The sequence below is a fragment of the Diabrotica virgifera genome, chromosome 5 (assembly GCF_917563875.1).
Source record: "Diabrotica virgifera virgifera chromosome 5, PGI_DIABVI_V3a".
NCBI lineage: Eukaryota > Metazoa > Arthropoda > Insecta > Coleoptera > Chrysomelidae > Diabrotica > Diabrotica virgifera.
Window position 1 is genome coordinate 183443116 of NC_065447.1, and position 144179 is coordinate 183587294.

Below are 144179 nucleotides of genomic sequence, written 5' to 3' on the forward strand. Positions count from 1 at the left end.
AGCCACGAGAAAGGATAAGTATAACCTAAGATAATTTTAGTTAATACTTATGACAAAAAGGCACCCTGAGATTTTTTATTAATTGTTTATGTATGATTGGCGTCAATTCAATAATTAATTAAATAAATACTCAATTAAAATAAAAGTAATAGAAAGCAGATCACAACAGTATGTATGTTAAAAAGTTACACAGATCTGAATTGTTTTTCAGTGTTTCAAGAGGGGGTCAGAGTCGATTCAGAACCGGTGTAGTTTGTGACTTTTGACCACCCATAAGCCAGCTATATTACTTGGTAGATACAAAATGGCATATTTTTGGGCGTACATATCTCAGGTTCAAGGAGAGACAGGAAAACTGTAAATACACCAAATCAATGGCGTTGAGATAAGCTTTCAAATAGTGCTTAAGCGGTTAGGATCAAACATACACACGGCTCAGTATAGCCGAAATACTGAAAAACTAAACTTTGAAAGTTTTGGTTTTTTGACAATTACTCAAAATTTCAACCTACGAATTGCGCCAGTAACTGATCGTTTTTTAGGAGGACTCTAGACGCGTCTAACGGTGCATACCTCATATCTGGAACGATTGGAATTTTTAAGTTATAGGCTTCATAAATATGATCAAATCAATTCCTTATGGGGAAAACGGTTTTTCAAGTTCAATAATTCCTGTAATACCTTCAGTTATCATACTTGACCTTGGATGCATCAGATAATAATTATCAATACGTTTCAAACTCATGTTTAATTATCAAAATCGGTTAAGCCGCTCAGAAGTAATCGAGCTCCAAAAGTATAATCTATTTAACCATTATCGCCGAAATGGTTTATGTAGTTGTAGTGGTTACGACGCTAAGATTAATCGTGCAATCTGAGTTCATTTGCCGGCCATAATTATTAGGATGACTGGGATATGAACTCAGATTTTCTTATCACAAGTCTGGTGTTGTAACTACTAGATCATTTGGGATAGAATGCACAAAGGCGACCAATTATAACGCTTATCGTGTAATCGAGAAACACTACATTCAACTTCATACATTCAATTTATAAAAAAGTTTGAAAATCTCTTGATATAAGAATAGAAAACCGCTAAGCGCCGTAAAAATGAGTGGCGCATACAATATTCCAGCTACAAAAGAGCTGATATGAATATTACGTAAGGCGAAAATATATTTTATTTTGATCGAAAATAAAATTCTAGTTTTATTTTGAAAGATTTTTTCCATAATATTTGCTAAATTTGAAGTCAACCGCGCCACAAAAGAGCCTCAAAATGCAAACTGTATTAAAGTTACAAAAATTTAAGGAAAAGATCTTCTGTGTAAGAGGTATATTTTTTTAAAACCCCAATAAAGGACCACATTAAAAAACAGAACGTTTTCGCTATAAAGAGAGCATCATAAGTGTTGTAAGCAAGCTTTACATGCTAAGCCACCAAAAATACATGCGTTAAAACCCTTAAAAAGCCGACTAAAGCCTTACATTGGCGTGTTATATATTAAACCCTGGCTATGGGTGAAATTTAAGAAAGATATACCTCAAAGCATCATATGATTATACCACGAGCATGTGGGTGGTTTAGTCGATTTGAACCACCCATATGCTCGTGGTATAGTCATATGATGCTTTGAGGTATATCTTTCTTAAATTTCACCCATCGCCAATTTACCCAAGTAGTATTTATATGGGCAAAAGGGCATGCCGGTATACTGGGTAATGAGAAAGTGGATGAGTTGGCCAAAGATGCAATAAAAAATGGTGAGATCCTAACTCAGATTTTACCGACAGATGCAATAAATGACGTCAAAGATAGAATAAATAAAATATGGAAAAAACAATGGAAAAATATTTCAAGCATATCAAAAAATTTATATTTTTCTTTACATCAAGAACTTCCTCCGCCACCTGAATACATATTTAAGTATAACCTGCCAAAGCAAGATATTTCTACTATCGTCAGATTAAAAACTCGACACGGAAAATATGAGGCACATCTGCACAAATTAGGAATAGTTAACTCATCAGTCTGTTTTTGTGATAATGTTTCGATTAGAGATTTGAACCATATTTTCTTTGAATGCAAATTTAACGAGAGATATATAAATCAATTTTATTACAATTTACGACAAACACAAGTTCATTTTCCAATTAGTATAGAATATCTACTAAGTTGTCATAAAATGGAAATATTTAAATTACTCATAAACTACCTGAAAGAAACAAATATAGTCATTTCAGTCAGATAGGTGGGAATATAACAAAATTAATAAATTGAGGTAAAAATAAAATAAAAATCTGTGGCTAACGGACCCGCATCCAAGCCATTTTTTCACACACACACACACACACACACACACACAAACACACACACACACACACACACACACACACACACACACACACACACACACACACACACACACACACACACACACACACACACACACACACACACACACACACACACACACACACACACACACACACACACACACACACACACACACACACACACACACACACACACACACACACACACACACACACACACACACACACACACACACACACACACACACACACACACACACACACACACACACACACACACACACACACACACACACACACACACACACACACACACACACACACACACACACACACACACACACACACACACACACACACACACACACACACACACACACACACACACACACACACACACACACACACACACACACACACACACACACACACACACACACACACACACACACACACACACACACACACACACACACACACACACACACACACACACACACACACACACACACACACACACACACACACACACACACACACACACACACACACACACACACACACACACACACACACACACACACACACACACACACACACACACACACACACACACACACACACACACACACACACACACACACACACACACACACACACACACACACACACACACACACACACACACACACACACACACACACACACACACACACACACACACACACACACACACACACACACACACACACACACACACACACACACACACACACACACACACACACACACACACACACACACACACACACACACACACACACACACACACACACACACACACACACACACACACACACACACACACACACACACACACACACACACACACACACACACACACACACACACACACACACACACACACACACACACACACACACACACACACACACACACACACACACACACACACACACACACACACACACACACACACACACACACACACACACACACACACACACACACACACACACACACACACACACACACACACACACACACACACACACACACACACACACACACACACACACACACACACACACACACACACACACACACACACACACACACACACACACACACACACACACACACACACACACACACACACACACACACACACACACACACACACACACACACACACACACACACACACACACACACACACACACACACACACACACACACACACACACAACCCATGTATTTTTGGTGGCTTAGCATGTAGAACACTGATGATGCTCTCTTTAGAGAGAAAACATTCTGTTTTTTAATGTGGCCCTTTGTTGGGGTTTTAAATAAATATACCTCTTACACAGAAGATCTTTTTCTTCAATTTTTGTAATTAATGGTATCCAGCCAGCTACAGGAAATTTTTCTTTATGGGTATTAAAGTTACTATTTTGCGGCGCGTTTTATTTTAAATTTAGCAAATATTATGAAAAAAATCTTCCAAAATAAAACTAGAATTTTATTTTCCATCAAAATGAAAATACATTTTCGTGCCACGTAATATTTATATCAGTTCTTTTGTAGCTGGAATATTGTATGCGCCACTCATTTTTAAGGCGTTTAGCGGTTTTTTATTCTTATAGGTTATTCAAGAAAAAATTAAAGAAGAAATATTGAAATATAAGCCAAACGGTGGCAAATTTTTAAAGACACCTCAAAAAACAATAAATTTTGCGGTGGACATCAGAACTCATGGTTGGATCATGGTAAACCAAAAATTCAAAACGATTTTATGTATTAGCTTATGAGTTTCTCGAGGTAACTCTGTCGAGTTTTTTAGTTGTATCGAATTTTGAATTTTTGATTATCAGTCAGAAGTAAAAAAAAACGAATTTTTTACAAAAAGGGTGAAAATCAAAATATTTATTATTGTTAAACAAAAAATAAGCCCAAAATCAAAAATATCTCGACAGTGTTACCTCAATGATTGTATAAAGAGAATATATACAAAATTTCAGGTGGGTTGGTCAAGTTGGTTTTGAGTTATAATGTCTACAGGCTTTGAAAAAATCAGTTTTGAGAAAGACGCGTTTAAAGTATTGTCAACTTTTATTTTCAATTTATTTTTTGTCTGTCAAATCGCGAAGTTATGCACACCGGAATACGTTTTTAAATCGCGCGGTAATTTACAAAAGAAAATAAGAACAGCTCTTGACCCTTTCTCACTACGCTCAAGCGCGCTGGCGCGAACTTGCTGCAAAGCGAGGTAGGGAGGTACGGAGATAGCGTTGAATATCACTATCTTCGACTAGCTTTGCAGCACGGTCGCGCCAGCACTCTTGAACGCAGTGAACAATGATCAATAGTTGTTTTCATTTTCTTTTGTTAATTACTCCGCGATTCAAAAAAATATTCCGGTGTGCATCATTTTACGATTTGACAAACAAAAAGAAATTGAAAATAAAAGTTGACAATACCTTAAACGCTTTTTTTAAAGGCTGTGGACTTGTAACTCAAAAACTACTTGACAGACACATTTGTAATTTTGTACATATTTTCTTTAGACATTCCTTGAGGTAACTCTATCGAGATCTTTTTTGATATATGTTCATTTTTGTTCAACAATAATAAATATGAAAATAATCGTTTCGTTCTAATTCAATTCGAGTCTCTTGCCATCCTCTGACACCTGATGTTTCGTAATCTATTCCTTGTCAAAGAGGCTTTGCAAGCAGACTGAATTGGACTATAACGAAACGAAGAAGAAGTGCAAATATTAAAATATTTGGACCGGAGTATGGTTAGACTGTCCTCTAAGGGGGAATGATGAAATAAGTGAAAAATAATTTCGACCACGAATCAAGTAATCTATTAACCGAGGTACACAGTACTAAGCGGCGCCGCTAGGAGAACACTCCAATAATGAGTCGCAGATTACTTATATGAAGCGTGGTCATTTTGTACTCTTAAAACCGAATAAGTTGTGACAAAAAAGAAAATAATCGCTTCGTTCTGATTCAATTCGAGTCTCTTGCCATGCTCTGACACCTGATGTTTCGGAATCTATTCCTTGTCAAAGAGGCCCTGCAAGTAGACTGAATTGGCCCATAACGAAACGAACAATTAATATTTGCACTGGAGTATGGTTAGACTCTCCTCTAACGGGGAATGATGAAATGAGTGAAAAATAATTTCGACCACGAATCAAGTAATCTGTTAACCGAGGTACACAGTACCAAGCGGCACCGCTAGGAGAACACTCCAATAATACGTCGCATAAATAAACATAAAGATATGGATTTGTATCTAGAACTAATAAAAGCTGGAATAGACAGTCCAATATCTTTACAGAGCATTTTATATAAACCCTCGAATAAAGTTATTAAGGTAATCAATAAATTTATCAATTTTTTCAAGTAGATCTATAGAATTTTCAAAGAATAATAATAATAACAATAACAATAAATAAATACTTCAGAAAATACAGGGAATCTCCTAAAATGTCAAGAATTATATTGGTATCCTTAAAATCCTTAATCCTAACCGAAGGTAGCCAGCCCTAAACCTATGTGAAAATGTTTGGAAGCTACCCCCAAACGAGAAAAGTCTTAAGTTAACCTTAAATGTTGTAACACTTTTCCCCTCTATCTACAGGAAAACAAGAAGAAGGACAAGGACCACACAGGACCAAAGAAAAAAAAATAGATCTGAAGTTGACAGGACACCTGGTTGTGCACTGCCTTGAGCAAGACGCGCATAACCAATAACATGTACTGGGTAAATGATTAAAAAAAATCGAAACCCAAAAAAAAAGGAAGAAGAAGAAGAAATAATGCGTCGCAGATTACTTATATGATACGTGTTCATTTTGTACTCTAAAACCGAGTAAGGTATGACAAAAAAGAAAATAATGACCACGTTTCATAAAAGTAATCTGCGACGCATTATTGGAGTGTTCTCCTAGCGGCGCCGTTTGTTACTGTGTACCTCGGTTAACAGATTACTTGATTCGTGGTCGAAATTATTTTTCACTCATTTCATCATTCCCCGTTAGAGGTCAGTCTAACTATACTTCGGTGCAAATATTTTAATATTTTAATATTTGCACTTCTTCTTCGTTTCGTTATGGTCCAATTCAGTCTACTTGCAAAGCCGCTTTGACAAGGAATAGATTCCGAGACATCAGGTGTCAGAGGATGGCAAGAGACTCGAATTGAATCAGAACGAAACGATTATTTTCTTTTTTGTCATACCTTACTCGGTTTTAGAGTACAAAATGACCACGTTTCATATAATTAATCTGCGATGCATTATTGGAGTGTTCTCCTAGCGGCGCCGCTTGGTACTGTGAACCTCGGTTAACAGATTACTTGATTCGTGGTCGAAATTATTTTTCACTCATTTAATAATAAATATGTTGATTTTTACCCTCTTTGCAAAAAAAATCGTTATTTTTACTTCTGAGTGATATCAAAAATTCAAAAGTAGAAAGAACTAAAAAATTCGACAACCTAACCTTCCAAAAACGCATAAGCCAATAAAATCTGTTTGAATTTTTTATTTACCATGATCCAATGATAAGCTCTGATATCCACAGCAAAATTCATTATATCGTCGGTATACTGCGAAAACCAGGTAAATGCCGAAATACCGAAACCGAGAAAAAACGTTTCTAAAGTTTAGTGTTTTATTTTGAATTAAGAGGACAACTTGTGTTTGATATTCGGTATTCTCGTGAAAGATGCATATATCAGAAATGATATTCTATCATTAGTTTGAAAAAGTTAACACACCTAGCTGATTAAACCTAAATTTAAGATGGAGATGCAGTCACTTACCTGGTTTTACCTGTAAATCTAAATTAATCAGTTACGCTTAAAATAACACATTTATAATAAACCAAATATAATATTTTGTAGTTTTGTGATCGGAATATGAGGCTTTAACTAGTTAATAGCAGTGTTTTAAGGGGTTAGTCGATAATTATAACATTTAACTGGTTTTCCCTGAAGATTTTATTTAGAGCTGTTTGTAGTTGTATATGGATATTATTTACATAAATGATAGGCAGTTTTATAGAAAAAACAAATTTATTTTGAACGTGATATAGATACAAGAAAATAATATTACTATGCGTATTACTCGTCAGAATAGTCGCTGAAAGTAGGATCTGACAACATGCCATTGGCATCGTAAAATACGATACCACCTGTTATATTCCTGCGGTATCACAAAGTAGGATCTGACAACATGCCATTGGCATCGTAAAATACGATACCACCTGTTATATTCCTGCGGTATCACTCCCTTGTCAAATAGCTGTAACAAATCTCTGTTTTTTAATATGCTATTTGGCGAAGTTCCATCATACTTAGGTTTTTATCGACTAACAGAAGCATGCTTATGTTAGTTAATAACTCAGCTTGCTTTTTTCTTGTTGACTGCCCTGCAGTATCAACAAGGAAATGAAGCTTGGTGACGCGTCATAATTGAAATGGATTTTGTTTGTCTCTTCGTTCACGAATCTCATCTTTTTATCTTTAACCACATTATTTTTTCGCCGTTTTGGTCTTTTGTTCGGTTTTTAATTAGAGTGTGTGAAAATTTTTTAAATCATAAAACTCGTAGTACCTATTTAAAATCTTTATTCTTGTATGCCTCTATACATACTTTTTTATCACTGACCTTGACATTTTTAGTTTCCCTTGCATTTTGAAAAAACAGACAAGTAATCTGGCATACCATAGAGAGACCTGCTTTCTAGCGGTTTAGATGCTGCTATGTATAGAGTCAACTTCCATACAAGAATGTCCCGACTCTAAAAATTTATGTTCCGCAGGTATAAGAAAATACACTTATTTCACTTGCTCACATATTCTGGGACACATTTTGGTAAGTAGTTGAGTATAATGCTTTCTACTTCAGAAGTTCCTCGTCTACCGTTAATTTCTGACCAGGCAAAACGGTAAGCTACATTTGGCAATGCGGCTTCATTTACACACAAATTGTAGACCCAAAATTTTCGGGAAAATATATGAATTGTCCAGTTAATCTGGAATTTGTAGTGTAGCCTGTAGATCGAAAGTGATTAGACAAAATTGCGTTGTTGATTAGAACTTTTCTTGTCATTTCATTTTTCGAGATTCCATACTTCTTTTTTTTTCTGATGTTGTCTGTACCTGTTTTCTAAATCCGGTTTCTTAGTTGGATTATCCATATCATAATGTGAGAGGGCTAATAAATATTATTTATTACAAACTAAACATTGATCTTATTTAGACCAAAAAAGCTTAAATTATAGTAGTTAGAAAATATTCTTCTGTATGTAATTTCGCTAATACCCTCCGGTTTCTTTAGCTGACAACCATTTATATTAAGTTGATACGTTTTCCTTATACTTAAATCTTTGTCCAAATATCTACGCTTCGAACTTTGGCGAATATAATGTGGGACCATGGTTGGAAAGGACTCAATATGAGAATTCACAATTTTTCGGTTTTAATTGCTTTTTTTATTTGGCAGTATATGCTTGCCTCTTTTGCCCGTATCTGCATAACAACATAGAATATCAATTTTTCTTACAACATCTTGCATTAACGACGCTGATATACAAAGTGTCTTACAAAAAACTTCTCACATACTTGTACTTCTTGACCATTCAAAGAAACATAGTCGATACTATCGATTTTACCAGTCGATATGAATGAGAAATTTTATTAAAATATACATGTAAAATGTATTAAAGACATTTATCACCTTTTTACTGAATATGGTATACAGCAGTAGAAATATATTGTTGTCCGGCAAAATAATATACATGCGCTTACTTGGTTTTACATGCAACACAACTTTAATTTTGTGGAAGTAAGTAGCAATATATTGTTTTACTTGAAAATGAAAAGTTGGTTATGTGTAACTTATTTGTTTATCACACAAATTATCTGCTGAATGATAAGTCGTATCATTTACTGGGTTTTACCTGTATGTAGATCGTAAAAAGCTGAGAATTTTGGTATACTTAACTCAATATTTTAAAATTTGTCATTTACCTGGTTTTCGCAGTATACCGACGATATTTTGAGGTGTCTTCAAAAATTTGCCACTGTTAGTTTATTTTTCAATATTTTTCTTTGAATTTTTTCTTGAATAATTTATGAATTGTACTAAATATGCCTATTTAATTTAAAAATAAAATAATTTTATCATACTTAAAAAAATGAGCTTGAAATATTCATTTCAATCCGTACGCTGCCCCCCTCCCCCTTAAGGATAGCTATGACACGATTTTGATAACCGACCCTTGCTAGAAATATTTGTCTGTGTATGAAATTTAACAAAAACAATGTTTCATCTGGCAAGCAGGTGGGTACAGATCCACCTATATTCGGATCTTAGATTATGCAATAAATCGTAATTCGCAAGTTAGTTGACTTAAAACTGTAGTGTTAAAAAAATCAAAAGAGTGTTATATGTGAGTAACATTTATTCACAAGATCAGAGATATTTTAAATAACAAAAATAATGAATGTTTGTAAACTAAATAGTTTAAGTTACTGTAAGTTGGAATTTTTTTAATATACCCAATAGGGACTTGATAAATGTTCACTCAAAACAGCTTTCCATTTTTTGTATCTTTTTGGTTGTGAAGACATCTCCAAAGTAGAATTAATTATAAGATACTCCATATTATTTGAAGATTTCACTTTTGACCATTTTACTAGATCATCGTCTTCATCAGGTGTAGGATTCCTGAAATGCACTTCATGTAAGTAAAATTTTTAATAATACCAAAACAATCCATAAGGAAAAAATTTCCTATAGCTAGCTGTATACCATTAATTACAAAAATTAAAGAAAAGAATCTTCATCTTTTTCAATTTTTTTCTTCAATTTTAATACCAAAACAATTTCAGGCATTACAAATAGTCTATTGAAATGTTACATTTTTTTGACCGTACCTTGCATTTGTTAGAGAAGTCAGTTTTATTTTTTTATTGTGTAGAGGAGATCAGTAGAAGCTTAAGTTCAAGTTTTTGGGGTCGAATCCTTGTCCCCCGCCACCCTTGTAAATTGCCAACCCTACGGAAAATCTAATAAAACATAAATTGTAGCAAATTAAATTTTCTACAATTTTGTTTCTATTCCTTTTTATCGTCAAGTGACCAACAAAAATGATATTAACAAAAGTGATATAAACAAAAATAAGTAAAAAATGTTTAACACGTTTCCTTTTGGAAGTTATAACTTTTTTTGAGTTCATTTTACAATAAAGTAACATTTTACCAATTTTGTAAAGGGTTTTTCAGCGAACAATTTCCACTATAGGTAAATTTGTTTAATTCTATTTATTTATTTAGGTTTTGCAGCACTCCAAACGTGCCCAGCTTCTCGAATGCTCATAGGGATACAATAAAAACAAAACGTTACGCTTACTTTTCTATCTATATATTTTTTATTCATACAATTGATTATGATTTTAACATTTCTATGCTATTACAAATATATTTTTGACCTTTCTCTCCACTATAAAACTTAGAACCCTAAGCATATATGTATAGAAAAGGCTCAAGAAGTTGTTTGAAGGCAAATTAGCCGGTCCAGAAGATGAATGACGGAACCAAAAATTCAAAATTCTTCAGAGGAATGCTTCAAAAACGATTTTTGAATATATAAAATAGGGATTAAATTAAGAGTAATCGTCCAGGAGCATCGGTATGGCGTTTGTTTTATGACAACGATGGTTTTTATATATTCATCAATATTGGTTCGAATTTCATTATTCTAATTTAATCGTCCCATTTTCAACCCTATCTACAGTTGCGTCATTATGCATCTGAAACAAGGTCTAACGTAGCACATATTTCAGTAACGACGCAACTACCCTATAGCGCAGGGGTGGGCAAAAGCAGGCCCGCGGGCCGGATCCGGCCCTTTTGCTTACTTTATCCGGCCCGTTGAGAAATCCCGCAAGCAATTTTTTTAAGAGCATAGACGCAATGCTTTTTAAATGAATTCATTTTTTTCGAATCTTGAGAAAACTAATAAGTATTTTTGAAAAATTTAAACGCTGAATGAAATAATTACATTATTGACGAGGGTCGAAAGTCCCTGAAAAGTTCTATATTTATTTTAAGTCACAGGGGTGAAAAAAAAGAGAAAATTTAATGTGTTTTTTAATTTCAAATATATCATTCAAAAGAAACTGTTTGTTTATTCTAAGGGATTTTTGCCCTCGGTAATAATGTAATCTTTCATTCTGCGTTTAAATTTTTCAAAAATATCTTTTAATTTTCTCAGGATTCGAAAAAAAGGAATGCAATTAAAAAGCATTGGTCAGAAATTTTGCGCCTACGCTCTTCATCTCCTTTTTGCGATTTTGTTGAAATCAACAGTACTAGTGTTCGTAGTGTTCAATGAAATGAATCTCTATGTATCTTCTGCTTTTCTTAGAATTGTCTGTGTGTTTATCCCGGTCCAGGCGCGAATATTTTTCGGCCAGGGTATTTGTCTACCAGGACCCTTTCCTTTCGATTTTACCCTTCATAATCAGCTTACAACAGCATGCAACAACTTACAACAACGTACTTGTCATTTCTAAGTCCCTTTCACCTTGCTGTCTTTTTCCTTTTAATGATTTCTCACAATTTCGTTCGTAATATCATCGGTCCATGGTATTTTCAAAACTCTCCTAAAAAGCCACAACTCAAAAGCTTCCAGCTTTCTCATTAAGTCAGCATTAACAATCCAATAAACGAGAATAGAATGGACATACCATTTTTATTATTATCCCGGTTTTTTATAGAGTTCTGTGCCTTCCGGTTTCCATTTTCCAGCTTCGTTCGTCCGTCGTTGCGTTCGTCAGGGTGAAGGTTCCTTTTTGACATTACCTTCTGAATGCCACAGAGCTAGGATTGTTTCGGCCCTCAATTTTAAAATTTGTTTTGGCAGCCTGTCGTCGTTCATTCTTTCTACGTGAACATACCAGATCAGTTGTCTCCTTTGAATTCCGTCGATGATGGTTGATTTGATATAACGTTTTACCATTTGATATCAGATTTTCAGATTGAATCTTTGGTTACTCAGAAATTTCCTTATCTTCATAAAGGCTGCTCCTGAATTTCATTTTTTATCTGGATTCTTGTTATGGCTTAATATAATGGACCACATTAAAAATTTCTTAATTTTACTGGGAACAAATGGTTCGCATGTACACCCACACCCAACTATGACAATTTATTATTAGTATTATCTGTTACTAACAGTCAAATGCCTTTGTCCAAATTCTTTAAAATGATACTTATATTATTGTTGTCAAAAAAATTTCTTGGGCAGAGAAAAACATCCACCAAAAACATTAGCGTGTGCGCAACGTACATACTGGGTGTGGTGTAGGTCTCCGGCCCGGGAGACATTTTGAAAATTTCATTTTGGCCCGCGTTTAAAAGTATTTGCGCACCCCTGCTATAGCGGCTCAGTACATTTTTACAGTTCGGTCGTTTTTGTATCAACTGTACATAATATTTTAGAAGTAAATTCGCAATAAAGAGGAATTGAGAAAATTTGCAGTTACGTCATTCTTCCTCCATACCGGACTGAACATCTGCCTTCTATTAGTTTTATTATTATCATTTATCCTAGGTGGCACAGCAGTCGGTTCCCCTCTACTTAACTTATTCTTACAGCTGTGCTACCTATTTGGCCACGTGAAGTCGTATTAAAAATTGTGAAAAGTATTTTGAGTTTTATAGATAATACTATTGAGAGTCTTGTGGGTAAAATCTATATTTTTGTGATTAGATAAGCATGTTGTGTTTTTTTGTAAGCGCTTATCATGAGTGGTGGTTATTTTATTTCTAAGAAACCTCTGGGGAAAATTATTTGTCAGTGGGAAAGTCGAGCAATCTTTACTTACTGTTGTGGGCGAACGTTTTTCGTCTCTTTATATGGCGGAAATAAAGACGATTCTCTGGAAACCCTGAGATACAAACGATTCAATAAAACAGTGACAAAAATATTTTTAATCTCTTCTCACTTCCTCCAACACAAGATGCAGCCCGATTGCACAGACTCCCAGTGTATCACCAGATTCAGTCATGGCTCGGTAAACACTGATCCAGAAGATTGGGGCTGAAAAAAGCATAGAAAATTTTTGATATCAATCCAAACTTCCAAGCCTCCAGTACCCCTTTTTTTAACATCCAACGTTTATTGCAATCTGTCTGATCACAAACAATAAGCAATACATATAATTATTGAAAAATAACACAGATGGAAGCCGCCCAGTGGCGAGCACCCAGTAAGACATATAACATTATAATTTTAAAATAAGACATAACAATTACTTGGAATATAATACATAGATAAAATTTAGTATAGTGGACAGTTCAGACAATAAAAATATGATTATTAAAAGTCTAAGGAACATGAATAAAAATACGACAGAAGTTTAAAAAATCACTAAAACTAAAACATGATTATTTCACTGCACTATGGCACTGCACTCTGTTGTTGCTCTGATGTCCAGATGTACTAGAGGTCCAAAGGGTCAGGTCTTTTTAATCATCTTTCATGAGAAATGTTGAGCAGGTCCGTGGCGAGTGGATTTGGATGGCAGGATAGTCTGGTCTTGTATCTAGAATTTACAGCAGATATTCGCTAACTGTTGGTAGCTCTAGGTCGTGGTGCAATCTCTGGTTCGTATCATACCAAGGGGCATTGCAGATCTGGCGCAACACTTTTGATTGGAACCGTTGAAGTTTTTGAATGTTGGTATTACTTGTTGTTCCCCATATTTGTGCTGTATATAGCCACACCGGTTTTAAAATACATTTATAAATCATAATTTTGTTCTCCAGGTTAAGATTTGATTTCCTACTCATGTACCAATACATTTTCCTATAGATTAGGCCGAGTTGAAGACGTTTCTTCCAGATGTGGGTGCCCCAATTAAGTTTACTATCTAAATGAATTCCCAGGTATTTTACGGCGGTATTGACTGGTAGTGGAGTGTTATTTATAGGAACCGGAGGCGCGACACCTTTTTTAAAGTAAATGTTATTTGTGTGGATTTTAAACTGTTGACTTGTACTCGCCACAATTTAAGCCAGCTCTCTAGTTCAGTCAGATGATTTTGCAATACCTTGGATGCTTCTGTTGCTATAGGATTTGAAGCCATTATAACTGTGTCATCCGCATATGTAGCAATTGTTGTATTAATGGTGGTTGGAAGATCCGATGTGTATATTAAGTAAAGTGTTGGTCCTAATATGCTTCCTTGTGGAACTCCAGAACATATTGGAAACAGGTTAGTAATTTCCCCTCCTCTTTTGACTTGAAAAAATCTATCTGTCAGATAGGATCTTAATAGTGAACTTACGGGATAAGGAAATATGGATTTAATCTTGGAGACAAGACCTACATGCCAAACTTTGTCGAATGCCTGTGAGACATCTAGGAATGCAGCTGTACAATAATTTTTGTGTTCGAGCGAATTTCTGATAGTTTTTACTACCCTATGAATTTTCTCGATAGTAGCATGTTGTTTCCTAAAGCCAAATTGATAATTAAGTAAAACATTATTGCTGTCTAATGTAGGCTCTAGTCTTCTCAGGAAAAGCCGCTCGAACACTTTGGATATAATAGGCAACAAGCTTATTGGATGATATGAAGATACTTCCGCGTGATCCTTATTAGGTTTTGGGATTAGAACAATTTGAGCTACTTTCCATTGGAGTGGAAAATAACCTGTTTTTAATATTAAATTAAATATATAAGTAATTAAGCTTACACCTTCGTTGGGTAGATTTTTTAGTACCAAACTAGATATTATATCATACCCAGGTGACTTCTTATTCTCCAGATTATCAATTACTTCTTCTACTTCAGATTTCTTGAAAATTTTAATAGGCGGAGCCATTTGATATGGTGCGTTTATGACTTCATGAATATCTTCTTCTTCTCCAGCTGAGACTTCCCCCTGATGCGGTTGAAATACCTCGCATAAATGATTTGCGAAAGTATACGCTTTATCTTTGTCAGTTTAGCTCACGTGCCATTTGGTTTCCTGATTGGCATATTCATTTGTTGGTTGTCTTTAAGTTTTTTTGTTAGTTTCCACAGAGAATAATTTGTATCATCTGAAGGTGAGAGGTTCTTTAAATAATTGTTGATTCCATTGTCTTTATGTTGGATCAAGTTTCTTTTAAGTAATCTGCAAGCTCTATTAAAATTTGTTTTATCTTCTGGGTGCCTAGTGAGCTGCCACCTCTTTCTTAGTTTTCTTTTTTCCAGTATAAGTGTATTTATGTGAGCAGGATACGACTCGGAGTTGTGTGTGTAGGTAATTTCTGGAGTGGACGACCAAGCAGCTTGCTGAATAACTGTAGTTAAGTGAGTGACTGCATTTTCTATGTCCCTGTCACATTTAAGAGGCAAGTTTAGGTTAATGGATGATTTTATTTCGTCTCTATACCTATAACAGTTTGTTCTTTTATTACACATTGTTAGAAGTTTAGGACAATTGTGAATTTGGCTTAGTAGGTCTATGAAGAAAGGGGAATGATCAGATGATAGGTCAAAAGGAGGAGAAATTTGGATATGGGTGTGTGTTATTCCTTTTAATATAGCGAAATCAATAAGATCAGGAATTTTTTGTCTATCAGTGGGACAATAAGTAGGCTGTCCAGTAGAGAGAGAAGTTAAATGATTTTCATTAATACTTTTTATTAATTCTTGCCCTCTTGAGGTTATGATTCTGGAGCTCCATTTGTGATGCTTGGCATTGTAATCTCCAGAAGCAATGAAACGGTGTCCGAGTATCTCAAAGTATTCAGTAAAATGATCAGCTTTAATTATTTTATTCGGTGGACAGTAAACAGCAGATAAAATAATCGAGCCTTGTGAATCTTCTACCGACACTGATGTGGCTTGAATGTTATCTCTGCTGTACCCCTGAGCTTATTAAATTCATCTTTTGCAGATGCAATGGAAATTGGAAGTGCACGTGGTTGCCAAAAAGCAGACCTCAAACGTTCAGCACTCTCAAATGTCTCCATTGTGGTGGTGAAAGTTGCAACAACATCGTGGACATATCAACATTAATTATTGAAGCAAATGAATTGTGAGATGAATTACCGACAATGACGCCAACTCTAACTCTCATTATACCACAAAAATTCACCTCGGATACTGATTCAGATCTTGACTCGTAGTCTGGACTATCGAATAAAATGAAAAAATAATAACTATGATAGATCTTTTTCAAGGTTTAATAATAAATAATATTATTTTGTCTAGAAATTGTCCGTGGATTAGGCCTATTGGGGATACCAAACAAAAAATGCGCCTCCAGACCCTACCTCATAGGTGACGGGGAAAAGGGTTAAAAATAGCTTAATAATAGCACAGGAATGTTAAAATTATAATAAATAAATATATAGATAGAAAAGTATATTTGCCTAAAGTTTTGTTTTTATCGTATTCCTATGAGAATTCGAGAACCTGGTCAAGTTTGGAGCGCTGTAAAACCTAGATAAATAAATAAAATTAAACAAGGTTATAGTGGAAATTGTTCGTTAAAAAATTCTCTATAAAATTGCTATGATGTTATTTTATTGTGAAATAAACGGAAAAAAGTTATAACCTCCCAAAGAAAAGTTCTTACAAAATTTTCTCTTATTTTTGTCTATAACTTTTTTGTTGGTCACTTGACGATAAAAAAAGATAGATATAAAATTGTAGAAAATTTAATTTGCCACATTTTGTATTTAATTAAATTTTCTGTAGTGTTGCTAGTTTAGGAGATACAGCGCAAAAGCCCTTTTCACCCCCTTTTACAATATGGCGGCCGGTGAACAAGAGTGGCGACACCAAAAACTTGAACTTAAGCTTCTACTGAGCCCCCTACACAATAAAAAAATAAAATTGACTCCTCTAAGAAATGCAACCATAGATGGACATGGTAACATTTCAATGGACTAAAAACTGATTATGGAAGAGTTGATAAAAGTTTTTAAAAAAATTTTGATAAAACAAATTTGACATATTAGTTATGTGATAACATGATCCTGTCGAAAGATTTATCGGTCAAGGATTTTAGAAGGTAGTAAATTTAATACCAAAATTCACGTATCCCTTACTAGTACTTTCACAAATATTTTAATGTTATTGACTTAAAAAAATTTTATACAAATTATACTTTAACAATATAGCTATCAGTAGATAGATTTACAGTGTGGTGAAAATGACAGGTCTTTATTCCGTAAGCCAGCAACTTTAATAGGCTAGCGGCAGGCACTTCCAAAATGACCAGGTACTAACCAAGGAGAGGTGAATGGCCAATGTTAGACGTACTGTATGTTTTTGACGGTGCTGAAAACTAAAATGAGATTTATTTTGTATTTCATGTGGGGGAACATTTTAAAACCGCAATTTTACCCTAAAAATAAATAAAATCATGTTTTTTGCGTTTACCTCGCTACAACTCTGTTCCGTTTTAATATTTTTTTCTGAAATTTTATAGTATATCGCCCTAACATCTTTGAAGGCAACGGTACCTATTTTAGTCTTTAATTCTTATTCTGATAAAAGTTATGAATTCTTCAAAGAAAAAGGTGCGGATTTGTGCATTGCAAAGTTTAATCGCAAAAGTTGAGTGACGAAATTTGAAATTTAGCTTCTTAATTACATTTATGTACGGAAGACAACGGTATCCGTTTTAAGATTTTAGTCTTATTCTAGTAAAAGTTATGAATTTTTGAAAGTACAAGGTGCAGATTCGTTAATTGCAAAGTTTATTCGCAAAAGTTGAGTGGCAAAATTTGAGTTGAGTACAAAGAAGTTTTCTGAAAAGATCTAGTTACAAATGTTTAATAGAAAAAAAATGACGCAGCTTTTAATATAGACGTTATACATCTCCAAAATAACGCTAATTTTTCGAGATACTGACCATGGGCGGTGAATGGCTAATTTTGGTATTATTTTATTTTTTAATGGTGCCGACAATGAAAAAGAGGTTTATTTTGAATTTTGTGTGAGGGAACATTGTCAACATCGCAATTTTAACCTATAAATTAAAAAAAAAGTGAAGTCACGAATTTTTACGTAAAACTCTGTTCAATTTTAATATTTTTTTCTAAAATTTCTACAGCATATATTTCTCACCTTTGTGAAGACTATGAAAGTAACTGTAGTCGTTTAGTATTTTCTTCATAAAAGTTATAAATTTTTAAAAAATAAAGGTGCAGATTCCTGAATTGCAAAGTTAAATCGCAAAAATTAAGTGACAAAATTTATAATTTATCTATTTGATTACGTTTATGTTAAACTATAGAGTTCAAAGAAGTTTTATGGGAAGTTTAAGGTCTAGATGAATGATAAAAAAAATATGGTGCAACTTTTAATTTTAAGAAAAACGTGTTTAATTTTTTTTTATTTTTAGGGCAAAATGGCGACTTTTACAATATTCTCCCACTTAAAATTCAAAATAAACTTGATTTTCGTTTTCAGCACCATCAAACACATAAAGTGAGACCAAAATTAGCCATTCATCACCAACGATCAGTATCTCGAAAATTTAGCGTTATTTTGGGGATTTATAACGTAGATGTTAAAAGTTGCACCGTTTGTTTTCTATAAAACGTTTTGATCCAGAACTTTCCAGAAAACTTTTTTGTACTCATATTTTATTTTTGAATTTGATTTACTCTATATTTCAAATTTTGTCAGTCAAATTTTGCGATTAAACTTTGCAATTCACGAATCTGCATCTTGCACTTTTAAAGATTCATAACTTTTACTAGAATAAGACTAAAAGCTTAAAGCAGAAACCATTGTCTTCAAAAAGTGAGCGACATATAATGTACAATATTTAGAAACAAATATTAAAACGGACCAGAGTTGTAGCGAGCTAAACAAAAAAAACGTGATTTAATTTTTTTTATTTTAGGGTAGAATTACAATTTGGACAATATTCCCCCACCTAAAATTAAAAATAAATTTAATTATCGTTTTAATCACGGCTAAAAACATAATCTAAGACCAAAATTAGCCATTCACCGGCCATGATCAATATCTCGAAAAATAAGCGTTATATTGGGGATTTCTAATGTCGACATTAAAAGTTTCACTATTATTTTTTCTATAAAACATTTTGATTTAAAACTTACCATAAAACTTTTTTGTACTCTATATTTTAACATAAACGTAATTATGAAGCTAAATTTTGAACTTCGTCAAACAACTTTTGCGATAATGTTGTTCTGAAGCTATTTTCTTGTGGCATTTTTATAATCAAGTATATTCAAATGGGAAATAAGCCACAATTTTACCTAAAAATGATTTTATTAACGTTTCGACGCCCAAGTCGGGTGTCGCTGTCAAAATACAAAATAATACTAAATAAATAAAAATGTTGTTGCTTAGTAAAAAATTCTTCTAATAATTTATTTAATCTGACTCATTTATATCGGCAATTCAGGCACGTATTGTACATTTTAAAGTAGACGACTTTAAAATGATATTGCCAATATTGATGAGTTGCGTTCCTGGGACGACTTTATTAAAAGATAGTTCATTCGATTACATGAAATCAATCCCAACTCAAGATCCGCCACAAAAAATCATAGCATGTGATCTGTCTTTAAAAAGACAACCAAATGCAACGGTGGCACTGAAATTCTCGCGTTAGAGATTCCATAGTAAATCACGAGGGAAAACCAGGAAAAACCTCGTGATACTATCCCGACATCGTAAGTATTTGGGTTTACATTTAGTTTACTCTCAAAACTAATACCAAATTCTGACTTGATATTTTAAATTTTAAATAATATTAAATACTAAATATGTACTAACTCGATATGTTACTGATTTACTAATTGTGGTATTTTCTTTCTATTGACTTCCTCCTTTAATATGGGTAACCACATCCTACTGCATTCTACCGAGGAATTTGCGACACAATTGGTTTCATTTAGCATAATTAGAGCCGCTTCTTTGATTTTTCTCTTTTTACTATCTGCTTCTTTTAGGACTATACTTGAATCTCTCCACTGAACTCTATGTTCATTATCCCATGCGTGTTGACATATTTGAGATCTATCAAATTCTCTATTTTTTATATAAGACTGATGTTCATTTACTCTAACGTCTATTGGTCTTGACGTTTCACCTATATAAAATTGTTCGCATTCACAAGGTATTTTATAAATACAATTCTTTGTTCTTTCTTGTTCACTGTTAGGTTTAGTTTTAGATAGAATAGATCTCAAAGTGTTTGTTGTTTTGAATGTTGTTGATATGTTGAATTTATTTCCTATTGTTTTAAGTTTCTCGGATAGTCCTTTTACATATGGTATTGATATTTTCCTCGTATTATTTCTTGTGAATGTTGTAGGATCCCGTTCTAAGTTGTTCTGTTCCATTCGATCCAATCTTGACAATTCCTTATTTATAAACGATATGGGATAATCATTTTTTAATAAAACAGATGTTAACAATTGTTTTTCTTCTAAAAATGAATTTTCGTTAGGACAAGTAATTTTGGCTCTATCATATAAGGATTTAATGATTCCCTTTTTAACGTTGATGTTATGATTTGATTTGTAATTGAGATATCTGTTGGTGTGTGTTGGTTTTCTATACACTTGAGTCTCATATCCAGTATCCTTCTTTGAGACCAAAACATCGAGGAAAGGTAGGGTGTTATTGTATTCCTTTTCCATTGTAAACTTTATTGTCTCTTCTTGATCGTTTATAATATTCAGGAACGTATCCAACAATTCCGATCTATGAGGCCATATGGAAAACACATCATCTACATATCTCCACCATACTGTGGGTTTTAAATTTTGTTTAGAAATGATATTAGTTTCGAAATCCTCCATAAATATATTAGCCAATAATGGAGATAAAGAAGAGCCCATTGCGAGACCAAAATTTTGTTTATAGAATTCATTATTTAGTTGAAAATAGGTATTATTAGTACATAATGTCAATAACTCCATTATAGCTGATACATTTAGTCTTGTCCTAGTTTTTAATGTATTATCATTTTCTAATTTCGTTTTGATTAAGTTTAAAGTTTTATCTAATGGCACATTTGTAAATAAACTGTTTATGTCAAAACTTACTAAAATATTATTTGGATTAAATTCAATATTTGATAATTTGTTTAAAAAATGTTGTGTATTTTTTATAAATGTGTCATTATTATTTGCAAATGGTTTTATAATATTTAATAAAAATTTTGATAGTTCACTACAAGGAGAATTGATGGTACTACAAATAGGTCTAAGTGGAATATTTGCTTTGTGAATTTTCGTTACTCCATAAAAATGTGGTATCTTACTGTAATGACGTGTCATTAATTTTCTTTGATAGTACGTTAGGTCATTTTTAAATTTGAATAAAGTTCTATAGATTTTGTTTTCCAGTGTCTTCGTTGGATCCTTCGTTAATTTGGTATAAGGTCCATTTGTAATTAGATCTGTAATTTTGTCCTCATATTGTACTTTATCCATTATTACAGTTGCATTTCCTTTATCCGCTGGTAGGATTGTTATGGAGTCATCATTTTTTAAAGTTTTTAAAGCTTTTATTTCCTCTTTGCTGATGTTCTGTTCAATTTTATTAGATTTTTCCAATTCAAGTTTGCATAGTACCCTATATTGTTCTTTTTCATGAGTTGGTAAACACTGGGATATTTTTTCTACTGCGCTAATTATGTCTAATTTTGGAATAGATGGATGAGTGACAGCATAGTTTAAACCTTTTGACAATACCAAATTTTCCGTTGCATTTAAATGTCTATTTGATAGATTGACAACTGTCGCTAATATGTCATTATTTCTATTTAAGTTATCAAAATTATGTATACTATTTTGTTCTAAAAGAATATTAAATTTATTTAAATGTATATTTCTTTGTTTCTGATATGAATTTTGATAAATTATGTGTAAACTAAAAATAATTCGATCAAAATCAGAATTTGATATCATTCCGTAAAGCAAATCTTCAATACTTACGATGTCTTGTTCAATAAAAAATAAATTTGATCTATGAAATTGTAACCTTTCCCGGATCATTGACACACTGGCTCTATGTAAAATATTTTGGAGTCTTCTGCTTGAGTATGCTGGCCGTAATCTCAAGCCTTTTGGTATTAAATTGTTGTCTCTACATCGTCTTAAAAATTTAATTGAATTTTGACAGTGTGCCAATTTCTCGTACAAAGTTTCCAATCTCCTAAAATTTTGACAAACGCTAGGCCCATACCGGTTTCTTAATGTTGTTCTGAAGCTATTTTCTTGTGGCATTTTTATAATCAAGTATATTCAAATGGGAAATAAGCCACAATTTTACCTAAAAATGATTTTATTAACGTTTCGACGCCCAAGTCGGGTGTCGTTGTCAAAATACAAAATAATACTAAATAAATAAAAATGTTGTTGCTTAGTAAAAAATTCTTCTAATAATTTATTTAATCTGACTCATTTATATCGGCAATTCAGGCACGTATTATACATTTTAAAGTAGACGACTTTAAAATGATATTGCCAATATTGATGAGTTGCGTTCCTGGGACGACTTTATTAAAAGATAGTTCATTCGATTACATGAAATCAATCCCAACTCAAGAATATCCGCCACAAAAAATCGTAGCATGTGATCTGTCTTTAAAAAGACAACCAAATGCAACGGTGGCACTGAAATTCTCGCGTTAGAGATTCCATAGTAAATTGGAATATTGGCAATATCATTTTAAAGTCGTCTACTTTAAAATGTATAATACGTGCCTGAATTGCCGATATAAATGAGTCAGGTTAAATAAATTATTAGAAGAATTTTTTACTAAGCAACAACATTTTTATTTATTTAGTATTATTTTGTATTTTGACAACGACACCCGACTTGGGCGTCGAAACGTTAATAAAATCATTTTTAGGTAAAATTGTGGCTTATTTCCCATTTGAATATACTTAACTTTTGCGATTGAACTTTGCAATGCATAAATCCGCACCTTTTTCATTGAAAAATTCATAGCTTTTATCAGGATAAGAATAAAAGCTTAAAACGGGTACCGTTGTTTTCAGAAATATTAGAGCTATATACTGTAAGAATTTCAGAAAAAAATATTAAAATGGAACAGAGTTGTAGCGAGGTAAAACGCAAAAAAACGTGATTTATTTTTTTTTTTAATTTAAAGTTAAAATTGCGACTTTGACAATGTTCCCACACATAAAATTCAAAATAAACCTCATTTTCGTTTTCAGCACCCTCGAACCCTCGAAAATATAAAGTATGAATAAAATTAGCCATTCACCCCTCCGTGGTCAATATCTCGAAAACTAAGCGCTTTTTTGAGGGTGTGCCGCTCCTGTATAGGGCTTTTCATTCACAGTCATTTGTTTAGAGCTTCTGTCATGTGTCACATAATATTAATATATCTACATCATACGTTATTAGAATATACCAATGATACAAACCAAAGACGTATGACGTAGATATATTAATATTTTGTGACACATGACAGAAGCTCGAAACAAATGACAATCGATGGAAAGCCCTATAAGGAAAACTCCCAAAATATGTCGATTTTTATTTTTTAATTGTGATTGTTTGGCATATTATATCATATTAGTGACGTCATCCATCTGGATGTGATGATGTAATCGGTGATTTTTTTAAATGAGACTAGGTGTCCTTTACTATCTCATTTGAAAATATAATAAATTCGCTATTCAGTAATATAAACGCTAACATAATTATTTATACGGGGTGGCCAAACTATTTTTTTAAATTAAATTAATTGACAAAGAGAGAGAAATATATTTTTATGTAATTTATTTAATCCAAAAACATTTTAATGCTGTAAAAAATCAGAAAAAATGTTTATTTCGCAAAGAAAAATTGCTTTTCGTTTAAATTAAATGTTCAAACTTTCAAGAGTCGGGTGGCTGAGGGTAGCTGGCTTGAACATTGAATTTAAGCTAAAAGCAATGTTTATTTCTGAAATAAACACTTTTTATGATTTCTGGCAACAGTAAAATGTAGTTTGAATTAAATAAATTACATACCTTCTTCTTCTTTTTTGTCAATTAATTTTATTAAAAAAAAAATTGTTAGAGAATCTGTATAGATAATAGACCAAGAGGCAGCGCTGAAAAATCTATTTGAATTTACTAAAGCTAGATTTTTCACAGTTGATTACTGTGAGTGTGTAGAGAAACATACTGCGGTAGGTCAAGCGAAACGTAGAACAGGGGTTACTGAGAGGGTATCAAAGTTGCTTTCCTACGAAGGTAATTATTTCCATTTACTAAGGCTGAAAATCAGTACACACGTTCTAAATGAAATATAAATAAAAGTTATTATAGTCGGTCAGCTGTATGACGGGACAGAGCCGGTCGGTCGGCCCCAATAATCGATTGAGGAAATGAAGCATTTTGGCTCGCAATTTTTACGTCCAGCATGGATTTACTTAAAACTTTCACAGAAGGTAGGGAATGGTCGAAGGATAATTTTATATATCATGCCGCTATCATACGCTAAAGCCTTGGGGTGGGTGCCACCCCATCTCGGGGGTGGGAATTTTTTATTAAATTTTAACCATGCAATTCGATGGAAAAAGTGATTCTAAGAAAAAAATGTTTTATACATTTTCTTCGTAAAACTAATATTTTTCGAGTTATTCGCGCTTGAAAATAACAGTTTTTTCCACGAAAAAATCGACTTTTTTAGACGGTTTTTTGAGAATACCTCGAAAAATATGCATTTAATAAAAAAACTGTAGATATCGAAATTGTATCTTATAGTAACACAAATCAAATTCTGTCCTATAATATCTTTTAGACAAATACAAACCGAGATGCGGCATGTTAAAGGTTAGCTTTTTTCTTCAAATGCATAATTTGAAATATTCAAAGCCAAATAATGGGAAAAATTTGCATTTTTCGAGGAAAACTTAAATAGTCTTTTTTCAAGTATATAATTAGACCTTTAAAAAAAATAATAAAAAGTTTCTAGCATGAAAATTAAGCGACGTATAATCAAAAAACTCTCGGTACCTGCTTTTCTCTACGAAAAAATCAGTGAAAACAACCCCCTAACTACCTTCCTAATTCAAAATTGATCTTTACCTTTATGTAGTTCCTTTTATATTTGTATTATCAATACACTCAAGGAGTTTGACCTATTTAAAATGCCTATTTTTGGAAAAATTGGAGTTTAAACAAAAATTGATTTTTTGCAATTTGGCATTTTTCACCTTTTACTTCAAAATATCTCCGAAAATACTGAAGATACGAAAAAAATTAACAATTACTAAATTGTAGCTTTTTTAATGACTAAAATTACCCTTTGCATAGATTTTCATTACAGTGAAATTTAGCCAGTTATAGCTGTTTAAACGTCTATTTACCAGCAAACACCCACTTATTCGAGCCCTTTAAACCCGCCGCAATTAAAAACTAAGGGATCTTACGGAATTTAATTTACACAGTCTTATACCTCTTTAAAGATCCTACAAAATCATTTTTTAAGAAACTTTTTGTCGCCAAAAATGCATAGAATATTTTTCGAGGTATTCTCAAAAAAGCCTCTAAAAAAGTCGATTTTTTCGTCGAAAAACTGTTATTTTCAAGCGCGAATAACTCGAAAAATATTAGTTTTACGAAGAAAATGTAAAAAATATTTTTTTCTTAGAATCACATTTTCCATCGAACTACAAGGTTTTAGCGTATGATAGCGGCATGATATAGAAAATGGTCCTTGGACTATTCCCTACCTTCTGTGAAAGTTTCAAGTAAATCCATGCTGGACGAAAAAATTGCGAGCCAAAATGATTCATTTCCTCAATCGACTATTGGGGCCGACCGACCGGCTCTGTCCTGTCATAGAGCTGACCGACTATAATAACTTTTATTTATATTTAATTTAGAATGTGTGTACTGATTTTCAGACTTAGTAAATGGAAATAAGTACCTTCGTAGGAACGCAACTTTGATACCCTCTCAGTATCACCTGTTCTAGGTTTGACTTGAGCGACCGCAGTATGTTTCTCTACACACTCACAGTAATCAACTGTGAAATATCTAGCTCTAGTAAATTCAAATAGATTTTTCAGCACTGCCTCTCCGTCTATAATTATTATATCAATGTTTATATTTGACTGAATACAGAATTCGATAACTTTTCATATGAGCTAGCACACGATCACTATTCTTATCTAAAAAAATCATCGATTACGTCATCACGCCCAGATGGATTACATCACTTGTATGATATAAAAGCCAAAATATCATAATTTAAAAATAACAATTAATATTCTTCTTCTTTAAGTACCGTGCCCAAATTTTTAGGCGTGGGTAGCTTCCATAACAATTTGCCGATATCGTTCTCGATCTTGTGCGGCATGTAACAATTGATTTGCTGATAAGCCAGTCCATTGACGAAGGTTTCGGAGCCATGAATATTTCTTTCGACCAATTCCTCTTTTTCCGTCGATCTTTCCATTGAGTATTAACTGCAGCATCCTGTATCTGCTACCTCTCATTATATGCCCCAGATATTCAAGTTTTCTCTTTTTTATCATCTTCATTAAGTCACCTTCGCCTTGACCTACTCTGTTTAAGACTTCTCTGTTTGAAATGCGTTGAGCCCAAAATATTCTGAGCATTCTACGATACGACCACATCTCAAAGGCTTCTAATTTGTTCATCATGTTAACCTTCATGATCCAGGTTTCACATCCATATAGTAATACAGGATACACATAACATTTTAGGAACTTGATTCTTAGTTGTAAATTCAGCTGAGAGTTGCTCAGAATAGATCTAAGTTTCATAAATGCTCCTCTTGCAATTTCTATACGAGTTTTAATTTCTTCATCCGGATTTAGTGTCTCGTTTATCCAACATCCTAGGTATTTAAAATGGTTAACTTTTGTTATTGATTCATCACTGACAATTAGTTGCATATGGCCGACGTCTTGTTTACTAACCACAAGTAACTTTGTCTTTCTTGCATTTATGTTAAGTCCGTTATTGGAGCATTCTCTAGTGACTCGATCAATAAGGAATTGAAGATCTTCAATATTTTCAGCCATGATCGCGGTGTCGTCTGCATATCTGATGTTGTTAATAGTTTCTCCCCCGATTCGAACTCCACATTGTCCTTCCAAGGCTTCATTAAAAATTATTTCTGAGTATACGTTAAACAAAGTTTGGGATAACACACAGCCCTGTCTGACACCTCTTTGAATGCAAATTTTGTCTGTTTCTTTGCCGTCTACCAGAATAAAAGCTTCTTGATTCCAATATAGATGTTGTAAAAGTCTCAGATCTTTATCATCTACTCCAATCATTTCTAGATATTCAAACAACCTATCATGTTGAACTCTATCAAACGCTTTCTCAAAATCTATAAAGCAGACGTAAATTGGTTTCTGTACTTCCCATGATCGTTTAAGTAATGTTAACATTGAGAACAAAGCTTCCCTTGTTCCCAATCCTTCTCTGAAACCGAATTGTTTGTTTCCCATTGTCTCTTCACATTTCTGCTTGATTCTATTAAGAATTATCTTAAGAGATAGCTTGAGAGAGTGGCTCATGAGACTAATTACAGTGAACAATTAATATGTTTCGGTATTTTTTCTTAAATTACGCCGGATTACGAAATAACGAATTTATTCCTTTCATTTGCACCATACTGGATACATTAGGTACCCAATCGTTATCTTTTGTGGAACTTGTAAAAGTATCAAACCAAAGAACAAATTTCTTGTCAAATATTTTACTTACATGTATTTAACAAAATTTGTCCACATTTTCATCATACGTTCATGTAACAATTTATCATTTTTGCTGTTGAACTTTTTATTGCCAAATAAATATCTTAGTTCAAATGCATGGCCAACATTATCAGCTTCTAAAACCGTTAAAAATAAAAAAGAGTATAAAGTCAATAAATAGACTTTGTTTGGATAAAAACTAATATTAAAATTTTTGTTACCTTCAAAACGAATCAGTTGGTTTGATCCTCTATAAGCAAATTCGTAAAGATAAACAGGAGATTTCTTAGATACCAACTCTGCTTGACGTATTATGGGAGTTGTGTACACGTTATCACTAAAGAACTAAAATCAAATAAAAATAAAATTCGTAATAAAAACTAAAATGTCTAATAGTGTCACACGTTCGTCCACAGGGGCGTTTTTGACCTTGACAACATCACACTTCTTTATCATATTAACGAGTCAGTTTATGCATAACTTCTTTGCCGCAGATTAACCTTCCGTGACTAACATTCGGTCTGTGAGACGGACCACTTTTTTTACGATTACAGTAAACTCTCTCTTAACGGACACCTCTCTTCGCCGGACACCTCCTCTATGTGGACGATTTTTAGAACAAAATTCATTCGCCGATATATAAACGTGTACCCTTTAACTCCCTTAGACGGACACTCTCAACAACGGACGCGGACAGTAAATGAGGTGTACATGCGGACAGTAAATGAAGAAAAATTTACATTTTTGTCCAAATATTTTACAATATAAATCTGTATAATACATCTATTGTTTTAAATCGTTACAGATGTCCACGACGAGATATTTGATATTTTTCACGTTATCAACACTAAAACTTAAATTAAAAACCTTATTTTGTAAAAGGTATATGTATTTAAAATCCCTAAAAAGGGCTGTATCACAAAACGTTTTCGGAATCAATTTTCCATCATCAGTGTTATCACAGGTTTACATGCTTTAAGCCACCAAAATGTACGGGTCTTCTTCTTCTTGCAGTATCGTCTCCTATCGGAGGTTGGCTACCATCACAGCAATCTTAACTTTGTTGGCTGCAGCTCTGAACAACTGTATTGAACTGCACCCATACCACTCGGCACTCCCTTAAATTTCGCAACCAGGAAATCCTCCTACGTCCCACATTTCTCTTTCCCGAGATTTTTCCTTGGATTATGAGTCTAAGCAGAGAGTATGGGTAAAAACCTTTAAATTGATTTTAAACAGTTAGGGTTACATTATGTTATCAGATTTTGAAGGATGTTACAAATATTTTCAGATTAACCCCTGGCATCACATGACATCAACCATATTGTTTGGAAAATTGTAGGTAGAACCTTACATGGCAGAGTTTAGGTGACAACTCTAGGGAGTATGGTTGATGTCATGTGATGCCAGGGGTTAATCTGAAAATATTTGTAACATCCTTCAAAATCTGATAACATAATATAACCCCAACTGTTTAAAATAAATTTAAGGGTTTTTACCCATACATTTTGGTGGCTTAAGGCATGTAAACCTGTGATAACACTGATGATGGAATATTGATTCCGAAAACGTTTTGTGATACAGCCCTTTTTAGGGATTTTAAATACATATACCTTTTACAAAATAAGGATTTTAATTTTTGTGATTTATGGTATACAGACAGCCAGTACAGGAATTTTTCCTTGTGATATTTATAAAAATTTAATGTGTGTCCGTCGATGAATAACCAAGAACTTGTTAAATTATTGTTTTGAGTGGAACGAGGATTTATGAATTTTAACCGTACTGTCTGACTAAGCGTATTCAATAGACATAGTTATATTATGAGTGTTTTAGCAACGTGAATAATATGGGGTCGATAAAAGGAAGTTTTAAGTTTAAAAGAAAAAGTCAATGTGGTTCATTGAGGGGAGACCCATAAGTTAAGTTTTAGACAGTTAACAGAAAAATTTGTAATTGGAAAACCTCAAGCCAGTGATTTAAAAAAATAAAAGTGATTTAATTAATCAGTTTCTGAGATCGGAAAACTGAAAGCGAAAAGAAAATTTTTGAAAACCGATGGTGCTGGATTAGGCCTAGAAATACCTTTGGACCTAGAAATTGTTTTCGATCGATTTTGTAAAGTGCGGTCTAAAAATATTCCTGTTTCTGGTAAAATTATTCAAGAAAATGCATTGACAGTTGCAAGGGAACTAAGCGTAGGCGACACAATATTTCCTTCAAATCTGTAGGTATGTGCCTAAGCAGCTACTGCACTGGAGGTAAGGCTTCTAAAAATAGGATCACAATTATATTTTGCTCCAATATGATGGGGGATAAAGAAAGGCCACTGGTAACCGGGAAAAGTAAAACCCCTTGTTGGTTCAAAGGTATAAACGCAGAACAATTACCTATCGAATGGTACAGCAATAAGAAATCGTGGTTGACAAATGACAAAATAAATTTTGACAAACTGGCTAAATAAATTTCACAGAAGAATGCAGAGAAAGAATCAAAAATCTTTTGTTCCTAGATAATGCTGCGTATGATCCACAACTTGTGTTATATAATGTTAAACTAATGTTTTTATTTATAGACATGTATATACAACGTACATACATGCACTTATTTTTAAAAATTTTAAGTTGACATATATCTATTATTTTTCTCTCTTCAGCGGACACGTCCTTTAAACGGACACTTTATGCGGAACAACTACTGTCCGTTCAAGGGAGAGTTCACTGTATATCCAAATTGTTCGTTATGTATAGAGAGCGGAATATATGCAACACAACATTACCGAAATATGCACATATGCATTACTTTTACTACAAATATGCAGGTATATTTTCTAAATTTGTCTAAATATGCAAATGCATATTAAAAATACTCAAAAATAAAACAATATATTAAATATAAACATCGATGTTTAAAAAATACAACCTACATTTATGTTTAATACATATTTATTTTTCACATAAAAACAAATGAAATGACACACAAAAACTGATATTATAATTAAATTAAGAATCTAAATTATAGTATGAATTTATAATAAAATATTTTTCAAAATTTTCAACTAGCAACTTTTGCCTTCTATCATTAAAAACGTGTTTGGACACAGAAAAAGTTCGTTCTACATCTACTTATTTTATTTAGCGTATGGCTTAAGTATATCACAGAATATAGTTAGATTTATGCATTATACAATGCATCACAAACAGATGTCCAATTTTTTTATATATTCGATTGACCCTTCGGTTGCCATTACAAAGTCTATAGGGTCGCCTGTGTATGCTCTGCGTGGGCAGTCCTGAACAATGTGACTGATCGTCTGTCTTGCAGCGCCGCAGTCACAAGAAGGCGAGGGGAGTTTACCCCATCTGTGGAGGGAGTCGGCGCATCTTCCACAGTTTGTTCGAATTCGATTAAGGGCTGCCCAAATCTTACGGGGACGTTCAAATTCGCCAGGTTTCCCTATGATGTCCGGTAGACTATGGTAATGCGGATCTGTCCTACTTTCCCAATCTTCTCTCCATCGGGTATTTAAGTCAAAGTTGGATTGCTGCAGCGCTTGAGCAGATTGTAGAGGGGGTAACCTGGATCGGAGACGGTTTCCAAGAATATCGGGGATGTCGTTGTGGACTAGAAGCTGGCGACTGTCCATTATTTTGTTATATTCTTTAACCAATGCATGTTCGCGGCGTAGGTTGGGTGGTGCTATATTACTAAGGGTAGGTAGCCACATTGTAGGGGTGGGCTTAATTGTGCCTGTTATCATACGCATAGTACGGTTTAGTTGGGTGTCGACCAGGTGGGTATGCCTGCTATTTAGCCACACTGGAGCACAGTATTCTGCCACCGGATATATCAGGCCAAGAGCAGAGGATCTTAATGTTGATGCTGTGGACCCCCATGTAGTGCCGCAGAGTTTCTGTATTATATTGTTGCGTGTTTTCAATTTTGCTGCTGTTTTCGTCAGGTGTTCTCTGAATGTGAGCGTTCTGTCTAGAGTAACCCCAAGGTATTTCGGGTATTTATTGTGTTTTAACAGCTTGTTATTAAAATACACTCGCAATTCTCTCTTTGCCAACTTGTTGTTTAGATCTACATCTACATGTTTAGTCTACATCTACTGATGTTATAGGACAATATTTTAATTTAGGCAGTAAACTAATTTGCCAAGTCTTAAGTAACAAAAGCGGAATTGTCTACAATTTGATGGATTTGTGTATTTTGATGCTTCTCTCTATGTCCGTCTTTATAAAAGTAAAAGCGAATTTGTCGAATAAACACACTCTTTCCAGAAAAATTTCTTTTGTGGGACATGATGCTTTTGTTTGTCAGTTCCTCATTTAAAAAATGAAATATGAAAATGAATGTAACTTACGATTTTGGAACAGGCCTTGCAAAATACTTTGTCTCCACTTAGCTTTAACTCGGTAAAACACTTTATCCAAGCACGTTTTTGAATGGTAGACATATTTTAATTTAATATATACCAATCACTTCAGAAACACTAAATACGATACAACGTTTACTTTAAACAAATGTTGGAGGGAAAATGACAAATAAATATTAGACCCTTAAAAGCAGGTAGGTACCTACGACTTGCTACGCTATTAAAATAATATTTTTCTGGGAACACCCATAATTGTTAAATTCAGGTAGTAATGGGAAAGCCCAGATAGATAATAATGAGCGATAGATAGATAGATAAATAACGAGCTCGTTCATATCGAAGTTATAAAATTCCAACTAAGAGAGGAAAATTTTAAACTTTTATATAATTTATTTTTAAAATATGCAAAATAAATCGTGTTTAGCTTAAATATGCAATGTTGTGTTTGTTGTCTGAAAATATGCAATATATGCATCTATATGCACTTTGCATATATTCCGCTCTCTAGTTATGTATCTTCGCCGCCACTAGTAGCTGCCTGATGCCTGTTTTTAGTGTTGAAGTTTGAGTCTTCAGTGACAAGTGATAATGCAGTTATTGGCAAATTTTTTCTCAGAGACCGATGTCGGACGTGACATGCTCCATGAAAAAAATATTTATATTAACGAAAGAACGTGCGAACAAGTGCTGATAATTTAGTTACCCAAATGCCAGGAGTAAAAGGTGAAGCTAGGTGCAAAAAAACAGCAGTGGAAAAATTGAGCTTGTTTTTCAAAAATGAGATGTTATATAATTGTTTTTATTTTCTTTGGTATTTTGCTAATGTGTGAGAGGATTAATAAATTAAAAATAGGTGTCATTCTCGTTTAATATCACTGCTTCAAGGAGTAAACACAACCCTACGCTTGAAAGTGTGCCAATCGAAACATTTTTTTATGTCGGTCTTTGACACCGATGTTAGCTTTAATGTTCAAAAAACCTATGTTAGTTGCGGAAGGTTAAAATGAAAATTAAGTCTTATATATGGCATAATTTTGCGTACCTGCCACTGTACACTGTACACATATACCTACAGCAAATACAGAGACGAGCTAAATTATGGAATACCTTCATTATCTCTAAAATGGACGATTCTGGAGAAAAATCCCGAAACGGGTCGATTTTTATTTTTAAATTACAATTTTTTGGCATATATTTCACACTCGTTACGTCATCCATCTGAGCGTGATGACATAATTGATGATTTTTAAATGGGAATAGAGGTCGTGTGGTAGCTCATTTGAAAGGGTGTTTAATTCTCTATTCAGTAATATAAACATTAATATCATTATTTATACAGGGTGGCCAAAAAATAATCTTTTGGTTATTATAATTAATTGACGCAAAAAGAAGAATGTATGTAATTTATTTAACTCACAATACATTATATTGCTGTCAGATAATAGAAAAAGTGTTTATTTGGCAAATAAACATGGCTTTTTGCTTAAATTAAATGTTCAAACTGCCAAGGGCTGGTGGGAGGCTCTTTATGATTTAATTTATGCGAAAAGAAATTTTATTTGTGAAATAAACATTTTTTTATTTTCTGACAGCAGTACAATGTATTTTCAGTTCAATAAATTACATACATTCTTCTTTTTGGGTCAATTAATTTACTTCAAAAATAATTTTTAGGTCACCCTGTAAAAAAAAATGATATTAATGTTTATATTACTGAATAGAGAATTGAACACCCATTCAAATGAACTACCACACGACCCCTATTTCCATTTAAAAAAGTAATCGATGACGTCATCACGCTCAAATGGATGACATCACGAGTATGAAATATATGCCAAAAAAATTGTAATTTAAAAATAAAAAACAATGTCTGTGTACTTTATACGCACGTAAAAATTTATACTTCTATTATATGATTTCATCGAAATAAAATACTTTCAACAGTTTATTTTTATTTTATTAAACTAATTTTAATACTTACCTCTTTCCAAAAATCCAAAAATTAAAAAAAAAAGAGACAGCAATTGTCCGTATTTAAACTCAGGACCTCTCGATCTCTAGTCGAATGCTGTACCAATGACGCTACGAAGGCATTTTTTTACGGTTTCTCGGACGTTATGACAAATCACGGTAACAAATAGACGAAGTGAAGTATTAATTATAAAAATGTCTTAGCAATACGTATTATCTTACTCCCGAGGTAGACAAATTAAAAGACAAAAAAATTACAATAAATATATTCACTAAAAACACTAATATACTATTTCCATACGTTTTTGGACTAATACGTACATAAATTTAAAGATTTAGCAACGAATAACATACTGTCTCTGTGCGCATGCGCGCAGAATAATAAAAATTCCCTCCCAATCGCGCCTAAAGAGTATAACTTCAAAAATCGTCCTGTTGCGTAGTTTTTCTCTCCAAAATCGTCCATTTTAGAGAAAATTAATTTATTCCATAATTTAGCCCCTCTCTATAATCTACCTCCCATTTTTGTTGTGAAAGAGATATACACAAAAAATAATGAAACGGCAGCTTATGATAGAACTTCAGGACTAACATATTGCTCGAAGGGGATGCTACTCCTGAATTAAAACTTTTTAAAATCTACAGGATGAAAGTACTATCCAACTATTTTTCATAAAGGTAATTACAGATCGTTTTTTAAATAGGAGTAAAATAAGAAGTTTGATTTACACAGGGTAAACATATTTTCGGCGGCAATTTTCAAAACATCGTAATTTTTGATAAGACAATATTTTGAATATATTTAGGCGAATTAAAAAAAATGTTGGGAGCGAATTTTTATAAAAACGACAGTATAATGTAAAGTGAAATAAAATGTAAAAAAAGGATACTAAGGAGAATAATTAGTATTAAAATATGACGAAAAAAATTAAAATTTGTGTAGAAAATCTGACGTCTTTTATATGTTCTACGATTCATCAAGAGAAAAGCAATTGCTCATAAGTTCTTAAAAATGAAGTTTTAACGTTATATATATAATATTGAAATAAAGATATAATTAAAGTGTTTAAAATATATGTATTTCGTTGAAAACATAATAATAGAACTATAACAACTTCTTACGTGCGTACAAAGTACATACTTTTTATAACTTAGGTCTTATTAGCTGGTAACGTGAATTACATAAGGGAAATGGGGATAATCAGTAATATCTACATAAAGATACTTAAGAAATTAGGATTTACTGGTCGTGTTTATTACGTTTTGTTTCTCAGCAAGGGACAAATGACCCAATTTGGACTGCCGTTTTTTCGTCGGTGACATTCAGTTGTTTTACCCGTACTCGTGCTTGGTAAGGCATCCATACTTAATACAACGTGAAAAACGTAAACAATATATCCAATTATCCAATTACAGTTGTTATAAAAAGAATAATTTCCAATAAAGATGTCACGAAAACTCACGAAAATATCAAAAATTTTATTAGTGCAGTCACTGAAGGTTCTCACCTCCGATTTCGTTGAACCTCCATCGATTTTCATGAAAATTGGTGAGTAATTAGAGGATACCTCAAGGAACAAAGGTGACATGATGCCAACTTGCGCTTTTACCCTGGTGGTGGATGCCACCCCTTCCCGGGGGTGAAAATTATTTTATTAAAAATAATACCATAAGTCCATAGAGGGACAAATTATAGGCAAAATTTGTTATATAAAGTTATTAAAATAAATCAACACTTTTTGAGTTATTAAAGACTAAAGATTTTATTTTTTCGTAAGAAAATTCATGGTTTAAATCGGTTTTTCACGTATAAATCAAAAACTATAAGCTTTTACAAAAAAGTTATTATTACTGAAATTGAAGATAATATAAAATTAAATACATTTCTCATATAAAAAACTAAACTAATGTTAGTTTAAAGTGAGTTATTGGCAATTGAATATGTATTTTTTTGGACGAGTACTCAAATCTAAGTATTCAAGCTTAAATAACGGGAAAATATGCAATGTATAAAATATTCCTGCTAAACATTTGTTAAAGTACTTCGGAATACCTATCAAATGAGCTTCAGAACAAGGTAATAGCGTCAAAATTAAGCAAGTTATAATGAAAATAAAAGAACCGTTTCGAATTTTTTAGGAAAAAGTAAAAAATAAAACAGACGCCGTTTCCATAAAAATTAAAATTTATAGTAATCCTTACAAGAACTTCTTTATATTAGCATAAGTAATGTTATAATTTTGACCGGTTTAGAATGCATGTTTTTGAAAAAAGATATAATTTAAAAAAATCATAATTTTTAAAATTATTTTAATTCTCGTATTCTTTTGATACTAACTAAAAAAATACTCAATATGTATACGCAAAAAATTATATATAACCAAATTGTGGCTTTTTCTGTTTCAAATATTTTACCTGTTTTACCATTTCTATTCGCGGTGTGCAAGTACTTGGAAGGGGAAACGAGAAACGACCCTGTGCGAGTCGCGGAGAAATATTGCAACTATCTTAAATAATTCATATTGTCAATTGAAATTGTCAAATTGACGTATATTTCATACCTTATGTCAATGAAGCAGAAAAATGATATATTGCTCCAGAATATTGATATGATATGCAATTATTATATAAAGGTAAATTTAATTAATTGTATTTTGCTTGCAGTACTGCATTTTAATAACTAATTTTATTTACTACATACAATTGTTGACGTTTTCATAACATAACCTGAATCTTATTTTTTCTTCTTATTATTTTTTTGGACTATGGCCTTGACAATTATCCAGTAACCAGGACTAATATAGTTGGCCAATATAATTAAAAGTGCGAATTTTGGTATAGAGCGTAGAAATAGGGGTCGCTTTGCCGAACTTGCACGGTCCCAATAGGGTAAAAAATAACCGAGATAGAAACCTTTAAATCTTAAATTTTGCTGTGGGAACCATGCAAACGTGGTCATTTAACCTTTTATTTTTTAAAAAAGTAAGGGGTTTAGAAGATTAGGTTTAACGTGCTTAAATAGCACTTGGAATTAACTTTCAAACAGTTCTTAGATGAACCTGATATCGTAAACACGAACGGAGTTAAAAAAATCAATAACATTTTTTGGAAAAATTTTTAAAAGGTAAAGTTTGAAAAAATTTTGGAGCATAACTTTGAACGCTATCAACATGTTCAGGGGCCCATTTGATAGATATTTTTAAGTGCTTTGACAAATGTTTAATAAGTTTATGTTATAAAATGCATCAATTTCCCGTTATTTTAGCTTGAATTCTTATGAGTTTTTTACTCGCCGAAAAAATATACATTCAATTACCTATAACTCCCATTTAGTTAATACTAAAATGTTTTTCTAGTAAGAAATTTATTTTATTTTTTATTAGCTTCAAGTTTGATAATAATAACTTTTTTGTAAAAACTTACACTTTTTGAGTTATTGATGAAAAATTGGTTAAAAACATGCATTTTTCTCAAGAAAAATTCAAATTTTTGATCTCTAATAACTCAAAAAGTTTTGATTTATTTTAATAACTTTATATAACAAATTTTGCTTGAAATTTGTCCCTCTATCGAATTATGAAGTTATTTTTAATAAAATAATTTTCACCCCCGAGAAGGGCTGGCATCCACCCTAAGGGTAAAAGCGCAAGTTGGCACCATGTCACCTTTGTTCCTTGAGATATCCTCTAACCACTCACCAATTTTCATGTCAATCGATGGAGGTTCAACGAAATCGGAGGTAATAGCTCATATCCACCTTCAGTGACTCCACTATATATTATATTAACACGGCAATAATTGATATTAATAGTTGTCAATAATGACACTTCAGATAAACGTCAAAATTTGACAGATATTGATTGTGTGTGAATTCGGCTTTATTTCGACCAATCAGCTGGCTTTATTTTTCGCGCGTTCGTTTAAATCGCTCCTCCTATTTAAAAAATAAACCATAGTTCTCTGAGAGAATCTTATGAAGTCCACATTACAAAACCTATAATTCTTTTTCTCACTAATTGGCTGTTGCTCGGGATTTACATTTTTGTAAATGAAACAATAAACATCTGCTGATAAATAAGTTATTAAAGAAATATCCTCTAGTTTACTTGTACAGAAATGTCATTTAACATGTTAAGTACTACTCTTAGTCTGAAAGTCAAATAATCGTGAGCATTTTTAGCGATAGTTTTGCCAGTAAAAATTTCAAATTTATAAGAGTATCCGGTACTTCCAGAAAATCTCTAATAATATAGTCTGAAACACAAAATATAAGACAAGAGAGAAAAACAAAAAAATCTATAATATACAGGGTGTCCCGAAAAGATTGGTCATAAATTATACCACCCATTCTGGGGTCAAAAATAGTTCGATTGAACCTAACTTACCTTAGTACAAATGTGCTCATAAAAAAGTTACAGCCCTTTGAAGTTACAAAATGAAAATCGATTTTTTTCAATATATCGAATACTATTTAAAATTTTTTATTGAAAATAGACATTTATCACTTTTATGGCAGGAGCATAAACAAAATTATGGTGAAGTTTGTCTACCCCATAAAAATTTTATGGGGGTATTGTTCCCTTAAACTCCCCAAACTTTTGTGTACATTCCAAGTTATTCATTATTGTGGTACCAGTAGTTAAACACAACGTTTTTAAAACTTTTTTGCCTCTTAATATTTTTTCGATACCCCAGTTTTTATCGAGATGCGGCTTCTGTTTTAATACATTTACATAAAAATTTTATGGGGATTTTGTTCCTTTAAACCCCCCAAATGTTTGGTTACGTTCCAGTTAAACTATTATTGTGGTACCATTAATTAAACACAGTGTTTTTGAAGCTTTTTTGCCTTGTAGTCTTTTTTTAACAAGTCACCTTTTATCGAGATGTGGCTTCTTTTTCAAAATATACCAAAAAATATAAATTATAAATAAATTTTCAGATTATTAACACGTCTCTATTATCGTACTTAGCCGTATACAAATATGTGGTGCATTGGAAAAATATTCAAAATATGTCGATAAACACTGGCTTATAGAAAAAGTAAAAAGGGGCAAAACAGTTTTAAAAATAATGTGTTTAACTAATGGTGCCACAATAATAATTTAATTGGAACGTACACAAAAGTTTGGGGCGGGGGGTTTAAAGGAACAAAACCTCCATAAAATTTTTATGTGGTACACAAATTTCACTTAAATTTTTTTTGATGTTGCTGCCATAAGAAGGACACTTCAATAAAAATTTTCCATTTTCCATTTTCAATAAAAAATCTCTAAGAGTTTTATATATAAGAAAAAAATCGATTTTCATTTTGTAACTTTTGTAACGGCGGTAACTTTTTTTGTGTGCACTATTGTATATAAGTAAGTGAGGTTCAATCAACCTATTTTTAAATCCAGAATTTGCGGTATAATTTATGACCAATCTTTTCGGGACACCCTGTATAACAGTAAATATATAACAGTAATTAGACCTACAGTGAAATTCACCGTGGAGAAAGGACCCAAACATATCCAAAACGAATCATCTGCTAAAAAAGACAGAGATAAGAATACTCCGAATAATATCAGGGAAACGCTTTTGTGGATAGAGAGAGAAGTGAGAACATAAGAGGGATATATATTGTAGAATACAGAATATTACATGGGTAACAAAACGGAAACAAGAATGAAACGAACACACAGCAGCAAGGCAGAAAATAGGATAGTAAGACTAGCGCGAGACAAGGAAGACATATTATCAAAATTTAAACAATGCATGAGGATAATATGGAAGAAGAAATAAGTTTTAGGTTCCTAAATAACAAAAGATAACTGAAGAAATTATTGTTAAATATTAAATAAAAAGCAGCTTACATCTGCTCAGCCTGTAGTTATCTTGAAAACTAACGTCTTTTCGACTTGAAATTACATGAATATAGTGTGAATATTAAATGTTTTAATGAGTTTAATATTATCTTCATTACTTTCAATCTAATGTTTCCTCTACATTCCACTACTGTTTTTGTATTGATATTAGGTTTGTTATTGTTAATGTTAATGTGAAAATTCCTGAACTGATGATACTTTTACAAACGCTAACGGGTGTATTAATATAACCATTAGCATATTGTAAACGATAATTAGATGTTTTGAATTAAATCACCTAAGAAACTACTCAAAAATGGTGTCAGGTATGATGATAGATATCCATTACTTTTTATTACACATCTAACAATTAAAAAATTTAAAACGAGTGCACTTACTTCTAAGAGTAGTCCTTTGTTGTCCTTAAATGAGGAAGCGTATATTGCTTTTATGTCATTTCCAGCTTGAGTTTTATCTTCTACATTAAGGTTATCAAATACTAGAGATTGAGGATTGTCATTTATTCTTGAGGAAAAAGCTAGCGCTGCTACATAATCTGGAAGGTTTTAGTAATTCGAATGGAAGGTATTAAAATTAAATAATATATTATACAGATGTTATAGTCAAACCATAAACTTCCGGCACTCCTAGGTTTGACTAGGCAATCATCAGGTCTGATTGACGGTCTTAGTCAAAGCCCGAAATAAATTCCATTTTAGGCCTTTGACTGTTGTTATTTTAGTCAAACCTAAGAGTGCTCCAAACTTTTCAGTCAAACGTCGAAGGAAAAATAATCTAAACGGGGGTAGTTCCCTGGGTTGGCTGTATACCATATAGTTAAAAAACTCGTAACATGAAGTAAAACCACTTCTATGTAAAAGGTATATTTAATAAAATTTTAAAAATCTCAATGGATTAAATAAAATAGGTTCATTCAGAACGTTTTTGGACCTATCAGTCCATCATCAGTGAATTCGTGTTTACTTGCTAACTAGCCCCAGAACCAAACAATGGTTGTATGTACTTAAAATTCAATCTACATTACAGTATTGTGAAATTAGATAGGCTAAACGCCGATGTTATAAGAATACCTTCGGGAACATGGTGAGACTCTAAACGAGAACCCTGATAACCATCTTCGACCAACGAGATCTGAAGCAACTCTTTAGCCCAAGAGGGTTGTTAGGGTTATCGTTTAGATTTAGAGTCTCACAATGTTCCCGGAGGTATTCTTGTAACATCGACGTTTAGCCTATCAAATTTCACAATACTGTAATGTAGATTGAATTGTATTCACAAATTCACTGATGATGGACTGATAGGTCCGAAATCGTTCTGAATTAACCTATTTTATTTAATCCATTGGGATTTTTAAAATTTTATTAAATATACCTTTTGCATAGAAGTTGTTTTACTTCATGTTACGAGTTTTTTTGAAAAATAATATATTTCGGGCTTTGACTAGGCTATCCTAGTAGTGACTGAGAGACTCGTTCAAACGTCGATCTGTTGTACTGTGTACCCCGAGATTCGATAAAAAAGGTTCTACAGATAGAGGAAGAGTTAGAAATCGCTATCAATTTAATTCATGTGGTGAGAAGCAATATGATACTGATGATACTATTAAGTGGCAACTTTCTCCTTTAGTGCTGGCTTTTGAGATCTACTTAACTATTCATTTGGAAAATGTTTCTTTTATAACTTGCAGAATAAATCAATTGTGTGAATGTTTTATGTGAAAGATTTATCCTTCAACTTTGCAGAAAAAAATCCTAAAGGCCTTCCTTGAAACGTAAATTACCTCAGAAGTTGAAAAAGTAAATATTGTGCAAATTTACCCCTTTTTAATTATTTAAACAATGTTCACCTTATATGATTTGGATACTTTCGTGAAAATATCTTTTGCACTCACTTAAACTTTGATAAAAAATTTGTTCCAACCAGTATGAATTTACATTTTGATTTACATGTAGTGTAATTTTATTTTACTATTATTTTATACAGGCGCATATAGTGTAGTTTGGTAATAGTAAGATATCTAATAGTTACACTACTGTTAGACCAGACGGATCTGTTTTGAGGTGGATGTAAGGGGTGGCATTCGGATTTCTGCAGATAAAGTTAGGTGACAACTTCAGTAATTATAATGGGAGTATGCTCCTTCTCAAATATGACCGGACCATTAATAAAAAAATTAAAATATTTAAACATTTCGAAAAACATCGAATTTTTTCTACTTTCTTTGCTTATAACTTTTAAAAGTACACGTTTAAGGCACGCATTTGTTTTCTGCAATTCACATGAGTGCCTTAAAAATGTACTTTTTAACACGCATATCATACAATATTTTTTCGACAAACGTAATTACAGGACAATATCTACAAAAACTTTTACTTGAACTTGACTGACATTCCATTTTTATATTTTTTTGACATTGCATCAAAATTGTCTATACGGTCAATACGAACTGCAGTGCCTTAATAGTATATTGTGCAACAAGTGCAGAAAGGTACTAATTTCTCACGAGTTTGAAAAGTTGCGGTACGAGCGCAAGCGAGTGCCGCAATTCAAACGAGTGAGAAATTACCTTTCTGCACGTGTTTCACACTATACTTTTTCTACAAGCAGAGTTTTTCCTAAAAATAAAAATCACAATTTCCAAACGACGAATAATTATAATAGGTACCTATGTGATAAATTTTAAACTGTATTTAATTAATACCTACTAATCAATTTAAATTCCTTATACCTAAATAAATTGCACAGAAATCAGTTAAAAATTAATGCACTGCCTTAATTTATTTAAATTTAAACAATTATTACACATTATTGGCATTATATTTATGCAGTCACGGATTTACACAAAACCTACTTCATTCGACGTCTCTTGCACAGGTTGCTAAATCCTTATTGGTTATTTGATAAATATAAAATATTTAAATATTGAATGGGTTGCATATGTGAGTCCATATTAAATATAGTAATGAAACACAGACTTACTCACAATCATTTAATTATACTTTGACGACCGGTTTCGATCTCTACAATATACAGATCATCTTCAGGTCGGCGTTACAAGTAGTTAAATGCTACAATAAGAGAAAACTTGTGTTAGACCAGTGTCTGATTGAAGAGATGTTAATAGAAAGCCAAATTTAAAAAAATTTTTTATAAAATTTTTTGAAATAAAGGTTTGCAACTGTTGACATTTCAGAATATTGGTATATACAAAGTCAAACCTATGAGTAAAAATGCTCATAGGCATGTATGTGCAAATGGGTGCATACAGTTTGAATTTGTTGAGATTAAAATTTTTAACCATTAAAAAACAAAATAAACATAAACTGACTTAAATATGCTTCCAAATTCAAAGTAGTAATAATAAAAGAGATAGTAATATTGTTCTAATCTACTTACATGCCGTTACAAGGATTGCGTTGCAAATTAGTTGTTGTCATATTAGTACGTCCAAATTATGCTAATTGGTTTGTTGGGATAGTGATAGGGTAAACAGACATGTTACGTAGGTTAAAACACAGTAAGATTTCGAATTTGGAATGGATCCTGAAAAAGGGATCCATTCCAAATTCGAAATCTTACTGTGTTTTAACCTACGTAACATGTCTGTTTACCCTATCACTATCCCAACAAACCAATTAGCATAATTTGGACGTACTAATATGACAACAACTAATTTGCAACGCAATCCTTGTAACGGCATGTAAGTAGATTAGAACAATATTACTATCTCTTTTATTATTACTACTTTGAATTTGGAAGCATATTTAAGTCAGTTTATGTTTATTTTGTTTTTTAATGGTTAAAAATTTTAATCTCAACAAATTCAAACTGTATGCACCCATTTGCACATACATGCCTATGAGCATTTTTACTCATAGGTTTGACTTTGTATATACCAATATTCTGAAATGTCAACAGTTGCAAACCTTTATTTCAAAAAATTTTATAAAAAAATTTTTTAAATTTGGCTTTCTATTAACATCTCTTCAATCAGACACTGGTCTAACACAAGTTTTCTCTTATTGTAGCATTTAACTACTTGTAACGCCGACCTGAAGATGATCTGTATATTGTAGAGATCGAAACCGGTCGTCAAAGTATAATTAAATGATTGTGAGTAAGTCTGTGTTTCATTACTATATTTTATAAAATATTTAATAAGAATAAAATTGTAAAATAAAACAGTTGTAACATCCATAATTTAGTTTCTATGCTATAGTTAAATATAATAATAATAATAAATGATGGTTTTGCTTGTTTTCGATTCAGAGGGTTGCACACAAGCCAGACAGGTACTGTTTCTACCCTTTCAGGCGTCCTCAGTGGCTTTCAATGGTGTGCCCACCTCTGAATCGAAAAATAGCTCTACCATCATTTTAAAGGGAATCTGAAAAATAATTCAGATTTCCCATCAGACGCGATACAGCGACATCTACTAACAAATTGAAGAATGTCAGATGCAGAATCCACCAATTTAATATAAGAATCAAAATGGTAAATAGTATTTTAAAACTGAGATTCTTCTTGTTGAAAGTTCTTACTGGTACATCCTTAATCTGCGACTTTTTCAATTCATAAGCCAGCAGACGACGAATATAGACGAATATAGACGAATATATCCCTTTCGTTTTCTATATTCGTCGTCTGCTGGCTTATTAATTGAAAAAGTCGCAGATTAAGGATGTACCAGTAAGAACTTTCAACAAGAAGAATCTCAGTTTTAAAATACTATTTACCATTTTGATTCTTATATTAAATTGGTGGATTCTGCATCTGAGATTCTTCAATTTGTTAGTAGATGTCGCTGTATCGCGTCTGATGGGAAATCTGAATTATTTTTCAGATTCCCTTTAAAATGATGGTAGAGCTATTTTTCGATTCAGAGGTGGGCACACTATTGAAAGCCACTGACGACGCCTGAAAGGGTAGAAACAGTGCCTGTCTGGCTTGTGTGCAACCCTCTGAATCGAAAACAAGCAAAACCATCATTTATTATTTTTATTTCCTTTACTCGGATTTGAGTACTGAAAGTTCCTCTGCTGTCCGTTTTTCCTAGACGAATGAAAGCGAAATGTGATCGTTTCCCTTTCGTTTTCTATATTCGTCGTCTGCTGGCTTATTAATTGAAAAAGTCGCAGATTAAGGATGTACCAGTAAGAACTTTCAACAAGAAGAATCTCAGTTTTAAAATACTATTTACCATTTTGATTCTTATATTAAATTGGTGGATTCTGCATCTGAGATTCTTCAATTTGTTAAATATAATAATTGTCTTATAGGTTATATATTTGTCTAAAGTTTAACCACGGATGTAAACAGAATATAACGTTACTCAGAATGCGGTAGTCCACGGATGTAAACAGAATATAACGTTACTCAGAATGAGGTAGTCAACTGTGCAGAAAAGAACCTTGCGGCACAGAAACGTCACTTTGCGGCACAGAAACGTCACTTTTCTGCACACTAATGTCAAATATCTTATACTGTGAGGAAATATCAAGTTTGCTAACATAAAACCGTGCAGAAAAGTGCCTTTTGAATAGTGGTTGTAGAAGAAAATATTTTAAAGCACTAGTGCCTTAAAGTGGCATTTTTAACGCTCGTATGGAGTGCTAAAAATTGCATTTTTAACACGGTTGCAGAAAAAGATAATTAAATTTTGTATGATATACGACTGTTTAAAAATGTTTTAAATTGTTACCGTTTCTGCAAAATACCAATAAATAAAAAAGAAGGGGCAAAATAAGCCTATTTTCTTCAATGTTTTTCAACCACTTTGGTTGCACAGAGAACCTTCGTAATTCGCTTAAAAAATTCTTGATTTTGCATAACAATTCTGCAATCTAAATTTTTTTAAAAAAGTTTAAATTTTTAAAAACCTTCTGAACAAAATATAGACTATTTAAAAGGTTGCTAATTTTTTAACATATAAACAGGCGCTTTATCTATCTAATACACCTAACATAATTAAAATCGGATTATTTAAGCAGCCTCACTAATGTTTAAAAGTTATAAACAATTTTTTGGCTTATAAACAAATTAATTTTGTCGCCAGGGGGGTGCAACGGCCTGCTATATTTAGATGGACTTACCCAAGCCTTTTTAAGTCTTTTGACCCGTAGAACACGAATTTTTTGGGTAACAGTTGATCCGGATGTCGATAAGATTGTTATAAACAAAGAACTTGAGGAATTGCATAATAGCGATTTTTCGTAAAACACCACATTTTTTCTGTATTTCTTGAGTAATTCTAAGAAAAAAGTGTTCTTACAAGTTTTTTCGTAGGATGCATAGTTTTCGAGATTAACGCGGTTAAACTTCCAAAAAATAGAAAAATTGCAATTTTTGAACCCGAATAACTTTTGATTAAAAAATAAAGTGGCAATTGAGGAGTTTGCTGTAAGAAGGTTGCAGCTCCATCTTTAGACCGTTTTGGGTGGAAACTTATGCCATAATTTAAAAAAATTGGCGGATTGACTGGTATAAGAACGATGCAAATCCGATAATAAATAAAGGAATTATACGTCTTTATGGATCTGCCTCTTCAGTCATTGCGTGCAAGAAGGGTGCAGCTCCGGACCTGCATCCTTTTTGCACCAAACGATTGTGAATGTTCGGTGATTTTCGTAGAATGCAAGGTCATCTTCTATTGACGCTGGGCCGTCAGGGCAGCTGATTTGTTTTAACTTATTTGTCGCTATCATTACTGCGTGGCTTTAAGGTAGATGAAGGAAGGATGTGTTTGCCCGTGTGTTTAATGTTTTATTTTTTTATGAATGCTATTTTGTGACATCAACCTGTTTCTTTTTACTGATTTTTTCTTATTTGTGTAAGAGGAAAACCATAGTTGTTTGATTGTTGTAACCGAATAAAGAGTTTTGTTGGGAATTTGTTTTTTTTTTTTCTCAAAAATGGTGGTAAAGAAGCATTATTTCACGTGTTTGGTGCAAGAAAGATGCAAGTCCAACCATTTTTCAATTTTTTTTCTTATTTTTTCAAAAATTATCTACTTCAAAATAGTCTCAAGTATTGACTAAATATGTTTGTCATCGATTGATATTATGTCTTTCGGGTTAAAATAAAAACTTTTATTGAAAAACAGTTTTTTTCAATTTCCCAAAAATTACCAAATATGGAGCTGCACCCTTTTTACAGCAAACTCCTCAATTATGCTTACAGCATTTGAAAGTATAAGTCAAATTATACCGGTTTTGATTATTTGCGTTGATAAAAATTAATTTTGTTGTTGTTAAGCAAAGCTATTTGTTTATAAGCCAAAAACTGTTTATAATTTTAAGACATTGCTAAGGCCGCTTAAATAATCTGATTTTAATTCTGCAAAGTGTATTAGATAGGTAGGGCGCCTCTTTATATGTAAAAAATAGCCAATTTCTAAATAATATACTTTTTGTTCAGAAAGTTTTTAAAAAATTTGAACTTTTTTAAAAAAATTATATTGCAAACTTATTATGCAAATTGATTTTCGATTGAATGATTTTCGATTTTAATGAAATTTTAGTGAAAAATGAAATTTCGATTTTAATGAAATTTGGTAGACGCCTTCACTATGCCATAAAAATTTTCTAAGCGAATTACTGAGGTTTTAAGTGCCACCGAAGTGTTTAAAAACCTAAAAAAATAACAACAGGCTTATTTTGCCCCCTTATTTTGTATTTATTGCTATATTGCAGAAAGGGTAATACTTTAAAGACATTTTTAAGGAGTCATGTATTATACAAAATTCAATTATCTTTATTTTATCTCAGTACGACTTTGTTCCAAAACGAATCGTAAGTTATATGCAAAAAAAATAGAAAAAAATCGATGTTTTTCGAAATTTTTAAATATTTTAATTTTTTTATTATTAAAATCCACAAGGAAAAGAAAAAGTTTTCCTGTAGTTGGCTGTATACTATCAATCACAAAATTGAAAAGAAATCCTTTGTAAAACGTATAAAATTTTTTTATTAAAAATCCCTTAAAAGGGCTACATCACAACAAAATGTTTTCGATTTTTATAAAAAAGTTGCCATTAAGTCATTGAAATGTGATCAACTCAATTTGGATCCCACGTGTTGGGAAACCTGTATACTTTACCTTAGGGCATTATCCTGTTTGCCATGTGACCATCACAGGCCTTTTTATTGAAGTATGCACTTTTAAGGCATCTATATTTTATGTAAAGGGTTTTTACCCAGATATTTTTCTTTTGTGGCTCAGCTAGCATCCAGTTTATCGAACACTGATGATGATTTTTTATAAAAATCGAAAACGTTTTGTTGTGATGTAGCCCTTTTAAGGGATTTTTAATAAAAAAATTTTATACCTTTTACAAAGGATTTCTATCCTATTTTTTTTATTATTGTTCCGGGCATATTTGAGAAGAAGCATAAGTCAATTATTATTACTGAAGTTGTCACCTAACTTTATCTGCAAAAATCTGAATGCCACCTCTCACATCCAAAAATAAACGTTTTTTCACAGATCAGCCCTGGTCCATGTATTATTGACAAAATGACCTTTACAGTATACAGGGTGTTTGAAAAAGAATCGACCATAGCTTAACCTTAGATTCCCGAGCTTAAAATAGGTCGATTTAAGCTAACTTACCTTAGTACGAAAGTTAATAATAACCGAAATACAGGGTGTCACAGTTAAAGTTTTGTTTTATTTATTCTTGAATATTTCCTGGCAGGCATCAGAGCACAACACGAAATTTGGGAGGCGGGGATTTTTTGGGACGAGAAGTCTAAATTCGCCACCAAAAATGATGTATGGGCCATTCCACGAACATACGCCTGTTTTGGATTAATTCGACAACGAATATTTTACTGTGCAACATAAGAAGTACGAAAGTAAATGGCGCTAATAATTATTCCAATAAACAAGAATGTAATTTGCAATTTACTTTCGTTCTTCTTATTTTGCACAGTAAAATATTCGTTGTCGAAGTAATCCAAAACCGGCGTATGTTCGTGGAAGTGGGTATATTACCCAGATTCGCCACATAAGTCTTTCAGCGCTGATTTAATACGTTCAATTTTTTTATCCTCCACTCTATATACTTTTTGAATCAAAAATTTTGTCCTCCTAATATTTTTACTTACATTAAAAAAGGTATACTAAATTTAAATCGCTAAACTGAACTGTTTTCGAGATAAACGCATTTTAAATTTGCGATACAACATATTACTTGCACAATATCATTGTCGTTACACACCAAAAAAATAAACTTAAAACCATAAAAATATCCAAAAATGTATAGCAAATATCTTCAAATGCAATTTGCAGTGCAATAACATAAATATGAGAACTTGCATAATTATTATGGTTTCAAGTCTTTTTTTTTTCGGGTGTAACAACATGCACCGCAGATTTAAAATGCGTTTATCTCGAAAACAGTTGCGTTTAGCGAGATGGATATAGTATACCTTTTTTAAGTAAAAGTACTTAGAGAACAAAAGTTTTGATTCAAAAAGTATGTACAGTGAGGGATAACAAAATTTAAATTATTATATCACCGCCGGAAGACGTATGTAGCGCCCTCTGGGTAGGTTATACATAATTTTTGGTGGCGAATTTAGATTTCTCGTCCCAAAAAACCAGCTGCCCACCAAATTTCGTGTTGTTATCTCATGCCTGCCAGGAAATATTCAAGAATAAATAAAATAAAGGTTTAATTTTGATACCGTGTATATAAGTTATTATCAAATTTCGTACTAAGGTAAGTTAGCTTAAATAGACCTATTTTAAGCTCAGGAATCTGAGGTTAAGCTATGGCTCATTCTTTGTCAAACACCCTGTATAGTATGTGTATAAATTGTACATACTATTTATACACATACATACACGTATGTATATGTGTGTAAATAGTATGTACTATTATTACGTATATTCGATACACTTATCTCTACTAGCCAACAAAGAGGGTTCGACTGTATTAAATGTTAATTATTGCAAACTTACCCGGATAATAAATAGCTTCTTCTGAATTGTAGCCTATTAACAAAGGTATATCCGAAAATTTTCCATCCATAAAATCTTTGTGCATCGGGTGATATATTAAGGCACTATCACTATCACTATCCTCGATAACTGGTAACCATACATTATAGATGAATATCGATTGGACGGGATCGTTTATAGGTAAATGACGTAACTAGAAATTGCAAAGTTAATGTTTATCTGGCTATTTCTTAAATCGGTTTGGAGTGAGTTATATTAATATCTTTTGAGCATCTTGTGAAAAATTAGAGAAGGTTTACCTAGATACGATATAGGTGGGTAGAGTAATTTTATAGTGTAGCAAGATAAATAAAAACTAGCATATTAGAAATTTAGATGCCAAAATATATTGTCTATCATATCTTGAAAAAGTATTGGAAGAAGTTTAGTAGAGAATACAGTCGAGCTTCTATTAAAAACACACACACAAAGATATTTATAAGATTGTACACGATTGATGAGAAAGACCAGTATAAAATTGAAAGTGGGAATTGTCTACATGTAACTGGACGGCATGTGAAAACTAAATAGCCAAGCAACTACTTAAATATAGAAGAAATCGCTAAACAAAATAGAATTCCTGAAAAACTCGAGAAACCTGACACATATATAGCACAGGTGATCGTTTATGTAGCTACCTACCTCATAGATTGAATAAAGGGAACTATGCCTAGGATTAGCTTGTGAGTAAATTGGATAGATTACTACAGCCGGTCTTAAGCTCGGTGAAAGTAGGAAGGTTGTACAACAGGCTAACCACCTTATTTGGTAAAAAGATTCATTGTTAGAAAAATTTTTACCAATCCTCGGATCAGGACTGATCACAGAAGATAAACGATGCAAATGAAACGGATAGTCAATATAAGAATCTAGAATCTAAACGGGATATCCAAAAAGATTAATGAAAAGAGGGAGTATTTATTATAATACACAAAAAAGAGTGTAAACATATAATTGCGCTTAAGAAATCCCTGAAAAGGTAGTGAGTAATAGAGTGGCTGTACATTTGGGACCAAAATTAAAATACTCATATTTTTTTGACTAAACAATGACAAGCATGCTAAAACGAAGCAATTATTGAAATAATTAAGATGGGAGCTTCAAGAGAAATATTAGTTTTCTTAACGGAATTATAAGAAAAGGTAACAACAAAATTATAATCTAATGTGCTAAAGCAGCATAACGTAAAATCGGCGAAAGACATACATCCCAAAACAACAAATTAAGGTTAAATGGGTACTGCTAATCTAAAAAAAAAAATAAATAAATATTGCTCTGAAGCAATTCTTTTAACGATATTGAAGTTGAAATCGAAACGTCAAAATCATACTCATAACAATAGTGGTTAATTGGCATTAATGATTATACACAAATATACGTGAAAAAAATATACAGGAAGGACGGAATCGATTTTAGAATGCATAGTAACCAAACAGCTCTCAAATCTAAAAAGTCAAGGCTTCTTCTTCTTATGCCACTCCTATCGGAGATTGGAAATCATCAAGGCTACCCTGACCTTGTTAGGTCAAGTCAAGGCTTAAGTGGAGTGAATCTTTAAGGGAAATCAATTTAAGATTTCATCGCATTATTTACGGAGTATTCAGTTGACTTTCTTTAAATAAATACCGTATAGACAAGACAAAAACGGCGGGTTCGTTGGAAAATATATTCCCATGATATTTCTTTGCATAATCACATTCGTGAGACACCCCAGAGTAAGGTTCAAGAAGTCGCCTACGCGAAAAGTGGTCCAAATTAAAAAAAAAATTTTATTCAAATTGCTAAAATAAATTGTTTCGCTCCCGACAATTTTTTTTGGGGTTTTTGGACTATTCTGGACAAAAAAAAGTCTTCGGTAATTTTTCTCCAAAGTTGATAGTTTTCAAGTTATAAGCAATTTAAAATTTGAAAAACTCGAATGCGGCCATTTTTCAGACTTTATAAATAACTCTGTTAAAAATTAATATTATGAAAATCAGAAAGTGACTAAATCAAAGGTTAAAGCCCCTCTTCATGATCCTGAACAAATGTGTGTCATTAATTTATTACTTAACTGTTATTTTTAACAGAGTGCGAGTAAGATGCACCATTGACTGTCGGAATGGCATCTCTCTCGCACTCAACATTAGCTCACCATAGCTTCGTAATAAAATAATGACAAAAATTCCTTCAGGACCTTGTAGGGTGGCTTTAATCTTTGATTTAGTCGCATTCAGACTTTCATAGTAATAACTTTAAAATCGCCATTTTTCGTTTTTCTCAATTTTAAATTGCTTATAACTCGAAACCGATCAACTTTAGAGAAAAATTATAGAGACCTTTTTTGTCCAAAATGGTCCAAAGAACCTAAAAAAACTGTCTTGGTCGAAAATATTGATTTTTGAAATTTGATCAAAAATTGTTAAAAAAAATTGGACCACTTTTCACGTTGGTGCCTTCTTGAACCTTATTCTGAGATGTCTCACGAATGTGATTAGGCAAGGAAGTACAGCCCTACTCTACCAACAGAGAAGTAAACCAGAAGAGACTCAAACAACGCGTGAACCAGCTCCAGTCTGGACACTATATGTATGTTTGTATATCCCGTTAATAATATAAATCGTTTAACGTCGAATCAATGTCGTTATGTTAATTATTTTTAATATTTTATCCATGCAATTTAAAGGTATTTTGAAACATTTATGTGGCCACTTCCATATACTGATGCTTAGACGTATGCTAAAGTGCTATTATCTGCTTATTTTTATGTTCCCACTGGTAGTGGTCTGATGGGACTGAAACCATTTTCATGTATTGGTAATGGATAAATTAAATTGGATGATTTAAAAAACTTTATTAAAAAGTTTAACTACCGTTTTACATTCGAGGTTTTTACTTCAATAATAAATGAAATGGCGATTGTTCTTAGTGATTTATTATTCTTACCTTTATGGCATTAGATAATCTAGTAAGTTTTTCAGGCGTTTGTTTTCGCAATAACGCTACTAAGGCTTCCGAATTTCCCTTAAAAGAAGAATCAATTAGTGTAGCCAACTCATCTGCGTACTTCTTTGGACTAGATTGGAAATATTGCGGACACAGAGGAGATCCACTTTCTGAGATAACCGCTCTAAATAATCCTGTAAAAAACACGTTTGCTCATAAATAAACAAAAGTTTTTTTAAAGTTATTTTTAATAAATAGAAAATATTAAATGAGAAGTATTCGTAAGGGGGTCTATATATTTGCGTAAATAACAAACAAGAATAAAAAACCGCTGAACACCGTAAAAATGTGTGGCGCATAAAATATTCCAGCTACAAAAAACTGATAAGAATATAACGTGGCCCGAAAATGTATTATTTTATCGCCAACGGTCACTAAAGTCATTCATTACTGTACTCATTTGACGCCATTTGCGGCAGTAAAGTAACACTTTATTGTACTGAAAGAAGAATTTTAATTTACCTGCCGCGATTAATCAAAATAAATTGAGATTGAATGTAAGTGTTCGATGGCTAATCGATAATTAATTTGAGTGAACTTAAAATTTATTTACTTTAATTATTAAAAATATTGTACAAAATTTACGTTATTATTAATTATGTCAGAAAGTGAACTTCTGTAGTATATTGCAATTATATTTATAAAATATTAATCACAATTTTACAGATTTAGTAATTAGGTAGGTACTTATTCAATATTGATAACAACTATAGATTAAACATCGAAATCGGCCATCATGCAAAAGCTTTATGTAACTGTCATCGTCATTACTGTCATACGAAATTTTTATTTTGTCTAAAATTATAAAATTCTTAAATCTTTTAAGTTTTGTAATAATGCAAATACAAATTGTATATTATAAAATGGTGTTTTTGTTAATTCGATTATATGTATATAGGACGGTGACAGATATTAATGATTATTTCATTCATAGGAGATTCTGACCAATAGAAAGCTACAGAAATCTAAATTAAACTGACAATTTTTGATCATTTCCCGTCGTCAAGTATATAACGTCAGATGCCCTTCGTTGCTATGAAAAAATACATTCCGTGACATTAATGACAATTATTGTTTTAAAAATTATAAAAGTGATCACTTTCAACCGTAAAATATTTATAACAACTGTGTGTTTAATTGTACTAATTTGTACTAATTACAATAAAATTTTGGTTTTGAACAGTTTTATTTCTGAAATAATCGCAACATATTGCACTCGATCTCTAAAATTAATATAGAATTTTTTCCCACGTGACACTTTGACATAGTTTCATAATTTGAAATTAAAACTGTCAAAGTGTCACTCGGGAAGAATTCAATAATTTTAGAGCTCTTGTGCAATTACTACTGATAATTTGTTAGCAAATATATTTATTTAGATTTTCTACTATTCATCAAGGGAATAGCAACTGCGCTGCCGGAGGCTACACTTCATAAATATAACCTAACTATTAACGGTATTTTTAATTTTTGGTATTTTATTTTAAGTGTTACAATTTGTTTAATCTAACAATAAAAAACTGAAAACGTTTGTTTTCTATACTTCCACAAAATTTATTATATCTAAGTGACTACAGCTGTTTCGGCGGAGTGCCTTCCTCAAGTAATATAGTTTACAATGTGTTTGCCTTTTTAATCTTCAACTGAAGAGGTTGAGGAGTGGGGAGCTGTTTGTCTCGAGTTGGTCATTCAGAATTATATCTGTATTTTTCAGTTTATTAATTTCCATAGATTCTAAAAAAGATAGCTTAAGGCCTTTATTTTGAATATGTAGAATTTTAAACTCTTCATTGAAAGAATGATTATGATCTAGAAGGTGAAGTGCGTATGTAGAAGTGTCTGTTTTTCTATTGTTGAATGCCCTTTTGTGTTCTGCTATCCGTTTGTCAAAAGTTCTGCCAGTTTGACCGATGTACGTTTTCGGACAGTCACCACAAGTTAGTTTGTACACACCACTCTGTAGTTGCTTTCTCTTTCGGCTTTTATTGTTCTTAATATATTTGCTTAAGTTGTTGTTAGTTCTGAAAGCTGGTGTTATTCCTTTCTTTTTTATGTATCTGGCTATTGTTGTTGTTATCTTGCCAGTATATGTGAGAGAGCAGAAGGTACTGGGTTCTTTCTGTGGTGGTGGATACACTAATTTCAGGGCTTTCTTATGGAGTTTTTGGTTTAAAATTTTGTTAACTGTTTGTTCGTTATAGCCGTTGTTTACTGCTATTTGTTTAATGATGTTTAGTTCTATTTCGAAGTTATTTTTTGTCATGGGAATTTCTGTCAGTCTATGTATCATGCTATGGTAGGCTGCTAATTTGTGTTGTGTAGGATGGGATGATGAATTGTGTATAGTTGTGTCAGTATGGGTAGGTTTATGATATATGGAGAACTCATGTTTGTTGTGTAGTCTGGAAATCGTTACATCTAGAAAGTTTATAGAGTTATTCTGTTCTGTTTCTACTGTAAACTCAATATTATTATGAAGTGAATTAATATATGATAGAAATTGGTCAAGTTGTCTGTTAGTTCCTGTAAAGCATACTAGTATATCATCCACGTATCTCCACCAATATAAGAACTGTTTAAATACGGGATGTTTAGAAATTGTTGTTTCAAGTTGGTTCATAAATATATCTGATAGCAATGGGCTTAGAGGATTACCCATAATAAGTCCTGCACTGTTGTTTGTGTATATTTGATTATTGAATACTAGTATGCTTTACAGGAACTAACAGACAACTTGACCAATTTCTATCATATATTAATTCACTTCATAATAATATTGAGTTTACAGTAGAAACAGAACAGAATAACTCTATAAACTTTCTAGATGTAACGATTTCCAGACTACACAACAAACATGAGTTCTCCATATATCATAAACCTACCCATACTGACACAACTATACACAATTCATCATCCCATCCTACACAACACAAATTAGCAGCCTACCATAGCATGATACATAGACTGACAGAAATTCCCATGACAAAAAATAACTTCGAAATAGAACTAAACATCATTAAACAAATAGCAGTAAACAACGGCTATAACGAACAAACAGTTAACAAAATTTTAAACCAAAAACTCCATAAGAAAGCCCTGAAATTATTGTATCCACCACCACAGAAAGAACCCAGTACCTTCTGCTCTCTCACATATACTGGCAAGATAACAACAACAATAGCCAGATACATAAAAAAGAAAGGAATAACACCAGCTTTCAGAACTAACAACAACTTAAGCAAATATATTAAGAACAATAAAAGCCGAAAGAGAAAGCAACTACAGAGTGGTGTGTACAAACTAACTTGTGGTGACTGTCCGAAAACGTACATCGGTCAAACTGGCAGAACTTTTGACAAACGGATAGCAGAACACAAAAGGGCATTCAACAATAGAAAAACAGACACTTCTACATACGCACTTCACCTTCTAGATCATAATCATTCTTTCAATGAAGAGTTTAAAATTCTACATATTCAAAATAAAGGCCTTAAGCTATCTTTTTTAGAATCTATGGAAATTAATAAACTGAAAAATACAGATATAATTCTGAATGACCAACTCGAGACAAACAGCTCCCCACTCCTCAACCTCTTCAGTTGAAGATTAAAAAGGCAAACACATTGTAAACTATATTACTTGAGAAAGGCACTCCGCCGAAACAGCTGTAGTCACTTAGATATAATAAATTTTGTGGAAGTATAGAAAACAAACGTTTTCAGTTTTTTATTGTTAGATAAAATGAACTTCCATCAAGTAACGGTCGAATCCATCAATTAATTTGTTTAATATTTAAATTAATATACGATTAACTGTTTAAAATATATTTATTTCGTTGAAAACGTAATAATAGAAGTATAACGTCTTACGTGCGTACCAAGTACACACACTATTTTTTCATTAGGATGTAATTAAGCAGGTGTTATGGTTTTTTATGAATGGCGATAAAATTTTGTATGCACTAAGTCAGTACAGACCTTTTATCGAACTCGTCTGTTCGCCTCGCTCGCTAGGCTCGCTCGGCTCATAATATCAGACTCGTTCGGCTCATAATATCAGACTCGTTCGATAAAGAGTCACTTTACTGACTTGGTACATAAATAACTATTTCTACGGCCGTGCTAAAAGAGCCACTTTCACGCACGCATTTCGTTTCCGAAAGTTGCACTTTTCCGCACGGCGAGCGTTGAAAGTAAAATACCTTGTAATATGGCATTATAATATATTTTTTCTACGACCGTTTAATAACATGCTCATTATTCGCTATTTTTTCATAGATAATAGCGCCCATTACTGTACCCGTGAGTAATAATTCATTACTCACGGGTCATTACTCACGGGCTGAAGTTAGATTCAAGTGGCGCATGCCACTTTTAATATTAATCGTATATAAACTGCAAATAAAATTACTTAAACTTGTTTATTTAATACAATAATTATTGTAATTTATACCAATAATTAACTTCGAAAAATTTTTAAAGGAATTTTAACTGAAACAATGTCAGTATATTTTGTACGTTTATATCTTGTTTACTAAAAATTTTGACGTTTATCTTTTAATTTAGTGACAGTGACATTAGCGGATTTTGTTTATGTTAATTGGAATTTACAACTAATATTTTGTTTGTTTTTCAAGTTATATTGTGTTAAATATGTTATAACATATTATGTATAGTTATATATTATTATATTATATATAGTTAAATGTAAATATACATTATAACTATATATTATGAAATACGTCCACAGACAACAGCCATTTCCTATTTATTAGATTCACTGACAGTAGGTACAAATTTAAGCTTATAATTTTTCGGAAACGAATAGAACTTATATTGACTATTTCTAGTTGTATTTTTACAATAAATAAGAATTTAGTAATAGTAGGCAACCAATTATTCAGCCATGTCCTAGGGGTAAATAGTCTTTAGGTATTTCTGTAAATTATTATAATTTAAATCTCGAGTAGTTGATAATTAAATTTTTTACTAATTAAAATAAAAAAAAGTCGTAGAAAAAGTATAGTATTCTACTCGCATGTAATGGCTCGTGTCGCAAACTTCATCATCGTGAGTAATAGCCATCAGTACATACTCGTTGAATAATATACTAATAATACATGAAGTAAACTAATATTTAGATATTATTTACCAATCCATTTCAAATGTATCTTATTGTGTTCATGTTTTAATGAAATTAGAGCGATTATTTCATTCATAGGAGATTCTGACCAATAGAAAGCAACAGAAATCTAAATTAAATTGATAATTTTTAATAATTTCCCGTCGTCAAGTATATTACGTCACATGCCCTTCGTTGCTACGAAAAATACATTCAGTGACATTAATTACAATTATTGTTTTAAAAATTATAAAAGTGATGACTTTCAACCGTCAAATAGGTATTTATAACAACTGTGTGTTTAATTGTACTTACATAAATAAATTACAATAAAATTTAATTACAATTTAATTTTTTTTACTCGCCTTCGCTCGTGAAATTAAAACTGTCAAAGTGTCACTCGGGAAAAATTCAATAATTTTAGAACTCTTGTGCAATTACTACTGATTATTTCATTCATAGGAGATTCTGACCAATAGAAAGCTACAGAAATCTAAATTAAATCGATAATTTTTGATAATTTCCCGTCGTCAAGTATATTACGTCAGATTCCCGTCGTTGCTACGAAAAAATACATTCAGTAACATTAATGACAATTAATGTTTTAAAAATTATAAAAGTGATGACTTTCAACCGTCAAATTAATATTTATAACAACTGTTTGTTTAATTGTATTTTGTACTTACAATAAGCTAGAGGCATTTGAGATGTGGATCTATCGACGAATCCTTAAAGTTGCCTGGTCCGCAAGAATAATTAATGAAGAAATCCTGAGAAGAACTGGTACAGAACGACAACTGATGTGCACAATTAAACAGAGAAAACGGCATACCTGGGGCACCTAATTAGAAATGAAAGATACCAGTTTCTGCAAACCTTAATTGAAGGAAAGATCGAAGGAAGAAGAGGAGTGGGCAGGAAGAAAATGTCATGGCTCCGTAATGTCAAACAATGGACAGGACTAAAAAACATAGGAGCCTAATACATACTGCAAGGGATAGAGAAAAATGGTCAAACGTGATGGCGAACATCCATTAGTGGATTGCATAAGAAGAAGAAGAAGTACTTACATATATAAATTTCAATAAAATTTTGGTTCTGAACAGTTTTATTCATGAAATAATCGCAACAAATTGCACTCGATCTCTAAAATGAATATAGAATTTTAGAGCTCTTGTGCAATTACTATTGATTATTTCATTCCTACGAGATTCTGACCAATAAAAAGCTACAGAAATCTAAATTAAGCTAATTATTTTTGGATGATTTTAACTTCCAATCGTATAGTAAGATATTTGATCACGTGTTTAATTCTGTCCAATCAGATTAAAATTATAGGTACTGAGAATTATTTACTGTAGAAAACTACCGATAGAATTTTTTAAGTAGATTGTTTCTGTTTAATGGCAACCAGTATCCTAGTTTTGACAACTGTCACATTTAAGAAAATATCCATAATACACGTATTAAAAAATAATCTTACGAATATCACACGACAGTAAGAATAAATAAGGAAATAATGCTTCATTTTTACTCAAATTTGTTGTCATTGGGCAATAGCCACTGGAGCCCTGCGGGCTCTCGTGTCTATTGCCAGGCAACAAATTTTCGAAAACTGTCGCATTATTTTCAATTTATTCTCACTCTCTTGTAATATTATACCCGATAATTTTTTGATAATTTCCCGTCGTCAAGTATATTACGCCAGATGCCCTTCGTTGCTACGAAAAAATAGATTCAGTGACATTAATGACAATTAATGTTTTAAAAATTATAAAAGTGATGACTTTCCACCGTCAAATTTTTATAACAACTGTGTGTTTAATTGTATTAATCTGTACTTATATAAATAAACTACAATAAAATTTTGGTTTTGAACAGTTTTGTTCATGAAATAATCGCAACAATTTGCACTCGATCTCTAAAATTAATATAGAATTTTAGAGCTCTTGTGCAATTACTACTGATTATTTCATTCATAGGAGATTCTGACCAATAGAAAGCTACAGAAATCTAAATTAGACTGATAATTTTTGATAATTTCCCGTCGTCAAGTATATTACGCCAGATGCCCTTCTTTGCTACGAAAAAATACATTCAGTGACATTAATGACAATTAATGTTTTAAAAATTATAAAAGTGATGACTTTCAACCGTCAAATAAATATTTATAAAAACTGTTTGTTTTAGGGCCGGTTGTTCGAACGCTAATCAAAAATGATCATTATCAAGTATTTAATAACTGTCACAACTGTCAATGTATACTTTGATTTTGTTGCTGAAAACATAATTATTTATTACAATTATGAAATTAGTTAATCAATTATGTTAATAATGTTAATTGATTAACTAATCTCATAATTATAATCAATTAGGTTTTCAGCAACCCAACCAAAGTTGACATTGACAGTGACAGTAATTAAATATTTGATAGTGATCATTGTTGATTAGCGTTCGAACAATCGGCCCTAATTGTACTAATTTGTACTTACATAAATAAATTACAATAAAATTTTGGTTTTGAACAGTTTTATTCATGAAATAATCGCAACAAATTGCACTCGATCTCTAAAATTAATATAGAATTTTTGCCCTCGTGACACTTCAGACATAAATTAAAACTGTCAACGTGTCACTCGGGAAAAATTCAATAATGTTAGAGCTCTTGTGCAATTACTACTGATTATTTCATTCATAGGAGATTCTGACCAATAGAAAGCTACAGAAATCTAAATTAAATCGATAATTTTTGATAATCTCCCGTCGTCAAGTATATTACGTCAGATGCCCTTCGTTGCTACGAAAAAATACATTCAGTGACATTAATGACAATTAATGTTTTAAAAATTATAAAAGTGATGACTTTCAATCGTCAAATATTTATAAAAACTGTGTGTTTAATGGTACTTATATAAATAAATTACAATAAAGTTTTGGTTTTGAACAGGTTTAGTCATGAAATAATCGCAACAAATTGCACTCGACCTCTGAAATTAATATAGAATTTTTGCTCTCGTGACACTTTGACATAAATTCACTCGCCTTCGGCTCGTGAAATTAAAACTGTCAAAGTGTCACTCGGGAAAAGTTCAATAATTTCAGAGCTCTTGTGCAATTACTACTAATAATTCGATAAAATAAAATTATTTTGACATAATATTTAAAAGTCAGATCAGTAGACAATTACAATGGTTTTGAATCGTCGTCACGGAAACCAATATCGTCGTCGTGGTAACCCATTATATTGAAAGTTTGGTTTTGACAACCTTGTCAAAGAATTAATTTGTGTATTTTCATTTCTAAATAAAAATTGATTTAACTCTATTTTTTGTGGCTTTTTTCCAAACGTAAGGCCCTAGAAAAAATATTGTTACTAACTGATGCGGAAAGTGTCTTCCCCGCACTCGACTGCTTGCCCGAATATGGAGGCAATAGCCACTGGAGCCCTGCGGGCTCTCGTGTCTATTGCCAGGCAACAAATTTTCGAAAACTGTCGCATTATTTTCAATTTATTCTCACTCTCTTGTAATATTATACCCGATAATTTTTTGATAATTTCCCGTCGTCAAGTATATTACGCCAGATGCCCTTCGTTGCTACGAAAAAATAGATTCAGTGACATTAATGACAATTAATATTTTAAAAATTATAAAAGTGATGACTGTCCACCGTCAAATTTTTATAACAACTGTGTGTTTAATTGTATTAATCTGTACTTATATAAATAAACTACAATAAAATTTTGGTTTTGAACAGTTTTGTTCATGAAATAATCGCAACAATTTGCACTCGATCTCTAAAATTAATATAGAATTTTAGAGCTCTTGTGCAATTACTACTGATTATTTCATTCATAGGAGATTCTGACCAATAGAAAGCTACAGAAATCTAAATTAGACTGATAATTTTTGATAATTTCCCGTCGTCAAGTATATTACGCCAGATGCCCTTCTTTGCTACGAAAAAATACATTCAGTGACATTAATGACAATTAATGTTTTAAAAATTATAAAAGTGATGACTTTCAACCGTCAAATAAATATTTATAAAAACTGTTTGTTTTAGGGCCGGTTGTTCGAACGCTAATCAAAAATGATCATTATCAAGTATTTAATAACTGTCACAACTGTCAATGTATACTTTGATTTTGTTGCTGAAAACATAATTATTTATTACAATTATGAAATTAGTTAATCAATTATGTTAATAATGTTAATTGATTAACTAATCTCATAATTATAATCAATTAGGTTTTCAGCAACCCAACCAAAGTTGACATTGACAGTGACAGTAATTAAATATTTGATAGTGATCATTGTTGATTAGCGTTCGAACAATCGGCCCTAATTGTACTAATTTGTACTTACATAAATAAATTACAATAAAATTTTGGTTTTGAACAGTTTTATTCATGAAATAATCGCAACAAATTGCACTCGATCTCTAAAATTAATATAGAATTTTTGCCCTCGTGACACTTCAGACATAAATTAAAACTGTCAACGTGTCACTCGGGAAAAATTCAATAATGTTAGAGCTCTTGTGCAATTACTACTGATTATTTCATTCATAGGAGATTTTGACCAATAGAAAGCTACAGAAATCTGAATTAAATCGATAATTTTTGATAATCTCCCGTCGTCAAGTATATTACGTCAGATGCCCTTCGTTGCTACGAAAAAATACATTCAGTGACATTAATGACAATTAATGTTTTAAAAATTATAAAAGTGATGACTTTCAATCGTCAAATATTTATAAAAACTGTGTGTTTAATGGTACTTATATAAATAAATTACAATAAAGTTTTGGTTTTGAACAGGTTTAGTCATGAAATAATCGCAACAAATTGCACTCGACCTCTGAAATTAATATAGAATTTTTGCTCTCGTGACACTTTGACATAAATTCACTCGCCTTCGGCTCGTGAAATTAAAACTGTCAAAGTGTCACTCGGGAAAAGTTCAATAATTTCAGAGCTCTTGTGCAATTACTACTGATAATTCGATAAAATAAAATTATTTTGACATAATATTTAAAAGTCAGATCAGTAGACAATTACAATGGTTTTGAATCGTCGTCACGGAAACCAATATCGTCGTCGTGGTAACCCATTATATTGAAAGTTTGGTTTTGACAACCTTGTCAAAGAATTAATTTGTGTATTTTCATTTCTAAATATAAATTGATTTAACTCTATTTTTTGTGGCTTTTTTCCAAACGTAAGGCCCTAGAAAAAATATTGTTACTAACTGATGCGGAAAGTGTCTTCCCCGCACTCGACTGCTTGCCCGAAATCCGCTATCGCGTTGTTCGGGTCAACGGCAGTCTCGTGCGTGAAAGTATCACTTTCCGCACTAGTTAGAAAAATAAGTATTTCATTTTGATGGAAAATAAAATTCTAGTTTTATTTTAAAAGATGTTTCCATAATATTTGCTAAATTTGAAGTGAAACGCTCCACGAAAGAGTAACTTTGATACAGTTTGTATTTATTTTTGAAGCTCTTGTGTGGCTCGATTTACTTCAAATTTAGCAAATACTATGGAAAAATCTTTTAAAATTAAACTAGAATTTCATTTTCCATCAAAATGGAAATACATTTTTGCACAACGTAATATTCATATCAGTTCTTTTGTAGCTGGAATATTGTATGCGCCACTCATTTTTATTGCGTTTAGCGGTTTTTTATTCTTGTATCAGGAGCTTTTCAAAGTTATTTATAAATAAAATGTATGAAGTTGAATATAATGTTTCTCTATTCCACGTTAAGCGTTATAAATGGTCGCCTTTCTCGCATTATCTCCCAGATGATCTACTGTCAATCGAATGTACACTAGATATTTTTTTCTATTCGAAATAGATTGAAAAAAAATATTGGGCTGGCCGGTAAATGAACTAGGATTGTTCTAGGAAATTTAGCGTCGTAACCACTACAGCTACATAAACCGTTTAGGCGATAATGGTTAAATAGATTATATTTTGGAGCTTAAAAACTTCGAAACGGCTTAACCGATTTTGATCACTAAACATGAGTTTGAAACACACTGACAAGTAGTATCTGATACATCCAAGGTCAAGTATGATAACTGAAGGTATTACAGGAATTATTGAGCTTGAAAAACTTTTTTTCCATAGGAAACTTGGGTGTAACTTTTCCACAAACATACACACATACACACATACAAACATTTTTCCCCATAAAAATTGAATAAAATTTCTGAGCTCGGTAACTTTTGAACGGTATAACCGATTTTCAAAATTAAACATGCGTTGGAAAGGAAACGAGCAGTAATATCATAAGTAGTAAAGGTTAGACTTATATTTTTAAAATTTTTGGGAGTTTTGTGGACGAGAACGAAAAACAGACCCTAAATTAGAAGGGCCGTAAAATCCACACCCTTAAAAATACGCATAAAAACAATAAAAAATTGATAAAAAAGAAATTGAATATGACGTATTTTAAAATCACTTATTTACGTGTCGGTTAATCGATAACATTTATTGGTTATTTTTTACCATTTTTACTGTATTAAATGTAAACCTAAAACTCTTCTTTAGAAATTATAGACGAAAATCATAGTTTCCTTACCTTTTCTAATGTTTCGATGAGTATCTGTCAACATATGGTAACCAACTGAACTTGCACCAGCGTTTTGTCCTCCTATAGTTACTTTATTTGGATCACCACCGAACTGATCTATGTTTTTCTTCACCCATTGTAAAGCAAAACGTTGATCTTTCAAACCCCAATTTCCACTAGCCACATCGTCACCGGTCGATAAAAATCCTAAAAGATAAATAATTATTTTTGAATTTTGAAAAGGTAAGTAGAAATATATTGCTTTTGCAAACGAAATGCTTACATTTGTATCAACGAATATGTCCATGTTCGTTGTATAACGGAGTATCCTTTAACGTGAATAACTGATAATTGACTCTTCCATCTATTTTACGTCTCGTTTTACGTTTACCATTCAAATATCGTGACACAAAATATTTACTGCGCCATCAGTGCCTACCTAATTAAATTTTTCGCAAAATTTACACAAATAGTGGTTACTTTATTAAGAAAAATATTTTAAAGATTTATGTTACTTTTTATTTACTTGATTTATATGCAAGACGATAATTATTTTAAAAATTTAATTTTTAGTTCTTTTGAAAGTTAGTAAGTTGATGACAAACTTTGGAAAAAGGAACGGAGAGGCAGTAAATGGCAACTGATTGGAACCCACTTCACTTCCCGACGGGCATAATCACTAGTATTTAATTAAATTTACACATTTTTTAAATCTTACCAAATACCCCCAGTCTATAGTTGACAGTTACAAGTATAACCTCATAGTCCATGAAATAAACTGGTTTAACATCTGCTGTTGAACCGGTCTGATATGAACCACCATAGAACCATACAAGGACCGGTAGAGATTGACTGTTGCTGCTTTTTAAATCCTAAAATACATTTTCAGTCTATTAGTAGAAGTAATAAAACTCGAGAATTAAATAATACATTAAATACAGAGTTAAGGTCTATAAGCCTGTTGTCAATACAAGAGCATTGACCCAAAATTTGCTTGCAATGCTTTATTAATGCATTATTTTTTCGAATCCTGAAAAAACTAATAAATATTTTTTATAAAAATTTAAACGCAGATTGAACGACTGCATTATTACCGAGGGCCCAGAGTCCCTTAAAATGAACAAAAGGTTTCTTTTGAATAAGATATTTGGAACTCAAAATCGCACCCAATTTTCTCCTTCTTGTCACCCCTGTAACTTATTCAAATAAACATTATAGAGGTATTCAGGGACTTACGGCCCTCGATAATAACGTAATATTTTATTCTACGTTTAAATGTTTCAAAAACTCTAACTAGTTTTATCTGGATTTGAAAAAAAATAAATGCATTTAAAAAGCATTGCAATTAAATTTGGCACCTACATTCTTAAGAAAATACTATAATAGTCCAGTCTTCAGAGATCTGATCTCTAAAAACGAGACGCATAAGCTTAATTTTGCTGAGAATGTTATTTTGGGACCACAAAAAAGATGCAAAAAAATTTGCCGCTCTTACCCCCAGACTAGCTTCCGAAAGATCTCCAGTTATATTAATTGTTTTATTATAATAATAAGTAACCGATTCATCTTACCGCAGGAGTATATACGTTCAGATATAGACAGTCCTCAGATCCCTGTGGAATAACTGCAATGATTTGTAAGCAAGCTTTTTCGTTTCTTTTAGTTGCTAGAACTCCATCCCAGTCGTCTACTTTTTGTGGAGCCTAAAATTAACATAATATAAATACCCCAAACAATATAAATAAGGGCTAGGATAGAAATAGCAAGAAATGCATTTGTAAAAATGAAAACAATTTTCTGCAACAAAGACTTTAGATTAGAACTAAAGGTAAGGGCGCTGAGATGTTACGTGTTTTCAATACTGCAATATGGAATTACAAGCTGGACATTGAAGCAAGAACACATAAATAAGCTACAGTCCTTTGAAATATGATGTTACAGGAGGTGCTTAGAATAGCATGGATACAAAAAAAATAACACGAAAGTATTGCGAGAAATCGACAAAGAATACGAAATTATAAACACAATAAAAATAAGAAAGTTACAATATCTGGGACACGTAATGAGGGGACAGCGATATGAATTGCTAAAGGCGGATTTAAATCAAAGTGAACGCAAACGAACAAACAAAGGAATGAATTCGTAGGTGTTCGCTTGGTCATTCGTTCGCTACAAAGTATGACCATTTACATTGAAGCGAACGTTCGCATTCGTTGATGATCGGGAGTGCATATTACCCGCAGATGTATTTAGGATGGGGAAGTCACACATTGTGTTTAAGTTTGTTGTCGTGTTTCTTATTGGGTTAATTTTAATACAATAATAGCTTATAAAATGCAATGTGTGTTCTGTAAGGAAAAAAATATGTCATATTCAGAAATATAAGTATAAATTTTGATACGACTTCAATAATTTCATTTTGTCCTGTCTCTATTCTATAATTATTTAATTTAAAAAATTTGATTTTAATAATTAAAATAATTTAAAAATTATTTCCAGACTCAAAAATAATTTATCCAGGTATTTTTTATTATTTTGTTGCAAATTTTGACGATAAGTTTTATTTATTAATATTTTATTTGAAACTGGCATCATCAACTAAAGTTTGAGATAAATAAAACGCCCAAAAATGTCTAGCAATTAAAAATTCATATTTCTTCTTCTTCTTAACATGCTGTGCATTTCTGCGTAAGCGTCCACCGTACATTGTCTTGTTTATAAAATATTACTGTTTTTAGCAGCAAAGCATTTCATAGCCATGGATTCTTGTCGGTGGCGATTACGTAGCCATGACATCTTTTTCCCAGACACCTCTTACCCTCTATCTTTCCGTCGAGTATCAGTTGCTCTCGTTATATGTGCCTCAAGTATGCAGTTTTCTTATTTTCAACATAATTAAAAAGTTCCCTATCCCGTAAACCCGCTCTTCTTAGTACTTAATCATTTATGACTCTGTCCGACCATGATATTCTAAGCATTCGACCTAGGCACCACATTTCAAACACTTCAAATGTGTTAATGGAACTGGTCTCATGTCAATGCTTCCATTCTGCACAAGAACACAGGTCAAACGTTACACTTTTTAGCCTATAAATTACTGAAAAAATATTTGTATTCATATTTCTAATAATGACACAACTAACGACTAATGACAAAAAAAAATTATCTTCTTAAAATAATTTTGAATTCAAAATATTTAGGTAGGTACCTGTAATGTGCTTCGAACTAATGAACGCAATCTGTTTCAGCAGCCAGGTAGCAGGTATTATACGCTGTTTGAGGGAGCATAGAGAATAATATATTAAAGAACCAGCTTTCTTCAAATTCTTCCTCGAAAAAGTTGCTTGCTCTTGGTATTATGACTATATTATATTCAAATAATAAACTGTAAAATTGGTGTATCAAAATAAATTTGCTTTTAATTAATTTTAGCAATTAATTTGATTTGCTTTCCTCATTAGTCTTTTTGGGTTGAAATTTATGCAATCAAAACATTAAGTTTTTAAAAGGAAACCACTTTGAACCCTCTTTTTGTCTTTCTCGTCTAAATAATGCCAGAAGCTAATTTATTTTTTTAGTTCAGAGACATCACAACCCATTCCTATAGAAATGTTACAATCAGTTTGTCTGTTTATTATATTAATATAGCTTCAATTTCGGGTTTCATAGGCATTCTTCATTTCTATATTAACTCAATTAATTGAAGTATCTTTTCATTGGTCTATTCCATATTGCAAAATTATGTTATCACGACTACACAATAAACAACCCTCTCAAACTAATGTTTGTAAATAAATTAAATCAGTAAATACTAAACGAATTCGTTCGCTACCGTCTATCCACTGTCTACATTGAACAACGATTTCCTTTGATGATTCGCTAACTTACCGACATCGGTTGGAACATGTGCGAATGCGAGCGAATTCGTTCGTTCGTGCTCGATTCGCTGTACAAATACAATAAAGTTAACGAACAAATTTGTTCGTTCGTTCGTGCTAACTTTGTTTTAAATGCGCCTTAAGACTGATCATACTATCATACAGGGAAGGATAAGAGGAGGAAGGAGAGTGTCATGGTTGAAGATTTCAACGGACTGGTTTGCCGTTCTATAGAGCTCTTCAGAGCAGCGGTAGATAGATTAAAGGTAGTGATAGTGATATCCAACATCCTATTGGGAGACGGCACTTAAAGAAGAAGAAATACCCCAATCCACAGACAATAATTAAAAACGTTTTTTAAATGACAAATACATATAATACACAGCTGTACTGTGTTAATTAAATAAATTAAATGATAAGTTTTAGATAAACTCACCTTAAATCTATTATCTCCTGTGGGAGGTGCAGCATAAGGTATCCCTTCAAAAGCATAGTATTTTTGTTCATCTAGACTCTTCTTTGTTTTCCCTTGTATTTTACCATTTGAAATTGTTACAATGGTACCATCGTCATCCTTTAAAAATAAGTGTTATTATACAGTATGATGCAAAAGTCATTAGTGTTGGCGTAATAACGTAATCGACGATTTTTTTAATACAAACCGAGATTACGGAATACCTCATGTATAGGAAAGATTTCCTATTCGCCTTTTCAGCGATGCAGTTATTTGACTATTTATTTTGAAAAGGTTATACCCAAAACGGTTTATTTATTATTGCAATTATATCATCAGAAATATTGAAATTGACGACCTACAGCATTGGTGAAATGATGAAGACGGGCAGTAAATTCGTTCCTAATATACTAGTAGCCAGGATAGGTAAAATTTACTAATCATTTAAAGCAACCGTAAGAGTCTACAACTTAACAATTGTCCACAGAAATAAGATTTTTCTCGTGACACATCCCCCTCCAGGCTAGGGATAGCGGTTTTTGACAAAACACCGGTTTTCGGTTATACCGGTTTTTTTGCTTACGGTTTAACCTGGCGGTTATAACCGGCCAAAAAAAATCGGTTTTTCCAAAAACCGGTTTTCGGTTTTTTTAAGCCAATAGGTTACAATGTTACATTTATAATGCACTTTAGTTTGCGATACTACACTTGACTCGATACTCGATATCAGTATCATCAAAATTAGTACTATCGAAAGAACATCAATATACATAAAACACATTTTTTAATAAAACCATTTTATTCTATTAATTATTATATTTATTTATTATTTTATTATTATTATATATTTATTGATTATTATTAAATATAATATAGCGTAAGATTAATATATACACATTGCAATAATATACAATTTAACCCAACTATTTTAACTTATAAAAAATTTCCCAGACTCTTTCAAATGGGAAAAAAAATTAATATCAACAAAAACATTTTACTTAAAAATAAATTGGATAGTGCAATTTATCTTTTATTTTTACTACCATCAAAAAAATTTATCATGTATTTCTTTTAACACGTTTGTATATTATTGTATAATAGGTACATTTTAGCTCATTTAATATTTCCCGTATGGGTGTATCGTTTTGAAAACGTAGGGAAATCCTTGGAGATTCTTATTCGTAATCGTTAATTCGATATTCATAGTCAGAACATTATTTTTGGTAATTAGAAAAAGTCATTCACCCACTTTCAATTCCAAGAGTCAAATGTGAAAAATAGATGATGCTTGCGTCTACTTCAACCAGATCACTTCTTCTGTAAATATTATAATTACAAATACATTTTCAACAAAATATTATAATAAAACTTAATTGTTTCTGGCTGATGTGAGTTTGCACTTACAGTTTGCTTCTGTATTTATAAAATAAAATTTGAATTATGGTTTTGTTTGGAATAATTACTTGAGAATAATAATTATGGTTGGGATCCAAAATAATACCTAACCTAATCCTAATCACCGTAAAACCCTAATAACCGGTTTTTCCTTTAAAAATAAAAACCGGTTATAACCGGGACAAAAAACAACCGGTAAAACCGGTTATTGCGAAGTAAAAAAACCGGTTTTCGGTTAAAACCGGTAGTTTTTTCCCATCCCTACTCCAGGCCGAAACCAAATTTTTTGAGTAGCACGGACATCTATATTAATAACCTATATGTTTCTTGCAGCCGATTTTGATGATATACATAGTTATAAACAAATGAAAGATAAAAAACGCTGGACGGAAGGGCCGCCCGAGAACTTTATCGTACCGATCTATTATCGTTATGGTACTAGATACTGTTCTATATTCTATAAAAATAACAAAGTTACTCGTTATTTTGATATTTTAGAAACACCTACTGTACTTAGAAGTATTTTATGGTTCTACGCATCATTAATTCCTGCATTTGAGAAAATGTTCGATGCCATATTTCGAGGACACACTATAGATGTGTAGATTATTGCATAAATCAATAGAATATTATAGTCATACTTTCATTTCAAATTAGTTCATTTTTTTGAGAAATTAATAGTTTACAATATTTGCATTTCATTCTATTTCGATTACGCCAGTCAATGCGCGAGATTAAGAACAAGATATTATCTCCAAATTCTATCCTACTGCATGGATTTTAATGAAATTTTGGGAGTAGCCCAATCTGCTAATTCAAAGTCTATCCTATATACTATGGCGCTTTTATCATGGGGGAAGTTCCCACCACTTCTCAGGGGTGAAATATTTTTATTTTCGAATTACATGGAGAAAAAGGAAGATTTTTAAAAAAATTTAAAAATTCATTCTATAATTTGATCACATTTTTTACAAAAACCATTCATTTTAAACCCGTTCAACTTTTTGAAAGTAGAAATAACACTATATATATTAAAAGGTATTGTAGAAGGAAAACAATGCATTTAAATTATGGTGGATGGGGAGTTAAATGTATATACTTTTCATTTTTCCTTAAAGTACATTAGTCATATAGTTTTTTGCACCATATCTTGCTTAGTTTGTAAGTAAGCGACATTTAACGGTGCTCGTTTTAAAGGCCTTTTCAAACACTACAAAAGGTGTTGGTAGCATTATACACCTAAAAACTACCGTTCCTCTGTTATTTCAAGTTGAATACACCAATTTGAGCATGCACCAAAAAACAAGCTATTTTCACCTACCATATCTCTTTTTGTATTATAAATAGAACATTTACGAAGGAACGAATTTCTTTATTATTTATAATCTAAAAAATGTTTTATATAGTGTTTTTAGTTCGATGCATAGTTTTTAAGGTATTCACAAAAAATCCGTCCGAAAAGGTGTCATTTTTCAATGAAAATGGCCAATTTTCAACTACGCATAACTCAAAAAGTATTGAGTTCTCAAAAAAAAGTATAGACCAGTTTTTGCTTAGAAATAGGTTCTTTAGCCACTTCCGTGCTTATTTTGACCAACAAATTTTCCACCCCCTTGAAGAAGTGGGAACCGCCCCAAGATAAAAGCGCCATAGTATATAGGGTAGATTTTGTTTCTTGAGCTATTCCCTACTTACTGTGAAAATATCAAGTACATCAATGTAGTAGGATGGAATTCGGAGCCAAATACCCTCATTGACTGCCCTACAATAATGCTCTGCTATGAACGCGTGAGAGAGGACACACATAAGATTATAGCAAAATTTCTATTTACCGTAACTTTTCGAGTTTTTGAGATACAGCAATGAATTTTATGTCATTGGAAAGATAATTTTGCATTCTTTCAAAATATTGTAACAAAAACGAGCGTTCGGGTATTTATTTACGACTTTATTATTTATTTATACAAGTTTACTTTACAAACTTTAGCTTAAGACTAAACTCTATTTACAAATATGCCGTATTTATATATGCGATAAAGTTATAATGGAACATTCCAGAAATATCCGCGCCCATCTCGATATCTCCCATCTCTATACCAGTCGATCCGTTTGTCTGCCAGCACGCCCACGTGATTTACCTTCCAGAATTCTCGGGATTCTCGCCGCGAAGATTAGATTACGTCATTCTCTTGTTGTTTACTATTACGGGCGCCGATCAAGAGTTTTCTTTCGTTACACTACTCCCCTCTTAAGATCTGAGCGTCCCGATCAGCAACTCTACATGAAGGCCCAGGATGGCGGAATCTACACGACTCTCCAGCTCTGCATACACCCTTCAAGAAGAAATAACAGTCTACTGTCTTTGAAGGGTACGACATCTTCGGGTTCATGCAACACACAGTGATTTGTACGCCAGTTTCTCTGAAGAGCACTTCAAGCATGCTTCTCACAATCTTCCAATCCAGATTTTCTACTGCATGGCCTATTTTTGGTAAAGCCAAATCTTTGATGTCATAATTACACACGATTTTCTTCAAATTAGTTAGAGCACGCCATATGTTCTCGTAGCTTGGCGTGTCCGTATAAGACTTCCTGGTCACCATATACAGCAAGGATCGAGGACCATCTTCCAATCGCAGTACTCTTCCAATTTTAGGTTGTTGATTTCTTAACTCGTCCAGGCGGCCGAACTTTCTATTGAATACGGACGAGATTCCTTTAGTCATCTCGAGGTCTTGGGCAACACAGTGGGCTAGAGAGACGTTTTCTGGAACACCAAACAGATCTTTCTGAACTTCTGTGGTCACGCCGAATCTAGCACTCTTTCTCGCTGCGTAATTTGACATAAATTGATTAAAACTTGGCTGTGCGACATCTTTCATCTCCTGTTGGAGGACTCGTGCTTCCTCTGTTTCATTTGAGCCAGCATATGGTGCAAGACGATTTATGTGAATAACTTTTGGTTTACCGTTTGGCAACTTCTTAATTCTGTATATTACGTCATTTATTTTCTTCTTAACTTCATACGGTCCTTCCCATTGTCTTTGCAGTTTAGGACACAAGCCGCGACGACGTTGTGGATTATAAAGCCAGACAAGATCACCTACTTCGAAGCTTTCATTCTTGCATCGAGAATCATATTGATCTTTCATTCTGTCACTGGCTATCTGGATGTGTTGTCGGGCAAAATCATGAATGTTGTTCATTCGTAACTTCAGGCGGTCGACGTATTCTTCGCCTGCAACATGTTCCTCGGAAGGTCTGCAGCCAAACTCTAGGTCGCAGGGCAAACGAACTTCACGACCCAACATCAGGCAGGTTGGTGTTTGACCTGTAGTTTCATTTACGGCCGAGCGGTAGGCCATCAGGAATAAATGAATGTGTTGGTCCCAATCTCGCTGATTTTCAGATACAACTTTGGACAAGTGTTTACCCATCGTTCGGTTCATCCTCTCGACCATCCCATCTGATTGAGGATGCAGGGGTGTTGTTCTGGTCTTATTGACACCAATCAATTTACAAACGTTTTGGAAAAGAGCCAACTCAAAGTTTCGCCCTTGGTCGGAGTGGATCTCCAAGGGAACACCAAATCGACTGAAGAATTCTTTAACAAGTACCTCTGCAACGGTAGCAGCTTCTTGATTTGGTAATGCATAGGCCTCGGTCCATTTCGTAAAATAATCCATGGCTACCAGGATGTATTTATTTCCAGCATCAGTTTCTGGAAATGGACCTGCAATGTCGATTGCTACTCTTTCCATAGGACTGCCAACATTATACTGTCTCATGGGTGCTCTCTTTTTACCAACTGGACCATTACCGGATGCACACAGTTCACATTTCTGGCACCATCTTCTTACATCATCTTTACAGTTCACCCAATAGAACCGTTCTCGAACCTTTTGCAGAGTCTTCGTAATACCAAAGTGTCCACCTGATGTACCGTCATGCAACTGATGCAATACTTCTGACACTTTACTTTTAGGTACAATCAACTGAAGCTTAGATTCTGTACCATCATCGTTCTCAAAGGTTCTGTACAAAAGATCATCTTTTAGTATCAGGCAATTCCATTGGCTCCAGTAGGCCTTGACTTCCGGACTACATGCACTAATGTTTTGCCAACTAGGTCTCTCACCTCGACGCATCCAATCCAATACTCTTTTTATACATGGATCATCTTCTTGGGCGTGTTGTAACTGTTGGGGCTGCCATTGTTCATTAACTACGGTGGTTCGTCTCACGGGGCAAAATCGTTCCTCTAATTTGGCACAGTGATTACAATTTGCACTGCATGGTCGTCTCGAAAGGGCATCAGCATTTGAATGAACTCTTCCGGCCCTGTGTTCTATATCGTAATCATATTCTTGTAATCGTTCTAACCATCTTGCCATCTGGCCCTCTGGATTACGGAATTGTATGAGCCATTTTAGAGCAGCGTGATCGGTGCGAAGAAGGAACTTTCTGCCATACAAGTATTTATGGAAATGTTCGCAAGCCTTCACTACACCCAGCAGTTCTCTTCTGGTAACGCAATAGTTTCTTTCTGGTTTCGACAGGACTTTGCTGAAATAAGCGATGACTTTTTCCTGTCCATCCTGGATTTGGGAGAGAACAGCTCCTATAGCACTGTTGCTAGCATCGGTATCCAAAACAAATTTTCCTGCCTGTCCCGGGTAGCTTAATATCGGTGCACTGATCAGAGCCATTTGTAGTTGTTCGAAAGATTTTTGGCACTCTTCACTCCATGTATATTCTTTGCCCTCCTCCGTCAACTTTGTTAGGGGCTTGGAGATATTGGCAAATCCTTTGACAAATCGTCGGTAATATGTACATAAACCAAGGAAACTTCTAATTTCATGTTTATCTTTTGGTACTGGCCAATCTTTAATTGCTTCAATCTTTTCAGGATCAGCTGTTACACCATTACTCGATACAATATGTCCTAGGTACTTAACTTCTCGTCGAAACATGTGACATTTCTTCGGACTTAACTTCAAGTTCGCTGCCCTCAATCGTTGAAAGACTTCTATTAGATTCTTGGCATGTTCATCAAAGGACCTTCCGACCACGATTACATCATCTAAGTAAACCAGGCATGTTTTCCATGTTAAACCTCTTAAAACTGCCTCCATTAATCTTTCAAATGTGGCAGGGGCATTACATAGACCAAACGGCATAGCCGTAAACTGCCAAAGCCCTGATCCTATCGAAAATGCGGTTTTCTCCCGATCGGCTGGCTCCATGTCTACTTGCCAATATCCACTTTTTAAATCGAGTGTGGAAAACCAACGAGAACCGGAGAGAGTATCCAATGTATCGTCTATTCTGGGCAAAGGATAACTATCTTTTTTTGTTACCGCATTGAGCTGGCGGTAGTCGATACAAAAACGTGTTGAACCATCTTTCTTCTTTACCAGAACTACTGGTGATGTCCATGGACTGTTCGATGGTTCAATTACCCCTTGTTTGTCCATATCCTTGATAATCTCTTCGGCTTCATCTCTTTTCGCAAATGGAAGTCGTCTAGGCCGTTGTCTGATTGGCTGAGCGTCTCCGGTATTTATTTTATGCGTTACTATGCTTGTTTTGCCTTTATCCTTCTTATCAATAGCAAAAACATCTTGATACTCTATCAGCATAGACCTCACTTTTTCCGTTCGTTTATGATCAAGATCTTGGCATCTTTCAATGATCATCTCAACAAGGTCTTTTGGATACTTTGACTTCGATGATTTCTTATTGGTATTCATAGAGCAAATTGAAGCCACGGGGACACACTGTCCGATCAAAGCTCCTCTACTTAACTTGATAGCAGTTTCCCTTAAATTCATAACTCTTACAGGGATGACATCTCGAACTTTTACCAAAGTTTTCGCCGTTAGGAACTCGACATTATCCACATCTTCGACCATCCTTAAACTTCCCTCTCGGCAGTGTCCATCAAGCATGGTCATCAGAATTTTCTCACTATTACCGGGTATGGTTACGTCGCATGTAGTTAGTAAGCGGATGGCATCTTCTTTGTCGTCGTGAAAGGGCAACTCTTCACCATTGATCCTGAGAACTCCATTTTGAACATCCAATATTGCCCCCACTTTTCTTAGTACGTCCATCCCCAATATGAACTCGTCGGAGATCTCGGCAATTAATACTTGATGTTCAGCTGTGGTCTGGCCAATGGATATTGACATATTAGCCTCGCCATATGTATTAATTAGCTCACCAGTCGCCGTTCTAAGCTTTACTGTTGCAGGTGATAACTTATGGTGGCCTCGTACTACGTCTGGACGTGCGATAGTTCTCGTTGCACCTGTATCCACCAAAAACGATCTACATATATTATTGATACGACCTTCGATGTATAAGTTGTGGATTGCACCGGAGGACGTAAGGTTGACAGTTACTATGGGGGCTTTAGTTCTCGAGGTCGGCAGTTGCCCCTTGGTGTCGACCCGCTCTAGTTTTCCGACGGCTGTACAATCTTCTTACAATTACGACGAATGTGGCCTACGTCTCCACAATTCCAACATCTAGGCTCGCGTCTCTTTGGCATCTGATTACTTAATACTCTCCGTATCATTTCCTCCAGACGTTCATCGTTGTGTTTGTCACTTTCTTCAATGGTTCTTACTCTATGGCCTCGTGAAGTTTGACTAGCCGTTTCGTGTTCCAATGCAATAGCAAGTGCTTCATCTAAAACTTTCGGTCTTGCTAGTCGTAAAGCTTTCTGTAGTTCATTATCTTTCAGCCCATTGACGAAGGTATCTACTGCAATTTCTTCTAAAACGCTGTCTGGCACCTCTGGATAAGCCAACCGCACCACACGAGCCACATCTGCTTCAAATTCTTGCAGATTCTCACTTGCTCGTTGACTTCTACTTCGCAGTTGTGCTTTGTATACTTGTTGTAGATGGGCATCTCCATAGCGTTTTTCTAGACGAGTGAACAAGGTCTGGTAACAATTTTCTTGACCCTTGGGAATTGACCTTAATATATCTGCAGCATCACCTCGTAAAGCAGCAGTCAAGGAAACAGCCTTTTCCTGTTCGGCCCAATGATTGGCGGTCGCAATAGCTTCGAATTGTCTAAGGTATATGGACCAAGAGGACTTTCCATCAAATGGTGGTAATTTGAATCTCATATTATGCGACATTTCGTCTCTCGGTAGTTCATCTTTCACTACAGGATCTAAAGCTACTGCATTAACTGACGGTTGCACTTTTGTATCGGTTATCATGCTCTCTAATTCTTTGATCTTCTCTTCTACGGCCAAAACTACTGCATTAACTGAAGGTAGAACTTTCGTATTGGTTACCATAGTCTCTAGTTGTTTGATCTTCTCTTCTAACATTTGTTTATTGTCGTCTACACTTTTCTGTATCTTATCGAATGTTCTGGAAACTTCTTCAAATTTCTCATTGTTCTGTTTACAAACTTCTTCAAGTTTTTCGTTGTTTTGCCTACAGACCTCTTTAAAAGTTTCATCAATCTTTTGAGAAGTCTCGTCGAATCTTTTAGCAACGTTTTCGAATTTCTCGTCGCTTTTTCTACTAACTTCTTCAAGTTTCTCGTTGTTCTGTCTACTAACTTCTTTAATTACTTGAGAAACACTTTCAAATTTCGATAAGATCGCTTGTTCTGCTGTCTGGAAGTGGAACGTCTTTGGGTCCTCTCCATTCTTCTTGAGGACCTCCTCGAGTCGTGCTTTCAGGACTTTCTTGGACCCACTGGCATCTTGCTCGTACTCTTCTAATTGTTCACGGAGCTGTTTTAGCGAGAGTTCTTCTAGCAACATCTTTAGTCGGCACACACGTACTTTTCACAATGTCTTTTAAGTCTTTCCGAATACCGAACAATCAACGCACTCCGGTTATTCCCGACGAATAAAGTTCAAAAGTCTTTTAAAGTCTCTCTGTAATTCACTTATTTATATCGAACTAAGTTTACCGAACACCGACACCAACTGTAACAAAAACGAGCGTTCGGGTATTTATTTACGACTTTATTATTTATTTATACAAGTTTACTTTACAAACTTTAGCTTAAGACTAAACTCTATTTACCATGCCACATTGTTTGATTTGCTTGTCTAGATAATGTTTAGAAGAAATGCGTTCAATGTGCTTCCCCGTTTAGGATTTTGTCCTCTTCAGGGTTTGAGGTGAATGTATTGTGTTGGCAGCAAAGCAAACAGTCCGAAAACCACACCGGGGCAAGCGCCGTGTCCTGGTGTTCTTGGATCCTGGGTTATGCCAGACGGTGTTGTCCAGAAGGCCAGAAGTCAACAGAGAAGAAAGTTTGATGGATTGTTGTTGGTTCCATAGACATTTACGTGTACTGTCCGTGCTTTGCTTTCGACCAAGCTCCCTAGAAACCATTGTACAACGACAGGCGAACCTGCGTCCCTCGTCGGCGGTCAGGAGGTGGCTTTGAGCGCAGCGTGGACAGTGAGCGTTCGAGTGGAGAAAATAGTTGCGGCTATTTTCTTGGGACGAACAGGTATAATTGTGCAATGAAGTTGGGAAACCGCAAAAAACCAACTTCTCCCTGTTCGGGGTAAGGAAGAGGAAATGTTAGAGGTGGGTACGGAAGGCTAACGGGGTAGCCTCAAGGATGTTTTCGTACTCTACCGGGAGTTCGTCAATGCATGTTTGCATTAGAGCGGACGGTACGTGAATCTTTTTGCGTTTGGGCTTTCGGTAGAGTACGTGGCCGGAAGATGAACAGGAACATTTGAGAGATTCTTGTGTGTCGGAAGGGGGGCCGTTGATTACTTTGATTGTGAAGTTCCTGTTCAGAGAGTTTATTCTCTCGGTGATTTTGGGGATGTTCGAGATGTTATGGATTTCGTTTGAGGGATATCGCCAGTGCTCATAGTTACATCTACGCAAGACTCTGCGCTCCGTCCTCAACAACCTCTCTTGTTTTTGTCTTGAGCAAAGAGAGTAGATACATGATTTGTACTCCATGACGGGTCGAATAAAGGTCTTGTAAGTGTGAATGAGAGTCTTCTTGTGTGTCTTGCCAATTTTTCCCGAGAGAGCGTTGAGAAGTCTGGCCCTGTTCCTTACCCTATCTAAAGTTGCCTTTAGATCTGCGTCCCAGTTGAGAGTCCTGGTAAACAGTACTCCCAAATAGTTCACAGTCGGGCTAACAACAAGCCTTTCTCCCAACAAACTCAGAGGATATTGGTCGTCTTCATTGCGAATGATTCTATTTGACACAGTAGGGGCGCGAAACACAATTGTTGTTGTTTTGTTCGCGTTGAGCGTGACTCTCCACTTACAACACCATTCGCCGACACCGTCCAACAGAGCCTGTGCTCTTCTGAAGAGGAGTCTTGGGTTGTATCGAGAGGTAGTTGAGAGCAGAGTCGTGTCGTCTGCATAGAGAAACAGCCGAGTACCTGGGATATTTTGGTTAGTGATGTCGCTGTTGTAGATGATGTACAACAGCGGCGCTAGGACTGAACCCTGGGGAACTCCAGCTTGTGGAGTGAAGGGGGTGGACTTTTGATCGCATATTTTCACTCTGACAGTACGGTTGTGGAGGTAGGAGTGTACAATTTTGGTAAATTGCAATGGAAGCCCGATGTCCAGAAGTTTCCGAACAAGCCCGTCGTGCCAGACCTGGTCGAAAGCCTTCTGCACATCCAGAAATGTGGCTATGGCGATAGAACCATCGTTGATGGTTTGAGTGACTTTGGTAGTGAAATCTATTAATGCATGTTTGGTAGATTTACCTGACTGGAATCCATATTGGAATTTTGGTATGATATTGTGGTTTTCGAGAAAGTTATTGAGCCTCTCCTTTAGGATTAGCTCAAGAACTTTTCCCAGAGTATTGATTAATGAAATTGGTCTGTAGGATTCCACGTCGGTTGGGGGTTTGCCTTTTTTCAAAAGCATGATGGTGTTGGCCACTTTCCAAGGAGTAGGAAAATGGCTGTTTTTGAGACATGCATTGAATATTTTAGTTAGAAGAGGGATGATACTCTCTGGAAGTTTTTTGAGGCACCTTCGGTTGATGCCATCAGGTCCGGGAGCGCTGTTTTTGCCGATTTGGCAAAAGCTCTCCGTTTCCCTGTCTGTGAGGGGGTCCATGATAGGATCATAGACTGGAATGTGGTGGTTGAGAGTAACATTTACAATGTATTCTGTGTTGAATTTAAATATGCGATCAAAGTTCGGGTTATCTGGCGTTTGAAAATTGTTTTGAAGCGAATTTTTGAATGCTTCGGCTTTCCCTTCTGGGGAATTGACTATGTGATTGTTGACCAACAGATGAGATGGTTGAGATAATTTTTGTTTTGTTAGGACTTTGAATTTTTGCCAGAATTTACCTCCGTCTCTGTAGTCCAGTTTTGAGGTAGTCTCTTCCCACCGGCGAGCCGTTAGGACAGATATCTCCCTCTTTATCCTGGCACAGATTCGGTTGTACTCTGTTTTGATTAGTGGGTTTCTGTTGGCCTTGTATTGACGTAGAAGACGTCGTTTTTGTTGAATTTTGGCAATGATGTATTGTGGAAGTGCCGGTGATGTATAAGTTATTTGTTTGAGTGGAATTGCGTGCGTGATCGCCTCAGTGATGAGGTTCTCGATATTGGTTGCACTGGTGTCGATACTATCGTTAGTATCGAGTTCGCCTAACATTGGGAGATTTTGTGTGATGAAGTTTTGGAATTCAGTCCAGTTAGCGTGACGATAGTCTCTTATAGATCTTGGAGGGTTTGGTTGTTTTGGAGTGAGAATGTCGGTGTCGACAAGAAGAGGTACGTGGTCTGACGTTATCGAATCGCCTATGTGGCATCTATCCCCGAACCGATCCAGAATGTTACTAGTAACTAGGATGTGGTCGATAATAGAGGCCCCATTGGCGTTCAAAAACGTGAATTCAGTGTTGGTGATTCTTGAAATGGGAAGGTCTAGTAGATAATCCGTGAGGCGGATGCCTTCTGGGTTTTGATGGTGATCACCAAACTGTGTATGTCTACAATTTAGGTCACCCATCAACACAGCCTTGCCGAGCCTCGAAAAGTACTCTAGCAAATGCCTGTTGAGTGGTTGACCCGGGTGTTTGTAGTAAGAGACTATCGTGAGGGTTTCGTTGTTGGGGATGTGCACGTCAATTGCCAGGAAGTCCACATCAGGTGGACGAAAATTTTGTGGGAATGTGTGTGTGTTGTGCGGTATTCCGTGTTTCACGAGAATACCATTCCCACGTGAAACCTGACAGCGGCTTCGATGGATGATCGAATATCCTGCGAAGTGTGGATCGTTTTTCGACAGAGTATCTGTGAGTGCGAGGATCTGGATGTTATGCTTCGACAGGATATTCTTGATGAGGGGTCTCTTTTTGGAGAGACCCTGACAGTTGACTGTGCCTAGGGTGAAATCCATAAAGGGAGGGTGTTTAGTGGTTGGAGCGGAATGTCACCGTGACATTGCTCCCGTACCCGTGGACCACTGTCGAGTGGTCGTAGACTTGGCTAATCAGATTAGCCGTGATTGCAGCGATATGCTCACGAAGTTCAGGCAACAAGTTAAGCAACAGAGCGGTCTGAATAGACAAGATGTTTTTTGTTTCTGTAGGGAGTTCGAAAGGGGGGAATGATCTTTCGATCGTAAGTGGCTGAATTTCATGTTGGGCGGAGGGGATGGTGTGTCTTTGAGGACACTTGTTGGAATATGCGGGGTGGTCACCGCCGCAATTCGGGCATTTTGGTTCCTGCTGTTTGGTGCAGGCGCTGGATTTATGGTTGCCGCCGCAGTGGGGGCAGACGAATGCTTTTTGTGGGCATTCGTCGATGGAATGTCCGTTGATGCAGCATTTGCTGCAATATTTTGGAGTGGGTATTGTAGGGTCGGAGCCATGAGGGAGTTCGGCATTATAGATCTCGCCATCTAGAGTTATGCCTCGGCTCAGTGCTGACGTGAATTTTTCCAAGGATTTGGTCACCACCTTGATCACTTTGGAGTCCTTGCCTGTTTTATAGGATTTGACTCTCCACAGTCTTTCGACTGGGAATTGCTGTTCTGTGAGCAAGTCGGTGACCTCCTGCTCGGAGTAATCCACGTCGATTCCAGTTATGCAGAGGAGATAGGTGGGCTCTTTTGCGGAAGTGTTTGCATTTCTGCTACGGCTATGGACCGTAACCATGGTTTGGCCAGTTGCTGTGTGGATTGCTTTCTCGATATCCCCTGCATTTATAGGATTAAAAAGTCGAAGATGTGCGATTCCATGTGAGAGGACTTTGCAAGAGTGAATTTTGTTGGACAAAAGAGTGGTGGCATTTATTTGCCGAAAGAAGGTACGTTTGTTACAAAGATCTTTTGGGAGATCTTTGATTAGATATTCGGACAGTGTGGGATCGTTTATGGCGTTGATGACGTTTTGATTTCTGGCTTGGGTTTTGGGGCGTGGATTGGCTGCGGCATTGGCGTAAGACATTTGTCTTATTTGTCTTCTTTGGAAGACGAAATCGTTTGGTTCAGGGTTGTTTTCAGTGCTGATGGTTGCTTGTGGTTGAGAAGAGGGTTGCTGTTGAGAAGATTGTTGTTTCGGTTGTTTGGGTGCTTGCTTAGACGGTTGAGTTGGGACTTTGGGTATGGCACCGTGAATATTCCGAGCGCTCTGTCGCTGAGGACCAGCCTGTGCTGGTGTTCTTAGAGGCGGAAAATCATTAGCATATCGCTGCAGAAGGGGGTTGGAGGCGTCGTCCTGCTCGATGCGAAGGTAGGCCTCGCGATACTTGTTGCGGACGATTTCCATCTCCGCGCTAAGCGTCTCGAGGTCTAGCTCCGCCGTGAGCCGGTTGTAACCTCTGGCTGGGGGTACAGTGCCTTCCTGATGTAAGGAAGAGAACTGGTTGGCAGTAGTGGTGGCTGTAGTGGTGGTGGTGGTGGTGGCAACGCTTGTCGAGGTCGTCGTCCGAGGACGAAGCGACCGGGTGGAGCTGACTGACCTTACAGAAGAAGGCATTACAAATGGGTGAGGATGCAAGTCGAGCGATCGGAGGGCACCTCAGCCTCAAGGTGTTCTGGGGGGTAAACCCCAGGGATAAAGGTGGCTTGTCCACCCCTCCGTGCTTTTCCGGCGTAAGACAGTGACTATAATTACCTGATGGGTGCAGTTTACCCTGCTGCTAGTGGGTCCCTCGTTGAAAGCCTTACTCTATTTACAAATATGCCGTATTTATATATGCGATAAAGTTATAATGGAACATTCCAGAAATATCCGCGCCCATCTCGATATCTCCCATCTCTATACCAGTCGATCCGTTTGTCTGCCAGCACGCCCACGTGATTTACCTTCCAGAATTCTCGGGATTCTCGCCGCGAAGATTAGATTACGTCATTCTCTTGTTGTTTACTGTTACGGGCGCCGATCAAGAGTTTTCTTTCGTTACAATATGTTAAAATATACAGGGAGTATCTAAAAAAATTAAGATTTTTTATTCATTTCCGGTTCAACCGGAAGCCATATTTTTGGTAAAATTTATTGTGATAATAGATAATAAAGTACCATATATGTCTGCAAAATTTCAAATTTTAGTTTCTATTAAGAAGGAAGTTACGGGCACTCGAATATTTTTTTATAAAAAATTCATAACTCCCCTCCTATGGGGAGTTAAGATATATGACTAATGTCATTCAATTTACTAATAGGATATCAAAAATATATCAAAAAATAAAAAAATTCCTTGGAGCCCTTTTTGAGAAAATCTAGTTCAAATTTATGTCAAAATTTGACCCCTTAAATATAGGCAACCCGTAACTTTTTCTGAAAAACGATAACATCCTTCTTATAGCCCCATCTTTAGGCTATATAAAGACTTTTTCAAATTAAACTTATCTTAAACAAGTTTTTATATAGATAGGGAAATGTGTCGGGTGGGCGGTCGGCCATATTAGCCACCATTTTGAATTTGGAAATGTCAAATTCCGTATTTTTATTTACCTATCGATGAGCTTACTTTGAGTTGAATTTCATTCATTTCAGTCAAAATTTGCTAAAATGAGCCCTAAATAACCCCCCTATTTCGGCCCCCCTTTGAGAGGTTTTTTTGAAAAGCTTAGTTTCTCGACAAAATTCTCTTAAACTTACTCATACCGAATTTCATCAAAATCGGTCCAGTAGTTGTTGCTGGGCGGTGGCGACATACGTACGTACGTACATACTTCCGACATGTTTTTTTTATTTGCTTTTTAGACTCAGGGGGACTCAAACGTCGAAAAAAAGTGAAATCTGAAAAATTTTTTTTTGCACGATCCTATAACTTTATCTATTATACTATACTACGTATATAGTACGATAAAGTAAAAATGGAAAATTTTCGCTTTTTGCGTCTGTTACTAAAAATTAAATCATTCTAAACAAATTTTAGAATAAGAAACTCATAAATCATATAAAAAGCTTCAATTTGGCGTTCGCTGAATGTGTCTATCCTTATTTTGTTGCTTTTAAAATTGCAAAATATGTCATAAATTTTGAGATTTTATAAATATTCATAACTTATGTAAAAATTTAGTTAGAACCTTCCTATTACACGGAATGCTGAGACTTCTTGTGTTTAAATTTCAAAGCAATACTATAAGTCAGAAATTTATGAGGTTACAGTAAAACTTCGGACAGTTTATGAAAGAAGAACATTTACACTATTAACTACTTATTTAGAAAAATTACAAAAAGTAATTTTAAACAGTGAAAAATTATTTTGCCAAAACATGTCGATTTTTTTGCTTAATTATAAACAATTAGAATAACTTTTTAACCGTTACTCGGAGAAAAAATATTTCTTCATATTTAGAAAGACTGAATTTTTATACACGTTTAGAAAGAAAAACAATTTTCCTAGGACAACTAGGGACGAAGTTAGCCTCCCTTTTTTTTAATTCACATGTCCTTTCAAAATAATTTTGCAATATTTAGAATTATTTTTTGTCATTTTTTTTTAATTAAATTAATAGTGTAAATCTTCTTTTTTTATAAACTTTTCAAAGTATTACTGTAACTTCATCATTTTCTGACTTATAGTGTTGAAAAAAAAATTAATTTGGGAAAAACAAATTAAATAACTTTTAAACTATTTGACAAATTGCTTTAAAATTTAGGGTATGATTTAAGCACCAGAACTCTCAGCATTCCGTGTAATAAGAAGGTTCTAAGTTAGTTTTTACATAAGTTATGAATATTTATAAAAACTCAAAATTTATGATTAATTTTGCAATTTTCTTAGCAACCAATAAGGATATACATATTCAGCGAACGCCATATTGAAGTTTTTTATGGCATTTATGAGTTTCTTACTCTCAAATTTATTTAAAATGCTTAACAATTTCGTAGTAGACGAAAAAAGCAAAAATTTACCGTTTTTTGATCTTCATTTGTTTATAACTATGTAGATCATCAAAATCGGCGCCAGGAAACATATAGGTTATTATTATAGATGTCCATATTACTCAAAATAATTAGTTTCGGCCTTTAGGGGGTTGTGTCACCAACAGGATTTTTTTCCTTATGTCCCTGAACTACTAGTAGAACCTTCAAGAAAACCTATGAGCATTATACCACCAATTACCAGTTGCACATGCATCGACAGTGGCGCATCAGATTTTCCACTTATGGTCGGGATAATTATATTAACGGGTACCACCCGTTAGGATAGTCCAAATGCCCTCACTCTCAAAAATCAATATTGTTACAATCTATGTGATTAACAAATAAGACTCAGCGCCATTTTAGATCACCACCCCATTCTCCTAACACCCATCATCACAAACGTCATTTTTCGATTTTATTTTCTTTTTAGGTGAGGTACAATCAGTTTTAGAAGTTTAAAAATTTTACACTAGTACAATAATTCAAGCCATTCACATCGCAATTCTAAAGGTACTCATGGATTTGTTTGAAATTTTGACAGTAGCTCAAAAATTATGCAAATAACAAACCTGACTTACCGCCAATGTATGCTTCCACCCCGGGGGTGAATGCCACCCTCTGTCGGGGGTGGAAATTTAAAATTTCAAAGTAACAGCGAAAATCGATAGAGAATTAGATTTAAGAAAAAGTTCCCAGGGTCACTTCTAAGGCAAGTCATCTTCTGGAGTTTCGGAGATTTTCAGTATTAAATTGATGCAAACAGATTTCTAGGGGGATTTTTGGGATTGTTGTAAACGCATATGCCATCAGAACAACACCCGCAGCATCTTGTTGTCTAGGGTCACGACATCTTCTGAAGTTTCGAGTGGTTTTGGCACTAAGTTGATGCAAACAGATTACGCGGCGGGTGTGGTAGTTACTGAATACCAATACGAATGCATGTAAACTAGGCAGTTTTTGGGGTCGCTTAATACGAATACGCCATCAAAACTGAACACCGGACTATCTGGTGTCCAAGTTCACTGCTGAGGCATGTTATCTCCTGGAATTCAAAGAGTTTTTGGCACCGGTGGTCGGTTCTGATGGCGTATTATTGTTCAGCAACCCAAAATCAGTTGTTTGCATCACCCTTATCAACCTGTTTGCATCAAGTTAGTGTCAAAAACCCTCGAAACTCCAGGTGACGTACCTTAGCAGAGAACCTGGGCACCAGGTGCGCCTGTGGTCGGTTCTGATAACGTATTCGTCTTCTATGGTAGACTTTTTTCTTGACATCATGCTGAACAGAATGCAAATATTTGCAAGTGTCTAGGTGCTGTATTTAAAAATCGATTTATTTTGTGCTAAATAATAATAAAAATAAAGGACTTTATTTAAGGGAAAAAAAATACAATCAGTTACAATAATAAAAAAAATGTTCCCTATCATGTCCTGGTTTGGCGCAAGTCTAGCTCAAGGCTACTCAACTGAACCAAACCAGAACCCTAATACATTTCTATTTTTTGTCACTTATATAATTACAAAATATGTTACACAAAGGCGTTTATGTTAATTTATACTGATAAAAGAAAATTACGGATTGACAATTAATAATAACATTGAATAAATATTTTATTTGGTCTACAAATTAGCTAATAAATTAAAATTTAATAATTTATTGGTTTTTTAAGATTTAAGAACTGTTTACTTATTATGACATATTTAACAGGTATTTTTTATATTTCACTTTAAAGGTATTTATATTTAATGGGAAGAAATGATTAGGAATAGAATTAAAAATTTTAACAGCATTATATGCGAAAGATCTCTGATATATAGCGGTGCTATGTTGAGGCATTGTTAGTTTAATCCTGTTTCTGATGTTAAGGTTATGTATATCGTTACGAAATACAGGGTGTAACAAAAATAAAGGTCATAAATTAAACCACATATTCTGGGACCAAAAATAGTTCGAATGAACCTAACTTACCTTAGTACAAATATGCACACAAAAAAAGTTACAGCCCTTTGAAGTTACAAAATGAAAATCGATTTTTTCGAATATATCGAAAACTATTAGAGATTTTTTGTTGAAAATAGACATGTGGCATTTTTATGGCAAGAAAATCTTAAAGAAAAATTATAGTGAAATTTGTGCACCCCATAGAAATTTTATGGGGGTTTTGTTCCCTTAAACCCCCCCAAACTTTTGTGTCCGTTTCAAATAAATTATTATTCTGGAGCCATTAGTTAAATTAAATATTTTTAAAACTTTTTTGTCTCTTAGTATTTTTTCGATAAGGCAGTTTTTATCGAGTTGTGGCTTCTTTTTTAATATGTTTACATAAAAATTTTATGAGGGTTTTGTTCCTTTAATGCCCGGTTGCACCAACATATCTTAGGCTTAAGTCGAGAATATCATAAGAATTATTATAATGTAATTATAATATATTACAATAAGAATACCATAATATAATAATAGATATAATTGATAATAAGGTAAGAATCTAAAATTATGGTGCAACGTAAGTGATACTCAAGGAGGCCCTATCTATACGCAGAGCTTAGCTAAGCTGGAGCTTAAGATCTGTTGGTGCAACCAGGCATAAACCCCCCAAATGTTTGTGTACGTTCCAATTAAACTATTAGTGCGGTACCATTAGTTAAACACAGTGTTTTTAAAACTTTTTTGCCTCTTTGTATTTTTTTGATAAAGCATCTTTTATCGAGATGTGGCTTCTTTTTTAATATGGTTCAAAATATACCTAAAAATGTAAATCATAAATAAATTTTCATATTATTACCAAGTCTCCATAATCGTACTTTACCATATACAAATATGTGGTGGATTTGACAAATATTCAAATATCTCGATAAAAACTGACTTTTGAAAAAAGTACTAAGAGACAAAAAAGTTTTTAAAAACTTGTGTTTAACTAATGGAGTTACAATAATAATTAAATTGAACCGTACACAAAAGTTTGGAGGGGTTTAAAGGAACCAAACCCCCATAAAATTTTTATGGGGTGTCCAAATTTCATTATAATTTTTTCTTAAAATACTACCGCCATAACAATACCACATGTCCATTTTTAATAAAAAGCTCTAAGAGTTTTCGATATATTGGAAAAAATCGATTTTCATTTTGTAACTTCAAAGGGCTGTAACTTTTTTTCCGTGCACATTTGTACTAAGGTAAGTTATGTTCAATCGAACTGTTTTAGGTCCCAGAATACGGAATTAAATTTATGACCTGTATTTTTGTTACACCCTGTATAAGGCGTTCCTTAAGCGTAGTTGGTGAAGTAGGATTATTTATTATATTTAATAAAAATTTCATTCAAAAATGATTCGGTCATTCATTTTAAGCCAATTATCCTTATATAAATGTGATATATGATCAAATTTGCGCAAACCATAAACAAGCCTGATACATGCATTCTGGACTTTCGGTATACGACTTTTACTGTCACTGTCTAAACAAAAACCATAAATAAAATCACAGTAATTAAAATTAGATAAGACGAGAGCTTCACATAAATTTTTTCTTAGTTTTTTGTTTAGGACATGTATATTATTATATAATATTTTCAGAGAACAAAATGATTTTTGAACTAATTTTTTTACATGTTCTTTAAATCTAAGCTGTTCATCTAAAATAACGCCCAGGTTTTTGTTTTTCTCTACAAAGTTTAGTTTGGAATTATTAATTAAAATACTTAAATTTTTTTTAAGAAACTCTGTTTTACTCTGATTACCAAAAATCATAACACACGATTTGTCAGGATTTAGCTTTAAATTATGATCCAAAGAAAGCTGATAAATCGTCTGAAGATCCTGATTAAGGCACTTCTGAAATTCTTTATAGTGCTCTAATTCAAAACATACATAAATCTGGGTATGGTCAGCAAACGCTTGCAGTTTGCAAAATTTTATAGATTTCAATATATCAGACGTGTAAATAAGAAATAGCAAAGAACCCAATATCGAACCCTGAGGAACGCCAGCAAGTATTTCTGCTTTATTAGAATACTTAAAATTAGAGAAAATTGACTGAAATCTATTGCTTAAATAAGATGCAATAAGCAAAAATGATTCTTCTCATAATCCATAGTATTTAAATTTAGCTATCTCCTGGGTCTGTATTTTTTCCTCGACGCTGGTGGGAGGGCCGAGTAATTGATCTTGGTCCCTGAATTCTGTGAGGGGAGCACGACCAGTGAAACCAAACACAGTCCCAGCGTCCAGCGTCTGTGCACCGGGTGGTCGCCGGACACCGCCGCTGGACGCTAAAAGACGCGGCAACTGAAGCGAACAGTTGCGGCGCCTTCGCCTTCAGCAGTTTTAAGTTATACATTCCAACTTCCCGGAGGCTACTCTATCCCCAAATTCTAATCGCCACTTTCAACAAACGTTTTTGTCGGGGTCGGGGCTGGGACTTTTTGCCGGGGTGTCTGCGTCGTGCATCGCGCTTTGCGTCGTTGCGGGGGCTCCAGTTTCGACTTTCGACAAACACCTTTTTCATTCTTAGAATGATCCCAACCCATTTATAAAGAGCGGCCGAAATGTCTCACCCCACCTAAATACCTTTATCCCATATACACAAATCCCCATCCCAATCCCGCGTAACAGGGGAGGCAGCAGTTACGCGGAAATTCCAAGTAGCCTGCGAATACAGACTGCCACTGCGTCCGGAGGCAACCGTGAAAAAAAAGCCTAGAGGAGTAAACCTCAATAAAATAATCCCCATTATCACGGTGGAAGGCATCGTGCCAAAGATATGAGAGATGCGAGGGTTAGAGCATCGTAAACCATCCCTTCGGGATACCTGGCGACCTCCCGAAGTAACACAGCCTTAACGCGGTAAGGGCGCACTGACGCGTCTGACGTATAGTACGTCCCAACTCGTGGGATTTGTATGGAACCATTAAAAAAACCAAAGGAACAAGAAAAAAAAGAGGACGACTACAGGCAAAAGAAACAGGACGAAGCTAAGACTAACAAAAACGAGAATGGGGAAGAACTGTCGCACGACGGTAAAATGGAAGAAATAGAGGAGCGAAAGAAGTTTGAGGAAGAAATGTTAAAGAGGCATCAGAATCAGCCAAAAATAAACAGGTCGGGTCCCATAACACACTCGACATTATTGGACAACATGCTAGAAGAAACTAATAGAGAAGAGGAAGAGAAAGAAGGAGATGCAGAGGAGAGAGAACCCTCGACGGAAGCAATAGAAGTGGAAGGAGAGGAAAATAAAAGAGAAGAGCAAACGGAGACACACTGGCAAAAAACTGGAGATAGCATTCTTCAAGCCTTATTGTTTGACGACGAGGATTACGAAGCAATACAACAGTCCAAAAAAAGAAAAGGGGATAGCCTAGAGGAAAATGAGAGATTCAAAAAAGAGAAGAGGGAAGAGACCGCCGAATACCCCGAGGAGACAGAAAATGAAAGGATCCTGAGAACGCTAAAACAAGTATTGGAAATATTAAACAATAAAGGTCCCCTACAGGGGGAACACAAAATAATAGCTAGAAATCTGATTGGGGAAATATATAATCAGAACAAAACTAGCCTAAACCAAAGTAAGAAGACACAAGCGGAGGAGGAGAGCATTAGATGCGAACAATGCAAAATAAAAATAGAGCGAGAAAAGCAAAGAAAGGAGACTGAGAAGATAATTGAAGTATTAAACAAAGGGGGGGGGACATAAATGACTTCAACCAAATATATGAAAAGAGGTGGGAGGAAACAGTCTACGAAAAAACAAAATGGGAATAAGGGGGCATGCAAGAAACAATAGCTAAGAAAGAATGCCTGATAGTAACAAAAAATGAAATAAAAGAGGGTGGAACAGAAAGCGTAATACGCACTATCAGAGAAGAAGTGCATGAAATCATAGACGGTTGTCAAGAGGGAAACGTAGAGTACATAGAAAATGGGAACAGAAGCTCCATGGCAACTGTAAGGAGAGAATGGTATACCTATGTCGCAAAAATTAAGGATCAAGGTATATATGAAGTGGCGGAGAAGGCCCTAAAACAAATTAAAGAGAGGAAGGAGCCGCCCGAAATAATACGGGTAGCAATTAATAACGAAATAAACAAAGAGAAGGTACGAAAAGCCCTGGAATTCGTGGGTAGGAGGGTAGGAGGGAAAAAATAACGTGGGAGATAATTATACGAGGCAAAGAAATGGATAAAGAAGTTAAAAACGAGCAAGACGAAGCCCTCCTAATTAAAACCGGGAGCAAGTCATATACAGACGTCTTAAAGGAGATGAATGCGAAAATAAATATAGGGAAAATAGGAGTGAAGGTGGATAGACTTAAAAAAACCGAAGGGGGGACATCCTCGTGAAGCTTAAAGGAAGGGGAGCTGCAGAAAAGCTAAAAAGGGAGATGGACACGAAGATGTCCGGTATTAGTATGGCAGTAAGGCGCAAAAAAAAATTATTTCACAATAACTGGTCTGGACCCAGGGGTCACGGAGAAAATCCTGCATGAAGCCATACAAGCATACACAGGAATATCACAGGACGAGGTAGACATAAAAATGCTACGAACAAACCAGCACGGAGAACAAGTGGCAACCATAGCCGTGCGCCCTACGAAAGCGGAGGAATTGAGACGATACACTACGATAGCGATAGGCTGGGTGTTCTGTCCCATTATGGAGAGGTACACCCGGATGAGGTGCTACAAATGTCTCCATTACGGGCATAGCACATTTGAATGTAAAGGGGAGAGCAGGGTAGCGTGTTGCTACAACTGCATGAAAACAGGGCATACGGCAGTGCAGTGTGGTAACACTGCATTCTGTCTCACTTGTAATGAAGAAGGTCATCGCATGGACCGCATGCAATGCCCAGCCTGTCGGGCGTGGGTGTACGGTAGGGGAAGGGAAAGGGAACCCCCAAAGGGTGCATAAGAAAAAAAAAATAAAAGTAAGAAGGTGAGAGATGGTTTCCTGGAGAACAGAAATGGACCCCTATACAGCCCACCTGCGAAACAGGAGGCCACCTCTCACAAAGTTTCACGGAAAACACCTTATGCTCACCACTATTTCAATTTAATAAAATTTATTTATACACTCTATTTATTTAACTTAATTATTGAATTTTATTTATTTTATTTATTCATCTATATATACTATTTATTGAAAATTTCTATTTATATACATTTTATCTATATACATTTTATTTCTTTTATTTATTTATTTATTTTATCTATACCTGTTTATTTATTCACTTTAGTTTTTAGACATTTTAACTTAATAATAGGATGCGAATCCGCTGCAGACGAGACCTCAGGGAACTGAACCTAAACGGACCTCAAGGATCAACCTGGTATAAGGATACTGCAGGTGAACGTGGGCAGAGCGCGCAGATCGCACGATCTTGTCCACGCAAAAGCCTGCAAGCTAGAAATAGATCTGCTCATCGTCCCCGAACCAAATAAGAAAATTACATCGGTCGGTGGGTGGGTACAAGATAGCCAGCAAAACGTGGCGGTGCTCATTAGGAATGGGGATGTGGGAGTTCGTGCCATTGTCAGGGGGGAAAATCATGTCCTCATCAGACTTAGGGACTTCAGCCTCCTGGCATGTTACGTGTCTCCGAACATCCCTCTACCTAGATACAAAGACATAGTAGATGAGATAATGAGTACCGCCGCGAACGAAAAAGAAATTATGATCGCCGGGGACATCAATGCAAAATCTAGGTTGTGGGGTTCCCCCATAAACGACAAAAAGGGGGAACTCTGGAATGAGTGGATAGCCCAGACTGGCCTCCAAGTTCTAAATAATAATAAACCTACGTTCGTAAGGGGGGCCAGTCAAACACATATTGACGATACTATGGCAAGCGAGGGGCTATCAAGAAGAGTCTACGATTGGGATGTTCTCGACGATCAGTTATTTACCTACCACCGATACATCAAATATGAAATAAAGGTTAAAGGGGGAATAAGGCGGCCGATAGGACACACTAAAACATATTTTAACACAAACACGTACCTATCGGAGGTCAGAAAAATAAATGAGGAAGAGATTTCTGACCTTGGCCAACTGAAAGGAGTACTCAAGAGCGCAGTAAAGTTGGCCACCGTGAAAAGGAAAAACAACGAAAAAACTCCCTACTGGTGGACGGATGAAATTGAAGATCTACGGGAGAAATGCCTCAGAGCTCGAAGGAATTACACGAGAAGCCAGGGCAACCTCGAGCTCAATGAAATATACAAAGAACAGAAGAAAAAATTAAACAAAACAATAAAACAAAGTAAAAAAGAAAAGTGGCAGACCCTGATTAAAGCTTTAGATGAGGATATATGGGGCGACGCATATAATATTACCATGAAGTCCTTGAAAATAATGGCCCCATATAAACTTGACGAGGACCAGCGGATGGAATCAGCTGAACTCCTCTTCCCCACGAAGACAGTCCAAAACTTTGTCAAGATTTTTCCAACAATGGTAGAGGAGTTCACGGAAGATGAAATTAAAACCGCTGGTCAGGAGATGAAGACGGGGAAAGCTCCCGGCCCCGACGGGCTGCCTCCAGAGGCAATCAAGATAATAGCAACAGAGAAACCAGATTTGATCAGAAGAATATGTAATGACCTACTGCAGAAGCAAGAGTTTCCCAGGGACTTAAAGGAAGCGAACTTAGTTCTACTCCTGAAGCCTGGGAAGCCCCCCGATTCGGCAGCCTCTTATCGGCCAATATGCCTCCTGGACTGCCTTGGTAAGTTCTACGAAAGACTTATCAGGGGGGGACTGGAAGTCATGTTGGAAGATGAGAGAGCGTTATCTAATCAACAGTACGGATTCCGGAAAGGCAGATCGACAGTAGATGCAGCAACCTGGATAAAGGACTCGGCAAAGGCAAGCAAGAAAAGGTGGGTAGTCCTTGTTCTGTTGGACATACAAAACGCTTTTAACTCAGCAAACTGGGGCCTCATTGTAGACAGAATAGTCGAATGTGGAGCTCCGGAATATTTGTCCAACATAATAAAGGACTACCTATCCGAAAGAACCGTATGCATATCAAAGAAAAAGAAGATGAAAATGACCGCGGGAGTACCCCAGGGGTCAGTCCTGGGACCCTCACTATGGAATATATTATATAACGGGGTACTAGAAATAAACAAAGAGAGAAGAGTAAAAGCGATTGCATACGCGGACGATCTGGCCTTACTAGTCGAAGGCGGTTGGGGCATAATAGAAAAAGTAAACCAAGCAATAAAGAGAACCGCGGAATGGATAGAAGAAAACGATTTAAAACTTGCAGTAGAGAAAACTGAAGCGATAATCTTGAGGGGACCGAGATACAGAAACAACATAATATTCGAGTACAATGGCTCCGAAATAAGACCCCAAAAGACCGTGAAATACTTAGGCATCACATTAGACGATAGACTAGCATTCAGACAACACGTTCAGGAAGCATGTCGAAAGGCTGAAAAAAGGACCTCGGTACTAAACAAGTTAATGCCAAACATAGGGGGCCCAGGATCACAGAAAAGAACAGTTATGTTACAATCCATTCTATCGATACTATTATACGGGGCCCCGGTATGGTACGAGGTCCTCCGGATGAAAAAATATAAAGACATGCTTCTCAGGGCACAAAGGAAACCTCTGATCAGGGTGTGCAGCGCGTACAGAACCGTATCAACCTTTGCTTTACAGGTGGTGGCTGGTTCTGTGCCGGTGCACATCCTGGCTGGAGAGAGAGTCCGAATGTACCAACGGGGCAACGGGGCAATAGGTTCAGGACCATTAGAAAGAAAGAGAAGTATAGAGTTGTGGCAGAGGGAATGGGCAGCCGAAGTCGAGAAAGCGGTCTGGACGAGATCCTTGATCCCGGATGTGGTGAGGTGGTGCGGGTGTCGGCATCGGCGCGTCAACTACTACTTCACACAGTTTTTGACGGGGCATGGATCGTTCAGAAAATATACCCACCGTATAGGGAAGACCGCTGACGATCTGTGTCCCGAGTGTGGGGTGGTTGATGACGCGCGGCATGTCGTGTTCGTGTGCCCTGCGTACCATGCGGGGCGTGCCGAGCTGCGGCTGGGTCTGGGATCCCCTCTAGGTGAGCCACACGAGCTAATGGACAAAGCCATTCATAGCAGAAGAGACATCGACCTGGTCATTGCTTTTGTCACCAAGACAATGAAACACAAGGATGAGAAGGAGAGGCGTCTGCAGACGGGATGACCACTATATTTATTTATTTAAAAAATGTGTTTGTGTCGTGGCGGGCAGTCAGAGGGGAGAGGACCCTTTACATACAAACCACACTGACTGTCTATTTTTATTCTTACATGGTTTTATTTATCTATTTATTTATTTATTTTATTGTAGTTTATTTATTTATTTACTTAATTTTATCTATACAAGTAATCGTCTTTTAATCAATTTTATCTTTCTCTTTCCTGTTTATGTTCTCTATCTTTACTTTTTCTTTTCTCTTTTGCTTCTTTCCTTTTCTTTCTTTTCTCTTTCTTCTCTCTTCTCTAATTCTATCTCTACTTTCTCTTTTCATCTCCTTTTACTCTAGTTCTTTCTTTGTATGTTATACCATGTTTTGTATCGTTTTGGGACAGTCAGTGGGGAAGGACCTTTTACATCCAACCTACACAGACTGTCCCATCTAAATGTCAGAATTAATGGGTGGACGAGTAAGTGTGCATAGATGAAAGTAAGGAATGTTTGGGGTTAAATGAAAGAAAGTATGAATAGGTGGATGAGACAGCGTGGATAGATGAAAGTATGAATGACTAGAGTTGCTCGTAACTGCCAACTGACATTCTCTGGTTCGTTCCATCCTGGGCAGGGGACACCCCGGTCGACCTATCCGCGCACGGGTTGAGCTAGGCGGTCGCTTCACCGGCCTGTCTGGTGCGAAGCGTGTGCGGGGGGCGGCCGAGCGGCCAAACAATCCATGGAATGCACGCTAGAAGTGCCGGAGGGGAGCTATGAGTAAGGTCGACGGGTCAGATATGCTCGCTAAGAGCGGTTCCAGACCCGTCGGCTGGAGAAAGAGGAGGTGGGTTTAGTCGGTAGGCGGCTCGTGATACAGAGAGGGCGGGCCGAATCCGACACACCTGGGACACCTTCCCAGACGGTCTTAAGCAGATTCCCACCTCGAAAAAAAAGAAAAAAGAAAAAAGTTTAGCTATCAGCAACTCATGGTTAATAGTATCAAACGCTTTAGAAAAATCCAAAAGTACCAAAGCAGAACATATTTTATGCTCTAAAGATATCAACCAAAACATTCGTTAGTGCTACTGATGTTCCAAAACCTTTACGAAAACCACATTGTGAGTTTGGAATTATGTTGTTCATTGTAAAATAGTCATACACTTGTTCATAAAATACCTTCTCAAATATTTTTGACACAGCAGGGGAATACTTATAACTCTAATGTCATTATAACTTGTTGGGTTGGACGACTTTGGGAGTGGCCTTCCTACAGAAATTTTCCATTGGTCTGGAAAATAGCTTATCTCGATGCAACAGTTTATAATATGTGTTATGTATTTATCAATGAACAGACTACAGTATTTTAACATAAGAGGTGAAATTTTATCCATACCGGTTGCATTGCTTTGTATTGAATTAAGAACTTTATTAACTTTATGTACATTCACCATTTTAAATGAAAATTTTAAATTGTCTTCATAAGTATTATTGTCATAAAAGTTAATTTTTTCAGTACAGGTGGATTTTTGTTGTAAGAACGTCGCAAAAACTGGTTGATGTCATTAGGTTCAAACTAGAAGGTATTTCATTATTTTTATAATAATAATAATTATATAATAAGGAGTTTATTTTATTTACATTTACATTTTTTTTACATATGCATGAATATGTTGGATAACATAATTAAAGAATTTTATCTTTAAATTAATTATAATATTACAATAATCAAAAATAAAAGTCTGTCTTATATTACAACCAAAATTTATATAGCATTTAAAAAGTAAAAAAGAATATGAAATTATTAATTATTTAAGTAAATATAACTTATGGAAAATTTTATTAGTAACATTGTCCAAATATTTATATATTTTTTACAATTCATACATGTCACATTAATGCTTTTTCAAAATAAACAAAAAATCCCATTTATGTCCCGTAGGATGCGCATGGGGTATTTTTTGTTCAACAGATTATATTGTAATGGTTTCTACAATATGTATATTATTAATATTTTTTTACCAAACTTTATTAATTTAAAAAAAAACGAATGAATTGCCTGAATTAAAAAAAAACAAGTAAAATTTAAAACAGTTATAACTACTATAAAATATTAGGTTGAAATTACTTTAATTTGCATCTCTTTCAATTAGAGAATGAATAACAGACCTCTCAGTGTTTAAAATGAATGATTTAATAAATGACTTAAAAAGACCTTTTGAGTTAATGGTCGTTAAATACATTTTATATGTAACTGGCAAAAAATTGAAAATATAATGCAATTTTATTGGGACATATGCTAAGATATTTTAGAGCTTTCCACTGCTGCTTTGTATTACCCGTAAAAGAGTCTATGTACTTCTTCTTTTCTCGTCTGACTGCGGCAAACGCCAAATTTCTCAAACGCTTGTACTCTATCCAGTCCAATTGAAGTTTGGAGTTTTTAAATTTTTGCAGTGCTCGATCTTTTTGTTTTAAAATCATTTTTATGTTTTCCGTTAGCCATAGAGCTTTGGGTTTGGTTATAAATGAGTCTTTAAAAGGTGCATGAACATCAAATAAACTTATAATTAAATGCTTTCGATAAAACTTCCAAAATAAATTATCAATTAATTCCTAGCGGTTTATTTTTATAATTTTATAGTTTTTGACCGATATTTCGAACTGAATTTTTTGCTAGGAAATTAATGGGGTAGTTTTTGAGGAACGAGCAATAAACTAATCAATAGAAAGTATTTAGAAATAAAATATACCGCCAGTATGGGCCTTGTAGTTGTTTTTCTTGACGAGATATAACTATGGCTTTACTAGCTTTATAACTTGGTTGTTATGCAAAATACAGATAAATTGAAGTTATTCACAGGCATACTCAAGGATAAATTAGAATCATAGATAAAAAAAGAGAAGAACTAGGCTATTGATTATGTTCAAAATAAAAGACCTACAAAAGGATCTGCAACGTTAACGGGTTTTTATTATTTCATATGGTCAATGGACCTCTAAATATGAAAAAAAAAACGCGGGGTGCTACCATCTAAGGGGGTGCGTTTTGAGACAGGGATGAATTATACCCTATGCACAGGGTGAGCTGGGGTGAGTTCTATGCACTTTTGGTACAAACACGTATACAGAAAAATTGTGCCGAGTGAAGTTTACTAACGAAATATCACCTTTTAAAATCAAAAATATTTTTTTACAAAAATATATTAAAAAAAGCAAGAAAAACACCAGGAATATAAGAAATTTTGTTTTTGCCCCATAATCTTTTTCCGCAGGGATATACATAGGTATAGTCATTGCTTCATAGAAAAAATTTCATCCTTCCTCATTATAACGGCGTTCGATAAAAGTCGTTAAAATATAGGTATTAATTTTTAAAATTTCGCCGCTCTTAGCATTTTTTGGTCATTTTTCCCATTTTTTAGCAAACATTGTCCTGTAATATGTAATGGCACATTTAATAGGAAGAGAATTCACTGAACTTTAAAATGTTCTATTGTAGAAAGTTGTACGACTATATTTTTAAACAAGTTATGGTCTTTCAAAATTTTATAGTTTTAATGATTTTTGCTATTTTTAACGATTATTTTTTAAATTTTTCATTATTTTATTTTCTTTTTTCTTGTGCATTTAACTATATATACTCTGCAAGAAAAAGAAAGCTTATTTTCTTTACTATAAAATGATGTATGGTAAAAAAACTCTGACTCTTTCTAAATAAGATATCCGTAAGATATCCAATAATAAATAAGGTATCCGTAATTTAAGAAAAATTATGATTTTTTTTTTTCAATTAGAAGAATTTAATTGAATATTATAACACACTTTTTAATTCCAAATAAGTTTTCTTAATATCACTTTTCGATATTGTGGCATATAAAGGTACTGTTCCCCTGAGCGAAATTAATATTTTTTAAAATACCTCGTATACTATTGATAAAATTTTATATCTGATGATTGCATCTTAGGTACTAGACTATGCAGAAGATTTTGTAAGGAGTAAAATTAATCTGGAACAATTTTTCTGTAGACCTGTTTGTATCAAACGTGCATAAAATTCACCCTAAATCACCCTAATTCACCCTGTGCCTAAAGACTAATTCACCCCCTTCTCAAAAACGCACCCCTTTAAATGGTGGCACTTAGAAAATGAAGCAATAATGTTTTCTGGTATATTACAGAAAATGAAGCAAAAATAATACCGGCAAACATTGTGGAACTCTTAAAACAGATGAACAATAACAACACGACAAAAATTTAAACAAACGACACCCCTACGGCCAACATACCAACACCAGGGGGAATCAGGCAGAAAGACAGCCTCAGCCCGTTTCTATTTAATATGCTGATGGATGAAATAATAGAATATGTGGAATCGCTACAACCAAGATACAGACTTGGCCACAGTAGGATCAGTATAGTGGGCTATGCGGATAATCCAGCCCTGATTGCAGAGGATGAGAATGACCTACAAAGAAAACTGTATCGATTCTATAGAGCTTGCCGACTACTGAACATATCCAGTAATGTCCAGATATTTGAGAGATGTGGTCTGGAATAACAAATAGGTATATGTGAATGGACAGCAAAGTTAGAATTTATAACACTTGCATCAGACCTGTTAATTGGACCGATATTGTACCTGATATGGACAGCTGACTTACCAACAAGCAATAAACTAACGCTTGCAAGCGTTACTGCAAATGATACTGCTTTCCTAGCCTCTCATAGTAATCAATTAATAGCATCACAAATACTGCAACTACATCTAAACAGAACTAATGAAATTTATTCAAAAAACTTTATTTTACTACTATGCTCAGAAAACTTTCCTTTACTACTATGGTATTGAATCAAGAGAAGACACCAATAAAACCAAAAGCATGCTACGAACAGCCGAAATGATTACACTAAGAGCAATTGAAGGGAAGACAAGAAGGGATAGAATACAAAGCAACATCATCAGGGAAAAATGTGAACACAATACGTGAATACGAAACAACATCAAGACAAAGATAATGGTTCAGTCATGTAAAAAGAATGGAGGAGCACAGACTACCAAGAAATGCGCTGGAAGAAATACCATATGGCAAGCGTCCACGGGGGAGAAAACCAAAATTGGAGAGAAAGCTGGCAGTCTTCCTCTCAAGAGATACTTTAACGTCGGAATTAACAGATCGATAGCTCTACAACAAGCATAAAAAGAATAAGAAGGCCCATTGTTTCTTGTTAAATACTACAGAGCGGATAAATTTTTCCTTTCCGTAATAAATTAACAGTAGATTAACACTACAATTATTATACTATTGGTCTAAATTCGTCCTTATGAAATGGAGATGCTAACTTTACCGACATTAATTATTATATTTTATTTAAAAAATTGAGGTATGTGTAACTTGAATGTTGTTTTTAATTATACTTACTGCAAACACTACAAACACTAATTGCAATAACACTACAATGATTTTTAAATGCATGGTCGTAAAAGAATGGCGTTCGCATTCTACCAAAAACAATAAAAAATATAAAATGCATTCATAGGAAGCAAGCATTATATAAGCAAGAATTTATTTCTAACTAAATATTCACTTCCTTCTAATTGTAGTTGATATTATTATTAAAATAATAAACGACTGTCGAAGATTATAGAGGCAAAGAATAATTAAAGGTTTTTACATTTTCGGAACATACAAATTTCCTGAAATTGGCCATGAACTTAATGTTTAGTATATTATAATAAATAAGTATTTCAACTACTTTATTGTCTGAGAATAAACGACGATGACAACTAAAATTATTTTGTTTTTGAATTTTCGACTTTTACCTCGGAAATTATTATTAAAATATAAACTAAAGATATTATTTTGCTTTCCATTACTATGGTTTGTTTTCACACCAAGAGGATTAAACTAAAAAGACAGATTCATCAGAAAGACAGAAAGTCACTAAAAATATCTCCAAATACATCTACTTTTTTGGTTGATCATATCGGCCTTCGGTGGTATTCCAAAAATATTATATTATACTAAAAAGTCGCTAAAGAGTTCTAAAAACAAATGTTTTTCATATGACAATAACTTTAAAAATAAAAGGAATAACGCATAAAACTCAAAAAAATGCTAATATTTATCTTAATTAACCTATGAAATGCTAATCGCGTCAAAATTTCATAAATATCATTAGTGTCAAAATTTTATAAAATTGAATAAAACTTGCTCGAAATTGAATCAATTACAAACAAGCATTACGGCACGGTAAACTTGAATTGCTCTTTCTGGTTTAAAAACAGACCTTAGGACCATAATATAACTAGGGAAATAAACATTTTATCGTTACGCAGTACAAGGCGACAATGAAAGAAACAGTTAAAAGACAGTTCGTATTCAAAACGGACTAAGAAATACGACCTATATTATAAGAAAACACAATGCAATATTTGATCTTCTATTCTAATTAGACAAAATAATCAGATAGATATAAAAGTGAAATGGGTTCAGTATTATTATTCGGGTGTTTCTGGGCTCACTGAACACGAATAATATGAAGATGGTCTCTAAGGCACCTGGTGCCTAGGACGGTCTTTTCTCCTGGAGTTTTGTGGAAATTAGACATAAAATCAGTGAAAAATCGTTACTCGCAACTTTTGGGGTTGCCAAATACGACTATCATATTTGCAATGGACTTCGAGGCACATGGTGCTCAGGATGGTGCTCCTCTCCTAAAGTTTTATGGAAATTTGGTACAAAATCAGTTGGTCCTAGACAATAAGTGGTCCAGAGACCATCTATGACATGTATTAGTGATCCTAAAACCAGTTTACTCTGATTTTGTTTTATTTTTCCAGAAAACTCCAGCAGGCGAGGGTCGCCCTGGTTACCATAATCTCGGAGACTATCGCTGATACAATATTCATATTCAGCGATCCCAAAAACCTCCAAGTTATGAGTTTGCACTGATTTTATACAGCATATTTATGAAAAACCGCTTTACACCATGCATTCACGAAAAATTCAAATCTTTGATATTTAATAGTTCAAAAAGTATTGATTTATTTTTATAACTTGATATAACAAATTTTGCTTAAAATTTGTCCCTCTATCCCCAGGGTAAAAGTGTAAGTTGGCACCAAATCAGTTTTGTTTCTTGAGGTATGCTCTAACTAGTCACCAATTTTAATGAAAATCGATGGAGGTTTAACAAAATAGGAGGTGAAAACCTTTAATGACTCCACTAACTTTCCCCTTTCATCCCTTATTGCTACTTCCTGTATCCACTAAGGTATCAGCCTGAAAGGGGTCATAATTGTCAATATACAATGGACATATTTCACAGGAAAAACTCCATATTAATTATGACGATGATTTTTAGGCTATAGCTCTCCGTCGAAAAGAATTAAAGTATTATACATTTTTGAAATCATTATTTGAAACGCTTTTATATGAGCTATCACATGATGCACATTCCCATTAAAAAAAATCAAAGTTTTGCCTGTTACCTAAAGAGGGATCGCGTAAAGTTCGAAACATTGATATTATAATATACTTTGATTATTTTAAAAATCGACCTCTCCGAGCGTTTTGTTTATGTGCTAGAAATAAATAAGTTATTAGGGGGGTATCACTTATTCCAGCGCACTGTATATTATGTAAAATTAAAGAGCGATATAGTTCATTTAGATTGCTCATGTTAATTTATAGCATAATGATATTAATAATTTTGAATAATAATAGGAAATGAGATATGCTAAATTTGAAGTTACTCGAGCGTTAATGGGACTTATTTTGTTGTGAATATTAGGTCCTAAAAACAAGTTTTCCATTTTAGTGGGACTTTCCATTTTTTAATTTTATTTTCCATTTCCTACAATAGTTTTTTCCGATTATAGCGCCACCTGCTATCCATAATTCAAAAAAATGTCTCGAATCAAAGTTACTTAGTTTTACGTAGGGAACAAAGGAATCTAAATGTGCAATAAAAAATGGGGTCTCCTATGTAATATTTTAAAATAACTCCCCACCCCACCTCCGTGGGTGCTAGTGTTTGATGTCATTCGATAGATATTTGAAAATAATATTGAACACTACACGTACTTTACAGTTTATTAATCGATGTTCATTTCGGAAACATCGCGGGGTTCCTTTTTTAAATTTTAAAATTACCCAATTTCTCTCAGTGGGGGATCGTGTTTGGTATAATTCAAGAGATTTTTGAAAAATATTGAACACGTTTTTTTTCAGACTTTTCGATGTGAGGTTTATGTCGCGAAATGTTCGCTTTTTTGTGAAACTTTGTGACTTGCCCATTTCCTTGCGCCCAAATTGACAAATTTTTGAAATATACACTGTTCTATATATACCTAACTTACATTATTTTAATTTGACCATTTCGAGTTTTTCTAAGGGTAGATTTTTTCGGATTCCCTTAACGAATTCCTCTGTATTAATAGTCTATATATGGTAGGGGTATATTTACAGGGTAAAAGGTTTCTCCTCATGTGATTTTCTGACGCGCTCAAGTAACTGAAAAAATCCCCGCTTGGACTTCCCTGTCATAAGGGGTTAGAAAATGGTATATTCATGCAAATCATCATTCCTTAATTATTGTTATTAAAAAAAGGATACTTTAATTTCCACTGTTTCTGTTTTGTTCTTTTGCCTACTAGCCCAGTAAATGAACGGGAAATTTGGCGATACCGTGTAATTTTCAGGGGCAACTCCGAATTGCATGAAAATTTTCATTTATGTTCTATTTACCCTTCACTTCAAAGTTGAAATTGTGCCGTTGGTTGCTTTTACTTGGGGGGGTGACAGTCACCCCTTCTCGGGGGTGAAAAAATATACGTTCAAGATAAGACCGGAAATGGATAAATTGACTAATTTTAAGCAACTTTTGTTCTATAAAGTTTTTTACGTAAGTCAATACTTTTCGAGTTATTTGCCATTGAAAATGTTGATTTTTCGACAAAAAAACTACGTTTTCAGACGGTCTTTCGCAAATAACTCAAAAAGTAAATGTTTTATCGAAAAGAATATCCTTAAAAAAAGTGTAGCTTATAAAAAACCCAAAAAAATGATGTATCAGTTAGGTCTATCAATCAAATAAACACAAAGTTGTATCTCATGAAAAATACGTTCTTATTCGTCTAATTCCAAATCGAATATTTCAAGGTGAAATCACCGAAAAATTAAGCACTTTTCGAGAAAAACCCATTTAAACTTTTTTAAAGTGTGTATAAAAAGCTTTGTTTTAATTGTTAACAAAAGTTTTAGCATTAAAAATAAGCGAGTTATGCTCAAAATAAAGTTTTCCCTCTTTTTTTTTTTGTTAGAAATCATGAAAATCTCGTCGTGTTTAGCTCCCCAAATGAAATTAATCGCTACCGCTTTACAAAGAATTTACTTACCTATCTATTTTTTATATGATCTGTCAGTCTCACCGGTTTAAAGTGATTATTTTTGAAAGGGTTATAATTGAGAAAGCTTGATTGGGTCACTAATCAAGAGTGTATGCAAATTTTGAACAGCCATATCTTAACCAATTTTTGTCTTACGGAGAAACAAAATGAAACTAGATTATTTATAATAGCAAAAGCTACATTTTTTTACTCTTTAAGATTTTTCATATCGCTAATACTTTTTAAGTTATTTTGAAAAAATGAAATTTTTCAAAAATTTTTAGAAAATTTTTTTTACTATAAAACCAAATGTTTTCAAAAATAAGAACTTCAAACCAATCAAACTTACAGATGATATAAACAATACACATACAGTTAAAATAGATGGTAAAGCCAAACGATTAATTTCATTTAGGGTGCTAAATAGAGGGAGGTTTTCACGATTTTTTTTACCAAAAAAAAGGGGCCAACTTTTTTTTCAGTGTAACTCGTTTATTTGGGATGCTGTAAACTTTTTTAAAAAATTAAATAATAAGCTTTTTTGATACTTTAAAAATGTTAATAAGGTTTTCCCGAAAAACGCTTCTTTATTCGGTGATTTGGCGTTGAATTATTCGATTTGGAATTAGACGAATAAGAAGGTATTTTTCACGAGCTACAACTTTGCTTCTACTCAATTTGTAGACTTTACTGTACATCATCTTTTTCGTTTTTTTATAGGCTACACTTTTGCTAAAAATATTTTTTTCGATAAAATATTTACTTTTTGGGTTATTTGGGAAAAACGGTCAGAAAACGTAGTTATTTTGTCGAAAAATCAACATTTTAAATCGCGAATAACTCGAAAAGTATTGACTTCAGTAAAAAACTTTATAGAACGAAAGGTGCTTAAAATAAGTCAATTTATCCATTTCCGGCCTTATTTTAAATACGCGTTTTTCACCCCCCGACAAGGGATAAATGTCACCCCCCAAGTAAAAGCAACCAACGGCACAAATTCAACTTTGAAGTGAAGGGTAAGTAGAACCTAAATCCAAGTTTTCATGCAATTCGGAGTTGCCCCTGGAAATTACACTCCAAAACGGTCATTTACTGGGCTATACCTAGTTTTATGTAATTTTATTAAAATAAAATATCGCTCGTCATTCCTGGTAGGACGGAAATACAACGTTTAAACATTGTTAGCTCATACAGAAATCATTTTATATTGCTGAAAGTTCGTTATTTGTATGTAACTAAATTGTATAATTGGTGGTATGAAAATAAATTTTTGTTGAGTTTTTGCGTCCACCACACTATAACAAGTAATTGGTCTGAGTAAATCCTAGGTTTTCACTTGGAAGTGATCGAACGTAGAACCGGAAGTCGATATTTGAACTATTCGTGTAACCTTTCGTCGATTGATATACGATTACCACTAAGTTTGAGTCATATTTACTAAACTTTCAAATAGAACTTTTTAACCGGAAATTATATAAAAACCAAAAGTATGCAGTCGTTCTTATCTTGCTGCAGCACGTCTAATAATACATCGCTTATACTATTTCGGTGACGTTACAACAGTACTTCCGATTGCAACTCTATAACCGAAAGGCTGATATCAAATTTCCCTTCTTTAATACTATCTTTGGGTTATGAGTGCCAGAGACGGCCAGAGTGCCTAAAGACGGCCATCATTATTCCTCTTCATAAGGGTGGTGAAAAATCTATTGCCTGCAATTATAGACCTATTACATTACTACCGCTACTCTCCAAAATTATTGAAAGACTCATAAAAGCCCGAATTATGTCCTTTCTCGTTGATAACAAGATTTAATCACAAAATCAGTTCGGCTTTTTAAATAATAAATGTACCACCGATGCCATGTTTTCTGTACTACATGAGGTTTATCAAGCATTAAACAATAATCTCCACACTGCCATTGTTTTTCTATTTATCTGAAAGACCATATTATTCAATAGCAGAGTTTCTTAACCAATAACTAAGAAATTACAGTATTCTTATGTATAAGTGGAATCTTAATCTATATTTGAGTGTCATATGCAGCAGCATAACTTAATGCCTGGTTGTACCAACAGATCTTAAGCTCCAGCTTAGCTAAGCTCTACTTATAGATAGGGCGCCCTTGAGTATCACTTACGTTGCACCATAATTTTAGATTCTTACCTTATTATCAATTATATCTATTATTTTATTATGGTATTCTTATTGTAATATATTATAATTATATTATATTAATTCTTATGATATTCTCGACTTAAGCTTAAGATCTGTTGGTGCAACCGAGCATTAATCACTTATTAAATTTATTTAGGTAGATTACGCAATTTGCAATTTTTTTTAAATTTTGCAATAGATTGTTACTGATTTTTATTTGACTTTATTATGTTTTATTTATATTTGACGATTTGTATAATTTTAGTAAATTGTATTTGTTATTGTTTTTATTTATGATTCTTGTAAGCTTTGTCTATAAAATTGTTAAATTTTTCATGACAATAAAGCATATTTCTATTCTATTCTATTATAAGTTTTCATTTGACACCTCTCTTGTCATTCTATCTGTATTAATATTCGCAGACGGACGGACGGACAAACGGACAGGTAGTAATGAAACCGAAATTAATTTTTTCTCGTCTTGCTAAGGCGCGTTGAATAATATATCGCTCGTACTATTCCGGTGACTTTAAAACAGTACTTCTGGTGGCATTTTTTTAAACCGGAAGTACTAGGTCATATGTTTCACCTTTAGTCCTTGGATTATAAACTTTCATTCGACACCTCACTTGTCATTCTACCTGGTATAGTGACGGAGGAATTGTATTCGGGGACGGACGAACAGACAGTCATGAGACTAGAAGTATTTGTTCTTGGCACCGGAAGGCGCGTCGAATAAGATATCACCTGTACTATTCCGGTGACTTTAAAACAGTACTTCCGGCTGCATTTCTGAAACCGGAAGTCCTAGGTCAAATGTCGCTCCTTTACTACCATCCTTGGATTAAAAGATTTCATTCGACACTTCATTTGTCATTCTACTTGGTATAATGATGGATGAGTTGAGTTTACGGACGGACGGACGGACGGACAGGCGGACGTGGCGAATTGAACGTTTTCATATTTCTTTAAAATTGGGTGAAAAGAATATCGCGAGCTGTTACTCTGTAGAGTTTTAAAAAATATATTTTCTGTACGAATTACCCACATTTTCCTCTATAAAAACTTTTAAACAGTAGGTTTTAAAACAAAGATTTTAATTTCTTACTCCTTCTAATATTGACATAGTATTTCAGATTTCATGTTACTTTTAGAAAAAAAGACATCTATTCTACAGACAGTCGAAGATTTCCTTTTGTTTATTAAACCAACGAAAAAATAATTAAAAAAAACTTTGTGAAAAAGAGTCAGTTTTATTTTCTTCTCATAATGAGTCATATTCAGTTCCCGGTTTTTGCAGCAGAAAGTTCCGGGATATATTATTTGAATAAGTTGGAATTGGAATTTAAAATAGAGTACCTATTATTAAATTCCATATTTATCTAACTCTGTCGATGTTTCACGCATTGTTTAAAATTAAATAAAAGCTTGTGTTAAAATAGCCGGTTCCTTAAAATTTTATACTAGTATATCAGACTGAAAATATTATATAAATCCATGACAATACGTGTACTTCGTAAATAATAAGTCTAGAATATATCATAAAACTTGTCTATAAAATATCAGTAATTTTCGTGGAAAAACGAATATCCCACAATTTGCCAGACTTATAGATTTATCAATTTAATTAAAAAGATATTGGACGAAATGGAAACATTGTCATCTGCTTTCATAGATGTGGTATAGATATGTGATCTCATAATATACAAAATGAGATAAATATAGTCACCACAACATTCTTAAAAATAATATCATCATCATGGCATCTACACTCCTAGCGGAGTGATTGCTACCCTCTTTGGCCTCTCCCCATTCGTTTGTCACGGAGAAAGAGTCCGCATCCTCTTAAGGTTTTCGACTATCTGGTTCTCCATCTGGTTTTGGTAATATATTCCTAAAATATATTTTGTATTAAGACAAAAGATAATTAAAGAGATTCAGCGGAAATAAAAAATACAAGGAGAAATTAAATTAACACATTTTATGACCGGAATTATTTTTTGTAGTAATGCTATTTGTTTTACATTTTTGGATTAATGAGTGGTAGAAATAAATAGAGAGAAAAACATTTATTACTGCATAAAAGATTATGTTGCATATATGTAACGTTGGTTACTTACGCACACTTTGACGAGGTTTCATAAGATATTATATTACACTCCAAATGCATGATAACATCACATTTTTTTTGTTTCACATATATTAGTAGTTCTCCTACTGCAAGAACAATTTTATTAAACACAATAACTCCGCTTCTTATTAGGTATGGTAGTTTGTTAACTTGATTAATCTCTGTCCACTTTCAAAATGTTATTCAATGTCCACTATCAAGAACTTAAACGTGGGAACCAATGATTATTTTTTATTATTTCTTGATTCTAAAAGACAGCTATGTTACACTAGTAAATAAGTTATACTAATGGAATGCATAAGGCAGACCTGGATTTGTAACCTATCGAGCATTATAACGAAGGGAGCTGTATTTATACCAAACAGCGCTTTTAGTATTTAATTACACAATGTGGATTATTTCTCTGATACATGCCGAAATTTATTAAGTATCTTTAGTACTTATTGATACAGTACATCTTTAAACCAAATCTACTTGGTTTTCTTCTGTACGCTGATTGTATCGTTCATTGTATAGAGGGTGGGCCAAAGAAAAGAGCCCACCTCGATATTTGGCAGTAGTTATTAGATTTTAAGGAAATCCCAAAACAGGTCGATTTTTGCTCTAATGGGGACATATTTTTACGATACATATATCTATCATTTGTTAATCCTCTCCCTTTCACGTCCCCAACACCTTGTTTTTAAATAGGGAATAGAGGTTGTGTGGTAGCTTTTTGAAAGGGTATTCAATTGTCTATCCAGTAATATAAATATATAATTTTATATTATATTTGCGAAATAAACATTTATTTCTGTTTCCTGACAAATGTGAAATGTATCTTAAATAAAATAAATTACATATCGACACCACCATCGAACAAGGTTTTAACTCAAGTTACATCTTTTTCAGATTTCAACACAGGCGAATTCAGCAAAAAATTGCGCACACGTCAATATAAACGGCATAGTTTAATTCTCAATAGGTTGGCTAATAAAAAGTTGTATTTTAAGTTACGTATGCCCTTTTACTCCATTTTAGCGTGAAAAGCAGCAACACTGGATACTCCCTATGTAAACTATTTACTTTCTTTACACTTGACGATTAACAAGGTTTTTAAATGAGTTACAACTTTTTTGCACGTATGTTTAATTTATAACGTATTCAAACATGGTGCATCTCATAAGTCAAATTATCGAAATAAAAGTAAAAACGGATTTACGGAGTTTTTTCCTTTTTGGTTGTTACGGTGGACAAAATAAGTATCGAATAGTGTTTACTACGTACTTCTATGTAATGAAAAAGTTTAATATTAATATTACACATGTATTTTTAGAAATAGCACATTCATAAAACGAGGGTGATTCAATGCATGCCCTTATAGAAAAACGGAAAAAACATTGAGTCGTATAAGCTCAACATCAATGGATAACCATGACATGATATTCCAAAGCATCCGGCAAGCCCAAATCAGTAAATGAAATAAATCAAAAGCAAATTCTAAATTTTAACCCATTTAAGGACACACATGTTAATTTTGAAGTAGATATTAATAGTAAAATAATAAAGTAATAAAGTAAAATGGTTTAAAATTAAATATTTACAGATACGCAATAAAAATGCGAAAAATTTGAGACATTTTAATTTCCAATTAAAATTATGTAAATTGTGAGTTGATATTTTGTTCAAATATACCATAAAAACTAATTTTCTCCTATCTATATTGCAAATAACTCAAAATATACAACCTTTTTATAGTTAAACGGGAAAAATAATTAACACAGAGAGTGTAAAATGGTTGTTAGGCAAGTTACAACCTTTTTCTACGAATACTCATGTTCAATCTCAAGGTTTTATCTCAATCAAACTCAATATTCTCAATAGCTAATAAAATTACAAAGCATACATCTCACAGTAATCCCTTATTACGTTGTAAATATCATATCACATTAGTGTAAAAGGGTCTAATCATTTCGCTACAAATTTTTAAAAATTCTTGTTTTCGTTTTTTGCCTCTCCTGTAAAATCGCTAAAAATGAGTTACAACCTTGTTCGATGGGGGTGTCGATATTATCTACTTTATTTTATTTAAGATACATTTCAAAGTTGTCAGGAAACAGAAATAAATGTTTTTCTATGGATGCTATACAACGTGCAACTTCTCTCAATACTTACATAAATTCAAAACGAACAATTTCTCAGGCTGTGAGAAAAGTCGGCCATTGCAGTGAGAAATATTTTTTCTCACGGGTTCCGTACGTTGAATCGCGGTTTCCATGGTAACATGCACAGTACAAACACAAATATTTTGTCAAATAAAATGTGTCAAATTAAAACTAACCAAAAATTACCTTTCCAAACTGTTCAAATATAACTGGTAACTATAATTTCAAATAAATAAAAGTATATAAATATTAAGAATATTAAATACCTACTAATGTGTATAAGATGTATTTTATTTTCATTTTGGCATATAATCTACATAAAAGCACCTAAATTATTTAATTTTGAAGTTTGAACTCTTGACAAAAACGCATCCATAGAAAAAGTACAGTGTACAACACGTTAGAAAACGACATATTTCTCCCTCGATTGATTAGCGGCCCTCGCCTCGTGCCTCGGCTCGTGCCAACAAATTTCTGCGCTCGTGAGAAATATGTTTTTTCCTCTCTTGTTTTACAAAATACTATTATTTCTGTTTCCTGACAACTGTGAAATGTATCTTAAATAAAATAAATTACATGTTTTGTAATTTATTTTATTTAAGATACATTTCAAAGTTGTCAGGAAACAGAAATAAATGTTTATTTCGCAAATAAACATTGCTTTTCGTTTAAATTAAATATTCAAACTTCTAAGAGGCAGGTTGATGGCGGGAGCTGGTTTGCACATTGAATTTAAACGAAGAGCATTGTTTATTTGTGAACATTTATTTGTAGTTTTTGACAACAATAAAATGTATTTTAAATAAAATAAATTACATACATTCTTCTTTTTTCTTGTCAATTAATTTAATTAAAACTAAATTTTTGAAGACCGTTGATAAATAATTATAGTAATATTTATATTACTGAATAGAGAATTGAATATATTTTCAAATGAGCTATCACATGATCCCTATTCCCTATTTAAAAATAAGGTGTTGGGGACGTGAAACGAAGTGTGTTGACAAATGACAGATATATGTATCGTAAAAATGTATCTTCTTTAGGACATAAATCGACCTCATTCGGCATTTCGTTAAAATCTAATAACTACTGCTAAATATCAAGGTGGACCCTATTGTTTGGCCCATCCTGTATAATCAACGATTGGTTAAAATTCATGTTTAAGCAAAACTCGTTTCAACAAATTCTCCTTAAATTGGTTCATTTAGAACATCTCTGGTTTGGAGAAGATTAATTATAAGTATTATTGTTCGAAAATGAAAACAGAAAAAATTTCGCAATATATTCCATAATTCGCCAATGGAAAATGTATGGGGTGATTATCTATTAGATCCCCATTTAAGGACCATTGTATACTATTTTCAAGTTTTGTCTTAACTGGCAGTATAAAAGTTAATTTTTTTTCACGCTTTTTCTTTACTGTCTCCACGGTTGCGTTCTTAACACATGTACTTCAAGTAGGTTCATCTGAAGTATATACTGTCGTATGTACTGTATATGAAGTATGTACTTTCCATTGATGGCCTGATCAAATCACGGTACCTGAAGTATCCTCAGCAGAATTTTTGAAAAAGAAAGTGAAGTTAAAGTGAAGAAAACAAATATGATGTACTGGTCACTAAAACCGTGGATCTCCACATCAGGACTCGTGAAATTTTACGATACCATGGCATTTAAACTTTGTCGGTAAAAATCCTCCGTAAATATAGAATTCATCCCTTCCACATACAGCTACATCAAGAATTGACGGCAATGATTATTATTCTATTGAAATGTTACATTTTTAATCCATACCTTGCATTTGATAAAGGAGTCAATATTATTTTTTTAATGTGTAGGGGGATCAGTAGAAGCTTGAGTTTAAGTTTTCGGGGTCCACCCTTGTCCCCCAGTTGCCATCTTGGAAATGGGAAATGGGTCGCGCTATATCTCGTACACTACTAACCCTACGGAAAATCTGATAAAACATAAAATGTTGCAAATTTGCAAAATTTTTTTAACAAGTTTCCTTTGGAGGTTATAACGTTTTTCCAGTTCATTTTACAATAATATAACATTATAGCAATTTTCTAGAGGGTATTTTAGTGAACAATTTCCACTATAAAGGTGTTTAATTCTATTTATTTATCTAGGTTTTACAGCGCTCCAAACTTGACCAGATTCTCGAATGCTCATAGGGATACAATAAAATCAAAACGTTTAGGCTTACTTTTCTATGTTAATATTTTTGTATTCATAAAATTTAATATGATTTTAACATTCATATGCTATTATTAATCTATTTTTGACCTTTCTTCCCACTATAAAACTTAGAAGCCTAAGCATATGTATAGAAAAGGCCCAAGAAGTTGTTTGAGGACAAATTCGCCAGTACAGAAGAAGAATGATGCAACCGCAAAATGCAAAATTGTTCACAAGATATTCACAAAAACGATTTTTAAATATTTAAAAACGGGATTAAATGAAGAGTAATCGCCCAGGAGCATCATTATGGCGTTTGTTTCTTTGACAACGATGGCTTTTATTTTCTTCGATATTGGTTCGAATTTCATTATTTTAATTTAATCGACCCATTTTTAATTCTATCTACAATTGTGTCATTATGTATCTGAAACAATTTCAGTAACGACGCAACTACCCTATAGTGTCTCAGCACATTTTTACAGTTCGGTCCTTTTGTATCATCTTTACATAGTATTTTAGAAGTTAATTGCGCAATAAACAGGAATTGACAAAATTTGCAGTTACATCATTTTTCTTTCGTACCGGACTGAGGATCTGCCTGCTATTACTTTTCATAATATAATTTATTCTAGGTGGCACAGCAGTAGGTCCCCCTCTACTTAACTTATTCTTACAGTTGTGCTACTTATTTGGCCACGTGCAGTCTTATTAAAAATTGTGAAAAGTATTTTGAGTTTTATAGATTATACTATTGAGAGTCTGGTGAGTAAAATTTATATTTTTGTGATTAGATAAGCATTTTGTGTTTTTTGTAAAACCGCATTATGAGTGGTGGTTATTTTATTTGTAAGAAACCTCTAGGGAAAATTATTTGTCAGTGGGAAAGTCGAGCCATCTTTACTAACTCTTATCGACGAATGTTTTTCATCACTTTTTATGGCGGAAATAAAGACAATTCTCTGGAAACCCTGAGATACAAACGATTCGCTAAAACAGTGAAAAAAATGCATTTAATCTCTTCTCACTTCCTCCAACACAAGATGTAGCCCGTTTCCACAGCCTCCGAGTGTATCACCAGATTCAGTCATGGCTCGGTAACCATTGTGATCCAGAAAATTGGGGCTGGAAGAAGCATGAAAAATTTTGGAAACTTCCAAGCCTCCAGTACCCCCGAGCTTATGAAATTTATCTTTAGCAGATGCAATGGAAAATGGAAGTGCATGTGGTTGCCGAAAATGAGACCACAAATGTTCAGCAGTATTCTTCTATTGTGGTGGTGAAAGTTGCGGCAACATCGTGGAAATAATATCAACAATAATTATGGAAGAAAGTGAATTGGTAGATTAATTACCGACAATGACGCCAACTCTTAACCCTCAATATACCACAAAAATTCACCTCGGATACTGATTCAGATCTTGACTCGCAGTCTAGACCATCGAAAAAAATGAAAAAATAATCACTATGAGAGATTTTTTCTTAACATATAATAATAAATAATATTATTTTGTCTAGAAATTGTCCGTGGATTAGGCCTATTGGGGACACCACCAAAAAAACGCGCCTCCAGACTCTACCTCATAGGTGGCCAAGAACAGGGTCAAAAACAGCATAATAATAGCATAGGAATGTTAAAATCATAATCAATAAATATTTAGATAAAAAAGTAAGCCCAAGGTTTTGTTTTTATTGTATTCCTATGAGAATTCGAGAATCTGGTCAAGTTTGGAGCGCTTTAAAACCTAGATAAATAAATAAAATTAAACAACTTTATAGTGGAAATTGTTTGTTGAAAAATCCTCTATAAAATCGCTATGATATTATTTTATTGTAAAATGAAGGAAAAAAAATTATAACCTCCAAAAGAAAAGTTCTTACAAAATTTTCTCTTATTTTTGTTTATAACTTTTTTGTTGGTCACTTGACGATAAAAAGTAATACATATAAAATTGTAGAAAATTTAATTTGCTACATTATTTTATGGGTAATTAAGTTTTTCGTATGATTGCTAGTTTAGGAGATACAGCGCGAAAGCCCTTTGCACCACTTATCCCAATATAACGGCCGGGGGACAAGGGCGGCGACCCCAAAAACTTGAAATTAAGCTTCAACTGAACCCCCTACACATAAAAAAATAAAATTGACTCCTCTAAGAAATGCAACCCTAAATGTAACATTTCAATGGGCCATATCATTTCGGATTAGCTTTTTGTCACTGGTCTCAGCAGGCAAGTGCATAATGACCGATTTTTTGTCGATTATTACTTCTAAGGTGTATTCCACGAATATACGTCTGTTTTGGATTATCGCGATAACGAATATTTTAGTGTGCAACATAAGAAGTGCGAAAGTATTTTGCTCTAATAATTACTCCAATAAACAGCAATATAATTTGCAATTTACTTTCATTCTTCATATTTTGCACAGTAAAATATTCGTTGTTGCGATAATCCAAACCAGACGTATATTCGTGGAATGGGGTACATGACATCTGTCATGCATTAATCCAAATTGGTTTTTGGATACTCTAGTTTCTTCAAGTATGATTCTATCAATAATAATTATTCTCTTCCATATTTTCATCGTGTGACTTTGTAATTTTATGGCCGTGTAGTTCTTTTATTTTTTATATCTCCTTTGTTTTTGTACACAGGCACTAATATACCAGACTACCAGACAGCAATGAAACAGAAATATCAAGAGAATGGAATACGATAAATAAATAGCATAATTTATATGATTTTTTATTCGTCTATGTCTACATCATAAATTATTGTAAAGCACGTTTTTATATATTCTAACGCCTATACCACTACATAAACTATTGGAGCAGTATGTATAAAAAAATGACAATAACAAATAGCCGCCGCGATTTTATATTCAATCCGAATACTTGAAATCCTCTTCTGATGGCCAACAAGGCGCAAAAATAGGAAGAATTGGATCGGCGTAGCAGCAGAAAAATTTTCGATACAGTTGCTGCTAGAATACTAAAAACTGATCCGCATCTAACTTTTCCTGACATAATCCGAGAGGTGTAGGAAACAAGCCGCATTCCAAAAAAAGGTAACATTATTAGGCTTTCAAAACAGGACAACCTCACGCTCACAATTGTGCCAAAATTGGTGGCGAATGACGTTGCTTACCACGATAACTAAAATTTTCACGACCATTCTACTGAACAGAAAGTTGAAAATCCTAATGCACCACATTATTACTGTGATGTTAATAATGGAACAATCGGTTGAATGAAACATATCCCTATACACGGTTCTTGTCGATTTCTCGACCCGTTGACAGAAAAATCTTTGACAGCTTATTTTAAGCTGCTGCATGGAAAAGTTTAGAAATAAGCAGCATATCGTAAAAAATAATTTCAATTACAGTCGAACCCGCTTATTAGAATACCGGTTAAAGGAATATCCCGGCTAAAGGAATAAAAATTTGACGTCCCAAAACGTTTTTACTATGCACATATGATCGGTTATTAAAATATCCCTGTTATAGGAATACTTTTGCTTGGCACGAAGGCTATTCCAATAAGCGGGTTCGCCTGTACTTGTAATTATCACAAAACCCGTTTATCCACTTAAATCTTTAAGTATGATGTAACTTGCTTGCTAATAATATAGTATTGTTAAATTGAGTTAGAAATAGGAGAAGTGCTTTCTGAAATACAGTATGAAATGTATTTGTTATATATTTCGTATAAATACCTATATTATTTTAATATTTTAGGAGATAAGACAAGGGTTGAAATCTTGTTCGTTCCCGTAATATGTTCAATAGTGATTTCAACGATAACCGTTATCTACAGTTTTTGGTTAATACGACAATTTGACAGAATATACAAATGTGACATTATATGGTTGGAAAAGCGGAGTTTACTTCAGTATATGTAAGAAATTTTATATTTTTTATTTAAGGGGATGGGTACGTATTTGTTGCTTTCTGTACAAAGATGGCCTCTAAATACACATTTGAGGCCACCAGAAGGGGAGGTTAGATATGTAATTTCATTCTAGAACACGCTGGTTTTTCCCCTTCGAATTAGATGTATACTATTATACGAAGCAATATTATTCTAATTTAGATCAACTTAAATGAAACAAAAAATAGCTTAAAACACATTATTTAATGTTGAAACGACGAATTATTTGCAAATTTACATAAATATTTTGACAATCAAGACAAATAGACACAATTCTAAAAGCTGAGAAACCCTTTTACGAAATTTGTCCTTGGCCTAAAATAACAAATTCAGCTGTTAAAAATATCGTAAATGAAGCAAAACAATAATTAATAACATAACACTCTAGCCATCTGAGACGATAAAATCTCCGAAGTGAATATGATACGACACCTTGTAAATGGCACGTTTTTTTTAAGAAAGAATTATTGGCCATAAAAATATTAGGGCAAAAACAATATTAAACTTCGGTTAGGTCAGGTCAATGATACCAGAGAATATTGAAAGAAAGATATTATTACTTACGATGTCAGTTGGACCAGTATAAAAACAAAATTCGACACCGATTTTCGGCGCCGTTTGTAAAACCTAGGCGGCGCAATAGAAATTAATGAGTAAACTTTTATTTTTAAGTTATGGTTCAATATTTGTTAAACAGTAATAATGTTGTTAATTGTTCACATTTCTTTATGAAATTGACACCAAAGGTAATTAAAAATACATAATACAAATGAAATTTAACGTGCTTATTAATTTGAGAACTAAAGAAATAAGACTACACTTTGAATATACACATAAAATACTTACATGAAAACGAACAATTCGTCTTCCAGTCGAATTGTCTTAATTCATGACTAATGGAGAGATCACTTTTACTACTGTACATGGGACATATTTTTGACAAGTTGAAATACAGTCAAACCCGCTTATTAGAATACCTCTTTAAGGAATATCCCGGTTTAAGGAATAGAAATTTGAGGTTCCGAAACATTTATAGTAGCAACCAATGATCGGTTATTAGAGTATCCCGGTTATAGGAATACTTTTGCTTGGCACAAAGGCTATTCCAATAAGCGGGTTCGACTGTATTATAAAATCAATGTACACTGAGGCTAAATGCAGCGTGATGCACAGTGGGATCAACAGCGATAATTTAACGTACCTACTTACTGAAGTCTGACAGGGATGCGTGATTGTTCCGTTTCCTTTTAACATAGCTGTAGACTATGTTGTCTCTAAAATAGGTTCAATCATAAGAGGGATACAGTGGACACGAACCATACGCCTAAGCGATCTAGAATACGCCGACTATATCTGCCTCTTAGGACAAAAGTTCCCTAATTTGGCTGACCAATTTAAAACCCTTTTCTCTGAAGCCCATAAAATAAATTTGAAAATCAATAAATAAAACCAAATCTATGAGAATAAATGCAAGAAGCAACATACTATTTACTATTGAATATGCAATATTCAATACAAGAAACAACATGCAGCTGAAAATGTAGAAATTTTTACGTATCTTGGTATAGTCTAAGAGCTGGGAGCGGCTTTTGTGCGTGATAAGTAATATGAAAAAACTATACGGGGATATGTTAAATTAGTTGTGTACATGACTTTCACCAACGGCCGGAAACCAGAGTTGGGGCCGAGGGTAGTTATAAGGGGTCAAAATCGCGGATTTTATTTTTTTTTTATGACTCTCATGATCGAGATAGTGCACCAAAATTTGGGAATAAGTAGGTCATGACGTACCTAAGTAAAATCTATAGGGGCTCAACGCTGCGTGGCCGACAAAGGGGGGGGTAGGGGTGAATATAAAAAATAAAAGGGGTTTTTTGCGACGTTCGTGACTTAGATACTGCACCAAAATTTGGGAATAAGTAGACCATGACATAAATAATTAAAATCCCCAGAGCCGGAAACCGTTCCGTTTTAATTATTTTTTTTGTGACGCTCATGATCGAGATAGCGCACCAAAATTTGGGAATAAGTAGGTCATGACGTAACTAAGTAAAATCTCCATGAGTGGAACGCTGCGTGGCCGACAAAGGGGTGGGGCAGGGGTGAATATAAAAAAATGTAAGGGGTTTTTTGCGACGTTCGTGATTGAGATAGTGCACCAAAATTTGGAAATAAGTAGACCATGACATAAGTAAGTAATATCCCCAGAGGAGGAAACCAGAGTGGCGGACGAGGGTAGCTATAGGGGGTAAAGTCGCGGTTTTTATTATTTTTTTGTGGCGCTCATGATGGAGATAGTGCACCAAAATTTGGGAGTAAGTAGGTTATGACGTAACTAAGTAAAATCTTCAGGGCGGAACGATGCTTGGGGTACAAAGGGGTGGTAGGCATTGGTGAGTATAAAAATATATGGGGGTTTTTTTGCCGTTGGTGATCGAGATAGTGCACCAAAATTTGGGAATAACTAGATCATGACATTACTAAGTAAAATCTCCAGGGGTGGAACGCTGCGTGGGGGACAAATGTTGTGCTGGGTCACAAAAAAAATAATACACACTGCGACTTTGACCCCTTAAAACTACCCTCATCCCCAACTCTAGTCTCCGGCTCTGGGGATTTTACTTAGCTAAGTCATGGTCTACTTATTCCCAAATTTTGGTGCACTATCACAATCTAGCACGTCGCAAAAATCCCTTATACTTTTTATATTCACACCTACCCCCACCCCTTTATCGGCCACGCAGCGTTCCACCCCTGGAGATTGTATTTAGTTACCTTATGACCTACTTATTCCCAAATTTTGGTGCACTATCTCGATCATGAGCGTCACAAAAAAAAAATAGAAATGGCGATTTTGACCCCTTATAACTGCCCTCATGCCCAACTCTGGTTTCCGGCTCTGAGGATTTTACTTAGCTATGGCATGGTCTACTTATTCCCAAATTTTGGTACACTCTCTCAAACACGAACGTCGCAAAAAAAACCCTTATATTTTTTGTATTCACCCCCGCCCCACCCCTTTGTCGGCCACGCAGCGTTCCACCCCTGGAGATTGTATTTAGTTACCTCATGACCTACCTATTCCCAAATTTTGGTGCACTTTCTCGATCATGAGCGTCAAAAAAAAATAATAAGAACAGCGAATTTGACCTCTTATAACTACCCTCATCCCCAACTCTGGTTTCCGGCTGTAGGGATTTTACTTAGTAATGTCATGATCTACTTATTCCTAAATTTTGGTCCACTATCTCAATCACGAACGTCGCAAAAAACCCCTTTTATTTTTTATATTCACCCCTACCCCCACCCCTTTGTCGGCCACGCAGCGTTCCGCCCCTAGAGATTTTACTTAGTTACGTCATGACCTACTTATTCCCAAATTTTGGTGAACTATCTCGATCATGAGAGTCATAATAAAAATAATAAAATCCGCGATTTTGACCCCTTAAAACTACCCTCGGCCCCAACTCTGGTTTCCGGCCGTTGGTGAAAGTCATGTACACAACTAATTCAACATATCCCCGTATAGTTTTTTCATATTACTTATCACGCACAAAATCCGCTTCTATCTCTCCGACTAGTAGTGTTGTAACAGAAGTAAGAGGTATAGAAAACGATTACTCTGGGCTAATTAGCAAAATACAAGGAAAAGTTATTTACCGGCAATTTTATTGCTGGAATCGAATCTTATTATTGTATGTATTAATAATATAGATATGCAAAGTCCGCAGATAGTGTGCTACTTTTTTTATAAACAAAATGGCGCCCGAAAATCGTGTTTTTTTCAATTTTTGCTCTATAACTCCAAAGATTATAACTTTAGACCAAAAGCACCCAAATAAAAATTCACCGCAATTAAATTCTGCATAGAGACGTGTTTTTCCGATTTACTTCGACGAAAACTTTCCCCGGAAAAAGCGGTTTTTTCCAACAAAATCTTTAATATTCAACTAAACTTTTAGATAAGTAGTTGTTAATCAATAATTAAATAGCTTGTTAATGTAAAAGACCTTTCGGCATATATTATAATTCCAGAAGTCTATGGAAACTGAATGAACAGTTTAGCAACAATTAAAACGATAATTAAAAATTTACGGTCGCTATAATAACGACAATAATTATGATGCGTAAGAATAACTATGATTTTTTCATAAAAAGACACTATACCTATCTAATGTACTATACAGAATTGAAATTAGACTAGTTAAGCGGCCTCAGAAATATTTTAAAATTATAAACAATTTTTTGGTTTATAAACAAATGGAATATCTCGGGAAATATTAAACTAACTTAAATTGGGAAAACGGTATTCGAAAGACAGTGGCAGGACGCTTCTTTTAAAAGAAAAAAGATTAATTATAGCGAGTGGTTCCTGAGATACAACCGGTCAAAGTTGACCGGAATTTACGACTAAGATATAAACAATAGGATCATAGTTTTCAAACCATCACCTTTTCATTTTTGTCCTCTCTCTCCACACTAATTTTCATATATTTAAAATCCTCATAACATATATTATTATAATAAAAACTATCGATAATACGTGTGAAAATTGCCAAAAATAGCAAAATTCCAATCAAAAATTAGGTTGGAGAAAATGTATCCCTCAAAGTTCAAAATCGGTATACGTTAACAAAATGCATTTTCTCGGCTTCCCATGGAGCAATTTCCTTAATTTTTTTTTTGTTCCCTAATAACTGGAGTAGAGCCATCGAACTAACGGATTATTAAAATGTCAAGCTTGCTTTTGTTTTGTTATAATAGATTAATTTATTTATAAGAACAGAAAATTACATATTTTTTCCAGTTGTAGGCTTTTTTTTTAGATAAACTTACTACAAGTGTATCTTTTAAGGTTAAAAACATAAATATTCTCATTTGAAAGCTGTATAATTATTTAAACAATTTTTATTTAAACAAATTAAAATATTGTGTTATAATAAATAATTTAATTTATTATAACAAAACAAAAGCAAGTTTGACATTTAATAATGCGTTAGTTTGATGGCTCTACTCGAGTTACTTGGGAACAAAAAAAGAATGAAGGAAATTGCTCCATGGGAAGCCGAGAAATGCATTTTTTTAACGTATACCGATTTTGAACTTTGAGGGTTACATTTTCTCCAACCTAATTTTTGATTGGAATTTTGCTATTTTTGGCAATTTTCACACGTATTATCGATAGTTTTTATTATAATAATATATGTTATGAGGATTTTAAAGATATGAAAATTGGTGTGGAGAAAGAGGAAAACAATAAAAAGGTGATGGTTTGAAAATTATGATCTTGTTGTTTATATCTTTGCCGTAAATTTCGGTCAGTTTTGACCGGTTGTATCTCAGGAACCACTCGTCATAATTAAACTTTTTTTCTTTTAAAAGAAGCATCCTGCCGGCTGTCTTTCGAATACTGTTTTCACAATTTAAACTAGTTTAATATTTCCCGAGATATTCTATTTGTTTATAAGCCAAAAATTGTTTATAATTTTAAAATACTCCTGAGGCCGCTTAAATAGTCTAATTTCAATTCTGTAAAGTACATTAGATAGGTATAGTGTCTTTTTATGAAAAAATTGTAGTTATTCTTATGCATCATAATTATTGTCGTTATTAAAGCGACCGTAAATTTTTAACTAACATTTCAGTTGTTGCTAAACTGTTCATTCAATTTCCATCGGCTTCTGGAATTATAATACATACGGAAAGGGCTTTTACGTTACTAGGTTATTTAATTATTGATTAACAACTACTTATCGAAAAGTTTAGTTGAAAATTAAAGATTTTGTTGGAAAACCCGCTTTTTCCAGGGAAAGTTTTCGTCAAAGTAAATCAGAAAAAACACGTCTCTATGCAGAATTTAATTGCGGTGAATTTTTATTTGAATGTTTTTGGTCTAAAGTTAAAATCTTTGGAGTTATAGAGCAAAAATTGAAAAAAACACGATTTTCGGGCGCCATTTTGTTTATAAAAAAAGTAGCACACTATCTGCGGACTTTGCATATCTATATTATTAATATATACAATCATAATGCTGACAACCTGTGCTCTAACAGCTAACATCTACAAAGCTCTTGACAATGCAAAACCATCTCATTGTATATTTGTAGATTTAGCAAAGGCATTTGATACAGTTTCACATAAAATACTGCTAAATAAACTTCAAATATATGGTATAAGAGGACTTGCATATAACATCCTAGAAAGTTATCTGCTAAATAGACAACAACATGTTTCTATAGATGGAGAAATCAGTAAAGGAAGAATTATATCTTACGGAGTACCACAGGGAACAGTCTTGGGACCAATTCTCTTCAATATTTATATCAATGATCTATTCAGACTGAATGTAACAAGTAAGATAATAAGTTTTGCAGATGACACAGCTATTTTCTATGATGCAAATACATGGAATAATTTAAAACAAAAACCTGAAACAGATTTTGCTACAATTCAGAAATGGTTTCAGTTTAATAAACTTACCTTAAATATAGAAAAAACAAAATATATACCATTTACATCATATGTTAATAACCTCCCAAATCTTGGCTCATTAAAAATTGATGCAAAAATTAAATTCCACATACATACGAGATTAAATATCTAGGTATAATAAATTGATAAACATTTACGATGGAACACCCAAGCAAATAATATAGTAAATAAATTAAGAGGACTCTTATCAAGATTTAAATTTTTAAAACAATTTTTAGGAATAACTCATTTGCGAATTCTTTATTATGCACTTATACAATCTCAACTTACATATGGCCTTTTAGGATGGGGTGGAATACGCAATAATTACTTACATTCTATAAATATTATTCAGAAATGGCTAATTAGAATTATATACGGGAAAAATTTACGATATCCTAGTGAGCTGTTATAACAGGGTGTCCCGAAAAGATTGGTCATAAATTATACCACAGATTCTGGGGTCAAAAATAGGTTGATTGAACCTCACTTACCTATATACAATAGTGCACACAAAAAAAGTTACAGCCCTTTGAAGTTACAAAATGAAAATCGATTTTTTTTCATATATCGAAAACTCTCAGAGATTTTTTATTGAAAATTGACATGTGGCATTTCTACGCCAGCAATATCTTAAAAAAAAAATTAAGTAAAATTTGTGCACCCCATACAAATTTTATGGGGGTTTTGTTCCCTTAAACCCCCCCAAACTTTTGTGTACGTTCCAATTAAATTATTATTGTGGCACTATTAGTTAAACACATTATTTTTAAAACTTTTTTGCCTCTTAGTACTTTTTCGATAAGCCAGTGTTTATCGAGATATTTTGAATAATTGTCGAATCCACCACATATTTGTATATGGTTAAGTACGGTTATAGAGACCTGTTAATAATCTGAAAATTTATTTATAATTTACATTTTTAGGTATATTTTGAAAAAGAAGCTACATCTCGATAAAAGGTGACTTATGAACAAAAGACTAAGAGACAAAAGTTTTAAAAACACTGTGTTTAACTAATGGTACCACAATAATAGTTTAATTGGAACGTACACAAACATTAGGGGGGTTTAAAGGAACAAAACCCCCATAAAATTTTTACGTAAATATATTGAAAAAGAAGCCGCATCTCAATAAAAACTGGCTTATCGAAAAAATACTAAGAGGCAAAAAAGTTTTAAAAACGTTGTGTTTAACTAATGGTACCACAATAATGAATTAATTGGAACGTACACAAAAGTTTGGGGGGGTTTAAGGGAACAAAATCCCCATAAATTTTTTATGGGGTGGACAAATTTCACTATAATTTTGTTTTAAGATGTTCCTGACATAAGAATTATACATGTCCATTTTCAATAAAAAATCTCTAATAGTTTTCGATATATTGAAAAAAATCGATTTTCATTTTGTAACTTCAAAGGGCTGTAACTTTTTTTGTGAGCACATTTGTACTAAGGTAAGTTAGGTTCAATCGAACTATTTTTGACCCCAGAATGTGTGGTATAATTTATGACCATTCTTTTCGGGACACCCTGTATAACGAAAGTAAATTTTTAAATGTACGTAAATTATTCTATTATAAAGCCCTTATACATATACATGAAAAAAAGATAATATTAAATTTTAACAGTCATGGTCACAAAACTAGATATACAGTGCGGTGGAATAAGTGGTGCCCCCCCTGTTAACTTGTTTATTTTAAGAATATTAGCAAAACGCTCGGACAGGTCGATTTTTAAACTAATCATAGTATATCATATCATCAACGTTTCTAACTTTACGCGATCCCTCTTCAGGTGACAGGCATAAATTTGATTTTTTTAAATGGTAATGTACATCATGTGACACCTCATTTAACAGCTTTTAAAATACTGATTTCAAAAATGTATAATACCTTAATCCTTTTTGAGATCACAGGCCAAAAATTTCGGTCGAACTCTTTTTAAACGCATTTATTTTTTTCGAATTCTGAGAAAACTAATGAGTATTTTTGAAAAATTTAAACGCAGAATGAAAGACTAGATTATTACCGAGGGCTGACATTTCCTTAGAATAAACAAAAAGTTTCTTTTGAATGATATATTTGAAATTAAAAATCACACTAAATTTTCTCTTTTTTCCACCACTGTGACGTATTAAAATAAACATTATAGGAGTTCTCAGGGACTTTGGACCATCGAGAATACTGTAGTATTTCATTCTGCGTTTAAATTTTTCAAAAATATTTGTTAGTTTTTTCAGGATTCGAAAAAAATGATTGCATTTAGAAAGAATTCGACCGAAATTTTGCGCCTACGCTCTCAAACAGGATTAAAGTATTATACATTTTTTAACTCAGTATTTTAACAGCTTTTAAATGAGGTGTAACAGACATGATGTACTTTCTCATTTAAAAAATCAAAGTTATGGCTGTCACCTGAAGAGGGATCGCGTAAAGTTCGAAACGTTGATGCTATAATATACTATGGTTAGTTTAAAAATCGACCTGTCCGAGCGTTTTGCTTATATTGTTAAAATAAACAAGTTAACAGGGGGGGGGCACACTTATTCCACCGCACTCTATAAAACATAATACAATCCTACCAAAATGTAATAAATCCATCCTTCAAAGATATGTTGGTAACATAGGGCCCAAATTTTACAATTTGCTACCGGATAATTTAAGACAATTTAAGAATTATAAAAAACATAGATATAAATATGAAATTAAACAATGGATTGGGAACAAATCAACAAAATTCTGCGAAGAACTTATCAATGGACAATAATTGTAATAAATAAACTTAAATAAGAAATAAAAAATTGTATCGAAAATAAAAATTGTAGGTATCTAAATAGATTTTTATTATCAACTGCGACATTTCTTGAATTATTTATGGCCACATTTATATCACAAATTATATTAAAATTATTATATTTTTATTTTTTCTTGATTAATGTTAGAGTTTTTAGTATTTTTATAAATTTTCATATAACTGTATACATTTATACATTTGTTAAATATTTTTTGTGTTTGTTTATATTTGTAAATTAGTATATTATATTTTTAAGTGTCACGCACAAGGGGTGCTACTTTTTTATGTATATTAGTAATATATATATACAGGGTAGCTCAACTTCAGTGAGTTATTTATGTTTATTTAGGTAGTACTCATTATGCTTTTTATTTTTTTGTAAATCTTTATTGTTATTTCTAAATAAACATTATTATTATTATATTATTATTATTATAAGATTCGATTCCAGCAATAAAATTGGTGGTAAATAACTTTTCCCAAAGATGGCCTATTCTCCGATAATCAGCCCAGACTAGATATATACAGAAGAAAAAGACCAAAATAAGTCAGGCAACGACATCAACGCGTATCACCCCTTCTACCTATCCAATCTGCTCATTTTTTATCCTCTTTGTTTTTGCACACAGGTACTAATATACCGCTAGTAGACAGCAATGAAACATAAATATCAAGGGAATATAACACGATAAATAAATAGCATATTGTATAAGATTTTTTATTCGGCTGTGTCTATATCATAAATTATTGGAAAGCACGTTTTTATAAATATATTCTAACGCCTATACGACCACATAAAATATTGGAGCAGTATGTATAAAAAATGACAATAACAAATAGCCGCCGCGATTTTATATTCAATCCGAATAATTGAAATCCTCTTCTGACGGCCAATAAGGCGCAAAAATAGGAAAAGGATCGGCGAAGCAGTAGAAAAATTTGTGCGGGCTATTGAAAAATTCATCCCTTCGCACGGTAAAATGCCGGCAAATATCGATTATGGATGTAGCAGATGTGACCGGCATAATTTTCTTTACTCGAACCATTTCCGAACACCAAAACTTTTATTAGGGACGTAATCGCATAACTTGGAATGTGATTTAACATTTGGCCGTCGACAAGTCGCCTTTCCAGTTAACTTTTGGCGTCGTCCGACATTTGCCGATAACTTCTCTTGTGGAGACTGGAAGAACCGGCTTGGCAGACGGCATCCTTAAAAGCTTCCACTTCACTTTCGAATAGTTTCTAACTTTGTTGTTTCGTTATTGAACACTTTATTAGGAAAAACAACACAAGCGAGGTAAATGAGTAAAGAAATTAAACCGATTCTGTAATATGACATTTGTTAGTATGAAATAATAAATTGAGGCTATTAAGTTTTTCATATTTGGGTATTGTATAATAATTGATATATGAACACAATATAAAAAAAAAGAAGACAGAAAGAATTATTCAGACGATACGGGCTTAGTGTCATAAATTCTCTCTACAGACTAAATAGAGAAATAATTAAAAATAACAACGTGGAACCAAGTAAACACTTCTGTTGTATGTACATAGGTACAGTGGAACCTCGATAAGTCGGATTAATCGGGACCGCCGCTGACCTGGGTTATCGAAAATCTGGGTTAGCCGGAGAATATGGTAAAAATTAATAAAACACATAAATAATAAGCAAATACACACTATAAATGCAAAAACATGAAATACAAATGCACAGTAAATCTAAATTACGTACAGTTGTATACAGTATTGTTTATTTCTTGGTAAAAAACTTGGTCAAAGTGAAAAAATGTTTGCTTGTTCTGTTGAAAATCGGTCCGGGTTAGCCGGACTTCCGGGTTCTTGGAGGCCGACTTATCGGGGTTCCACTGTATATGAATTTATTAAAATTCTTAAAATTTATCCACAAGGGAGTGGAAGTACAAAACGTTTTCGGTCAAACTGACCATCATCAGTGTAAACGTCCAGTGTACAAGTAATTGTAACTAGCCTCTTCAATAGGTGTAAAAACCTCTAAATTACATTATTGTTACGTTATATATTAAAAAGTAGTCGACATAAAGTCGATGTCTTAAGTTTTTAAAGATCATATGTGAATGTATTTCATACTTGCTCGAAATATATAATGTAACTTTTTAATATATAATGTAAAAAAAATTAATTTAGAGGTTTTTACACCTATTGAAGTGGCTAGTTACAATTACTTGTACACTGGACGTTTACACTGATAATGGTCAGTTTGACCGAAAACGTTTGGTACTTCCACTCCCTTGTGGATAAATGTTAAGAATTTTAATAAATTCATATACCTACATACAACAGAAGTTACGGAAGTAGTATAGTATAATTGGTCCAAAAAAGACCTAATCCCGTCATCCAAAATTAAAGTTTTACTTCAACAATAAATTATTCGATATGGTCCATAATATTGTTCAGTAAAAAGTTATTCATTTTGAGGGTCGGATTTGCGGGGCGGGGGAGGGGAGGGGAAAAGTCGGCAAGGTAGCAGTTTGTTATGGTCCAAGAGCTGTGAGACATTTTTGAGTAGGTGTTTTAGGCAACCTGAAAATTTTTCAGGTGACTCTTCCATGATAGCCCAATACAAAAATGCCGGTCTGGCTGGAGCACAGCGGTTATTTTCCCCAAAAATCCCACCCAAGTTAAACAAAAGGGTAAAAATTGTTATTACAAAAAATATCATTGACGTGACTTTAAAGTAAATTTAAATATTCAAATATAAAGAAAATAAACAGGCCAGGCGATTTGAGTGCGATTTTAACTCTGCAAGATACTTGCATGGGCGCCCCAGGATTATTTTCAGGGGATGCATCTGAACTCCAGAAGATGTCATCTGAAGCTGTACATACTATTAACGAGTATAAAATACACAACTATACATGCATAACTATGTACATTTCTTCCGGACAGGGAGGTGCAATTGTTATTTTGACAGGGTATTTTTTAATATTAAAAATAAACATTCTAAAAAAGACAGTTTTTGGTGAAATTTTCCAACTGCCAGGTGATCAAACAAATTAAACGTGCATATAAATGAAAAGCGCTATAGGTAAGCAGCAGTGTGAGAAAGAGCGTATACCGATAGCTGTTTGCGTCCTCTGTTGTAGCTGAGCGAGTTTGTTCGCTCGAGAAAAATCACGTGACCTGGCGATATCCATGTTGTTGTTCCTCGAAACGTTAGAGTATTTATTATAATATGTTATAGTTTTTTAAGTAACTTTTTCTTAATTAAAGAAAAATAATATGTACTATACAATAAATTTTGCAAATATGATAGAAAAAACAAATTTATTATTATAAATATATATGTAGAAAAGTATAAAACTATAAACTAAATTAAATCTGTGTCCGAATTAATCTTGTACTTCTTCTTCAAACTCCTCAGCTGAGCTTAAATATTCATTCTCTTCTTCCTCGTCAGACTCCCCTCAAGACTCAGATTCCTCTTCTACATGATCTGTAAATCGTTGTAATATGTATTTAGAATTAATTAAAAATTAATTAGTGATTAACTAGTTGAGTTGCTACGTATTCTCCGTCCTTTTATACGGAGTCGAAGCCTAGACAATCACGGGCGCGTCTGAAGAAAGACTTGCCGTTGTTGAGATGTGGAGTTATCGAATAATGTTAAATATATCATGGACACACGTAACAAACACGGAAACATTAGTAAAGATGAAAAAGGCAAAAGAAATACTCAACACTATGAAGGAAAGAAACATGAGCTACTTTGGTCGTACCTACACTAAGAAATAAAAAACCTGATGTGATTGGTTATATAAGGAAAAGTATTAAGCATTGGTAATTTTTCATTAATTGTAAATACATATTACAACTATTTACAGATCAGGTAGAAGAGTCTGAGTCTCGAGGGAAATCTGACGAAGGAGAAGAGAATGAATATTTATTTTAGCTCATTTTTCTTTCCTTCGTAGTGTTGAGTATTTCTTTTGCCTTTTTAATCTTTCTTAATGTTTCCGTGTTTGTTAAGTGTTGTGTCCATGATATTTTTTACATTATTCGATAACACCGCAGCTCAACAATGGTAAGTCTTTCTTCGGATGCGCCCGTGATTGTTCAGGCTTCGACTCCGTATAAAAGGACAGAGAATACGTAGCAACTCAATTAATTAATCACTGATTAATTTTTAATTAATTCTAAATACATATTACAGCTATTTACAGATCATGTAGAAGAGGAATCTGAGTCTCGAGGGGAGTCTGATGAAGAAGAACAGAATGAACACTTAAGCTCAGATGAGGAGTTTGAAGAAGAAGTACAAGATTCGGACACCGAATTAATTTAGTTTTTAGTTTTATATTGTCTACCTATATATTTATAATAATAAATTGGTCTTTTCAATCATATTTGCAAAATCTATTGTATAGTACGTATTATTTTCCTTTAATTAAGAAAAATTACTTAAAAAACTATAATATATATAATAATAACTCTAACGTTTTGAGGCACAACAACATGGACATCGCCAGGTCACGTGATTTTCTCGAGCGAACGGACTCACTCAACTACAACAGAGGACGCAAATAGCTATCGGTATACGCTATTTCTCACACTGCTGCTTACTTATAGCGGTTTTCATTTATATCCACGCGTAATTTGTTTGATCACATTTCAATTAGAAAATTTCACCAAAAAAAATCTGTCTTTTGTAGAATATTTATTTATAAAATTAAAAAATACCCTGTCAAAATAACAATTGCACCTCCCTGTCCTGAAGGAATGTACATAGCTATGCATGTATAGTTGTATATTTTATACTCGTTAATAGTATGTACAGATTCAGATGAAATCTTCTGAAATTCAGATGCATCCCCTGAAAATAATTCTGGGGCGCCCATGCAAGTATCTTGCAGAGTTAAAATCGCCCTCAAATCGCCTGGCCTGTTTATTTTCTTTATATTTGATTATTTAAATTTAGTTTTAAGTCATATCAATAATATTTCTTGTAATAACAATTTTTACCCTTTTTTAAATTTGGGGGGATTTTTGGGGAAAATAACCGCTACCCTCCAGCCAGACCGGCATTTTTGTATTAGGCTATCATAGAAGAGTCACCTGAAAAATTTTCAGGTTGAAAAATACCTACTCAAAAATGTCTCACAGCTCTTATTATTACGTTTTTCGTCAATATTTTTAATAAGCAGTTTAGCGTGAACAATATTCTATACAAAAATGTTCTTCATTAAGTTTGAAACGAAAATTTAACCATTGGAAAGATATGCATGCGACATTGTTTATAGAAAGTTTAGAGTCGGTTTCTTCGTACCAGTAGTAATCTCTACACCTATGTAGTTAAGATTGTTGATGCGATTAACAATTAAGCACAAATTAAAGCAGTTAGGTATAGCGAATGCTTAAGAAATAAAAAAGTACCATTAAATATCATTGCATTACAATACTAAAATACAATTAAGAAAACTCAAAAAATACTTATTCCGAGTTTCGACCAACCATGTACGCTAAAATTCAACATTTACCTATATTAATAACTTTTATCAATAGTAGACTATATTAACAATAATTTGAACAAAAATAAAATTTTTAATGTCAAACTACTACAAGAATAAAAAACCGCTAAACGCCGTAAAAATGAGTGGCGCATAGAATATTCCAGCTACAAAAGATCTGATATGAATATTACGTGGCGCGAAAATGGATTTTCATTTGATGCAAAACAAAATTCTAGTTTTATTTTAAAATGTTTTTCCATAATATTTGCTAAATTTGAAGTAAACGCGCCACAAAAGAGTAACTTTGATACAGTTTGAATTTTGAAACTCTTTTGTGGCGTGTTTACTTCAAATTTAGCAAATATTATGGAAAAATCTTTTAAAATGAAACTAGAATTTTGTTTTGCATCAAATGAAAATCCATTTTCGCGCCACGTAATATTCATATCAGATCTTTTGTAGCTGGAATATTTTATGCGCCACTCATTTTTACGGCGTTTAGCGGTTTTTTATTCTTGTATCAGGAGTTTTTCAAAGTTATTTATAAATTAAATGTATGAAGTTGAATACAATGTTCCTCTATTACACGTCAAGCTTTATAAATGGTCACCTTTGTTGCATTATCTCCCAAATGATCTAGTGTCCATCGAATGTACACTAGATTTTTTTTATTCGAAATAGATTGAAAAAAAAAATATTGAGATGGCCGGTAAATGAAGTCGGACTGCCCGTTGCCAGATCAAATTTAGCGTCGTAACCACTACAACTACATAAACCATTTCGGGAATAATCGTTAATTGGATTATACTTTTGTAGCTTAATAACTTCTAAACGGCTTAACCGATTTTGATTAGTAAACATGAGTTTGAAACGTATTGACCAGTAATATCTGATGGATCTAAGGTCAAGTATGATAACTGAAGCTATTACAGGAATTATTGAGCTTGAGAAACCGTTTTTCCCACAGGAAATAGATTTTATCATACTTATGAAGCCTATAACCTAAAAATTTCAAATTTTCCGGGATATGAGGTATACACCGTTAAATTCGTCTTGAGTCCTTCTACAAACGCTAAGTTATTGGCGCAATTCGTAGGTTGAAATGTTGAGTAATTGTCGAAAAACCAAAATTTTCAAAGTTTAGTTTTTCAGTTTTTCAGCTATACTGAGCCGTGTGTATGTCTGATCCTGACGGCTTAAACACCATTTGAAAGCTGAAGTCAACACTATTAATTTGATGTATTTGCGGTTCTCCTGGCTCTTCTTGATCCGAATATATATACCCCCAAAACATATGCGGTTTTGTACCTACTAAGTCCTATAGCTGGCTTATGGGTGGTCAAAAGTCACAAACTATACCGGTTCTAAATCGGCCCTGACCCCCTCTTCAAACACAGAGGAAAAATATCAAATCGGTTTAACTTTCAAACACACATACATATATATCCACAAACATTTTCCCTTTTTTAAATAAAAATTAAGTCACATTTCTAAGCTCTATAACTTTTGAACGGTATAACCGATTTTCAAAATTAGACATGCGTTGGAAAGGTAATGATCAGTTTTATTAGAAGCCGCAAAGGTTGGATTTAAATTTTTAAAGTTTTTGGGAGTTGTGGGGACGAGAACGAAAAACAGACCCTAAAGAGGAAGGGCCGTAAAATCTACACTCTTTGACCAAAATCGATGGTTGACATATAAATGGGTGACTTTTTTTCTGAACTTTAAGATGGGAGTTGGCCCAATTTTCAATTCAGTCAGATTTAGAAAATTGAAAATTTCGTGTATATATAGTGTTACGTGTAGGGGGTGTGGGTGTGCGCTACTGGCGAGAACTGCCGTTCTCTGGTAATGTTCAAAATTAGACATGCGTTGGAAAGGTAATGATCAGTACTGTTAGAAGCCGCAAAGGTCGGACTTAAATTTTCGAAGTTTTTGGGAGTTTTGGGGACCAGAACGAAAAACAGACCCTAAATAGGAAGGGCCGTAAAATCGACACCCTTGGACCAAAATGGATGGTTGACATATGAATAGGTGAGTCTTTTTCTGAACTTGAAGATGGGAGTTGGCACAATTTTCAATTCAGTCAGATTTAGAAAATTGAAAATTTCGTGTATATAATAGTGTCGCGTGTAGGGGGGTGTATTTCTGCGCCACTGGCGAGAACTGCCGTTCTCTGGTAATTTTTTCGATATAAAACTAACAGCTTCGATAACCAATAAATCGAAAACTATTAATTTTATCAAAAAAGTGTATAATGAACATTTTTTGCTTATAATTAATATTTTTACCAGCATTTGCGGTCAAAATATAATAAAAAATTTCCACCCTCGAGATGAGGTGGCAACCACCCCATGGTAAAAGCGTCTTTCGGCATCATATAGATTTTGATCCTTGGACTATCCACTACTTGTTGTCAAATTTTCAAGCAAATCTATCCATTCTGTAAAAATTGCGAAGTGAAAAATTTCAGTTCCTGGACTAATTATACTTTTGGAGCTTTATAACTTCTGAACGGTTTACCTGATGTTGATCACTAAACATGAATTTGAAACGTATTGACAAGTAGTATCTGACGCATCCAAGATCGAGTATGATAACTGAACGTATTACAGGAATTATTGAGCTTGAAAAACCGTTTTTCCCATAAGAAATAGATTTGATTATACTTATGAAGCCTATAACTTAAAAATTCGAATTTTCCCAGATATGAGGTATACACCGTTAGACGCGTCCTGAGTTCTTCTATGAACGCTCAGTTATTGGCGCAATTCGTAGGTTGAAATTTTGAGTAATTGTCGAAAAGCCAAAATTTTCAAAGTTTAATTTTTCAGTTTTTTGGCTCTGGTGAGCAGTGTGTATGTCTCAGCTTGATCGATTAGGCGCCATTTGAAAGCTTAACTCAACCCTATTGATTTGGTGTATTTGCGGTTTTCCTGTCTTTCCTTGAACCTAAGATATATACGCCCAAAAAATATGCTATTTTGTATCTACCTAGTCCTCTAGCTGGCTTACGGGTAGTCAGAAGTCAAAAATTAGACCGGTTCTGAATCGGCCCTCACACCTTCTTGAAACACAGAAAAAAAAATTCAGATCGGTTTAACTTTTCCACACACATACATACATACATACATACATACATACATAGATACATACATATCCACAAACATTTTCCATTTTTTAAATAAAAATTAAGTCATATTTCTGAGCTCGATAACTTTTGAATGAATTAACCGATTTTCAAAATTAAACATGCGTTGGAAAGGAAATGATCTGTGCTATCAGAAGCCGTAAAGATCGGGCTTAAATTTTTGAAATTTTTGGGAGTTTTGGGGACGAGAACGAAAAACAAGCTTTAAATGGGAAGTGCCGTAAAATCCACACCCTTGGACCAAAATGGAGAGGTAACATATGGATGGACGAGTCTTTTCCTAAACTTTAAGATGGGATTTGGCCCAATTTTCAATTCAGTCAGGTTTAGAAAATCGAAACTTTCGTGTATATATAGTGTCGCTTGTAGGGGTGTTGTGCGCCACTGGTGAGAACTGTCGTTCTCTGTGGATAACTCTACAGGGTGTGAAATTTGCTACGAAATTAATAAAAAAAAAACGTAATTATCTTTTAAACTACTCTATATACTACATTACAAAACCGCAAATTTTAAGAAAGAAAACATCTAGGAGAATCAAAAAATGTAAAAATATACAGGGTGTGCTATTTAAAAATTCGAAGTTATAAGCAACTTCCGGTATAACCGGAAGTACCAAATAGATGAAAATATTTTCATTAAATAGATCACTCTTCAAAACTCCTTCATTCCGACTTTCATGGTTCGGTTGCTTTTAGCTCTCATGATATTTCTAATAGGCCGTTTATCTTCCTCACCCTATTATACTTACCCAGAAACGTATCAATATCTCAATCCTGGCCAAACTCAACATTACTGAACCACTAAGCTCAACAGAGCATCACGAAATATTTTGAACATATATTAGGTTTGTTCTAGCATCAGTTTCAAATAGTTTAAAACCATCAGCGAATAGTGAACCAGCGCGAGTAGAGGGTGACTGTATTATGTTTGCTCACTGACCAACTATTTGCTGACGGTTTTTGACTAGTTTGACTGTTTGCTAGAACAAACCTATTATAAGAAAGAATAATGTCTCTCAAAGACTCAAAGAGTCGCTCAAAATGCTAATAAATAGTAGTTCCTTACAAAAAAGAGTTGCAGGTAAAATAATAAATATCATAACTAGCAATCCCATGAGGTATTTACATCATACTGACTAAAATAAAATAAAAAAAGGTTAAAATGTATAAACATTTTCAATTTATTTGCAACACGAAAATGCAGCAGCTGCATAATACTCTGGCTAATTCGGAGAGTACAGGAAGAGTTTATACCGGTTTCGGAGGTTTTTTCCTCCTCATCAGTAGCCCCATATCCTCTTCCCTCCTACTTCCCCAGGTATCATCCTTTGGGCCTTTCCGAATTGCAAAGAACGAAATGCCACGGATGAACTAGAGCCATCTACCGAAAAACAAAGTAATTTATCAATTGAAGTAGCACAGAAAACGACAATAAATTTCGTTCCCATACCACCAGATTGACAACAGGTGGAATACTTTCTTTGGTTACAACCTCCCGAGATTTTCAAACATTATAAATCATACAGGATGCCGAGGAAATTAAGATGAGAGAATTTTAAATAATTCACAACCCATCTGCTTAGCGTGGTAAAAGTTCCAACAAGAAAGATTCCTTAGTACTCAACAAAAGAGTAAATGAATTAAAATGTATAAACATTTTCAATTTCTTTGCAACACGAAAATGCAGCAGTTGCATAATACTCTGGTTAAATCGGAGAATGCAGGAAGAGTCTATACAGGTTTCGGTGGTTTTTTCCTTCTAATCAGTAGTTCCATAATACATTTTCGCAATGCATAATACATAATGCATTTTCGTGTTGCAAAGAGATTAAAAATGTTTATATATTTTAATTCATTTACTCTTTTGTTGATTACTAAGGAATCTTTCTTGTTGGAACTTTTACCACGCTGAGCAGATGGGTTGTGACTTATTTAAAATTCTCTCATCTTAATTTCCTCGGCATGCTGTATGATTTATAATTTTTGAAAATCTCGGGAGGTTGTAACCAAAGAAAGTATTCCACCTGTTGTCAATCTATTTATTGTCGTTTTCTGTGCTACTTCGATTGATAACTTACTTTGTTAAAAATAGGTTGTTCGCCCATTTATAATCTGAATTTTGCGAACAGTTCAGGAGGTCACCCAATGTAAAACGTTTATACTATAATTTAATCTTCTCCATAAAATTAAAAATGTAATATTTAGTTATCAGTATGATAATAAGATGATGTGAAAGATGATTTAACGTAAATGCAAAAAACTTAAAATAATTACATCAGCAGATTTATATTTATCACTTTCGCAAACTGTACCATGAATGTGCAAGTATAGTTCAGATAAATAAGGAAAAAAATATCCTGTTGGTGACACAACCCCCTCCAGGCCGAAACCGATTTTTTGAGTAGTCTGGACATCTATACAATAGGTAATAACCTATATGTTTCCTGCAGCCGATTTTGATGATATACATAGTTATAAACAAATGAAGATCAAAAACGGTAAATTTTCGCTTTTTTCGTCTATTACTAAAAGGTGAGGCACTCTAAACAAATTTGAGAGTGAAAAGCTCATAAATCGTATAAAAAACTTTAATATGGCGTTCGCTGAATATGTCTATCCTTATTGATTGCTTAGAAAATTGCAAAATAAATCATAAATTTTGAATTTTTATAAATATTCATAACTTACGTAAAAATTAACTTAGAACGTTCTTATTACACGGAATGCTGAGACTTCTGGTGCTTAAATCATACCCTAAATTTTAAAGCAATTGGTCAAATAGTTTTAAAGGTATTTAATTTGTTTATCCCAAATTAATTTTTTTGCAACCTTATAAGTCAGAAAATGATGAAGTTACAGGAATACTTTGGATAGTTTATGAAAGAAGAAGATTCATACTATTAATTTAATTAAAAAAAAATGACAAAAAATAATTCGACATACTGCACAATTATTTTACTAGAAAAATAGGAAATAAATAAGGGGGGGCTAACTTCGTCCCTAATTGTCCTAGGACAATGGTTTTTCTTTCTAAATATGTATAAAAATTCAGTGTTTCCAAATATGAAAAAATAATTTTTTACGGGTAACGGTTAAAAAGTTATTCTAATTGATTATAAGTAAGCAAAAAATCGACGTGTTTTTGCAAAATAATTTTACAATGTTTAAAATTACTTTTTGTCATTTTTTAATGAAGCTAATAGTATAAAAATGTTCTTCCATAAACTGTCAGAAGTCTTACCGTAACCTCATAATTTTCGGACTTGTAGTGTTGCAAAAAAATTAATTTGGTATAAACAAATTAAATAACTTTAAAACTATTTGACCAATTGCTTTGAAATTTAAAATATAATTTAAGCACCAGAAGTCTCAGAAATTCGTCTAATAAGAAAGTTCTAAGTAAATTTTTACATAAGTTATGAATATTTATAAAAACTCAAAATTTATGATTTATTTTGCAATTTTCTAAGCAACCAATAAGGATAAACATATTCAGCGAACGCTACCGTTTTTTGATCTTTATTTGTTTATAACTCTGTATATCATCAAAATCGGCTGAAGGAAACATATATAGGTTATTAATATAGATGTCCATAATACTCAAAAAATTTGGTTTCGGGCTGGAGGGGGATGTGTCACGAGAAAAATATTATTTCTCTCTACTAGTAGTTTCTAGATATAATAATATAGCAACCACAAGATTTTTTAATATTATTAAAAATCCTTCTGAAATTATGTATAGGTAACATGTACCGGTTAATTATTTTGTTTTTGTGCTTTGGAATGGGAATTTGTGGTGTATGTATAGTGTATCATTATTATATTATTTATAAGAGCAATCTTTCTACATTAACAAAATTCATCTGAGCTATTGAGTATGGTACTTCAAATAATCGTAAGTTTTGCATATCTGATTTAGTTAACACTATTAAGCATCGAGTTAAAAATCAGTGGAGTCAATCATGGCGAGATCTTTGTAAACAATCCAAATCTCAGTATTCACTGATTCAACCTTTTGTTCCAAATATATATTGGTTTAAACGTTATGTAGTACCTCGAAGATATATAACAACATTAATTAGAAGGAAGTTTGGACATGCTTGTTTGCCTTTACATCTATCAAGAATTAAAGTTTTTGATTCAAATCTTTGTACTGAATGTCAGAAGGTGGGTGATTTGAATCACACTTTCTTTGAGTGCACAAAATACATTCCATACACCTATAATTTAATCGAAGATTTAATAAAATGTAATGTTTTCCACCTTTCAATGTATCCCATCTATTGTCTCTGAATAGCCAAAATATACAGGGTGTCCAGAAACTCTACCGACAAACGAAGACAGGAGATTCTTCAGATAATTTTAAGATAATTTAACTCAATTCACTTAGTCCGAAAATGCTTCCTAAGGGAGCTAGATCTCTTTGAAGATGACGTCTTGTAATTAGTTTTTCTTAAATACCTCCAGAATGCTTCTATGTAGAAAAACAAAAATTGGTGCGCGTATTTATCTTCAAGGCATAAATCTAATCCATCTATTGCAAATTTCTAGTACCGATCATAGGCGTCCGTTTTAGGTAGGGCAACGGTTATTTTATCGCATAACTTTTTTATCTTTAACTTTTATGCATTTCTGACACTGGATTATTAAATTGTAAAGTATTCTAGTACTAAAAGGTACTCTTGTTTTAAATCGGTAGGACACACCGTTTTCTAGAAAAATCGATTTGAAAATTTTTCGCTTTATGAATTAAAAAAAAAAAGACTAAGTTTTCACTCTAATGGCATATAACATATCCCACCAGAATGAAAACAATGGGAACCTTCTCTGGTTACACCTCCGAGGCTTCTACAATTTGCAAGCCATACGGATGCTGAGACTAAGGAAGATGAGGGAATTCTACAATTTACAATTCACGTCACATCTGCTCAGCGCGGTAAAGTTCCAACGAGACTGGTTCCCTTCATACTCCACACAGAGTAAATGTAAATCAAAAATGAATAACCATTTTCAATTTCGTTGCAAAACGAAAATACAGCCGAACCATATTCCAGTCCAATCAGAGAGTGCTGCAAGCACCTCTACCGGTTTCGAAACTTATTAGTCTCTCATCAGGAGGCACATATGCTGCTCTCCCTGATCCAACCAAAACAAACCCCAGCGTGCAGTCCCGAATTGCAACGAACGAAATGGCATAGATGCCCTAGCGGCAACTGCTAGCAAAAGACTAAGTTTTCACTCTAATGGCATATAACATATCCCACCAGAATGAAAACAATGGGAACCTTCTCTGGTTACACCTCCGAGACTTCTACAATTTGCAAGCCATACGGATGCTGAGACTAAGGAAGATGAGGGAATTCTACAATTTACAATTCACGTCACATCTGCTCAGCGCGGTAAAGTTCCAACGAGACTGGTTCCCTTCATACTCCACACAGAGTAAATGTAAATCAAAAATGAATAACCATTTTCAATTTCGTTGCAAAACGAAAATACAGCCGAACCATATTCCAGTCCAATCAGAGAGTGCTGCAAGCACCTCTACCGGTTTCGAAACTTATTAGTCTCTCATCAGGAGGCACATATGCTGCTCTCCCTGATCCAACCAAAACAAACCCCAGCGTGCAGTCCCGAATTGCAACGAACGAAATGGCATAGATGCCCTAGCGGCAACTGCTAGCAAAAGACTAAGTTTTCACTCTAATGGCATATAACATATCCCACCAGAATGAAAACAATGGGAACCTTCTCTGGTTACACCTCCGAGGCTTCTACAATTTGCAAGCCATACGGATGCTGAGACTAAGGAAGATGAGGGAATTCTACAATTTACAATTCACGTCACATCTGCTCAGCGCGGTAAAGTTCCAACGAGACTGGTTCCCTTCATACTCCACACAGAGTAAATGTAAATCAAAAATGAATAACCATTTTCAATTTCGTTGCAAAACGAAAATACAGCCGAACCATATTCCAGTCCAATCAGAGAGTGCTGCAAGCACCTCTACCGGTTTCGAAACTTATTAGTCTCTCATCAGGAGGCACATATGCTGCTCTCCCTGATCCAACCAAAACAAACCCCAGCGTGCAGTCCCGAATTGCAACGAACGAAATGGCATAGATGCCCTAGCGGCAACTGCTAGCAAAAGACTAAGTTTTCACTCTAATGGCATATAACATATCCCACCAGAATGAAAACAATGGGAACCTTCTCTGGTTACACCTCCGAGGCTTCTACAATTTGCAAGCCATACGGATGCTGAGACTAAGGAAGATGAGGGAATTCTACAATTTACAATTCACGTCACATCTGCTCAGCGCGGTAAAGTTCCAACGAGACTGGTTCCCTTCATACTCCACACAGAGTAAATGTAAATCAAAAATGAATAACCATTTTCAATTTCGTTGCAAAACGAAAATACAGCCGAACCATATTCCAGTCCAATCAGAGAGTGCTGCAAGCACCTCTACCGGTTTCGAAACTTATTAGTCTCTCATCAGGAGGCACATATGCTGCTCTCCCTGATCCAACCAAAACAAACCCCAGCGTGCAGTCCCGAATTGCAACGAACGAAATGGCATAGATGCCCTAGCGGCAACTGCTAGCAAAAGACTAAGTTTTCACTCTAATGGCATATAACATATCCCACCAGAATGAAAACAATGGGAACCTTCTCTGGTTACACCTCCGAGGCTTCTACAATTTGCAAGCCATACGGATGCTGAGACTAAGGAAGATGAGGGAATTCTACAATTTACAATTCACGTCACATCTGCTCAGCGCGGTAAAGTTCCAACGAGACTGGTTCCCTTCATACTCCACACAGAGTAAATGTAAATCAAAAATGAATAACCATTTTCAATTTCGTTGCAAAACGAAAATACAGCCGAACCATATTCCAGTCCAATCAGAGAGTGCTGCAAGCACCTCTACCGGTTTCGAAACTTATTAGTCTCTCATCAGGAGGCACATATGCTGCTCTCCCTGATCCAACCAAAACAAACCCCAGCGTGCAGTCCCGAATCAGTCATCTATGCCATTTCGTTCGTTGCAATTCGGGACTGCACGCTGGGGTTTGTTTTGGTTGGATCAGGGAGAGCAGCATATGTGCCTCCTGATGAGAGACTAATAAGTTTCGAAACCGGTAGAGGTGCTTGCAGCACTCTCTGATTGGACTGGAATATGGTTCGGCTGTATTTTCGTTTTGCAACGAAATTGAAAATGGTTATTCATTTTGGATTTACATTTACTCTGTGTGGAGTATGAAGGGAACCAGTCTCGTTGGAACTTTACCGCGCTGAGCAGATGTGACGTGAATTGTAAATTGTAGAATTCCCTCATCTTCCTTAGTCTCAGCATCCGTATGGCTTGCAAATTGTTGAAGCCTCGGAGGTGTAACCAGAGAAGGTTCCCATTGTTTTCATTCTGGTGGGATATGTTATATGCCATTAGAGTGAAAACTTAGTCTTTTGCTAGCAGTTGCCGCTAGGGCATCTATGCCATTTCGTTCGTTGCAATTCGGGACTGCACGCTGGGGTTTGTTTTGGTTGGATCAGGGAGAGCAGCATATGTGCCTCCTGATGAGAGACTAATAAGTTTCGAAACCGGTAGAGGTGCTTGCAGCACTCTCTGATTGGACTGGAATATGGTTCGGCTGTATTTTCGTTTTGCAACGAAATTGAAAATGGTTATTCATTTTTGATTTACATTTACTCTGTGTGGAGTATGAAGGGAACCAGTCTCGTTGGAACTTTACCGCGCTGAGCAGATGTGACGTGAATTGTAAATTGTAGAATTCCCTCATCTTCCTTAGTCTCAGCATCCGTATGGCTTGCAAATTGTAGAAGCCTCGGAGGTGTAACCAGAGAAGGTTCCCATTGTTTTCATTCTGGTGGGATATGTTATATGCCATTAGAGTGAAAACTTGTCTTTTGCTAGCAGTTGCCGCTAGGGCATCTATGCCATT

The 144179-nt window shown here is 33.9% G+C and overlaps 1 protein-coding gene across 1 annotated transcript; it reads right to left on the reverse strand.

Annotated features, from left to right (window-relative positions):
• Positions 1–9824: 9824 nt before the first annotated feature.
• Positions 9825–101897, reverse strand: LOC114333149 (venom carboxylesterase-6-like). Its single transcript, XM_028282975.2, has 11 exons — positions 101780–101897; positions 69373–69510; positions 66630–66761; positions 65777–65930; positions 65068–65265; positions 53297–53490; positions 50333–50525; positions 40744–40901; positions 28369–28492; positions 28158–28284; positions 9825–10110 (listed from the first exon to the last, which is right to left on the reverse strand). Exons 1-11 carry the CDS (start codon positions 101831–101833, stop codon positions 9933–9935), a joined length of 1650 nt encoding a protein of 549 aa, XP_028138776.1. The 5' UTR covers positions 101834–101897; the 3' UTR covers positions 9825–9932.
• Positions 101898–144179: the final 42282 nt, after the last annotated feature.

What these genes read in the sequence shown, in the direction of transcription:
- LOC114333149 (XM_028282975.2), bottom strand. Translation starts at nt 101,833, where the DNA reads ATGCATTTAAAAATCATTGTAGTGTTATTGCAATTAGTGTTTGTAGTG. An exon ending in TGAACGTATATACTCCTGCG is followed by an intron (nt 65,931 to 66,629) that starts GTAAGATGAATC and finishes AATGTATTTTAG; the next exon opens with GATTTAAAAAGCAGCAACAG. An exon ending in GATTATCTAATGCCATAAAG is followed by an intron (nt 50,526 to 53,296) that starts GTAAGAATAATA and finishes TGCAATTTCTAG; the next exon opens with TTACGTCATTTACCTATAAA.